At 43.9% G+C, this 128,202-nt stretch overlaps 3 protein-coding genes across 4 annotated transcripts; all 3 read right to left on the reverse strand.

Annotated features, from left to right (window-relative positions):
- Positions 1-5,371: 5,371 nt before the first annotated feature.
- On the reverse strand, positions 5,372-26,999 carry HEYL (hes related family bHLH transcription factor with YRPW motif like). Its single transcript, XM_023500207.2, has 5 exons — positions 26,327-26,999; positions 17,351-17,417; positions 14,499-14,582; positions 11,114-11,195; positions 5,372-7,499 (listed from the first exon to the last, which is right to left on the reverse strand). The coding sequence occupies exons 1-5, from the start codon at positions 26,401-26,403 to the stop codon at positions 6,838-6,840; spliced, it is 972 nt and encodes a 323-aa protein (XP_023355975.1). The 5' UTR covers positions 26,404-26,999; the 3' UTR covers positions 5,372-6,837.
- Positions 27,000-56,434: 29,435 nt separating this feature from the next.
- NT5C1A (5'-nucleotidase, cytosolic IA) lies at positions 56,435-75,727 on the reverse strand. The gene is made up of 7 exons (XM_012545903.2): positions 75,643-75,727; positions 75,328-75,463; positions 69,569-69,736; positions 66,440-66,569; positions 62,905-63,027; positions 59,808-59,992; positions 56,435-59,199 (listed from the first exon to the last, which is right to left on the reverse strand). The coding sequence occupies exons 2-7, from the start codon at positions 75,442-75,444 to the stop codon at positions 58,831-58,833; spliced, it is 1,092 nt and encodes a 363-aa protein (XP_012401357.1). The 5' UTR covers positions 75,445-75,463; positions 75,643-75,727; the 3' UTR covers positions 56,435-58,830.
- A 10,698-nt stretch (positions 75,728-86,425) lies between these two features.
- On the reverse strand, positions 86,426-104,763 carry HPCAL4 (hippocalcin like 4). Of its 2 annotated transcripts, XM_031962231.1 has the most exons (5): positions 104,537-104,763; positions 94,415-94,456; positions 89,360-89,529; positions 88,343-88,558; positions 86,426-87,790 (listed from the first exon to the last, which is right to left on the reverse strand). In XM_031962231.1, the coding sequence occupies exons 3-5, from the start codon at positions 89,519-89,521 to the stop codon at positions 87,593-87,595; spliced, it is 576 nt and encodes a 191-aa protein (XP_031818091.1). In that variant the 5' UTR covers positions 89,522-89,529; positions 94,415-94,456; positions 104,537-104,763; the 3' UTR covers positions 86,426-87,592. The 2 variants fall into 2 exon arrangements, with proteins under 2 accessions (XP_031818091.1, XP_012401371.1); XM_012545917.2 differs by lacking the exon at positions 94,415-94,456.
- Positions 104,764-128,202: the final 23,439 nt, after the last annotated feature.

The following is a 128,202-nucleotide window of genomic DNA, read 5'->3' on the forward strand; positions in this document are numbered from 1 at the left end:
AACCACCTTGAAAGGAACATGTTGTTCAAGGATGACAAAGAGAATTGAATCCTATTCGTTCCTGCGGGGAGCTTTGTTTTGTTAGTCTCATTTTTAGCTATTCATGTAGCATAATAGCATCTCCCTTTAAAGTTTGCAAAGCACTATCATAACAGCAAGCTCACATGATAACTAATAGAATTATTCCCCCTTTTATAGATGAGGAAATTAAAATTCAGGTTAAGTTTGTCATAAGATGTTTATAAATAAACAAATGTCATTAAGTAAATAAGTATCAAAGTCTGGACTTGATCTCAGAATTATTTTTTCTTTAATTTCTTTTTCTTCTTCTACTCTTCCTCTTTCTCATCCTGCTTCTCCAACTCTTTCTTCATTTTCCTTTAGTTTATACATATTTAAATTATTCCTTTCTTTTTCTTTTAATTATTTATTTCACCTCTCTTTTGATCCTTCCCTTTTCTTTCTCAATAGAGTGTGGTTCAAAATGTTCCTTTCTTCCCTCCAGTCTCCAATATCTCATGTAAGAGTCTTTGTGAATCCCTTTTCATAGAACAATTTATTGTGTCTTTTTCTTTATTATTTATATTTCTATCTAGGCTATTTGGAATTCTATTCTTCCTTTCATGAACTATTCTCCCAAGGTTTCTGACTACAAATCCAGTACTATTTACTCTCTGTGTGCAGTTATATTTGTTGTAGTCTTCTCTGAAGGAACTGATTAATTAACTAATTAATGCAACCCCCATTCTACTATACAATTTGAGCTCTCTGTGCTTCTCATTCTGTCATATTAAGAGATAGTTAAGGAGTGATGAAATGATTTTCACGATCATGTCCAAAAAAGTGACAAAATCACTAGCATATGAGAGGGCAGGTTTGGGGGAAAAGGGCAGAAATGGTTTGGAATGCCCAGACAGGTTAGCAGCTGAAGGTAACAGACTTGAGGTGAGAAGGCCTGCACTGCATATTCTCTAAGATATCTTAGATCAGGAATTCTTAAACTGAGGTCTGTAAACTTTTTAAAAATTGTATTTTGATTTAATTTGGGGTTCTAAGACCTCTGGAAGCTTAAAGCACAGCCTGTTACACCAGAACCTTCCCAGAGACACACTGGGATATCTGATACAGACAGGAAAAAACACCAGATAATGAAAAAACACCCCAAAATGGCACTATCTTTTTGTTCACCATCATAATAGCAATCACATCTGTGGGACAAGACCTAGTTTGAAATCCTAGCCCATCTCTGCTTCTATAAGCTAGCTACAGGTAATATCAAAGGAGTTCAGAGAATAATTATTGGCACTGGCTGCTGCCTTTCTTACTCTGCAGTTCAATTGCCTTGTCTTCCTAATTGTGATAAGACTATGTATCACCTCTTATTTTCCCTTTCCTACATTCAGCCTGTCCCATCCCCAGAGCTACTTGGATCACTTAACAAGGGGCTAAGACATGAATCCATTTATTCTAGGACAGAATCTGGAGACTTTATTGCATAGTTTGTAAATTTAGCAACTTTATTTTTTTTAAGTGAAGTTTAACTAATTTCTACAAATTCAAATATGAAGGAAAGTTTGGTTGAGAAAGAGTTTGGGGAATATATACAGCACAGGGTTGCAGAAAATCTCTGGGAGACATCATCCCAGGATGTGACTGGAGCATCCATATGAAAGCAAGTCCCCAACTTATAAACAGGCTCTTTTCAGAAAGTTTATTTGAAAGTTGGTAGTTTGGAACATGGAATAATTTGTCACTAAAAATGATGTTATACAATGAGATGATTCAGGCCAGTTTCAATGGTCTTGTGATGAAGAGAGCCATCTGCATCCTGAGAGAGAACTGTGGGAACTGAGTGTGGATCACAACATAGCATTTTCATTCTTTTTGTTGTTGTTTACTAGCATTTTGTTTTTTTCTCATTTTTTCCTTTTTGATCTGATTTTTCTTGTGCAGAAATATGTAGAAATATTAGAAATGTAAAAAATATATATAGAGAAGAATTGCACATTTAACACATATTGGATTACTTGCCATCCATGGGAGTGAGGAGAGGGAAGGGAGGGAAAATATTGGAATACAAGATTTGCAAGGGTAAATGTTGGAAATTATCTATGCACATGTTTTGAAAATAAAAAGCTTTAATTAAAAAATGATTTTATAAATGGTCATTAAGTTCCCAGGCTAGCCCACAGGAAGCTATTTAAATCAGACTATAATGGATGCTTTGCAAAGTACCTACCAGAGAAGACAATAAAATGCTTGTTGACCTGATTCTAGATATTAAGATAGCCAGATGGCCCAGTGGATAGAGGATGGGGCTTGGATGACTCCTCTTGGAGAGTTCAAATCCAACCTCAGGGACACTTAGCTGTGTGACCCTAACCAAGTCACTTGACCTTGTTTGCCTCAGTTTCCCCATCTGTAAAATGAGCTGGAGAAGGAAATGTCAAACCATTCCAGTATCTTTGCTAAGAAAACCCCAAATGGGGACACAAAGGCTCAGACATGACTGAAAAATGGCTCAGCAACAGCAGCACCTGTCCAGAGAAGACAATAAATACTTGTGGAACTGATTCTTAATCTGGCTCCTGGGAGCAGAGAAGTCCTCGGTGGAAAAAGAAGGAAAGTCACATGAGAAGGATGCTGGGGATGTTTAGCTCAGAGAAGACTTGGATGAGAGATGGCTGTTGAGCTGCTAGGGGTACAGAGGCCGGAGCCCTGAGCTTGTAGTCGGGAAGACCAGACTTCCAATCTTGCCTTGTGGACCACAGACAGGTTATTTAACCTCTCTCATCTATAAAACTAAGGGGTTGGATTTGGTGACCCTGTGAGGTGACTTCTGTCTCAAAATCTGGAATATCTTAAGATCTAACACAAGAGCTTTTAAACATATTCTTCTGGGCCTGGGGGAGAGCACCAGGAGCAGTGGATTCCCAAATTTGGGGTCGATGACAATCTCCCACACAAGAGCTATACCAGAACAAGATGGGCTGCCCCAGGTGGCCTCCTTACCAGAGGCCTTCAAACACAGGAGGGCCATTTTGGACATGTTATAAGGCAGAGCGTAGATCAAATCGGCTTCCTATAATTCTGAAATTCTAAAACTATTATCTTTACTCCCTTTCCTTAGCATGGGGAGAAAACGAAAAAAATGCTTTGATTTCATATCCTTCCTCTTTTTCTAACTTCACCCTCTCCCACTTCTAGATGCCCCGCTCTTTAGGTCTCTAGTGCCTGCATGTTGGCTTAAGTCCCTCACTAGGGCACTGGTTTAGGTTATCCCTAGCCTAAAAAGAGCTCCAGGTTTCTAAACTACTTAAACATACTCTGATCTCATCCCTATAGATGAGTGTAATTCATCTAAGTGTAGGGGTTGGGAGGAAAACTAATTCTCACTGACATGTGAATTGCTGATATCCCCATAAACCTCCCAGAAAGATCTACTTTTTTTTAACAGAGGAGGTTTATAAATCCATGAGAAGCTTCATTGGGTAGATTTCCAGTTTCTGAGATAAAATGAAGTGAAAATATTCAGAGTATGAGGTGGGATATTGAGGGGCAGAGAAGGACCAATAGGAAGGTCCCTGTCTGGGGTCAGTTTTCCTAAGCTGGCTCTGATTTTCACAGATCTTTCCTTTTCTCCAGGGCTAAACCCACAGATCTTTAAAGGCTCTAAATTTTTTCACAGTAACTCTCATGGTAATGAAACCTGGATCCCAGGCTGGATCAAGATGGGCAGGGCTGGGCCAGATAGAGAGTCTTGGGTTTTTATAGATTGGAGATTGTTCCTTTTGTGTCTGATTTTGACTGATTCATGGTTAAATGTTTGGAAAATTTTCTTCCTGCTGAAGACAAAAGTGGCTCACACCTTAGGAGCCACTTCAGTGGCCTAGGGAACTCCCAGGTGGGAAACTTCCTCTGCTGAGGCAGATCGATGCTTCCTCTGCTGTTTATAATTGGAGAGAGTTACCAGAGCAAGTCAAATACATCCTGAGTGTGTGACTCTGGATGAGTCACTTAACTCATAAGTTGCAAAGAAGGTGCCAATCTACCTTGGTAGAGAGAGTTTCCTCACCTGGGAATCCCATCATGGCCAGTCTATACCCCTAAGGGATGAGAAACACATTTTTTGACTTAAAGGATAAAGCATGAGGAGATGAAGGCTTGGACCATAGACAAATTTATTGTAGGACCTAGGAATATGCAGCAAAGAGAAGAGAAGGCTCTGAGCAGGATATAATAGTCCTCTTCAAGTAATGGAATGGTTGTCATGTGAAGGAGAGACTGGACTCTTTTTGTTTGGCCCCAGAGGGCAGAACCAGCAGCAATGAGAGCGTCTTCAAAGAGGCAGAGCCAAGGCACTTCCATTCACTTTCATTAAGCATCTACTAGGTGGCAGGCTCTGTCCCAAGCACTGGATATAGATTCAGTGTGAGGGAAAATTCACTAGCTGACAAGTGCTGTCCCCACATACAACGGAGCTCCTTGTCATGAAAGATTAGCTAGCAAAGGCTGGATGAGACATTCTGAAAGATGGTCATGGCTCAAGGAAAAGTTAGAATTTGGAACTGAGGGATCTGTCTTGTTACCTGTGTGACCTTACGTCAGTGTCCTCTCTAAGGTTCAGTGTCCTGTTCTATGAGAGATTGGACATGATGACCATCCCCAGTCCTCAGTCCCCAAATCTCTGAGTTTGTGATCCCAGGGACTCCCCTTCATGTACAAATCAGAGATAGATGGCCTCCAATGAAGCCAAGAACCTGCTGGAGAGTGCTGATTGTTAAATTTTCATTGTGAACATTTATACCTAGGAAATAAATGGTACAAATTTGGATTTGATCTATTCTTTTGTTGATTGCCTAGATTTAGAGAGATGAAGAAAATGTTAATAATGTAGATTAAGGGGGCAGCAAGTTGGTGCAGTGGATAGAGCACCAGCCCTGAGGTCAGGAGGACCTAAGTTCAAATCTGGTCTCAGACATGGGCAAGTCACTTGCCTCAGAAAAATTGCCTCAGGAAAAAAAAGTAGATTAAACATATATCACATATAATCCATTCTTCTATCGTCCCCCCATTTCCATTCCCAAAGCTAGTTGTTAAACATAAGTAAAGGGTACTTATGTGACCCTTCCAATTCTGAGATTCTCTGATTCTGTGACTTGTTCAGTGGTTGTACATAAGGGACAAAAATTCGATCTTGTGACCTTGTTTTTCTAATTCATCCAAAATAAAATGGGACAAAGGCAGAAGTGTGATCTTGCCCAATGGTTCTTATTATGGTGTTTCCTCATATTTATTCACACTTTTCACTGTGGGGAGGGTCAGACATTGTGCTCCAGCTGCTTGTCGTGAAACAGGATTCCCAAGAAACTAGTGCTTCAAAGTCGTTTATTCCTTCTGGGCTTGACCTCCCAGAAGGGCCAGCTGGCCTGGGAAGCAATGTTCTGTGTTCTCAAAACATCCTCCCTTCTCTTCTTCCTCCCCTATCCCTCCAACATGATTGATCCCAGATGAGGGTTTCTGCTGGGAAGGGCCATGCAAAGGGTTGACTTTGTCCTGGACCCACAAAAATGCATGACTAACTGGGGTAAGAATAATAACTAGTATTAATGCATATAGCGCTATAAAGTTCACAAAGCACTTTACATGTTAACTCATTTGATCCTTACAACCACCCTAGGAACAGGTATTATCATTTCCATTTAACAGATGGGGAAACTGAGACACAGAAAGGATAAGGGGCTTGCCTATGATCACAGCTAATAAGTAGGATTTGAACTGAGGATTTTCTGGCTCCAGGTCCAACACTTATGGACCTAGCTGACTAGCTGCCACAAAGCATTCAAAGGGGGGAGCCTTTCCCTGGGAATTATTACTCTGAAGGGGAAGCTGAGGTGACGAGTTGGGGTAAATCAGTGTTCAATAAGGGATATCCATAAGGGGGAAACAGGAACTGGAACCAAGGAATGAACACCCAGTGATATCTGATCAGGGTTCCAATGAGAACTTACCCAATGGTTCATGGTGCTCAGGCTATTCTGACAGATTAGTACCACCTATGAGAAGCCCACAATTCCCTACAGCTAGAGGAAACTAGCAAAGTTTGTGGTCTCTTTGTCAATTACATGGTGAAATACATCCACATATGGGGAGCCCCCACACCACCTATGGGAAGCCCGCAATTCCCTGCATCTACAGGAGACTGGCAAGGTTTGTGGTCTCTTTGTCAATTACATGGTGAAATACATCAGCATACGGGGAGCCCCCACACCACCTATGGGAAGCCCACAATTCCCTGCATCTACAGGAGACAGGCAAGGTTTGTGGTCTCTTTGTCAATTACACGGTGAGATACATCTGTATATAGAGAGCCCCCAAAGACATCAAGCCAGCATGAGAAGCTCTGAAGCTGAAAGGGATGGGGAGAGCATCTAGTCCCACTCCTCCATTCTGAAGACCCAGAGAGGAGGGACTTTCCCAGGGTCCCTTAGTCAGGAAGGAGAGCCAGGAGATGAAGCTGGTCTGGCTTCGGATTCAAGGCTCATTTTGATACTCCAGGCAACCAGTTTCACAACTATTAGTAAAACTGAAATGGAAAAAGGCAAATAGATGAAGCTCAGAAGCAGGAAAGATGACCTGAAGATGGGAAATGGAGACACTTCTGTAAGAAGCAAGGAGAGACTAGGTAAGGAGAGGAGCTGGGATGGTGATGGAAGAAGGAGCCCTTTACATCCTGATGTCATAAGGGAAAGAAAGGGGGAAAGTCAGGCTGGCAAGGGTCACGGACCCCAAGACTGGACACTGTGTGTGTTCTCTGGCACCTGGCAGGGAATCACCTCAGAAAGCTCCAACTTCGGTAGTCCAGGAGCGGCAGAGTCTGGCAGTACCGACCCTGCCCGCTGGTCCCTGGGCAGATGGGCTCAGTGCAGGGGGTGACGAGTAGACAGGAGGGAGCGGAACTCCGGTGGAGGGGGAGCAGGAGGAGGAGAGCAGGACTGCAGCAATGTGGCTGTTTCTGGAAGCTGCACCACCCACAGGGAGCATGGCTGGGCTGGTAGGCCTTCCTGCAGGGCGGGCTCTATGTGGGGACGCTGGCACCCGATTGCTCAGAAAGCTCTTCCGGGCTGGCAGGATGGCACCAGAAATTCGGTGGAGAGGGGCCGTTCGGAGCATAGGGATGGAGTAGGCCAGAGAGGAGGCAGTCACGAGTGCCAGACCCGGGCTGGGCACTTGCTGGGGGACCGGAAGCTGGCTCGAGGCTGCTGAGGAGCCATGGGGAAATGCCCAGGGCCAAGCCGGGCAAGGCAGGAAGGTGGCAGCCCCTGGTGAGGGCACCATCTCAGCAATGTAGTTGTGCAGATGAGAGAGGAGGCGGAGGCGGATGGGCTCCGTGCTGCTCTGGCCCTCCAGGACCCCAAGGTATCTTCCAACCTCCGTGAGGCACTCTCGAAAGCCAATGCTTCTGTAGTCCACTGCCAGGGCCCGGGCATCGAAAAGTCCTGAGGGCAAAGGGCACAGGAAACATCAGGCCTGCTGGTTCATCACCAACACTCCTACCTATTCTACTAACACTGTGAATAGCTGGGGGTGGGGGGGAGACTGGCTGGCTACAATGATTCAGTGCTCAGTTTGCAAAGGCCTGAAATATTTCAGAATAAAGCCCAGTTTCCCACTATTCAGGATAAAAATAACTGCCTGGGAAGGCGAAGTTTGCTTCCCATCAGTTTCCATTTGCTTATCAGCAGCAAGAACATAATTATGACTTACAGCTGCAACCAAAGCTTGAGAGTCTCACAGAACTACAGATTTGGAACTGGAAGGGATCATTTTGTCCCTTTGGACTGAAGAACAAAACAGTCCCTTCCAGTCCTGTCTGATGACTCTTCTTGACGCTGTTTGGCGTTTTCTTGGCAGAAATACTGGAGTGATTTGCCTTTGTTTCTCTAGCTCATTTTATAGATGGGGAAACTGAGGCAAACAGGGTTAAGTGGCTTGCCCAGGATCACGCAACTAATAAATATCAGAGGCCAGATCTGAATTCAGTTCTCCCTGACTCCAGGCCCAGAGGCTCTGTGCACTGAGCCAAGAACTGATAAAGCTGAGAGAATTCACATTGGATGGCCTTGGTGTTAAGTTCTTCCCCATTTTGAGGAAGGGTCCAGGGAAGTCATACTTTATTCCCCAGACTTTAAAGCCATGTTTCAGTGGCTTCTCCTTGGGTCCTGCAGCCCCCTTATTCCATTGGTGAGATCCTCTCATAATGATTTTTGAGGAAGACCCCAAGCCAGTCATCCTTTACACTCCAGATTTCACCATCTTTTTTCATGGGTTTCAGCCATGTCTATTTCTCTGATCCTAATCTTTCTTCTCTCATCTGCATATGTTTAAATAAGCTGCATAGTCCATAGAGGTACTGCATCCCTCATTCCCATGCTTTTCAGCTCCCTTTTAAGGGTTTTCTTGTCCTAAATGAAAGTAAGCACTGGGCTTGGAGTCAGGGAGACTCCTCTTCCTGAGTTCAAACCCAGTCTCAGACACTTCCTGGCAGTGTAATTCTGGACAGGTCACTTAGTCCCGTTTGCCTCAGTTTTCCCATCTGTAAAGGGAGCTGCAGAAGGAAATAGTGAACCACTGCAGTGTAAGTCAGACATGATTCAACAACAAGAAGAAGTACCTTTAGGTGAGGAAAATATCTTTATTTTTCTATAATTATACACAACTTGCTCTTAGTCTTCTGAAATAAAAAGTCTTACATGGAGTCACTTTTAGGCCTGGGCAGCTATGAAATGCTACATAGCAAAATAGACAACATACTGAACTTGGAATCAAAAGACCTGAGTTCAAATTCTCAGTCACTTGACCTTGGGGACCTCATCTATAAAATGGGCATGAAAATATCTGCCCCCACCTCCATCCTTCCCCCAGTAGGGTAATTGTGAGGATCCAATGAAAATCTATCTGGAAAGCATTCAGCAGCCAAAAAGAACTGTAACTGTTTATCATGCAACAGTGTTGAGTCTGATTCATTAACTAATTTCCCTCAAAGCCAGAGTGTCTTTTCTTCATCTAAAAGGAAAAGTCCCCTTGAGTTCTACTTTATGATGTGATTATCTCTGGGGCAGGGGGGCTCCTTCTCAGCACAGACGTCAGACTCATGGGATGGTGAGAAGCACTGGGACATGCTGGGACAAGATGGGCTCCCATCAGGCCGGGGCAATCAAGGGTCAGTGAGTCATTTTTCCAGTGCCCTTCCTTGCCTCCCACTGAGAGTTCTGCACAGTAAGCCCTCAGAAAGCACCGAGACACACCCCCACCCCCAATTCAGAGACAAGCCAGCCAGGAGGGATAACAGCTAACATTTACTTGGCACTACTGCATATATGCCTGGCCCTGTCCTAAGTGCTTTATAAACATCATCTCATTAGATCCTCACAACAACCCTGGGAAGTCAGTGCTGTCATTTCCCCCATTTTACAGATAAGAAAATTGAGGCAAACTGCAGTTGTCAGTTGCTTAAGATCACATACCTAGGAAATATCTGAGGCCATATTTGCACTCAGATCTTCCTGCCTCCAGGACACCCCCGGTGTCCTGGTACTTTCAGTGCCTAGGTACCAAGTGTCCCATTTGTAGCACGGGTTTCATAAAGCAAAGGGGCTCAGATTTCTCTAATCCTGATTCATTCACAGGGCTGCAAAAGGAGCCCTTGATCTGGAGGTGGAGGATTTGAACTCAAATGCCAGTTCAGATTCTTCCTATCTTTGTGACATTAGATAAAGCCCTTTCTTTCTCTGTGCCTCAGTTTCCCCAAATGTAAAATATTATTGGAGGAGGGATTGGATGAAATGATTCTTCCCTCCAACATTTACTAGTTCTGTGACTCTGGGGAAATCTCTTCAGTTTCCCCAAATGAGAGAGTTGGATCCTATGGGTTCTAAAGTCCCTTCTAATTCCTATGATCTTATTATCTCCATAAGCCTTCTAGCTTTTTTTTTTTCCTTTTCTTTCTTTCCTTTCTTTCTTTCTTTCTTTCTTTTTTTTTTTTGCTGAGGCAACTGGGCTAAGTGACTTGCCCAGGGTCACATAGCTAAGAAGTATTAAGTATTAAGTGTCTGAGGCCAGATTTGAACTCAGATTCTCCTGACTTCAGGCTGGGGCTCTATCCACTGAGCCACCTAGCTGCCCACTTAGCTTTTCTGAGTCAATAAATTCTAGAACCAGGAATATTGAAGAACCCCTAGTCCAGCCTATTTATCATCATCATCATTATCTAGTGTACAGGCAACATGTGGAGTCAGGGAAGACCCAAATTTAAATCTTGTCAGTGCCAGAGGCACCATGTGACCCTGGATACATCACTTGCTTTCTCTTAACTTCAGTTTCATTACCTGTAAAATGGCCATAATTACAGCACCTACCTCCCTGGGATGCTGTGAGATATTTTATGTCAAGCCCTTTGCAAATGTTAAAGCTTCTATAGAAATGATGAATATTATTCACGGGGCTCCCCAGGGTCAGACCTCATACATTCATTTGATTCTCTTGAGGCTCTGAGAGTTGGGGTTCCATTCTGTGATCTCTCAGGACACGTCACAGATCTGAGCTAAGGCCCCCATGGGAGAGGCTCCCTGGGGCCCTGGACCTCCAGTCCAGGAACAGAAAACGAGGTCCTGACAGAGCCGATGGGAGGGGTGTTGGTTTTTAAGGACAACGGATCTCCCTGAGGCACTTAGCCTCCCCTGATGGGCTGAACCAGAGAAGACATTTCTGAGCAGACAGAAGAAAGAGATGGTGACTTAAGACTTCCGTGCCTTGGATCGGGGTGTGGGAGCGATCATGGTTTATCTGGAAGGGACCTTAGAAAGATTTAGTCTGACTTCTTAATTTGCTAATTAAGAAAACTGATTTTCTTAGGTCCAAAAGGAAGCAGCACTAGGATTTGAACTCAGGTCTTACGACTTTCTAAACTCAGAGTGTCCTTTTCAGGAAACCATGTGGCCTTGGAGGTTTGGAAAGGAGAGGGCGTGATGGTGGGATGAAATAGGGAGGACTTCTATAATTTGGCCCTTGCTTATACCCGCCTCAGCCCCCTGGGAAGAAGGGCTTCTCTTACCAGACCCTCCGGTGGCACGGAGCATTTTCAGATGGTCCACGGTCATCTGTAGGATTTCTGCTTTCTCCAGCTTGGAGGAGCCCTGTGGGGACAAGGGAGACAAAGAAGTGGGGTTCAGCTCTTTGGGAGTGGGCCTGGGGGACAATATTCACAGTTACTGGCTGCTGCCAGAGACTGTCCTTGGTATCGGGGTAGAAAGGCAGAGATGAAACAGCCACTGTCCTCAGAGACCTTACGTGTATGTGAAGGGGTCTGAGAACTGACTGGCCTCCTGAGATTTTCTCCTCAGAAGGATAAGAAAGGTGATCCATAGTATCAGAGGCTGCAGAGAAACTAAGAAGGAGCATCTAGGATTGAGAAAAGGCCTTTGGAGTTGGCAGCTGAGAGACCAAGTAGCCATGGAGAGAACGGGGTCTGTCAAATGATAAGGGTGGACGCAAGATTGTTTTTTTTGTGTTGTTTTTTTTTAATTTTGTTTTGTTCTGAGGCAATTGGAGTTAGGTAACTTGTCAGGGTCACACAGCTAGGAAGTGTTAAGTGTCTGAGGCCCCATTTGAACTCAGCTCCTCCTGACTCCAAGACTGATGCTCTACCCACTGACCATCTGTCTGTGCCTGGAAGCCAGGTTGTAGAGGGTGAGGAAAAACTGAGAAGAGAGGACGTGTAGGTTAGTGGAAACATCTTTTTCTAGGAGTTTGCCTATAAAAGGGAAGAGAGTTATGGGATAATAGCTTGAGGTGAGATTAGAGTTCAAATGAGGACTTTTTAAGGTTAGAAGAGACTTGAACATGTTCAAGTGTTAGGTGTTAGGGAGAAATTCAAGGTTGGAAGAAAAGTCATCCTCCAGAGGGGATGGGGGAGATGGCAACAAAGCACCATGTTGGTTCTGGCAAAGAAAGAGGCCCTCTTTTCATTAGGAGGGGAGATTGGAGATGATGTGGATGGGCTTTGGAAAAGCAGAAAAGGGAAGAAGAGCAAGCTTATAGTAAGGGGGCCTTTATATAAGGCAATGACCTCAGCTGGGGGGGGGGGCAGGAGTTAAGATGGTGTAGGGGATTGGTATAGGAGAAGAGAAGATTTAAAGCAGCCTCCTTGGGGAGTGCAATAGAAAATTGAAGCATCGGCCCTGGAGTCAGGCCCACCTGAGTTCCAATCTGACCTGAGAAAATCGACACCAGCTATTTGATTCTGGGCAGGTCATTTAACTCCAGTTGTCAAGAAAGAAAGGAAAGAAAGAAGAAAAGAAGGAAGGAAGGAAGGAAGGAAGGAAAGAAGGAAGGAAGGAAGGAAGGAAGGAAAGAAGGAAGGAAGGAAGGAAGGAAGGAAGGAAGGAAGGAAGGAAGGAAGGAAGGAAGGAAGGAAGGAAGAAAAGAAGAAAGGAAGGAGGAAAAGAAGGAAGGAAGGAAGGAAAGAAGGAAGGAAGGAGGAAAGGAAGGAAGGAAGGAGGAAAGGAAGGAAGGAAGGAAGGAGGAAAGGAAAGAAGGAGGGAAGGAAGGAAGGAAAGGAAGAAAGAAAGAAAGAAAGAGAGAGAGAGGGAAAGAAAGGGGGAGGGAGGAAGAGAGGGGGGAAAGAGAGGGAGGAAGGAAGGAAGGAAGGAAGGAAGGAAGGAAGGAAGGAAGGAAAGGAGGGAGGGAGAGAGGGAGAGAAGAAGGAGGGAAGAGAGGGAAGGATTGGGAAGGAAGGGAGGGAAAGAGGAAGGAAGGAAGAAAGAAAGAAAAAGAAAGAAAGAAAGGGAAGGAGGGAGGGAGGGAGGGAAGAAGGAAGGGAGGAAAGGAGGGAGGGAGGAAGGAAGAAAGAAAGAAAGGGAAGGAGGGAGGGAGGGAAGAAGGGAGGAAGGAAGGGAAGGAGGGAGGAATGGAGGGAGGAAGGAAGGGAGGAAGAAAGAAAGAGAAGGGGGAGGGAAGGAGGGAAGAAGGAAGGAAGGAGGGAAGAAGGAAGGAAAGAAGGAAAGCCAAGTAGGGAGGGCTAGAAGGACTGCCTTGCTTTGGTGAGAGTCCAGTAGAGATGAGATCACATTAATCTATACTAAACCCGTGAGCATTACTCTAGTACTGCTGTTCTGCATGTGAGTAGGAACAAAGGGGGCAGATGCTGACCTCTGGATTTGGCAAGACATGAAAGGGGAAAGAGATTTAAAGTGTATGTGAGGATGAGGATGAAGAAATAAGTGTCTGTAATGCCTACTGAATGCCAGAAAGGTGGCTAGATGGCACAGTGGATAGAATGCTGGTCTTGGAGTCAGGAAGACTCATCTTTCTGAGTTGAAATCTGGCCTCAGACACTCCTGTGTGACCCTGGGCAAGTCACTTCACCCTGTTTGCCTCAGTTTCCCCATCTGTAAAATGAGCTGGAGAAGGAAATGTTAGACCCCTTTAGTATCTTTGCCAGGAAAACCCCAAATGTGGTCACAAAGACTGAACATGATTGAAATGACTAAACAACAAAATCAGGAAGACCCGAGTTTAAATACAACTACACTTACTGACTGTATCACCCTGGGCAAGTCACTTAATCCTGTTTGCCTCGGTTTCCCCATTTGTATAAAAAGCTGGAGAAGGAAATTTCAAATCACTCCAGAACTTTTGACAAGAAAACCCCAAATAGTGTCAAACAGAACTGAAAACCACTAAACAAATTATATTATTACACTGGTTTACCAAATCTACAGATTGGATCTACAGATGACATAAAGCTGGATGATTGAATCGGGACTCTTAAGGTTCTGACAAATTAGAATAAGAAGAAAATCTAACAAGACAAAATGCTAATAAAGATAAATGCAAGGTACTGGATTTAACACCAAATTCCAAAGTAGGAAGACATCCACAAAGAGTCTGAGGAGGCTCAGTGGACTTTGGGCTCCACCGTCAGTAAGGACATGGCACCCAATCTTAGCTGTGCTACTGGAGAAGAAGACATAGCTCTGCTCTGGGCAGTCCCTATTTGCAACGTTCTGTTCTAGGGCCATATTTAGGAAGGGCCACCAACAAGAGGAATACACTCAAACCTGGATGGTGAAGAGCCTGCCAGAGTGGTCTGAAACAAAGCCCAAGAAATCAGATGGAGGGAGGGGCAGCAAGGAGACCTGACAGCAGATCTTTAAGGGTCCCCAGAACTGGAGTGGAGAAGACAGACTGGCTTTATTCTGCTTGGTTCCAAAGGGCATCCTGGGAGACTGAGCAGGAATGAATGAAGATAGTGCCTTCCCAGCACCCTTTCCAGGGGCCTGGACTTCCCAGCATTTGAACTATGAAATGGGTCCAGTCCGAAAGGACATACAGGCAAGAGAGATCACTGAACTGGACTCCTGAGAACGACGCTCCTCCCTCAGTGGGAACCAGAAGCTGGCTCCTTCCTCCAGGAGACCCCAGCCCTCCACCCTTACCTGCTTTTCAAAGGCTGTGGGGACCAGGCGGCGAAGCTCGGACAAGCTGCTGTTGATGCGATCCCGCCGCCTTTTCTCAATGATCTGGAGGAGACACAATGGCATCAGACAACACAGCAATGCCTGCCCTCAGCTCCTGGGAGACCGAACTTCCCGTCTTGGATTCCCCAGAGAGCCTCAGTCACACCAAGTAATGTCCAGACTCCTCGGACAAGAATCCAAACGAGTGGGACCAACCCCCCCTTGCAATTCTGTTCTCTCCTGTTCTCCTTTATGCATTCTATGTTCCAGCCAAAATAAAACCCATTTCTGTCCCCAAACATGTGCTGTGCTCTCCCATCTCCACCTTTGCTTTTTTTTTTTTTAAGACATGGGAGCTTTTCTTTATTGTAACTTACAAAAAAAAATACAACTATAACTAATTTTTTTAACATAACTAATTTTTATGGTAACATTCTAAATTATAGACCATTAAAAAAAAGTAATTGCTATTCTGAAGTTAACTTTGTAAAAATTCAGCATCTAAAGTTTAATTTGCTGAAATAAAGCAATTTCTAGCGTTATGAAGGTTACCAGGCTCTTAAAAACTAGTCAAGAAGACTAAGGCACAATTCCTGGAGCCTGGAATGCTTTCCCTGCCCTCTTTCACCTGTTTATGTCTCGGTCAAACTGGACACCTTTTTGCCTCTCCAGCCCGACACGCTATTCGCCTTTCTCTGTATTATTTCTCAGGCTATCTCCTAAACCTAGAATGTTCACCCTCCCTTTCTTCATCTGTTACATTTGTGCCCTACTTTCAGAGTCCAAATCAAACGCCAATCATTCCTCCAGGAAACCTCCTTTGATCTCCACCCTCCATCCAGAATCTCTTCCTCCTCAGTTACATATCTCTAATGCATTTGTCATGGAGAGTTCTGTATTAATTTTATCTGTGTTTTTGTCTCATTTGCCCCAATAATAGGTGAATTCCCTTAAGGTTTGGGTCTCTCTCAGGATTCATTGCAGTGCTTTGTCCATAGTGGGTGCTTAATAAATATTTATCGAATGGCCAAAGAAATGCTGAGTGACATAGCAGTGACCAAGATCTGACACAAAAATGGCAGCATATTTCTAGATTGAGGATAAGGGTGGGGCCATAAAACCCAAGGATTTTTTTCATTTATTAGTACTTTATTTTTTTCCCAATTACATGTAAAGATAGTTCTCAACGTTCATTTCTGTAAGATTTTGAGTTCCAAACTTTCCCTCCTCCCTTCTTCCTTTCCCTCTCCTTCCCCAAGATAGCAAGCAACCTGACATAAAACTCAAGGATTCTAATACCTATCTAGACATTCTTCCAGAACCTATAGATTTTTTTACTGAATGTGAGAAGCCCTGGGAGGAATGGAAAGGAGGGGAGAGAAGGGAGAAGATGAAAGGGATAATAGAAATAATGATCCTTTTCAGTTTAAAAAAATGCCTTTTGTGCAAATTGCATCATACTATTTTCATTTTTTGTTTTTTCTTTCTCATGTTTTTTTTCCATTTTGTTCTGATTTTTCTTTCACAACATGACTAATATGCAAATGTATTTGAAATGATTGTACTTGTATAACTTCTATCAGATTGCTTGTTGCCTTGGGGAGGAGGGAGGAAAGGTTGGGAGGGAAAAAAAATTGGAACTCAGAATCTTACAAAAGTAAATGTTGAAAACTGTGTTTATATATATATGTAACTGGAAAAAATACTATTAAGTAGGAAAAAATTTTAAATGCCTTTCAGATTCGTGATTTATGAAAATCCTCACAACAGCCTCAGGAAGGGCCCTAGGCAGAGTGGATGGGACAGGCAATGCAAACTGTCCAGATAGCAACTAGTACAAGATGGCAGTTGGTGGTGGATGGAGTAACCATAGTGTTTGAGGCCCCTTACAGGCTGCCTGCAGATAATACATGATAGCAGGAAAATCAAAGTAGCTCCCTCTGGTACATATGAAACTGGTCCCCTAAGCCTGATGGAGCAGCAGAAGCCAGAGAGATGAGGGACAGGAAGGAATCAGTGGGGAGTCTGCAGCCAGGAAGCAAAATGATTGCAGAGTCCCCAAGGGCTCTTCCCTGTGTGTTCATAGTTACTGGCTTTCTTCCCCTCTTGGAAAGCGGAATCCGTAGGCCATGTCCCACTTGCTCCCTGGGAAATCTGGCCAGGTGGCCACGTATGGCACTGCTAAGGAACTGATCTGTGATCAATCTGGGTGGTGGGGATTTTCCTTCTCCCTGAGAATGGTCCGAGTCAGAGGTGGTGATCCCATCTTGTGGACCATTATTCTCTTCCCTCCTCTCCACCTTGATCAGAGATGATCATTTCAATTTACAGATGGGGAAACTGAGGCTCAGAGAGATTAAATGACTAAACACTAAGGTCACACCACTAGCCAGTAAGTGATAGAACCCAAGTCTCCAACAGCCAGTCCACAGATTTTCTACTATGCTGTGCAGCAACCTGAAGAGAAGGATGGATACACTGGCAATACAATGTCCTCAGAAATAATAATAAAAACAATAATAATGTCAGCTACAAGTTGTCCTGCACAGAGCACCAGGCCTGGAGTCAGGCAAACTCCTTTTCCTGAGTTCAAATCCAGCCTCAGATACTCAATAGCTGTGTGACCCTGGGCAAGTCCCTTCACCCTTTTTGCCTCAGTTTCCTCAGCTGTAAAATGAGCTGCAGAAGGGAATGGCCAACCTCTCCAGTGTCTCTGCCAAGAAAACCCTGGACAGGGTCACCAGACCTGACTGAACGAGTTCCTAAGGGCCTTCTGGGAAACCAAGCCCAAGGACCGGAGCCAATCCTGGAAGCTTCCGAGCAACACTCACCCCTCTCCTTTTCTTCCTGGCTTGCATCTGCGAAGTGGTAGAGGGGGACTGGGCCCTGGAACCTTGGCTGAAGGAAGAAGAGACAGGTTAATATGACCTGCTGATCATGGCTGGCTCCAGCACCAGGCCGGCTCACTAGAAGGGAGGACCCAGCTCTGAGTGCCTCACGTTATTTCTCCCTTCAAAGAGGAGACCCCACTATCTGAGACTCTCAGAGGAAGCCAGTGGGGCCCCTTCTTTTCTCCCCAGCTGGCTCACCAGATCTTAGCAATCTCAGATCAGACAAGTTCCTTCTTCAGCAAGTCCTCCCACTAACCGTCAGAGGCCTACTTCAAAAGCCCACAGCCCCCCAAACGGGCTGTTCATTGTCTCCTTCACAGAGACGGCCACGTGGTTTTGACAGCTGCCCTTAGACCCTGAGCCTTCAGCATTTGTCTGAGGGAGGGGGTAGTTAGAAGGGGGCAGGGAGAGCAGTATTATGCGCCTTTTTTAAAAAATCCAGAGCTACAGCAGAGAGGTTCCGGCTTCCTGGCCTCCGGGCCTTCTTCTCTCCGGGAAAAGAGAACACAATGAATGGCTCTGTGCTGGAAGAAACGATGGAAGGCGGCTTCAGAGAGACCCGGGTATTATTTATGAACTGATGGCAGATTGAAGTGAACCAGGAGGACAATTTGTGTAGCAACAACATTGTGGCAATCAACAAAGCTCTGAAAGACTAAGAACTCTAGCTCAACGGCCAATAATGATTCTAGACTTTTGATGAGGAAGCACGCTACCATCTCCTGGCAGAGGGTGATGGCCTGGAGGCGCATGATGGGACATATTTTTGGACAAAGGCAATGTGGGAATTCGTTTTGCTTGACTGAATATATTTGTTACAAACATGTTTCTTTCCTTTCCTTCCTTCCTTCCTTCCTCCCTCCTTCTCTCTCTCTCTTTCTTTTTTCTTTCTCTCTCCCTCCCTTCTTTTTCTTCCTTCCTTCCTTCCTTATCTTTCTTTCTTTTGGTAGAAGGGGCAGCTAGGTGGAACAAATGGATAGAATACAGGCCCTGGAGTCAGAAGGATGGGAGGGAGAGAAAATAGATATTTGCTCATTTAAAAAATTAAATTTAAAAAATTTTCTGTACATTAAGAAAAGAAGGAAGACAAAGGAAGGAAGAAAGAAGAAAGAAAGAAAGAAAGAAAGAAAGAAAGAAAGAAAGAAAGAAAGAAAGAAAGAAAGAAAGAAAGAAAGAAAGGAAGGAAGAAAGAAAGAGAAAGAAAAAAGGGGGAGAGAGAGAGAGAGAGAGAGAGAGAGAGAGAGAAACTTCCTGGTACAGCAGAAAGAAAACTGGTCCTAGTGTCCAAACCTGACTCCAATATTTCCTATGTGACAGTGAGCAAGTCACTCTCAAGGTATCAGTTTCCTCATCTGTAAGATGGAGATAATGATACTCATACCAGCAGGTTGTTGTAAGGAATGCTCCATAGCAGGCAGACAGCACAAAATAAAGGGGAGCTGTTAGCGTGATCCCTTTTCTGATTACTATGAGAGAGGCAGTTTAGAAGGGTGGGAAGGGCATTGGCCTTATAGAGCCAGGAGACCTGGGTTTGGCTTCCTATTCTGACACCCGTTAGCAGAGTGATCATGGACACTTTTCTCTGAGTCTTAGATTCCCCGCCTATAAAACAGGGATGTGTGTGTGTGTGTGTGTGTGTGTGTGTGTGTGTGTATAAACAGTATCTGGCTGCTGTAAGGAACATTACAGAAACGTCATAGAAATGGGGAATGATCGCCGCCCTTGAATGTTAGCTGACATTTCTAGAGCTCTCTAGGCGCTTCCAAGGTGCCCGCACAAGTATCTGTGGAGCCTCGCAGGAACCCTGTAGAGGTGAGGGCGACCACGTTCCCCATTTGACAGATGAGAAAACTGAGACAAATTGTCAGCTATCGATGGCTGTGAGGAGGTCAGCAACGTCACTGGCAAAGGACTTCAGGCTTCTGCAGCTTGAGCCAGGAGTGGGGGTTAGGGTGAGCTGGGGGGTGAGGCCCAGGAGATGGATGAGCACAGGCCTTCCCCCCTGCCTGGACACCTGTGCGGGCACGGAGCTCTGCCTCCTGGGCTGTTCGCCCCCCGCAGTGACCGCCTCGGCCAAGCAGGACACGATGGAGAGGAGGACACTGGAGTCGTGCACTTGATCTGAATGCCCCCCCGACGGGCGCCACACTTCTAGGACCACAGAGTTCCCGCCCGTGTGGACCAGACTGAGGCTCGGAGGAGGGCACCAGGGCGAGGGGGAGGTGTAAACACCTTGTGAGCATCTATCACGTGATGCCAGGCCGTGCTGTGCCGCCGGATGGAGCAGGAGGACTCACCGTCCTGAGGACAAATCTGGCCTCAGACACTTCCTAGCCAGGTGACCCTGCGCTAGTCATTTAACCAGTCTGCCTCAGTTTCCCTACCTGTAAAATGAGTCGGAGGGGGAAATGGCCAACCACTCCATTACCTTTGCCAGGAAAACCCTAAATGCGGTCATGAAGGGATGGACATGGCTGAAGGAATGACCCCAACAGCACAATGCATGGCAGGGGCTAGGCTGGGGACGGAAGGTACCAAGACAAAAGCGGTCTGTTAGGTTGCTCCAGAACAGGAGCTCTTAATCTTCTGTGTGTCCCTTTTTAGCAGCCCCAGGAAGCCCACCGGTCCCTTCTAAAGATAATTTTTTTAAATGCATAAAATAAAATAGATTATAACAAGGGAAACTAATTCTATTGAAATACAGTTATCAAAATATCTATTAAAAAACAAAGTTCAGAAACCTTTGCTCTAGAATTCTACAAATACTTAACTTTCTTATCATGGCTAAGAATCTGTAGGCAGTCCAGGCAATGTCCTCTCTACCCCTCACTTGACCAGACACATAAATTCCTTATCCTTGGCACAAAGGAAGAAGATTTTCCTCTGATTCAGGACTTTTCTCTTTCCCTTTCCCCACAGAGATCTTAGGTAAGGCTGATGAAAATTCTTAGACCTTTTGTTGACAAAGTTCTGGGGTGCAGGCTGGCCTGTCCTTGGGGAATACCTCTTTCTCTGATCCCTAGGATCTGGGCCCTGAGGCCTCCAGGAAGAGCAGAGCAGGTAGAAACCCTGCCCCTTCATCTGGTGGGCAAAGAAAGAGGGCTGGGTGGTCTGGGAGTGAGCAACCGCTCCCAGGGCTCAGACGGCACAGCCTGGCTATTAGCTTACTCTGCTGGCAGGAGCTAGCCTTTTAATCTCTCTAGAATTTGTTTCCTCTCCTCTTTTACTTTTCCTCCATCCCTCCTTTCCTTCCATCCTTCCTTCCTTCCTTCCTCCCTCCCTTCTTTTGCTTCTTTCCTTCCTTCCATCCTTCCTTCCTTCCTTCCCTCCTTCCTCCCTTCCTTTGCTTATTTCCTTTTTTCCTTCCTTTCTTTCTTTTTCTTTTGTTCCTTTCTCTCTTCCTTCTTTTCTTCCCTCTCTCCCTTTTTCTATCCTTCCTTCCCTCCTTCTTTCCTTCTTTTCTTCCTTCCCTTCCTTTCCTTCTTTTTTCTTCCTTCGTTCCTTCCTTCCTTCCACCCTCCCTTAACATCTTTGAACCTCCATATCCTGGTCTGTAAAAATAATTAAAAAACCTCTTAAGCTTTATTCTAGTTATAAATTTATAACTAGAATATATGAGGATTTACAAAGCTTATGTAAACTAATTGCCCCAAATCACAGTTTCATGTTCTGTAAAACAGCCCCTTACAAATTCCAGTCTCTCAATGACAATGATAATGATATTATGATCTTAATCATCCATTACAATTTCCAAAACACTTTTCTCATATCTAGCCTGTGAGAAAGGAAGGTATATATATAATTATTTCAATTTTACTTAGGAGGAAACTGAGATTTCAAGGGATACATTGATTGGTCCATGATCATATAGCTAGGAGATAGCAAAGCTGAGACTTGAACCCAGTTCTCTTGAATCCTAGACCCTGTTCTTTTCACTTGAGGGCTTTTTCTCTGAGCTCATTAGCTTTGTCATAGCTCTGAGACTAAAAATGTTCATAAGATATAAAAATGACATTTTCATGGGCTTTTCTACCTTCTTTGTGCCATGGATTCCTTGGGCAATCTTTGACACCTATAGGATCCTTCTCAGAGAAATGTTTTTTAATACAGAAATTGGAATAAGAAGGAAATCAATATCATTGAAACAGTCACACACACACACACACACACACAGTTTTTGGCAAGGCAATCAGGGTTAAGTGATTTGCCCAGGGTCACACAATCAGTAAGTGTCAAGTGTTTGAGGCTGAATTTGAACTCAGATACTCTATCCACTGCACCATTTAGCTGCCCCTATCTATCTATTTATCTATATTTTAAAAGTCATGGATCCCAGGATAAGAATATTTGATCTGGGGTTTAGAGATTCCCTAGTTTTGCCAATTAAATTTACTAATGACCAACCTCTTAATTATATTATTAGAACTGTCAAAAAAGGATTAATAGAACTAAATTAATGTCACTAGAACTGAAACTGGAAGTATTTTTATAGTACTTTATTTTTCCAAATATTTGCCAAGATAGTTTTCAACATTCGCCTTTGCTAAACCCTGTGTGCCACATTTTTCTCCTCTCCCGCCTTCCCTCCTCCCCAAGATAGCAAGCAATCCAATATAGGTTAAACATGCGCTATTCTTCTAAACATATTTCCATATTCATCATGTTGCACACACACACACAAAAAAAATCAGATCAAAAGGGGAAAAAATATGAGAAAGGAAAAAACAAGCAAACAATTATAACAAAAAAGGAGAAATGTCACTGGAAGTATTCAAAAAGACGTTAGATAGACATTTATTGGGAATATTGTAGAGAGGCATTAGTGATTGCAGGGTACTGGAATGGGAGAGTCTTGGTGTATCTTCCACCTTTGGGAAGTCTGTTATTGAATGGAACCGAGACCCAGAGAAGGAAGCTCCTTTTTTTATGGTTATAAAATTCATAAGCAGTAATGGTGGTAGTCGTAGTAATAGTAGCAGTAGAATAGCAATGACTGACATTTATCTAGCATATATATATGTATATATAATACAAAGCCATGAGGCTCAATGCAGATAGTCCTGGACCCACAGTAAATGAAGCCTCACACGTTTACTGTCTAAGTGACAATTTCTGCATGTCTGTTTCCTCCTCAAAAATGAAGCAGCATTACTTCACAGGATTATGGTGAGGACCAGTTAAGTTAATATTTTAAAATATATTTTTAAGGCACTCTGTTATTTTAGTCATTATCAAATGATACTTTAAGATGAGCATGATATTTGGGGGGCAGCTAGATGGCTCAATGGATAGAGAACTGGCCCTGAAATCAGGAGGACCTGAGTTCAAATTTGATCTCAGACACTTATCACTTCCTAGCTGTGTGACCCTGGGCAAAGTCACTTAAATCCAATTGCCTCAGCAAAAAATTTTTTAAAAAAATTTCTTTTTGAATCTAAGTATGATTTTTTGAAAAATTAACTTATTAAATAAAAATAGAAAGATGAATCTGTTCCCACCTTCCCCTTCTCCTCTGTATCACATTCTGCTTTCCAATGCCAAATGCTAACAGTTCAGAAGGGTCTGTCCTCTATATTCAGCACAGATAATGGAGAATTGATGATATAACATTATGGCCAGTGAGGGAGCTATCACCATCTGCAGTCCCACCTTAAAAGGACAGTATTGCTAGTCACAGAAAACAACTCCTGTTTCCACTAAAATGATGCTGACATTTTGCCTTGTGTGGTACTGAGACTGTACCACAAAATCTGGCCTCATATTCTGTCTGGAACATTTTCTCCCAGCTCTAATCAAGTCATCTCAACCTCGGCCTCCTCATCCAGAGTGCCTGCTCTACAGAACTGCTGGGTGGGCTGTGCAGACTCAGTGAATTGTGAAAAACACCCCAGAAATATTAGCTGTTGTTCAAATCTTAAGTTAGAAAGCTACAGAATAAATGTCAAGCACACAACTAGACAATTCTTGACTGTTCTATGGAGGATTATTAGGTATCTGGATGGGTCCTTCCCAGTTCTGACATTCTGTATTCTAAGGGCTTCTCCCACCTCTGATATTCTGTGTTCTAAGGACCTTTCCAGCTTTAACAATCTATGTAGGTCCCTCTAGTTCTAATATTCTCTTCTATTCTCAGATCCTTTTCATTCTGACAGTCTGTGTCTTCTGTTCTAAGGCTTTTTCTGATCTTCCATGTTCTTAAGTTCTTCAGCTCTGACATTCTATGTTTTAAGGTCCTCTTCTATTTTAAAGTCCTCTACTTTGACATTCCATGTTCTAAAGTCCCTCCCAACTCTGTGTTCCATCCAAAAATTTCTTCAAGTTCTATTATTCTAGGTCTTTAGGTTCTTCAATTCTGATAGTTTGTTTTATGGCCCCTCTTAGCTCTAACATTCTATCCTGTTCTAAAGTTCCTCCCAGTTCTAACATTATATATTCTGTTCCAAGGTTTCTTCAAGTTCTATTATCTAGATCCTTAAGTTCTTCAGTTCTGACAGTCTACATTCTAAAGTCCCTGTTCCCAACACCCACGGGCCCTGCTCAACATTCTGTGTCGAGTTTTCAGGCATTTTCTGGTTCTGATGTTCTGTTCTAGAGTGCAAGCACTGCTGGAGCACAGAATCCTAGCTCTGATATTCCACGTTCTCTGGCTCTCATGTTCCATGTCTGGGATCCCTTCCAGCTCTGATTTTCTAGGAGTCTATGAGATGCAGTGTGTTGGGCAGTTGGCGCTAGATGTCAAATTTCCCTTTCTGACCACACACATCTCAGGTCGAATGTCTGTATCCCCTGATGAGAACATGCCAGCTGACAGCAACGGCAGTGACCTGGAAGTTTTCTCAAGGGCAATGGGAAGCCAGTTTGGGCTTTGCCATGACTAATCTACAATGTGGCTAATCCTCTTGGGAAAAACTGAGAATGGACTGGATGTCAATTAAGTGACTCGAGCAAATTGCGTGAAGTTTTTTCCATCACTTTGTCAAATGGCAGAAAGTATCTCAACTGTGAAAAAAGAGTTTTGGACTTGGGAGTCAGGAACGTGAACTTTGGCAGGACTGTCACTAATGAACCGTATCAGACCAAATCCCTTCCCCTTATGTTTTCTTCAACTCTAAAATGAGAAATTAGACTACATAATGTCCAAGGTCCTTTACAGCTCCAACTCACCCAATAATCAGGTGAATTCTGAGGATTCATCCATCTTTAAAGTTTTCTAAACTCATTTTTATGTCCTAATATTTCAGATTCGAATGCCAAGTTGCGCTCTATGCTCTGCCATTCTGGGTTGGAAAGGTCCTTTCCAGGTTTCACATCCTGTATTCTAAAGTCTTTTCTAGCTCTGATGTTCTGTGTTCTAGAGCGCTTTCTAGCTCTGATATTTTAAGTACTTTGTTAAAGCACAGAATTCTATATTCTAAGGTTCCCTCCTGCTCAGTGATTCTATGAATCTATTTTCATGTTTTCTTAAGATCCACAGAGAAAAATACTTTTTACACATGGTCTAACTTTATCATTTCTAAGGAAGAGCATTCACTAAACCTTGGAAATAGGCAAGGGAAAAACTGGGACTCCTTTTATGGTGAAAACAAACAAACAAACAAACCAGAGAACATATTCCTACTTCATCAAAGAGATCGTTAGGATGCCCCAATTCTATATACATTTTATTTTCATTTCAGGGATAGATGAATAGGTAAATGAGAAACAGACAGAGACACAGAGTTGAAGTCAGAGACAGAGACATGGACAGAGAAAGTAGAGAGAGGAGGCTAAATAGCACCAGAAAGTCTTAGCAAGAGTGAGACAGAGACAGAAAAAAGGGAGATAGAGAGGTTTAATTTTATATTTGGGATCAATTTCTATATCTCCCAATCCCTTCCATTTCATTATTAGTGTGTTTTAAGAATTTAAGAGGAGATTATTCTTATTAGTGAGAGGAAAAATTATTTTACAAGAAAACTGGAGGGAGGAAGAATTTCAAGGACTTGTGCAAAATTACTTAATAAGGCTAAAAATGAGAACAGGTCATCATGGGGCCTGCATTCCTGGCCCAGTGGGCTCTCCCTCTGGGTAAGGCTGCCTCTCACTGGGGCCGAACTGGCTCAGAGCTGACAGGACCCAACTCCTGCAAAAACAGTGATGATGGACCATAGTTTTAGATGTAAAGTCCTCATTTGAGGGAATAATAGGATAGAAATTATATATTTCTATTCTATTAATTATTGAATTAAACTATTAAACTATTGAATTATTAACATAATTCAAAAACTATGGAGGGGCTGTTCTCCCACAGGACAGTCCAGACTCTGCCACTGACAAACTGGCCAAGTTCCCATCCCTTCGCTGAGGCTTCCCCTTCTAGATTATTTAAAAAAGATTTATCAGATGCCTTGCTGTCTTAACAGAGGGGAAGGAAGGGAAAGAGAAAAATTGGGAACACAAAGTCTTACCAAAATGAATGTTGAAAACTATCTTTACATATATTTGGAAAAATAAAATACTATTGAGGATCTCTCCATCTGGAAAGCAGGGGAAGGTATCAGACTACTTGCTAAAGGTCCTCCTCCCCTGATTACTATTTTGTGAGTCATCTCTTCTCTCTGGGCCTCAATTTCCACATCTGTAAAATGGGAAGGAGACAATAAGATGACTCCTGAGGTGCCTCCCAGCCCTAAAACTGAGTGAGGTGAGGGTTGAGAGACTGAGAGCCAACCCTCCTTATTCCCAGATTCAGTGTAAAGGAGGACAGTGAGATCTGGAGGGGGTGTGTGAGAGGGGGACAAGGTATCTATTTCTCTGATCTCTCAATAATGGGGCTTGAGATCAAAGTAGCAAGCTGCCCTTAAAGACCTGGCGGACTCTTCCTGTGGCTGCTCCCTGCACCCCATAATGTCCCAGGACCCCCGCAGGGCCCCTTACCTGTATTCCTCTTTGCCCACATCTATGGTGCCCTCAGACTCACTGTCTGATGGGCTGTCTTCAGCCAATCTCTTCATGGCCAGCAGCCGAAGATCTGACACCTGAGGAAGGGGTGTGTGTGTATGTGTGTGTGTGTGTGCTGTTCCTCCTCACCTGTCTCAGGTGAAATAGGCTCTCCAGCCCTAGCACTTTGTCTGTTTGTCTCTCTAACTCTGTCTCTGTTTGTCTGTCTCTGTCTCTCTTCCTTCTGTCTCTAACTCTGTCTGTCTCTGTCTCCCTTCTCTGTCTGTTTCTCTCTCCTTCTCTGTATCCTCTCTATCTCTCTGTCTCTGTGTGTCTCTGTCTCTCTTCCTTCTCTGTCTCTCCTCTCTCTGTCTCTCCTGTAAAAGGAAGGAGGAGGCTGGGACGAAATAGCTGGTTCCCCTTCCTTGGAGAGCAGAGAAACTTCTGCCTCTCCCGGCCCACCCTGCTGGTCTCCTGCGGCTTCTCTCAAGTCTCTCAGTGTCCTCCCCTCCCACACACACAGCTCGGTCCGTCTCCAGCAGCCCCCTCTCCTCCAGCCCTCTCCTCTTCCTCTGTCTGTCTCTCACGCTCAGACGCCCTTTCCAGTTTCCAGACTGGCCCCCCTCCTTCCCTCCCGTAACCTCCCCGTTTAATGGGTTAATAAGGCATCTCCCAGGAGTGATGGATTGGCCCTGCCTCTCTCCCCCTCCCTCCTGTCTCCCCGGCTTCCCCTCCCCCCTCTCCCTCCTGCTGCTGCGGGGGGGTGGCGTGGGGGGGGCGGGGGGATCCTGACTCTTCCTGTAAAGGGAACAGACGTCTGTGTGAACGTCTCCTCCTGTCCCCCCTCCCTCCCTCCCTTTAGCCCCTACAACCCTCCCCCAGGCTTCCTGATTGGTCCCTGCTGCAGTTTAAAGGGACCAGTGACCTCACTGGCAACAGAAAACCGTGGGAAAGAGATGGGGCTGATAAAGCCTGGGTTGTTTCAGAAAAAAATCAACAGCGGCTCTGTCCCCTCCCCCTCAGCCCCCCACGCACACGCCTGCCTCTCCCACATGTCTGTGCAGATCAAGGGACTTGGATCGTCAGTGCAAACCGGCTTATTCTAAGGCCTTTGGTGTCTGAGAAGGGCTTTTTGAGGAAGGCCATTGATGGGGCTTAATCAATTGTAGGTGGGGGAGCTGGGGGGAGGCAGCGGCTTTGAGCCGGATCAGGTCAGGCGGCCCGCTCGTTTCTGAGACAACTAGCGAAGGGCGAGGTCTGGAACCCGCTCCCCCGTCTGTGCCCCCCATCTCTCCCCCAGCCGTCCCAGAATGCCCGAGTGGAAGGGCGCCAGAGCCAGTCATTTGGGGTGGAACCTGCCCGGGGTCTAGTCTCGGAGCGGGTCCCCTCCCGGGCCCCTGCTGCCCAGTAAGGATGGATTAGGAGACCTACGAGGATCCCATGATCCCATAATAATCCACCGCTTCCTCCCCGGGCCCAGCATTCACATGGATTCCGTCTCCTCCCCTCCGCTGGGCAGCCCCTCCTCGGACCTCCCAGGACCCAACCACCAGTTCCCAGAACCCCCAGCTCGCCTCTGCCGGAGTGACCCCGTCTGACTCCCTGAGTTGGTCAGACAGCTCCGCCGTCTCCCAGGCCCTACAACCTTATCAGCCGGGAGGTGGCGGGGGCGGCCCTTGGGAACCAAGTCCTTGAAAACTGTCTCTGGTTAGGATTCACATGGTGCTGCCGGGTCTTAGGGGCCCTTATGGCTTTCCCTTCCCGCGCTTCCCGCTCTGGACCAACTGGACTCCTGTTTGACAGCTTCCAAGTGGGCTTTTCCAGCCTCCTTGCCTTTGCAGCTGCTAGTCCCCCCGCCCCCCCCCCCGACCCTCCCTCAGCCTACTTCTTCATCTGCCTCTGGAATTCCTGCCCATCCCTTAAAGTTCCATTCAAATACCCCTTACTCTAGGAAGGAACCCCGATCCTCCCTCTGCAGGCCCCAAGACCTCACTTTGCACCTCTCTAATGAACTTAGCGGTTCCTTTGTCTGGGTCTTTTATTTTTATTTTAAATTTTAACCAGATTTTTGATTTCATCAGGGAGGATCTCCTATCAAGGCATCTTGTATCTTGTCTGTGACTGACATTCTTAGTGACTGACTCTCATAGACCATAATGATCTCATCAGCTAGTAAACCGAGTTCAGTGAGGGCAGGGACCAAGAGCTTTGGGACTGGGTAGGACCTGGCTTCCCATCCCAGCTGTGTCAAGTCACTTCCCCTTCTCTTCTGCAAATGGACTAGCTGATCTCTCTAAAGTCCTTTCCATGTCTAAATCAATGATCCCATGAGCCTTTATCTAAGGGGACAGGACCAGCCCATTTTTGATGTCCTTTGTTAACCAGGGACCAGAGTTCAAATTTGGATTTAGACATTTACTAGTTGTATGGTCCCAGGCAAGTCACTTAATTTATGCCTGCCTTAGTTTCCTCAATTGTAACTGGGAATGATAATAGCATCTTTCTCCAAAGTTGTTGGGAAGATCAAATGAAATAATATTTGTAAAATGTTTCGCAAAGTATCTACAGGCAAGATACTTAATTTCTGCCTGCCTCAGTTTCCTCAACCTAAGTGGGAATGATAATAGTATCTTTCTCCAAGAGTTGTTGGGAAGATCAAATGAAATAATATTTGTAAAATGTTTCGCAAAGTATCCATAGGCAAAATACTTAATTTCTGCCTGCCTCAGTTCCCTCAACTGTAAGTAGGAACAATAATGGCATCTGCCTCCCAGGATTATCATGAAGATCAAATAAAATAATATTTGTAAAGTGTTTAGCAAAATATCCATCATGTGGTAGGAACTTAATAAGTACTTATTCCTTCTCTCTTTCCCGAACTCTATCAAAAAAAGGTATGACGTGATAAATGTTTGCAGAATTGAATCAACCAGGGGTTCTCGAGAGCCAGCTGGTACATGCACCTGAGACTGGCTGCAGTCAAATTTTCATCATGAACATTTTACACCTTGGAGATTATCAACATTATTTTTGCCAAGAAAATATCAAGCTGTGTCATAAAGAATTGGACTCAACTGAAATGACTGAACCTCAAGTTATTCCAATGAAATAAAAGCTCTTTAGAGGCAGGGACAGTTTCCTTTTTGTCTTTGGTTTATAAAGAAATGTAAATGTTTGATGAATGAATGAATGTAGTCCAGCCAACCTCTCTTAATTAGTTCCTGGGTACAAGGCCCTACAGACAGGTGCTGAGAATACTGAGACAAAATGAAACAGAGTCCCCTCCGCCCCAGCCCTCCTCCCCAGGGAGTTCACATTCCTTTGAAGCTGGGAGTGTCTGTTCCTGAGCTCCATTTCAACACCCCAGCAGCTGAGAGGAAGGTTCCTGCTGGCCTAAGAGCCTGGGCTTATATTAGTGTCTCTAGCCCAGCTAGCCCCGGGCCCAAGTCAAAGAGGCTAGGATCAGTCCCTGCCACCGCTTTCCTGAGTTTGCATTTCTTATTGCTTTTCATCGCTGGCTGGGGTTGGCTTGGTGCCCAGTCTCAGCTCCAGGGATCACGAGCCACTTCTAGACTGAGCGAGCAAGTCACTGACCAAGGTCTCAAGAAGAGATGGCTTCTACTTGGGCTTGTATAAGATTGTGAGATTTTTAAAGAGGCTCTTAGACAACTATGTCTCATCCCCTGGACACAGGGAGTAAGTGGTGGAGTCAGGACTTAGACTTGGGTGTCCTCTCAATAAGCAGAGGGCTCTTTCTACTACACTGGACTGTCTCTTTGCGTGTTATAGATGTTCCATGCTTCATTTATAGTCATTTATATATTATTTATTATATATGTATATATTCATTATAGTGTTCAAAACCACAACTTATTATTGTTAGTTACTACTTTAGTGAAGTCATTTAATCTCACTGGGACTCAGTTTCCTTATCAGGAAAATGATGGAGTCACACTAAATTATATGTAAGGTCTTCCAGCCCTCAATCCTGCTGTCTTATGGTTCTATCCATGTCTAGCAGACATTCTAGGATTAGTTCTCCAATGGTACCTGGTATAAGAGTAGACACTCAAGAGGTAAAAATTATCTTCTTGAAACACATCTCCCATCATGTCATTCTTTTGCTCAAGAACGTTCAAGGGCTCCCTATTGTCTGAAGAATAAAATCCAAAGTGCTCAACCATGATCAGGCTCCTTTCAGACTCCTTTTCAACTATGCTACAACCCGGGCATCAGGTATTTAATCTCCTTCTTGGTCCCTTTGCCCACCTGTTCCTGACACTTCCAAATGTAATCACCTCTCACCTCTCTGTCTCTTAAAATTCTTAAGTTTTCCATGGTATCTCTTTCTTGATCACCTAAATTAATTTTTTAAATGAAAAAATCAATCATTTGAATGAGATGACATTTGTAAAGTGTTTAGTGCAGTATCTGGCACACAGTAGCCATTTAATCAATGCTTGTCCTCTTTTCTTCATTCACTGCTTTATTAAGCATTTACTATACTGAGAATATAAAAACAAAAATAAGAAAATCCCTACAATTATGAAGCTTAATCAGAAAAGGAAACACGGGCACATAGGGAAACTTGGCCAGAGGATGATCACTCAAGTTATTAGTGCCCTTGCTTGCCTCAAACTGCAGCACGGTTCTGTGAGATAGAGAGCTGGTCTTCCAGGTAGGAACACTTGGTTTCCAAGCCCTGCCTCTGTCATATACTGCCTGGGTAACCTGAGGCAAATTACTTTTTCAGTGTCAGTTTCTTCATCTTTGAAATGGGCATGATAATAGCACTTACCTCACAAGGTTGCTATGGGACTCCAGAGATAAGTAAGGTGCTTCACAAGCCTTAAAGTGTTATAAAAACGTTATAATTATCATTATTAATTTCTCACTGCCCCCAGGCAGCTTGCTAGGACTCTCATCTGCAATGGTGGAAGGAATTTTTCCCACCCAGACTTCTCTGCTCCAGTGATTTAAATCACAGAGTCAGTCCAAATTATTTATCTATTAACAAGCTGAATTATCCAGTGTAATGAGAACTTCTTGAGGGCAGAGATGGTGCAATATTTTCACTGGGCATCCCTAGCACCAGCATATGTCTTTCATACAGTATGTTTAATATTGTTTGCAGGACTGCGGTAGCAAGGTGGTACAGTGTAAAGCGTGCCAGGAAGACCTGAGTTCAAATGCAGCCTCAGACACTAGCTGTGTGACCTTGGACAGGTCCCTTCACCTTGTTTGCCTCAGTTTCCCCATCTATAAAATGAGTTGGAGAAGGAAATGGCAACCACTCCAGTATCTCTGCCAAGGAAACCCCATATGGGGTCAGCTATACTGAAAATGACTGAACAAGAAGTGAATTAGGACCTTCAGTGATTATCTTCCATTAGATGATCCACTTTCAAATTCTGACCCTACCATCTCCTAGCTATGTGACTGTAGGCAAGTCACTTTAATTTCCTTACGTTTAAATCATATAGTAAAGCCATTTGACAAACATTATCTTATTTTGAGATCCTCATCCCCACCCATGATAGATGCTCTTATTCCCATTTTACAGACACCGAGGCAGCCAGTGGTTAAGTCCCTTGCCCAGGACCACACAGCTGTGTATCTAAGGTAGAGTTTGAAATGTTTGTGCTCTGTCCATATTGGACACAGCTGCTTCCCTGTTGATAATAAATAGCGTATTTATTTATGAGTAAAAGGATAAAACAACAAAGATTTGCCTCAGGGTCATCTCCATATAGAAGAAGACAACTGGAAATCCAGTCTCAGACACTTACTAGCTGTGTGATCTAAGTCACTTCACCCCTGACTCAGTTTCCTCAACTTTAAAATGGGGATAATACTAGCATCTACCTCCCAGGGTTGTTATGAAGCTCAAGTGAGATACTATCTGCCATACCTGGTGTTAATACATTAATAAATGTTTATTTCCTTCCCCTTCCCTGAAACCCATCAAAAAAAATAAACATGATGGATAACTGTAGAGTCTATCTGGATAGTGCTTTCAGGTTTACAAGGGCGTTCTTCAGCACAGCCCTATAAGTGCCCCTTATGTCCCCTTTTTCCTGTAGAGAAACTGAGGGGCAGGAAAACCCCACCCCTCCAGGCTCCCAGGACCAGGGCTTTTCCCACTCCTCTGCAGGGCCCCGGAGGGTCAAGGCCAGGAATGGAACTTGACCTCTGGTCCAGAGCTATTCCCCAGAGCCCCCTCATCCTCGGGCCTGTCTCCAGCCTTCTGAGCTGCCGCCCTCCCCTTCCCCCCAATCCCACCCTGAGGTCCTGGCTCTGCCCTGGGAAATGTCACCGCAGGGATGGAGCTGTGAAAAGCCACAGCAGCTGGAATGTGGGGGGGATCTGGGGCTATCACTTACCTCCTGGAGAACTGACCCCTTTGGCAGCCCTGAAGGGGCCCTGGAATCCTCAGCTGACAAATCCCCTGGCTGGATCCCCAGCCGAGCTGCCCCAGCCTGGGGGGCCAAAGCAGAGGCCCTGGGAAGAGGGGTCAGGACCGCTGCCCTGGCTCAGTGGGGCAGAGGGGGGTCTCTGATGGCTAAGGAGAAGCAGAGGAAGGGGGAAGATCAGGCGGGCCCCAGGCCTGACCCTGGGAAGAGTGCGGTCATGGGAAGCAGGCTCCCTGGCAGGAGGGGGAGGCTTTGGGGAGCGCCTGGGCCATATGTGAGGTGGGGTGGGGGAAATTGGGGGGGCTGTTGGAGTGGGAGACCGGGTGTGAAGCTTGGGGATGTGTGCAGGTCAGACTGGGTGTGAGTGTGGACTGTGGGGGGGTCAGGCCAGGCGTGAGGTGTTGTGAATCCCAGACACACTTTGCAGCAGGGAGGGTTGGTTGGGGCTGCTCTGGACAGGAAGGGTCTGAGGGTTGGGACAGGGCTCAGGCACCTTGTCCCCCAGCTCCCTAGCCCCTGGAATGGGGGGGGGGTTGGGTCCTTTTTGATGAGGAGAAACCATCCCACTGACCTTTCTCCCACTGGACTCCATTCCACACTTCCTACCGTGTGAAGCTGGCCTTTCTCTCACCTTTCTCTTGGGATGCTGGGGAGGCAGCGATATGGGGGATACAGTTTCAGAATGGAAGAATTTGTTCTGATAAGATAGAGCCTTCCTTGGCAGCCCGAGGGCCTTGGCCGTGTCCCTGGCCCTTTCCCTGCCCGGCCCTCCCCTGATCACTGTCCTGTCCTATTTAAGACTGATCTGAGGGAGCTTCCATGGCCTTGAAGCCCAGCCATCTCCTTCCCTCCTTCTTCCTTATCTGCAGAGAGGGCAGAGAACTGGGTCTGGCACGGGGAGGCAGAAGGGAGAGCCGATACTGAGAGTCCAGGCCCCCTTCACCAGCAGGATTTGGAATCCTTTGACAGCTGGTCCAGTTTCAGAAGGGGCATCATAGCAGTGTAGGGGAAAGCTCCATCTGAAACTCTGAAGGACTGGGTGCTGCTCAGGGCTCTCTGCCCTTAGGCTCTGGGTTTCCACATTTATACAAGGACTAGGATTTGGGTTAGATGATTTCCAAGGACCCTCAAAGCCCTGACATCCCGTGTTCTAAGGCCCTCCCAGCTCTGATATTCTATGTTTTAAGCTCCCTCCCAGCTCTGATATTCTATGTTCTCAGCTCCCTCCCAGCTCTGACATCCTGGGTTCTAAGGACCCTCCCAGTTCTGACATCCCAGATTCTAAGGGTCCTCCCAGTTCTGACATCCTAGGTTCTAAGGGTCCTCTCAGTTCTGACATCCTAGGTTCTAAGGGCCCTCCCAGCTCTGACATCCTGTGTTTCAAGGGCCCTCCCAGCTCTGACATCCTGTGTTTCAAGGGCCCTCCCAGCTCTGACATCCTGGGTTCTAAGGGCCCTCCAAATCTGACATTCTGTGTTCTAACATTCCCTGTTCTAAATATTTAAGGAGACTTGATGGGATGTGCTCCACCTTCTAAGGAGCTTGTGATGAAGTAGGAAAGACAGTTTGGGAAAGGTGGAGGAGTCCCAGGCTAGGAAATGACTTTAGAGAGATCATGTGGTTTCAACTCCTGAATTTTATACTTGGAAAAACTAGGCCCCAGAGAGCAAAAAGGATTTACATTGCATGAGTTCTCACAGAGAGCCAGTGACAAAGCTGGGATTTGAACTCCAGTCTCCTGGCAACCAGTCCCAGTCCCGTTTCACACACCCTCCTAAGGCAGTAGATGAATAAGACTGAAAAGAATGTGGCTTCAATCCTAAATTGGTCTAAGAGGGAGAGCGTTCAGAGAAATGGAGTACCCTTAGTAGTGAGGCAAAATCCTTTAGAAGCTTTCAATTTCAATTTCATAGAGAAAAGAGACTATATGAAGTCAGAAAAAGCCATTTACAGAAGAATTTTGGCTATTCAACCATTTTCATTAGTGTCTAATTCTTCGTGACCCTATTTGGAGTTTTCTTGGAAAAGATACTGGATTAGTTCGTCCTTTCCTTCTCCAGTTCATTTCATAGATGGGGAAACTGAGGCAAACAGCATAAGTGGCTTGTCCAGGATCACACAACTAATACACTTCTGAGGTTAGTCAGATCCTACTGACTGCCACTTAGATGCCCTGGACTTTGTATATATTTGTATTTTATTTACCTGGGTAGATATTGTTCCTTTCCAATGGAGTGTAAGCTCCTTGAGGGCAGGAACTTTTTCCTTTTTGTGTCTCCGGGACCTGGCAGAGGGCTTTAATAAATGCTTGTTGAATCACTTGATTTAAATTCATCCACTTGAAGACTTCTGGTGAATGAAACCTAGTGCCTTTTGAAGCAGCCACCTCCACTTTTGGATAACTAGCTGTTAGGAAGTTGTTTTTCTTATACAAGAATCTGAAAACTGCCTCTCTGAATCTCCCCCTTCTTGTGCCTCCCTCCCTCAACTTGCCCTTTGTTACTTATTTTGCCTCGGGACAAGACCATACAAAGCAAATCCTTCTTCATTATCTCTTTCAAATGTTTGTGGACATCTAGGTGACTCGGTGGAGAGAGCACTAAGGAAGACCCGAGTGCAAACGTGGACATTAGACACATAATCTTTGCCTCAATCCATTGGCAAATCATCCAAGTATCTCTGCCAGGAAAACTCCAAAGAGGATCAAAAATAATAAAGGCTATTCCATTCTATTTTTTCTCCCTCTCAGATTCTCTTCTTTAACTTATTCTCATATAAGAAAGGACGTCTGGACCAGAATCCTGGAGTGAGGTGAGGGAGAGGAAATGGGATCAAAGACACAAGTGGAAAACATTAGTCTTGGATTGGAGGGAAGATAGGGGGAGAGGATCAGAGGTAGGGTATGGACTCGTCTCTAGGGGTACCTGAAAGGACTAATGGCCTCTGTTTTTTAGGAAAGGCGGGGAGGGGGCCTTAGGAGAAGCTTCTGGGGAAATGAGGTTAAGCAGGCAGGCAGAGAGGCCCCCCCCTTGGGAGAGGAGGCTCCATAATGACCCACTAGCTCACCTGGATCCAAGGCACAGTGTCATTACCTTTCCAGGACAGCCCAGGATGCTGTGGTCCGCAACTATAAGGGATCAGAGATCAGTTAGTCCAATAGTTCTCAAATTTTTGTTCTCGGTACCTTTATATTATTAAAAATGATCATCTACCCAAAGAATATTTGTTTGTGGGGGTTATATTTATAGATATTTGCCATATTAGAAATAAAAACTGAATTTGTAGTCCTCTGGGATTCTTTGAGAACTGCCGATCTAGGCCATTCTCAGTTTATAGAGGAGGAAAAAAGCTTTGAGCAGGAAAGAGATATTTCTGAATGTCACAGAGAGCGTCAGGAACAGGGCCAGGGACGGCCCTGGGTCTGCTGTTCCGACTTCCCCAGGACCGGGCACAGCGTAGGTGCTTAATGACTGCTTATGGACCGAGGGTTTGTTCCCACTCTGGAAACACATTCTCGCTGAGCTCTAGGAAGGGGCTGCTTCCTATCACTTAGGGTCTGCATCTTATTCTGCTGGGCTCGGAGGACAGAAAACAAATGGAAACGCAGCCCTTCCCTGTCCCTCTGTCTGCCCCCCACTCCCACCCCTGTGACCCACATTCATCCTCCCAGCAGCCCCCTTGCTTCCCACCACGCCCTTCCCCACCCCCAACTCCATCTCCTGGGAACTTCCCAAGCCTTCCCTGACCCCCTCCCCCAGGTCCAACAGCTGCAGCTGCCACAGCTGGTCTGAAAGCCGGAGACAGATGCAGCTGTCGGAGCCACATCTGGGAAAGGGCCTGGAGACGGCCACCTTTGTCCTGGGCCCCGGGGGGCGAGGGGAGGGAGCAGGGTCTGTGTGAGTGAGTGTGAGAGAGTGTGAGTGAGCGTGTACACAGCCTCCCTCCCCCACTGACACACAAAGAAGCGCCCGAAGAGGCGTGAATGAGCAGGGTCTCTTGAAGAATCAGACAAATGTTTGCACGTGCAGAGATGCACATAGACTCTGATACTTACACAGATGGAAACACAAGGGTTCTCTCTCTGCCTCTGTCTCTGTCTCTCTGTCTTTATCTCTATCTGTGTCTCTGTGTCTCTGTCTTTCTCTGTTTCTCTCTCTGTCTCTCTCTGTCTCTGTCTCTCTGTGTCCCCGTCTCTGTCTCTCTTGTGTCTTTCTGTCTCTGTATCTCTGTCTCTCTGTTTCTCTACCTGTCTCTCTATCGCTCTGTCTCTGACTTTCTGTTTCTGTCTCTCTTTGTCTCTCTCTGTGTGTCTCTCTGTCTCTGTGTCTCATTCTCTCTCACACAGACACAATTTCTCACACACAGACTAGTTGACTCACACAGACATACATGGATGGTCTCACCCAGATCCAGACACAGCGCCCTGGTTGCCAAGGAGGAAATTATTAATTTACTGGGCCGAATAAAAGAAGCATCTTTTTTTTTAACCTCCCTGAGAAAAGTGTCACTCCTCAGGTCCTCCCTCACCCACCTTCCTACACTACCCCGCGGGCTCCCCCAGGCCCGGCTGGGCCAGGCCTGGGGGACAGGAAGGACAGGGACCTTCTGGCCGAGACCTCCCAGGGCAGCATGACCCTGGCGGCCCCACTTCCAGGCCATGCCCTTGGGGGGCTGGGACTCCGGCGGACGGCCCTCTCCTGGGCTAGGGTGGGACTCTGCTGGCGGGGTCCCAGGCTGGCTGCGGAGGGACATGGTGGTTTGGCTCTTAGGGAGGGTCTCATCGCACTTTCCCAAGCCGGGCTGGGAAAGAGGCCATTTCCCCGAGCCTCCCCGGGGCTGGGGGGTCTGGCTGAAGGCCGTGAGATACCAGGGCGCATTCCTGCGGTCTCTCCCCCCGCACGGTCTGGCTCGGCTGCAGGATTCAGACGGAAACCGCGCTTGGCTGCCGGGGACGGCCGGGGGCGGGCCCGCAGCCTGGTTCCCACACTCAGCCACGCTCTGCCCCGCACTCAGACGGTGTCCGAAGGCGGCCGGCCGGCCGGCCCCTGACCCGGCTGGGCCACATCTAGGGCGCCGGCCCCTCGCCGGTCCCACACAGTGGTGCTGTCCGGAGGCGGCGGCCGGGCACCGAGAGTGTGCGGCGCTGCAGGAGACCGGGATGGTGAGCTTTGTGGAGAGAATGATCGTAATCGCCGCTGGCATTTATTTCGCATTCTAAAATTTACAGTTCACTTTATATATTAGTATGATGGTGATTTTTATTTTTCCCAGTTACATGTAAAATGGTATTTTGTTTGGTTATACTTGTGCATCTTTTTTACATATTTCTTTATGAATCATGTTGGGAGAGAAAAATCAGAACAAAAGAGAAAAACCACAAGAGAAAAATAAAACAGAAGAAAAAGGGATGTGTTGATTTACATTCAGTCTCCATAGTTCTCTCTCTGGGTGCAGATGGTGTTTTCTATCCAAAGTCTATTGAGATTGCTTTGGATCACTGAACCAGTGAGAAGAACCAAGTCTTTCATAGGTGATCATCGCACAATCTTGCTGTTACCGTGTACAATGTATTCCTGGTCCTGCTTGTTTCACTCAGCATTAGTTTGTGTAAATCCTTTCCAGGCCTTTCTGAAATCAGCTTGTTCATCATTTTTATAGAACAATAATGTTCCATTACTTCCATATGCCATAACTTATTCAGCCATTCCCCAAGGGCATCTACTCACTTTCCAGTTCTTTGCCACCACAAAAAGATCTGCTGCAAACATTCTTGCACATACAGGTCCCTTTCCCTCCATTAAGATCTCTTTAGTATACAAGCCCAGTAGTAACACTGCTGGGTCAAAGGGGATGCCCAGTCTGATAGCCCTTTGGGCATAGTTCCAAACTGCTCTCCAGAATGGCTGGATCATTTCACAATTCCCTCAAGAATGTATCAGTGTCCCAGTTTTCCCACATTCCCTCCAATATTTATCATTATATTTTCCTGTCAATTTAGCCAATATGAGAGATGTGAAGGAATACCTCAGAGTTGCTTTCATTTGCATTTCTATAATCAATAGTGATTTAGAGCATTTTTTCATATGCCCAGAAATGTTTCAATTTCTTTATCTGAAAATTTTCTATTCATATCCTTTGACCATTTATCAATTGGGGAATTATTTGTATCTGACACAATTCTTTATAATATGAGAATGAGGCCTTCATCAGGAACACTGGCTGTAAAAAATTTTTTTCCCAGCTTTGTGCTTTTCCCTTCTAATCTTGACTGTTTTGGTTTTGTTTATGCAAAAAAGCTTTTTAATTTAGTATAATCAAAGTTGTTCATTTTGCATTTCATGATGTTCCCCAGCTTTTCTTTGGACATAAATTCCTCCCTTTTCCAAAGACTTGATAAACTATCCTTTGTTCTCTTAATTTGCTTATAATATCACATGCATCATTATTTTTTAGAAGACTTCAGAGGTGATATAATACTTTTTCATGTAGTGTTTTGATCTTTAGAGGTGCAGTTAGGAGTGCAGTAGATAGAGCCCCGGGCCTGGAGTCAGCAAGACTCATCTTCCTGAGTTCCAATCTCACTTCAGACAATTATTAGCTGTGTGATCCTGGGCAAGTCACTTATGCTGTTTGCCTCAGTTTCCTCATTTGTAAAATGAGCTGCAGAAGAAAACGGAAAACCATTCCAGTATCTTTGCTGAGAAAACCCCATCCAAAACAAATGAATGACACAACAACTAACTGACCTTTAGAACTAGAAGGAACACAACTTGGATGCTGTACAGCCCAGCTTCTTAAACTGTGGGGCCACAACCCCCATATGGCGTCTCATAATTGAATGTAGGGATTGCAAAATTATGTTCCTTTATCAATAAATGTTTGATTTGTATACCTATCTTATGTACTTATAGACTTAGGTAATGTACTTTCTCAGGCGAAAAATAAAAAAGTTTAAGAAGCTCTTTTATAGAATTTGTAACTATGCCCAAAGAGTTATCAAACTGTGCATATTCTTTGATCCAGCAGTGTCTCTACTGGTTCTGTATCCCACAGAGATCATGGAGGAGGAAAGGAGTCCCATGTGTGCAAAAATGTTTGTAGCAGCCTTTTTTTATAAAGGTAGGGAGTTGGAGGGTACCCATCACCTGAGGAATGGTTGAAAAAGTTATAGTATATGAAGATAATGAAATATTCTTTTTCTATAAGAAATGATGAGCACACTGATTTTAGAAAAGCTTGCAAAGACTTATTTGAATTGATGCTGAGTGAAGCTAGAAGAACCAAAAGAACATAGTACACAGTAACAAAATTATGCGATGGCCAGCTGTGATGGACTTAGCTCTTCTCAGTAGGATTTAAATATGATTCAAGACCATTCCAATAGCCTTAGGGTGGAAAATGCCAATTACATTCAGAGAGAGAACTACGGAGACCAAATATGGATCAAAACATAGTATTTTTACCCTTTTTTTGTTTTTGTTTTTTTTCTCTCTCATAGTTTTTTCCCTATGGTCTGATTTTTCTTATACAACATGAAAAATATAGAAACATGTTTGAAAGAATTGTGCAATCCATATTAAATTGCTTGCTGTTTTAGAGAGGGGGAGGTAAGGAAGGGAGAAAGAAAAATTTGGAAACTGAATGTTGAAAACGATATATATATATTTGGAAAAATAAAATACTGTTGAAAATTAAAAGAAGAAAGAAGAAAAAGAAAAAGTAGGGAAAAAGGAAGAAGAAGGAGGAGGAGGAGGAGGAGGAGAAGGAGAAGAAGAAGAGCAGTTTTCCTATATATAGTAGACAATAGAGAAGACCACTGAATATACTGTTTTCCAAGTCCGGAAGCCTCTGCCCTTCTTATATCTTCACCTATTAGACTCCCTAGATAATAATAATTGGGATTTATATAATACCTACTATGTGCTAGGCATTGAGCTAAGTGCTTTATAGATATTTCTCATTTGATCCTCATCTCACTTCTAGGAGGTAGCTGCTTTTATTATTCCCATTTAGAATTGAAGACACTGAAACAGAGCTTAAATGATTTTTTCAAGATCATACAGTTAGTAAGTGTCTGAGGTGGAATTTGAATCTTCCTGATTTCAAGCCAAGCACTTTGTGTGTTGAGTTTAAAGCTCAACTTAGGGACCTCCTACTAGCTAAGACTTTATTTCATATTTACTTATGTGGGTACATGTCATATAGACCAAAACTTCTTAAAGTATGATTCACAATCCTATATGGGTTCACATAATTGAATGTGGATTCATGAAATTATAACTTATTATCTTTAAATAATTTTAAATTTTATTTTGATTTTGTATTCATTATCAGTAAATGTTTGTATACGTATTTTATATACCCATATACCCCAAGGTCATGTAAAAATTTCTTAGGTGAAAAAGGTTGCAAGTGGAAAAAGTTTAAGAAGCCCTGATCCCAACCCTATGTGAGTCTGTGAGTAACTAATGTTTTGTTTTCTTTATTTGCATCTCCAGTGCCTCGTGGTGGTATGATGGGGCCTGACACTCAGGAGGCATTGAACGAATGCTTTCGATTGAATTGAGGCTATTCATCAAGGTCATGTAGGAACTAGGATTTAAAAAAATATATTTTTCATCTTTTAAAATGACTTCTATTGTTGTTTTGTTTTTACATCTGTAGAATTTCTCCTAGTGTCTGTCCCCTTCCCCTTCCCAGAGAGCCATCTCATATAAGAAATAATTTTTTTTAAAAGAAAAACTAATCAACACATCCAGGGAATCTGGCATCAGCACTAAGTTCCATGCCTGTGGACCTTTTGTTTCTCACAGCTTTTCTTTGTCCTATAGAACAGGAGAAAGAAGGCTGGATTTAGAGGAACAGAGCCAGGATTTGAATCTGGGTTCATTGACCCCTTTCCAGCCCTTTTTCTCCTGTACTATACTGAAGTCCAACAGTAGAGTAGAATGTAGAACACAGGACTTAGAGTCAAGAAAATCTAATTTAAATCTGAAGTCAAACACTTATTAATTATATGATCTTTAATCTCTCCAAGCCTCAAGTTTCTTCATCTAAAATGGGGTCAGTGGTAGCATCTCCCTCATAGACCTGTTGTCAAAATCAAATAAGAAAAGATGGAAAATACTCGGCAGACCTTTAAAGGCTACATAAATATGAGCTGTACTATATCATACATATCTCTAGTATTTATATGTACTAGAGATTTATCATATCACTAGTGTTTAAAGGGCTGGCCTGTGGAAAGGAGGTTGAAGTGATTTTTTCTTAGTCCTAGAAGGCAGAATTGGTAATATGGGTGGAAACTACAAAGAAATAAGTTTTAACTCTAGATAAGTAGATGTTTTCTAATATTTAGAACTATACAAGAATGGGATAGGGATCTCAGGAGGTGGTGAATTCCCTGGAGATGTTCAAATGCTGGCTGTATGACCACTTCTCAGGGATGTTTCTTCAGGTGTGGGTAGGACAAGATGGCCTCTAAGATCTCTTTTTGCTCTGAGACTCTGTGATTCTGAGGAACATGACTTGGCAGCTGAAGGCCAGAGGAAAGAAGCCCTTTATGCAGGGTTCCTGCTTTCCCACATGGAATCAGACTGTGGGAACTCGAGTAGCCATCTCTAGCCATGGAGCTGTCTGCCCTGCAAGGACACCCAAGGGAAAGGAGGAAGGGAGGAGGATAAAACTGCTTTTTTGGGAGGGGTTGAGCCAGGACCTCTCTGGGTTAATCCCAAGCACTGCCTCCTCTGGGGCCAAAATCTGGTGGGAAGGGGACACTGGAACTTCCCCCTCCCCTGAAGTAAGGTGCTAGCCCTTCATGCCAGGGGGTATTGTGGATAGAGATTCTGGGATGGGGGCCCTTGATACCTCCCAGTGGAAAGTTTCCCCTGGGCTTAAGATTCTCCCTTTGTAAAATGAGAGGGTCTCAAGATCTTTTATGGGTCTAAATCTCATCCTAAATTGCTTAGGCATTCCTTTCTCAGGGCCCCCTTGCTGAAGGAAAATTACTGGACATTTCTGTAGAGAGCAAGACTCATTCCTTCATTCATTCTACCAGCATCTATTAAGCATCTACTGTCCTACATTCAAATGAAATGTCTGTAAAGTGCTTATATGGCATTTTAAAGCTCACAAAACCCTTTACATGTGTTTTTTTTTTTAATTTGAGAAGGTGTCAGAGCTTAATAATTTTCCTTTTCCCTTCCCTTTCACTAGAAGTGTTAGGGATAAAGACAAAAATCACTCTGTACCTTCAAAGAGTTTATTTTCTTTGAAAAATGTTTTTATTGGTATGCCGAGGTTTTTTTTTTTTTATTTTAAAGCTTTTTATTTTCAAAGGATATGCATAGATAGTTTTCAACATTCATCCTTGGAAAAACTTGCATTTCAATTTTTTTTTCTTCCTTCCCCTCCCTCCCCTACACAGTAAGTAATCCAATAAGTTAAACATGTGCAATTCTTCTATACATATTTCCACATTTCCACATTCCACATGCTGCACAAGAAAAATCAGATCAAAAAGGAAAAAATGAGAAAGAAAATAAATACAAACAAACAGCAGCAAAAAAGTGAAAATATTATGTTATGATCCACACTCAGTTCCCATAGTCCTCTCTCCATCACAAGACCACTGGAACTGACCTGAATCATTTTGCTGGGTTTGGATTGGCTCTCTCCATCACAAGACCACTGGAACTGACCTGAATCATTTCGCTATTGAAAAGAGTCCATCAGAATTGATCATCATATAATCTTGTTGTACAGTGATCTCCTGGTTCTGCTCATTTCACTTAGCACCAGTTCCTTTAAGTCTCTCCAGGTATCTCTGAAATCATCCTGCCAATTTTTTTTAATAGAACAACAATATTCCATAACATTTATATCCCATAACTTATTTAGCCATTCTCCAACTGATGGGCAACTACTCAGTTTCCAAATCCTTGCCACTATATAAAGGGCTTCCACAAACATTTTTTTGCAAATATGGGTCCTTTTCCCTTTTCTATAACTTTTTTGGGATACAGGATGTGCTTAGTTTTTATGTTACCTTCATTTCCTAAATGATTTCCTTTCCCCTCAGAAAACTGTTATTTATAATAAAGAAGAAAAAAAGAGAGTATTTTAAAAAGGCAGGTAAGGAAAGCTATCCAATAAATTGGATAAGCCACATGGTATATGCTCTGTTCCATGCCAATACTTATCCCCTTCTGGAAAGGGGGTGCATTTTCAAGGATTTTGTATTTGTTTCTAATTATATTTTGCTTTTGAATAACCCTTATTTCCAAATATATACATTCCTCTCCTTTCCAGAGGGAAGAATAAACAAAGAATAAAAAAAGATAAAGAGTGATGGTCAGCAAAATTAAAGAAAGCATTAAAATCTGCTGCCCCGGGACTGGCAACAGTCTACACCCATAATCTTCCTCTTCCACAAAAAAGAGAGGGAGGTGTTTTTCCAAGGAGCTGTTATTCATTGGAAACACTTTTTTTTTTTTTTTTTCACAAAAACCCCATGAGGAAGAGAATACAAGCATTATTTTCCTCAGAGAAGGGAAATATCTTGCCTAAGGTTACATACCGCAATTTTTCTGGAAAATGCAAACCCAGTTTCTTTTGATTCCAAGTCCAACTGCCTTGATAGTGTAGGCTATAGTTAATCTAGAACCCTGGTTCTGAAGTCAGGAGACTTAGGTTGGGTCTAGTTAATGTGATTTGTTGCTATTGCTGTTGACTCTTTGTGAGCCCATCTGGGATTTTCTGGATAAAGATATTCTTCAGCTCATTTTACGAATGAGAAAACTGAGACAAACACGATTCAGTCACACAGCAACTAGTGTCTGAAGTTGGATTTGAACTCAGGAAGATGAATCTTACCAGTTCTAGACCTTGCATTCTATGCATGATGGCACCACCTAGTGGCATTCATGTGACATTAAAGAAGACGCCTGTTTCCTTTTCTGTAAAATCTTGCTTTTTCTCCACCAGAGTCCTGTGAGCAAAATATGATATAAAATCTATAGTATCATAAAAAGGAAGTTATTCTGTATTAAAATATCAATTTGCACCAGCCCCTCATTCACAACTATTGCCAATGTATTTGCCCATTCAGTTTTTAGGAGCCTTTGGGACTGGTTAGTGCTCTATTTCTGGCTGTAATTAATGCCTTCTAATGCCAGTTCTCTTTGGTTTCTTTTTTTTTTTCAAAAGCTCTATAGCTTTATATTTTTTAAAATTTTAACAGCTTTTCATTTTACCAAATACATGCAAAGATAGTTAGTTTTCAACAGTCACCTTTGCAAAACCTTGTGTTCTAATTTTTTCTCCCTTACTCCCCCTATCCCCTTCCACAGACAGCAAGTAACAGAATATAGGTTAAACATATGCAATTCTTCTAAACATATTTTCATATTCATTATGCTGCACAAGAAAAATCAGATCAAAAGGTGGAATAAGAAAAAACACGATAAAAAAAAGCAGGCAAACAAAAACAACAACAAAATAAGGTGAAATTAGTATGCTTTGATCCTTATTCAGTCTCCATAATTCTCTTTCTGGATGCAGATGACTCTAACTCAAATTTATTGGAATTGCTTTGAACTAATTGTTGAAAAGAAGTAAGTCTATCACAACTGATCATCACACAATCTTGTCCTGTGGATCACAGCATAGCATTTTTATCTTTGTTGTTGTTGTTTGCTTGCTTATTTTTCTCTCTTTTTTCCCTTTTTGATCGATTTTTCTTATGCAGTATGATACATGTGGAAATATGTTTAGAAGAACTACGCATGTTTAACCTATATTGGATTATTGCTGATAGATTTTTCTTATGCAGCATGATAAATGTGGAAATATGTTTAGAAGAACTATACATGTTTAAGCTATATTGGATTGTTTGCTATCTAGAAGAGGAGAGAGGTGAGAAGGGGGGTGAAAAATAGAAAACACATATTTTGGTGTATTTAACATCTACTGGTCATCCTGCCATTTAGGGGAGGGGGTGGGGGGGGTAAGAGGTGAAAAATTGGAACAAGAGGTTTGGCAATTGTTAATGCTGTAAAGTTACCCATGTATATATCCTGTAAATGAAAGGCTATTAAATTAAAAAAAAAAAGAAAAAGAAAAATAGAAAACACAAAAGTGTTTTCTAACTTCCTTTGCACGTATTTTGAAAAATAAAAAGCTATTATTAAAAATAATAAGAACTATGTCCAGGACCAAGATTGTAAGCATTCAACAATGTTTGGAGAAGCTTTCCTAAGAAAGGGTATTTAGGTTTGAGACTCTGGAACTGACATTCTCAGCGCATCCACTCAGTCCTCTGGTTCTGGGATTCCCTATGGGGTCAGAGAGTGACCCCTTTTCTCTTTGATTCTGCTTTAGAAAGAAATCTCAGAATCCTCAAATCTCAGAGCTGGAAAGGTCTTCAGTGGACCTCTTGTTTAATCTGTACCTGGCTAAGTTTTCCCCCTACAACTTGCCCAACAAGTGGCCATCTAACCCAAATCTTCTCAAACTTCCACTCACAACCCCTTTTTGGTCCAAGAAATTTTTATGCAATCCCGAATATCTAACACATAGAAAATAGGTATACAAATCAAACATTTACTGATAATAAATCATAATTTCATGATGTCCAATTCAGTTATGTGACACCATAAAAAGTTTTGACCAGCCTTCTCTTGAAGATTCCAGTCTGGGGGAGTCCACTCCTCCCAAGGTAGCCTCTTCCACTTTGGACATATTTGATAGTTTAGAATTTTTTTCTTGATTTTTAAGAGGTCAGGAATTAATTCCAAAGCTTTTTCTCTTTTAATTATTTCTTATTTATCAACAGCAATAATCACTGAATGGGCAATTGCCTCAGTCAAATAGACCTGTTAAAGGTTTTAGCTTAAAAAGGCCAGTGTTTCCCCCTAAATCCAGTCCTCCCGATTACATGTGGCCACTGGACCCCAGATGGCGCTGGGGAGGAAGGTGAGATTAGTGTCTTTGCACAGCCCTCCCTCACTTCAGTTCAACTCACTTGCACATCATGGTGTTACCTCCCTGATGTCACGGTCCTCTTGGAGAACAAAAGGCAAACAACAATCACATTTAGCCTGTATATATTTGTTTCCATATTGTCCCTCCCCCATTAGACTATAAGCTCCTTGAAGGCAGGAACTTTTCTTTTGTATCTTTTTTTGTTCCCCTGGTACTTAAGAAATGTTTACTGAATTGAATTGAGAAGACATCTTCCTCTGTAATTTCTACTTGTTCCTCCTACCTCTATCCTGTTCTGAGAAGTTGGTCAGTCCCCGCCCTTCACAGGCACAAAGTCTTGAGCTAGGAACCGTGTGAAAGACAAGGCTAGACAAGGCAAAGTGAGAAGCATTTATTGATCAACTGCGATGTAGCAGTAGCAGTAGAAGCAAAAAGAAATATAGTCCTGGAACTATAGTGAAAGCATCTATTAAAAATCACAAAAGGGCCGAGACAGGATCTAGCACCAACTTCTTTCTATTACAGAGAAGGGAAACTGAGGCGCAAGGAAAGAAAGGGGCTTTGCTGGGAAGAGTTTGGGGCTTGGCATCCAGAGACCTATACTAAGTTTCAGCTCTTATTCTCCCTAGCAAATCATAACCTCTCCGAGCCAAGGATGCTGTAGCTACCTCGGAAATGGGCACAGACTATAAATACACTACAAAAATGATTGTTTTTACTAATTACCCAGATTTAAGAAAGTCGTGGGGGAAATGTCAATAATGCTGAGAAATAAATTTAAAAGTGTGTTGTGGGTACATTTTTGAGGAGGAGAAATATGCTTATTAAATATTTATCAGCATGTCGCTGGCTTTAAGACTCAGCTTCCTCAATTTTTAGAATTTTTTATTGGTACATAGACTCGGTGACTTCAAGCTAAGGACCTTTCCACCACCCTGAGGGAGGTTATGGGTACTGGGATGGGAAAGAGGAATAGAGCCACTGGAAATAATGTCATTGGGCAGCCCTCTGGTGGTGACTGGAAGACTTGGCATCCACCCTCTCAATTATAGGATTCCTACTTTTCAGGACCCTCCCTTTTGCTTGATCTTCCCACACACAGACCAGTTCTGGAAATCAGGTGGATTGTTTAGCAGGTGAGGAATTGAGTTGGAGAGTCATAGGGGTCACACTTTAATAATCTTTGCTGGGACTTTGTTGGATTATTCACATCATGATTTTCTTCGGGTCTTGGAAAGAAGAAAGGACTTTGATCCAACCATTCTGGAGAGCAATTTGGAACTATGCCCAAAGGGCTACAAAACTGTGCATTTTGATTCAGCAGTCTCACTCCTGGGTCAGCATTCCTACAAAATCATAAAAGAGGGACAAGGACCCACATGTGCAAAAATGTTTGTGGTGGCCCTTTTTGTAGTGGCAAGGAACTGGAAACTGAGTGGATGCCCATCAATTGGGGAATGGCTGAATAAGTTATGGTATGTGAATGTTATGGAATATTATTGTTCTGTAAGAAATGACCAGCAGGATGATTTCAGAAAGGCCTGGAGAGACTTACATGGACTGATGCTGAGTGAAATGAGTAGAACCAGGAAAACATTGTACACAGTAATAACAAGACTATACGGTGATTAGTTCTGATGGACGTGGCCCTCTTCAACAATGAGATGGTTCAAGGCATTTCCAATAGACTTGTGATGGAAACAGCCATCTGCATCCAGAGAGAGGACAGTGGATCAAAGCAACAGTATTTTCACCTTATTTCACTGTTGTTGCTGTCTGCTTGTTTTTGTTTATCTTTTTTCCTTTCACCTTTTGGTCTGATTTTTCTTATGCAGCATGAAAAATATGGAAATATCTTTAGAAGATTGCACATGCATACCCTTTGATCCAGCAGTGTTACTACTGGGATTATATCCCAAAGAGATTATAAAGAAGGGAAAGGGACCTGTCATGTGCACGAATGTTTGTGGCAGCCCTTTTTGTAGTGGCTAGAAACTGGAAACTGAATGGATGTCCATCAGTTGGAGAATGGCTGAATAAATTGTGGTATATGAAAATTATGGAATATTACTGTTCTGTAAGAAATGACCAACAGGATGATTTCAGAAAGGCCTGGAGAGACTTACACGAACTGATGCTGAGTGAAAATGAGCAGGACCAGGAGATCATTATATACTTCAACAACAATACTAGATGATGACCAGTTCTGATGGATCAGGCCATCCTCAGCAACGAGATCAACCAAATCATTTCTAATGGAGCAGTAATGAACTGAACTAGCTATACCCAGAAAAAGAACTCTGGGAGATGACTAAAAACCATTACATTGAATTCCCAATCCCTATATTTATGCACACCTGCATTTTTGATTTCCTTCACAAGCTAATTGTACAATAATTCAGAGTCTGATTCTTTTTGTACAGCAAAATAATGTTTTGGTCATGTATACTTATTATGTATCTAAGTTATATTTTAATATATTTAACATCTACTGGTCATCCTGCCATTTAGGGGAGGGGGTGGGGGGGGTAAGAGGTGAAAAATTGGAACAAGAGGTTTGGCAATTGTTAATGCTGTAAAGTTACCCATGTATATATCCTGTAAATAAAAGGCTATTAAATTAAAAAAAAAAAAAAAAGAAGATTGCACATGTTTAACCAATATTGGATTGCTTGCTATCTATGGGAGGGGGTTGGAAGAGAAAGAAAAAGTTAGAACATTAGGTTTTGCTGAAAACTTTAAAAAATTCTCTTTAAATATATTTGGAAAAATAAAAAAAATAAAATTTGGAAAAATTTAAAATGTTGGAGAGGAAAAAAAGAAAGAAAGGAGAAAGAACCTTGGACCTGGTGTCAGGAGATTTGTGTTTCAGGGCCAGCTATGACATTTCTTGGCCATGTACCCACCTGGTACTATCCTGGACTATCTTTTGTCTTTCTTTGACTCCCCATCATTTAACATAGTGCCTGGCATACAGTGGGTATTTCATAATTAGTCAGCCAACAAGCATTTATTAAGTGCCAAGTACTACGCACTGGGGGATACAAAGAAAGACGAAAGATAATTTTTGATTTCAAGTATTGCACAATCAAGTTGAAGAGCCAGACCTGTAAACTATGTACAAACAGGATATTTATAGGATAAATTGGATATAATCTTGGGATGGGGGGAGGCACTAGCATTAGCTTGGGAAATTCTGGCAGATGGTAGGATTTTAACTGAAATTTGAAAGATGATGAGATGGGGGAAAGGGAACAAGAATTCATTAAATGCTTGTGCTAAGCTCTTTATAAATATTATTTCATTTGATCCTCATAGAAACCTTGGGAGGTAGGGATTATCATTATCTCCCTTTTATGCTTGAGGAAACTGAGGTTAAGTGACACAGTTAGTAAATGTTTGAAGTGGTGTTTGAACTTATGCCTTCCTGATTTCAGGCCCACCCAGTGTTTTATTCACTATGCTGCCCAGGTGCCACTAGACAGTTGCATTATTTTTTTTTGACAAAAAAAAAAGTTTATTGGGTAAAATTCTGGGTGTTACAATGGACAATTTCCAGATCAAAGATTCTTAATGAGCCTAAAGAGGTTCATTGATATATGTCAAGGGTTCTACAAACATAGTTTTATATAAAAAAACTACATTTAACAGCATAATTGTTTTCCTTTGTAATCATATTTAATGCATTAAAAACATGTTTCTAAGAAACATGCAAAAAGGGCAGTTGCATTTTTGCTGTAGCAAGGGTCCTCCTGAGAAGCCTGATTAATTTGGTGGGTTCCCCAATCAAATTACAGAGACCTTACTCCCAGACTTTTCTTTAGACCACAAATATCCTTTCTGGCCTATTTCTAGACTGTTTCAGTCTAGGTAGGTTCAAAGTTCATTTGGACTTTGGTTGATCATTTCTGCCCATGAAAGGGCAAATACCTGGTAGATGACCTTGAACTGTGAGCTCCCTTGTGACTCCTGGCCTTTTCTTACCCTCTTATTTATATGGGAGAATGAAAGAGCTCTGGGGCTAGAAAACCCTGGGCTGATGGGAAATTGTTGCATTGAGATTCCTTCAATTAATGAGCGGGACTATTCTAAACTTTAGAGGTTAAAGTTTAAAGACAGAGGGATGCTTAGCAGAAACTATGGCCCCTGAACCAGGAAGCTGAGTCCAGAGAAAGATGAAACTTGTAGACATTAGCATGCTGAGAAGACCCTGTGCAGTGGTCAGCTTGTCTCCCAGGGGAAAGAAGCTTAGGATAGAAATGAAATACCTTCTGGCCTGGACTGTAAAAAGAAGAGACCAGGAGCAAAGTGGTCCAATCTGAGAATACACTGCATGATACTGAAAGTGACCAAGAGAGGGAAAGGAGCTCCTTCAGAAGGAAAAGAATGAAAAAATACTTTCACAGTAAACGTGCATTTTACGCAATCATTCTACATCATTATATTTCAGTGTCTTTCATTTTCTTTTCAAATAGAAATCATTTTAAGAGCACAGTCTATACTGGGGGCAGGAGCCCTCCATATATGTGTGTGTGTGTGTGTATATATATATATATATATATATATATATATATATACACATATACATACATATGTACTCACGTGAGTGTGTATATGAGTGTATATGTATATATGCATATACATAAATACACACATGAGTATGTATATGGGTTTCTATGAGCGTGCATGCATTCACTCATGCACACATCCCAATACAGTTTCATGTTTAATCAGAAGAACAACCAAAAATAGGTTGGACCAGCGAGGAGCTACAGAAAGGGGCAGAAGCAGCTGCTGGGAAGGGGGAGGGGGAAAGACAGAAACAAATATATATATATATATACAGAGAGAGAGAGAGAGAGAGAGAGAGAGAGAGAGAGAGAGAGAAAGACGAGAGATAGTGACAGAGAGAAGAGACACACAGAGAAAGGAGAGAGAAGATAGGGAGAAAGAGGCTGAAAAGCAAATTCTGGAGAACCTTTATCTTCTTCCTCAAGTTCTAGCCCTAGTTTAGAAAGCACATTGGTCAGAGTGTGGTCTGACAGACCTTGGGGGACAACAGTAGCTCCCTATGCTTACAAGGATAGAGATTGGACCTATGATTTCACGGATCCGGGACATGCCCAGATAAGGAAGGTTCGTCTACCAATTGAGGTCAACATTTTCACTGTAACTTAGAGTCTTAGAAAATTGTCTGGGGCAATAAGAATTAAGTGGCTTGCCCAGGATCTCATTTGTCACAGGAAAAACTTGAATCCAGGTCTTCCTGAGTTCAAAAGCAGTTCTCCATTCACTGACATATTGCCACTCATATGTCTCATATTATGTAACTTCAATTCCTGTAATTAGCCCCCGCAATGTCCCATATTAAGTATGCAAAGAGTATGCTACATGCATGAATCCTTTCAATTGGTGAAATTACCAAACCCCAAAATCAACATAACAGAACCATTTATCCCTGCCTTTACTCCTCCACTTTGGCTCTGCCTTCTCTATACCAGAGCCATCTGTAAGCCTGTAGCTGATGAGACCAGGGAGCCTCCTGACAAGTTGTTCAACTATTCAATAGTTTGTCTTGGTTGGAGAAGGGCTCAATAGTGGCCCATTCCCTGTCCCAGAAAAGATCACCACTGTTTGACTTGTGGTCGGTGAAGTCCCCAGATTGTGCAGCAACAATATAGCCTGTTAATCTCAGATTTAAAAGCATTGGGCATTCTAGTAACAGCCGTTTGGCAAGGTTACAGATGTGGCTGCTCGGCAGAGACACATGTGCGGCAGTACACTTGGGTAAATGACTGCCTGCTCTCACGTGGAAACTCTCCCTTTCGACTAGAGCGAGAGGAAATAGCCTAGGAAATATTAGCTCAAGCGTGCAGCAACACTGAAGCACTTTTTTGTGGCTCCATACTCTAGAAACTCTGGATGATTCATCAATATAGAAGAAGAAACAGCAAATCTACCCCAAAGGGACACAACAGACACGCTTTCTTAGCTATGCCTCCTGAACAAGAGTAAAGAAAATGATGATACCCCTGATTATGTATTTCTGAGCCTTGAAGCATCCTTAGAGATATTCTAGTCTAGTGGTTCCCATTTAATTGTTCATGAACCTGATGGTCCACGGGGTGTGTGCTAAATGCTCCTTAATGGCATCTTAAGTAGTAGGTAATTGCCCAATTATGTTATAAATATATTTTCCCTCTGTATCAAAATGCATGTGCGTATTGGAAGTTTTGTAGGTCTGTTTCTGAAGCAAGCCTCAACATGATGTCGGTGTTGGTGCGGTGATGATAATCACACGCTGACAGTTTTTGACTAAGTGCAATGTGTGCTTGCAGTTTCTCAACCTGTCATCAAATTGTTTCCAAAATGCCACAAGAGTTCAACATTTGAGTGCAAAATGATTACCAACAGATGATGAGATTCTTGTCCACACCCATATTTACCTACTGTTACACTTCTCAGGAGCAGCTCCGCTTATTCCTGCTACATTGTAATCATTCTTCATCAAGCAGAGACTGAGTAAGAAGCTCTATAGCTGGAATCAGGAAGACCTGACTTCAAATCTTCCTTCAGACACTAGCTGTGGACCATAGGCAAGTCTCTTAATCTCTGTCTGCCTCATTTTCCTCATCTATAAATTGAGGAAAATATTAGTATCTGTTTCTCAGAGCTGAGAAGATCAGGTGAGGTAACATGTACATTTATTAATGTCGGATCATTTTTCCATCAAGTCTGACTTCATGACCCCATTTGGTGTTTTCTAGGCAAAGACACTGGAGAGATTTGCCATTTCCTTCTCTAGCTAATTTTACAGATGAAGAAATAGAGATAAACAGCATTAGATGACTCATCCACGGTCACACAGCTAGGAAGTGTCTGAGTGCACAGTCCTTTGCAAAACTTAAAGTGCCTTAAAATGCTAGTAATTATTGTCAGATATAATCATGTGGTCAAGATGCTAGGAATGTTTGTGTTCTTACTGTTTGAACAATATGATTACTGGGCATATGTGTTGCAAGCCATCTTAAAACCATTCCAGACCATTATAAATGTTTTGTAGAAACAAACCTTATATTACCTCTTTTTGCAGTATTAAAACTGTTTTCTGATTTAAACTTGTTATCTGTTTTTGTTACAACTCTTCCATCTGGAGGATTTTTTTAATTGACTTGGTTTATAAACAGTATTATTCCCCCAAACACCTCATAGCAAAATACAGTGAAATCATTGATGCATATAAAATATTTAGAAGAGTTAGCAGTAGCAATATATGTTTTATATTATTTTTTTAAATGTGAGGATAACTTTAAACAGAAACACATATAATACCATTGCTCAGTCAAGGTTGGCCATTTTACAAAGGCCAGTTTTGTTTAATGGTCTAAAAAGCAAGAACCAAAGAAGGCAGAGAATTCCCCAGATGTGAGGTCCTGGAATACTTACACATGAAATGATTAAACAGTCATTGAATAGAATCTGAATGTATTTAGCTGATGTTGAGCCCAATATTGCAAATCTTGTTCAAATAAAAAGAATCCAACACTGAAATGTGGCTCATATATAATTAACATGTTATGTTCAATATCTTCCAAGTCACAATTTACTTTATTAAAATGTTATTTATATTCAATAAGATCTGTAAAATAAAGAAATTTATTTGACATTGTCTTGTTGATAAGAGTAAACATAAGGTCTGGTTGAATCACTTTTTAAATTTTTTATATAACATTTTCATAATTTTTATGATTGTAATTTTATAATGTTACTTTTAGAGTTTTAATAATTATAAGTAGAATAAAATTTCATAATTATAAATACATAGTGTAAATTTTAATTTAGAGCTTTGGGAGAGCAAAAATTATTATTATAACTTTATTATACAGTCCTTTATGAATAAATCTAAAATAATATGATGAATATCATGAATTATGAATAATATGAACAGTATTTTAAAATACAATGAGAGTTGACAACATTTTTGTTGTTGTTGTTAGAAGGGCTTGAGAAACAAAAAATGCTGGGAACCACTGATCTCAATTTTCATGAGGAAACAAAGGTACATTATTCAAGGTGAGTGAGGGGCTAGTCTGGGTTAGCAATGGAATTTAATCCCCAATCCTACAATTTCTTTATTTCCCCCCCCCCCCCACTACACCACTCATAATTATATAGCCCTTGAAGGTTTATAAAAGCTCTTTCCTTCCCAATAACCTTGTGTTGTAGATGATATAAATATCAATATACCCATTTCATAGATGAGGAAATTGACTTACAGTCACATAGTTGGGAAGTACCCAGGTCTTCTGACAGATAAGATACTTTTTTTTTTAACTCACTGTTTTTACCAAGTATATAGACATGTACAAACAACAGGTCCCTTTAGACACAGACCATCCAAACCAGGCTAGTTTACTGGACCAAAGACCCTACCTTCTCCTCTTCCTCTGTACCACTGTATTGCCATTAGGAGAGTTCAACACTCTGTCAGTTGTCTCAATTCTGCAGTCATAGTCTGAGAGCCAGTTTAGGCAAGGAGAGGTCTGGAGACTCTGCTTTTACCTGCTACCTAGCCTCAGCCTGGTAGAAAGATTGCCGGTTTTATCAGGGCTATTGGCAGCAATTACTGACTTTCAGCCCATGATTCATTTGTTCAGCCTCCTAATCACTCCCAGCTCTCAGAAGTGCCTGTGTAAACTCCCACAGCTACAGCTATATCTGGCATCGTTATGATATGTGTATAATTGTTTTCTAATTGTTTTTTGATTGATTCTTTGGCAGGGATTTCAAGGCTTTCATCCTTCTTTAAGAAGCTCATTTTCAGGAGAGTTCTCACCTCCCAGGTGCCTTCAGAACAAAGCGATTCAGGATCTCAGCAATTTCTGCAACATGCCCCTGGTACAGACTCCCATTTGCAATAGCTTGCTGGGGGCTCAGCCTGCCTCAAGTCTATCCCCACTTCAATTCATTCTCCTTTCAACCATCAAAGTGACTTTCTTAAAGCAAAGGTGAGGTAAGTAATAAGCATTTATACGGCACCTATTGTGTATCGGGCACTGGGCTAAGAACTTCCCAACGACCCCGAGAAGTAGGCGTTATTATTATCCCCATTTTACAATTAAGGAAACTGAGATTAAGTGACTTGTTCGGGATTATACATCTAGTTAAGTGTCAGCGTTCAAATTTGAACTCAGGTCCAGGTCCAACACTCTATTCACTGTGCAACTGAACTGCTCTGTCATTCTCCTATTCAGTAAACTACAGTTGGCACCCAATTGCCTTCAGGATCAAATATAAGATCCTATCTTTGACTTTCAAAGCTCTTTATAACCTGGTACCTGCCTACTTTTCCAGTCACTTTGCACCACATTATCTTCCCGTGTATTCTTACAATCCAAAGACTCTGGTGTCCTTGCTATTCAGCACAGGACACACTTCATCTCCTGCCTCCAGGCATTTTCACTGGCTGTCCCCTTCCCTGGAATCTCTTTCTTCTCATCTCTATCTTTTAGCTTCCCAGGCTTTTTTCAAGTCTCAGTTGAAAATGTTTACTTCCTGATTTCCTCAAAGTGAATGTAAATAGCAATTTTTAAAAACTGTTTTGGCCAAAAACCCTGAGGGTCTCCTCTCCCAGATTGATTCTTTTTTTTAAAAAAATAGATTAAAAAAGGCCATTTTTTGTCTCATTTCTTACCTGGCCTCCATCATTAAATGGGTGTTGCCTCAATCAAACTGAGACCTGTTGAAAACCTTAGCTAAAAAGGTCAAGGTCTCCCATTGCATCCATCTCCAGTGATTCTGATCTGGCCACTGCACCCAGATGGCTCTGGAGGGGAAAGTGAGGCAGGTGACCTTACCCAGCCCTCTCTCAGTTAAATCCAATTCACCTGCATGCCATGGTAGTCCTTCCCTGATGTCAGGGTCGTCTCCAAAAACAAAGGACAAAGAACAACAATCCCATCACAACAACTATACCAACCACATTCCATGTCTACAAGAAGCCTCTCCTGCTCTCCTCAATGTTAATGCTTTCCTTATGAGATTATCATCAATATTTCTTATTTGTTCTTAGGCAATTAGATGTTCTCCCATAAGGGCATAAGATCCTCTAGAGGAAAGACTTTATTTTTGCCTTTCTTTCTATATCCAGACTCCAACAAAAATGCATCTGGCACTTAGTAGGTATTTAATAAATGCTTGTTGATTTGCTTTTGGCAATCATAGTTCCCAATTTCTGCCTTCCCTATCTAAATGCCAGAGCCACCTATAATATTGCCTGTTATCTCACCATCCAGATTCTATTTATATATTATTCTGATAATCTCTGTGTCTGTCTCTCTGTCTCAGTCTCAGTCTCTGTCTCTGTCTCTGTCTCTCTCTCTCTCTCTCTTTCTATCCCATTCTGTTTGTCCCATTCTTTTTGCTCAAAGCAAATAATTAAATCATAGCCATTAATCAGAATGCATGGCCATCTGTTGCTGTGGTTTCTTTTAGAACAAGCCTGGATCTGCTTTGTCTTATGTGACCAGGTCTTTGCTTATTCTCGCTCCTCTCCTCCAAGCCATATTTGCCCCAATAGCCTGGCTGAGTCCATAGATACAATATTTTAAGTTATATTGAGAACCACACGAATAGAGCAAGGAAAGATTTGAGTAAACAAAATGTGAGAACCAAGAATGTCAGGACTGGAAGGGCTCAAAAGACATAGACTGGGAAAGCTGGGAGGGACCTTATGATGTAGTAAAAGCCTGTCTACACTCAATGTACCTTGTCACATGGTCTGCTTCTTATCACTTATAAGGAGATAGTTCTTATTAACTCCACCAATTTCACTAACTCTACTTAACTGCTCACTATAACCCCCTACTCCCCTCACACCTACCCTCACCAGGGTCCCCAAGGAAAGTGTTTTACTCCTTCACCAAAACCACCATATATACCGAGCTGCAAAGGACCTCAGAGCCCGTCTGAGAATTCACCTCCATGCACAAGATGCCCCATTCTTCCTACTACCTTACTACTGGGAATTGGGAAGAAGGAAGTTAGAAATGGGGAGAGTAGGATGATGAGAAGAGAAAAGGAAATTGTGTTGTTGGTTTTTTTAACTTCTTAGATTTTGAAAACATCTTTTGATAAAAGTCTTGCTTAACTGGGAAAAATGGATGTGGACTAAAACTGGTCTGAGCACTGTTTTATGGGAGAAATAGCTGATTTTTAAGTATAGTGGAAAAAGCTCTCAACTTGGATTTAAATTCTGGCTCCATCACTTTCCAGGTGAGTAACTATGGACAAATCTCTCTGGGACAGTGTTAAATGAGAAGGTAGGAATGGATGATCTCTCAGATTCCTTGCATCTGGAAGCATGTAGGATTCTGGGAAATCTTCCACCTTTCCCTGAGCCCTCTCATCCTTCTCATTTTATGAATGAAGAAATAAAAAGCAGGGGAGGGGAAATTTGTCTGTCAAAGTTGAGTAAGTAATAAGTGGCAGGACCCAAATTTCAATCCTGCTTCTCAGATCCTAGATCCCAAGCTCAATTTTAGGGAGAGACCCTTCCCTGGCTCCCTCTTACCCCTTTTCTCCCTGATTCCATCTATTCTTCAGGAGGATCCACCTGAGAGAGTCCCTCTCCTTGGATCAGGATTTGGGATGGAATTGGCCCTGCCTTCCACCCATCTGGGAACAGCCCAGGACTTTATTCTGGCTTCATGTCCAGGACAGACACGTGGGTTAGAGGTATGTTGCAAAGGGAGTTGACTAAGGGATGCCTAGGGATGAGACAAGTGCTGTGAGACAGGGAGCATGGGTGGCCTGGGACCCCTGTGTACAAGGTGGAAACGTGGGGGCTGGGTGAGTGGAGCTACGATAGCTATGAATGTCAACAACAGTGATTGCAACTCCCATTTTGATTCTATACAATGCACTTTCCTCACGATGACTGTGAGACAGGGTCAATCATTAATTCCATTTTGCAGATGGGAAATCCGAGGCTTGGGGAAGGGGATACTGCCTCCAGTCAGACCCAGCTCTTTGGGGGCCAGCATCCTTTTCAGTTTTCCATTCTGCCTTTCTCAGAAGACCCTGCTGCTAGAATGACCAGGGGGACTACTGGACTGCTGGGGGGGCCTGCCTCTCAGGCGCTGTCCTGCGGGGTGCCTGGGCCACTCCATAGGGGACGTGGGCAGCCACAGTGCCCATTTCCTGGGCCCCAGCCACGTGGAACATCTGGTCATCGAAGAAGATGTGCGGCCGAATCTTTTCAAGTAGGGGGCCTTTGGGGGCCCCGGCCAGGAACAGGGCTTCATCTGTCTCCAGGCCCCAGCTGCGAAGGGTCTTCAAGGCACGAGCCCCTGAGCTGGCAGCGCTGCGGGCTGTCACCAAGTAGGTACGGATGGGGCACTCCAGCCTCAGGCCTTTGGAATAAAACTTCTTCTGCAGTCTCCCCAGGGCCTCCAAGAAACCTTTCAGGGGACCCTGTGGGGAAAATGTGGAGGCAGCTGTCTTCTCTCTGTCCAGGGCAGTTGGAGCCTCAATGATCCTCCCATTGCCCTGTGAGGGGATAGGGGCTCACCATGGGGAGGGGACTCAATACTGGGGTGGGTCTCACTGTGAGGATGGAGGGGGCTCAATGATGGGGATGAGAGATGGGGATGAGAGATCACTGATGAGGATAGGGGCTCAATGATGGGGATGGGGACTTAGTGATGGGAATAGGGGCTCAGTGTAAGGACAGGAGCTCAGTGATGGAGATGGGGGCTCAGTGTAAGGACAGGGGCTCAGTGATGGGGAGAGGGGTTCAATGATAGAGAAGGAACTCAGTGATGGGGATGAGAGATCAGTGATGAGGGTGAGGGCTCAATGATGGCGATGGAGGCTCATTGATGGGGATGGGGTTCAGTGTAGAGGATGGAGACTCAGTGTGAGGGAAGGGGTTTATGATACAGCTCAGAGTGATGGGTCTGGGGTTCAGTGATAGAGATGGGGGTTCAATAATGGAGATGGGGCTCAGCATAAGGACAGGGGTTCAGTGATGGGGATGGAGCTCAGTGATGGGGATGGGGATGTTCAGTGAGTTCATATACCTGAGCCAGGGGCTTGTTCTCATATGTCTTCTCATGCTCAAAGAACATGTCAAGCCCATGGGCCTTCACAATCTGCTCAGATTCATCAGAGAAGAGAACAGCATCTCCATCAAATGCCACACGAAGCTGGCTCTGGGGCACTGCCACATCCTTGCTGGGGCTGAAGATGGTGGCAGCTGCAATCCCTTTGGGAAGAAACAAAGAGGAGGGGTGGGACCAGTCTCCATCCAGGCTTGTGCCCTGGGGCCTGGTCATCTCTGCCAAACAACAGAAAAGGCAGAACATCCCCTGACATGTGAGTCAAGAAGCCCTGGTCCATCACTGGCACAGCAGAAAGAAACCTGAGACTGAGGATGTAGATTCAAATCTCACCTCTAGAGTTTACTATTTGTATATTCTTGGACAACTCACTTAACTTCCCCGAGCCTCAGTTTCCAACTCTGTAAAATGAGAGAGTGACCTCTTAATTCCCTATGATGTTATATATTTAAATGACTTGCCCTCTCTATATAAAGGAAGAGGTTGGACTAAACCAGGGGCTCTTCACCACTAATCTGTGAACTTCTTGTTGTTAATATTTTGATGATTGTTTTAACATATTTGCTTTCCTTAATAATCATATGCATTTTATTTTGTGCATTTAAATACACGATTTGAGAAGGGATCCCTCTGTCACCTGCTTGCCCCAGGGAACCAGGGCAGACAGAAAGGCTGACACCCCCTGGTCTTGGTGGCCTCTGAGATCTGTTCCAGCTCTGACACACCACAAGGCTAAGGTCAGGATCTAGTTTGCAGTCCCAGGAGGAGATATGCTATCTGTGCCTTGGAGGGTGGCCATGGACCAGGACGGGTGTGTCTGAGCTGAGGAGCACCCTCTGTTGGAGCCTTTATGACAGGTCAGCCTGCATTCATCCACCTCTAAAAGCTTCCTTTTTGCTCTTCTGTTAAATGTATCCTCTGCCTTTCAGAATGCCAGATCTGCCCTGAAAACCCAAGAACCGAGGGGAACTTTCCCATCTCTTACCTGTTTCAGCCCAGATGGTGTGATTTAAAAAACAAAACAAAACAAAACAAAAAACCTCCGCCTTCTTCCCCCACTGTCCCAGTTGGGGACTGTCCCAAATAAACCGAGGAGAGCCATGAGTGCCCAGGTGATCCCAGGGAGGAAGGGTTCCCCTAAGCAGGGTGCTGATGGGTTCCCAGCTCCCCAGCTGGCTCCAGCCAGAGCTTCTCCCAGTCCAGCCCCACTGCTCTCAGGGCCCTAGGGAAGTAAAGCAGGGGTCTGTCTGACAAGTGTCTCTCAGTTTGCTCAGTTCATATTTGGGCCATGCTGAGAGGGTGGGGGAGGGGAGCCAGAGCACTAGAAGAGTGTACAGGGATCACTGAGCTATCTTTCCTGGACAGATGGAGCCTCTGGAAGGACTCCTTGTCCTGTGGCCAGACACTAAGGGCTCCTGGCCCAGTGCAGGCTCAGTGCTACTCACAGAGAGGTGGAGGGGGACAATCAGACACACAGGCAGAACAACACAGAGTCCCAGGATGTTAGAGCTGGAAAGGACCCCAGAAGGGGGGCCTCAGAACAGAGATTTTAGAGATGGAGGGCCCCTAGAATAAAGAATGCCAAAGGTGGAAGGAATCAGTGGTAGGAGAGACCCTAAGGAATTAAGGGAACTCAGAACAGAGAATATTAGAGCTAACAAGGAGAACATAGAATTAAAAGAACTTGGAGAAGATCAGAACTATAAATTCTTTTTTACAGACAAAGAAACTGAGGCTCATCCTGGGAAGGAACTGGGTCTGGGTCACTTTAGCAAGTTTATTTCCAGTATATTCCCACCTTGTTTGCTCTTTTCTGGACGTGTTACAGTTCCTGGTGTCCTTGCTACAATGTGATGCAAGCACTGGCTTTATCCCTTCTAGGTGTTTCTGGTGTCTAGTTCTTCAGACCTAGTTGAGAGATTCTGTGCTATCCCCAGGGACTCCATGCGCCTGCTGAGATCAGGGGATGGGGATGCAAGAGTTTTACAGACAGTGGATTGCACTATGCTTAGTTTCCATGAAAAACCAGAAGCTCCACCTCCTGGTCCCAGGGATTTTATCCATCTGGGGAGAGGGATCTCTTCCCTAAACAGAGCAAAACAATTCCGCAGAGAACTCAGAATATCATGGATTCAAGTTGTGACTTTGACACTCATTAGCTATGTGACTCCAGCACAAAGCTTGGGGGAAATGATTTCCCTTCAGTGAGCATTAATTCTCTTATCTTTAAAATGGGGGCAATGTTCCAAGGCAATCCCAATAGACTTTGCATAGAAAATGCCATCTGCATCCAGAAAAAGAACTATAGAGAGTGAATGGAAATCAACACAAGCTATGTTCACTTCTTTTTTCTGTTTTTTTCTCTTGTGGTTTTCCCCTTTTGTTCTGATTTTTCTCTCCCAATATAATTCATAAAGCAATGTTCATTAAAATAAATAGAATAAAATAAAATGGGGTTAATAACACTTGTAAGACCTGCTTCTTGGAAATTTTGTGAAAAGAGTATTTGTAGGTAGTGAAAAGATATCCATAAAGACAGCTAAGTGATACAGTGGATAAAATGCCAGGAAGATCTGAATTTGAATCCAGTTTCAGACACTTACTAGCTTTAACCCTTATTTGCCTCAGTCTCCTCATCTGTAAAATGAGTTAAATAAAGGAAATGACCAAATCACTTCAGTATCTTTACCAAGAAAACCCCAAATGGGGTCATGAAGAATTGGACACAATTGAAAATGACTAAACAACAACAACAAAAAGATAGTTTCTATATCCCAAGACTTTTGGATCACTTTGCCTAATCAGGAATAATTATTGGTATTATTTGTTCCCAGAGCTCAGGAACACAGATGAAGGATTCCATTTCAGCTCCACACCCCAGAGGGTACTCTCCCTACCCCGGCCATCATAGTAACTAAGAATACAATACCATCCTTTATTTTGTGCTGGAACCTCACCCAGCAGGGCTCTCCAGGGTTTTCTCTAAGATCCTGAGACTTTCTGGCATGCCTGGCCCATCTGCTTCCCTGCCCCTAGGAGGGTCTAGCCCCAGACTCACCCTCTCCAATGGCTTCACTCACTTTCTCTGCATCAGAAGACAGATAGAGGTTGGTGTGGTAGGCCTTGAGGTAGCAGATGGGACTGTTTCCCCCAGTCATACAGAACCTCTCAATGAACAGGTCTAGGAAAAAGGGTTATAGGGGAGACTGAGATCAAGCCAGGTAGCAGCAAGTAAGTTCAATCAGCTCTACCTGATGATAGAGTAAAGTTGTGAACAAAATTTAGGACCTCATGGCCAAATCTCATGGGTGAGTGCTACCATCTTGGTTCCATGAATAGTTAGTGCTGGGCCCATAGAGTATCCCACTGGGTAGTAGAAGGAGAGAAAGGCTAGCACAATGGATCCACATGCAGAAGTTGCTCAATAAGATGGGTCAATACCACCTTTCTCTTTTAGTCCTTTCCTTCCAAGAGACAGCAAAACATTTATGTTCAAATCTGGACCTTGAGACTAGATAACCTAGAACAATCTAGACAAGCTTACTAGTATGACTTTTAGCTTCATTTTCCTCTCCAACAAATTGGGATTATAGCAACTGTTATGTCAATCTCCTGTGGGCTATTTAAATGATCAAATGGGAAACAGATTGAAAGAGCTTTGTAAACATAAATAAAAGCTTATAAAATATGAACTGTTGTTATTATTATTGTATGAGGTTATGGGGAAAAGGGATGGATCCAAAATGACAAATGTATAAAGATCATTCTAACCCTTTGTTCTCTTAGGGTAGGGCTTTGAAATGATATTCTTAGTGTACCTTGCAGGGATGTCATGTAGTTACTAAGTATTATGGTATAATCATGCTTTAGTACCCTGATGAAAGGGCTGTGGGAAGTGAGTAGAGCTTTGCTAATATGAAGGGCTCTCAGACCTTATTTATCTTGCATTGTCAAGATCATTGTTACAGGAAGTCATAGACAGCTACGGGCAAGTCATTTAACTTCAATTTCTGGAGTTTTAATAACAATAACTCACATTTATCTCAATATTTTAAAGTTTGCAAAGCACTTTATAGACTATCTCCCTGTAAGATGGATATTATTATCTTCATTGTACAGATGAGGAAATGTATATGTGTATAGATATAAACTTATGCATATGAGAATGTTAAATCCTATATATGCATACATCTTTATACAATTATCTTGCTGCACAAGAAAAATCAAATCAAACAAAAATGAGAAAAAACAAAAAGCAAGCAAACAACAGCAAAAAGAGTGAAAATGCTATGTTGTGATCCACACTCAGTTCCCACAGTCTTCTCTCTGGGTATAAATGCTCTCATTATCACAAGATCATTGGAACTGGCCTCAATGATCTCACTGTTAAAGAGACCCATGTCCATCAGAATTGATCATTTTATAGTCTTCTTGTTGCTGTGTATAATGATCTACTGGTTTTGCTTACTTCATTTAGCATCAGTTCATGTGCCTCTCCAGGCCTCTCTGAAATCATTCTGCTGGTCTTTTCTTACAGAACAATAATATTCCATGACATTCATATACTATAATTTATTCAGCCATTTTCCAATTGCTGGGCATCCACTCAGTTTCCAATTTCTTGCCATTACAAAAGGGCTGCCACAAACATTTTTGCACATGTGGGTCCCCTTCCCCTCCTTTAAGATCTCTTTGGGATATAAGCCCAGTAGAAACACTGCTGGATCAAAGGGTGTGCACAGTTTGATAACTTTTTGAGCATAGTTCCAAATTGCTCTCCAGAATAGTTGGATCAGTTCACAACTCTACCAACAATGTATTAGTGCCCCAGTTTTCCCACGTCCCCTCCAACAATAGTTATTGTCTTTTCCTGTCATCTTAGCCAATCTGATAGGTTTGTAGTGGTATCTCACAATTGTCTTAATTTGCATTTCTCTGATCAATAGTGATTTACAGCACCTTTTCATATGACTAGAAAAGGTTTTAATTTATTCACCTGAAAAATGCCTTTTTCTTATTTCCAAAGCTAACATTTCTAATACAATATTGAATAGTAATAGTGATAGTGATAGTGGGCAACCTTGTTTCATCCCTGATCTTACTGGGAATGGTTCTAGTATGTCCCCATTACATATGATGCTCAGCATGCTGTCTCCTTATGACTTTTTTTTGAGGTAATGGGGTTAAGTGATTTGCCTAAAGTCCCATATTTAGTATCTTTGATCAGATTTGATCTTAGGTCCTCCTGACTTGAGATCTAATGCCCTCTATCCCCTGCACTATCTAGCTCCCCCTCTCTAAGATTTTTAGAGATTTTTTTTTCTTTTGTACTATGTGGGAGATTGTCCTTATTTTAAGAAGAGAAAAGTAAGACCCTATCATCATCATCATTTAGTATTATATGTTACAAGGACCCTCCTAGCTCTGATATTTTATATTCTAACCTTCTAGTTTTAATCTTCTAAGATCCTTTCCAGACTGGCACTTGTGTCTATTACCCTGTGCTGCTAAGGTCCCTTCCAGTTCCAGGATTCAAAGTTCTATAATCTCAGATCACTTTTAATGGGGAGTGACATTCCATATTCTCAGGTCACAGAACTAGAAAATCACAGATTTGGAAGGGTCTTTAGGGACTTGAGTGAAATGCTTCTTTATAATATCTTCAAGAAAGAGTCATCCAGCATCTGACAGTAAAAACCTTTACATTCTAGAACCAGCTTTGGACAGTCCCTATCAACCTCTCACCCTCAATGTTCTGAAGTCCTTTCCAGATAAGACATACTGTGTGCCCTTACATCTCTCATGTTTTATGTTCTATAGTTTATTCAAAGGTTGCTTTCATTTCCCATTGTTCTATATATGCAGAGCAAATCCCGAACAATGGAAATTCCCCATCATTTTCTTTTCTTGAACAGAATATAACTCAAACTTGAATTCCCTCAAATCCTACCTTAATTCTACTCTTTTCCCTCTTCAACAATCTCTCTGATGTGATCTCATGAGATCCCATGAATTCAGTGATCATTTTTAAGCAAATGACTTCCCAATTTACAGATACAATCTTTTTTGTGAGCATCACCAAAAAGATTGTCACCTGTTTTATTCCTGAAAGTCCACTGGTCCTTTCTACTTAAATGTTTCTAGATGTCATCTCAACCTCAAAATTTCCAAAACAAATATCATTATCTTCCATACATGTGTAGGTACACACACACAAACACAGAAAGGATGGGGAGAGAGGGACACAGAGTGCCAAGAGACAGAGAAAGATAGAGGCAGACAGACACACAGAGAGACAGAAACAGAGAGAAGGGAGAGAGAGAGAAGGAGAAGAAGAAGAAGAAGAAGGAGGAGGAGGAGGAGGAGGAGGAGAAGAAGGAGAAGAAGAAGAAAGAGAGAGAGAGAAAGAGAGAGAGAGAGAAAGTGTTGTGTTCCCTTTTCCTCATATCCCGGAGATAGGAATTGCTTTTTACTTTGATTTTCTGTCTCTGTGCCTGGCTTAGTTCCTGGAGCGCAGCAGATGCTCCATCCGTGTTTACTGGGCCAGACAGTTTGTGGGGGAGTCCTGACTACATTTCCTCCCTCACACTTACTGTAGTGGTTGATGCTGTTGATAAGTCGGACCCCAACTTGGGCGTGGTTGTTGGTCATGAGGACGATATCGAAGAGGTCTTCACTGTCAGGGTACAGCTCCCGAAGCCGGCTGTTCACAGCCTCTAGGGCCTGTAGAGGAAGAGAGAGGCTGTAACCTAGTCTGTAATAGGGTCTCCTTGACCTCAAGGAGCCCCTCAACTTATCTGGGTCTTCCACAGAACAGGGAATAAACCTGCCCACTAAGGTGATAACAGAAACAAGTTCATTTCAGCTCCTCTCTGCATCCAGGTCCCAATCTAGTCACACTGGGAACAATCTCTCAAATCCTATTAATTAGGTATGTGAACATTCCCGCAGCCAAGTGGTACCCAGTGGTGACTCTCCCCAAAGAAACCCACCAAAACAAAACCCAACCTGTTTATTCTGTTCTGAAAGTGCCTCCCTCCATTATCTAGTCCAAATAGATTTTTGTTGTGATTTTTCCCCAAGTTCTAAACTCTGAAATTGGAGTGCCTTGTTTATTCTATCATCTGTTTTAGACTTTATTCCTCCTCTAAGGTCCTCGTTAGACGGCAGTTTTCCTTAGCTGGTTTCCCAGGGCCACCCTTACGAGACACTAGGAGAGCCGCTCCTTTCTGTTGTACAAAAAGAAAACCAGAGATCTAGAAAGAATAAGCCAAATGTCACATCCGAGGGCACACAGGGAGTCTGGGTTGAGGAGTACAGAAGGTCCCTCCACATCCCCCATCCCCCCCATGGGCCACAGGACCATCACAAAGTGGATACTCAGTGAAGTCTTTCCTAATCCCTAATCTCCTGCTTTTGACAACAACTTTGTCCTTTCAATCTCACGCTTTTTGAGTGCTTCTCAAAAATGCTAATTTTATGCATTGTGGTTGCCTAAATTTGTGTCTTATGCTACACCATGAACTTTATTGTCCCTTACCTAAACTAGTATCTCTCCTCAAATCCACTCATAGGGCTCTTCACACCATAAGCATTTAATAAACATTTATTGAACAGAAACTGACATATTATCTAGTCCAATGGTTTCATTTTCTTTCTTTTTCTTTCTTTTTTTTTGTGCTGAGGCAATTGGGGTTAAGTGACTTGCCCAGAGTCACACAGCTAGGAAGTGTTAAATGTCAGATTTGAATTCAGGTCTTCCTGGCTGCAGGGTTGGTGCTCTATGCACTGCACCACTTAGCTTCCCCTGGTTTCATTTTCTAGAACAGGGAACTGAGACCTGGAGAAGGGGAATTATTTTCTCAGTTACATAGATGGTAAGTGGCCAAGTAAAGATTTAAAATCTTATCCTCTGATGTCAAATGTAGGGTGCTTCAGTCTTTGCTGATGGCTTGGATGAAGGCATGGAGAGTATATTTATTATTATCATTATTATTCCCTCTAGAAGAGACGAGCTTAGAATGCTGGGCTCAAGATTGAGTGCCACAGAAAGAAGTTAAATTGGATCTACAAGAGCACAACCAGGAAGATGAGAAGCTTGGAGACTGGTATAAGAGAAGGTAAGGAAGAAACCAAGGTTGATGTAGAAGTGATGTGATTATTGCCTTTGGAAATTTGGGGGGGGGGTTCGGTGGAAGGATTCTTCTGGCCTGCCACAGAGAGCAGAACTAGAAGAAATGAGGGGAATCCCAGAGAGGAAGAGTTAGATCTGATGAAAGGAAAAGGATTGCTATTAGTTACTAGGTGACACAGTGGATAGATTCAATCACTAGGTGACACAATAAATATCAGACCTGGAGTCAGGAAGTCATTCAGTTGTGTCCGACTCTTTGTGACCACATTTGGGATTTTTTGGCAGAGATACTGGAGAGGTTTTTCATTTCCTTCTCCAGCTCATTTTACAGATAAGGAAACTGAGGCAAATAGGGTTAAGCACTTTACCCAAAGTCTCAAAGCTAATAAATGTCTGAGGCAAGAGTTGAATTCAGGAAGATGAATCTTCCTGATTCCATGCTGAATGCTCTATCCCCTGTGCAACCTAGCTGCCCCTGGTCAGGAAAACTTGAATTCAAATATCAGAGTCAGACACTTACTAGCTTTGTGAACCTCAGCAAGTCATCTAATCTCTGTTTTCTTCAATTTCCTCCTCTGTAAAATGGGATCAAAAAAATACTTGCATCCCTGGATTACTGTGAGGATCAAATGTGATAATATTTGTAAAGCACTTTGACGAACTTAAAGCTCCATAAAAGTAAGAGCTGTTATCATTAATGATACTAGTGGTGAACAAGAAGTCTTCACGTAGAGGCTGAATGATCACTTGTTGATGATGTCATATTTTAACACTCAGATTTGTGATCTCATCAATATGGGTGGTCTCTAACAATGCAGAGAGCATCCTCATCTACCCATGATGTCACAGAAGGGACTAAGTGGATTTTGGTGGGGGTGGGAGTTGAGCCAGTGTTGGGGGCAGCTGATCCTGTCTTCTGAGAGCCAATTATGAAATTTTCAGTGTGAGTGTTTATACCTAGGAAATTGGCAAAGCTACTTAGTAGGACTCAATGTGTTGTTTCATCTGGCTTCTCAATGTACAAGTTCCTGTAGGTCCTACCAAGCTGGAAAGGCTTGGGTACTGGTCCAATAAGAGACTATAATATGTGCCACCTAAGGACCCGTGTAGCTCAGGGTAGGGATGGCACACCTGCACCTGTGGGCTGCCTTCAGGGGTCTTCATTTTTTGGCCATACATGAAAGCTATCCAGGAGAGAGCATAAAGGGGTCAGGATATTTGTCCATGGAGCATCTATAGAGATAAACTAACTGCTCATGAATCATTCAAATGACGTGTTCCATAATCCATCATCTCACATTAGAGTTGAAGTTCTATGAGGGCAGGTATGTTGTCATATTTAAGTTTTGTATCTCCAGTGCCCCAAAAAAGGTTTTCCATACAGCAAGTGATTAATAAATGTTTGCGGCACAAATGAGCCTCAGTTTTCTTCTTTGTAAAATAAATTCATTAAACTAGATAAACTCTGAGGGCTCTTCTGGCTCTAAATTTTAGGATGAACCATTCCCACTAATCCACATTGTGAGATTATATTGTCAGGCTCCAAGATGGGAGAAGGGAGAAATGAACTGAGCTCATTCACACTTACCCTCACGAAGGGAAAAGCAGGACCTGGACTGAGTGGTTCATTTTCATGCTCCAGTTGGTACCGAACGTACTCCTCCACCCCCTTCTCCTTGTAGATGCGCTGTTCCTCTTCCATTCGGAAGAGGGCCCTGGATGACACAGCAATGGTGATGGCATTTTGGGGTTTGGGCTGCAAAGAGAGAGAAAGTGACTCACTGGGCAAAGAGCCCTACTATGTGCTGGGAAGGCAGAAAGAGAAGCAGGATTATTCCCACAGGGACCTATCAGCCTCAGGGAGAAACAAGACTGCCCTCAGAGAACGCCAGAACAATGGCAGACATAACCCTGCCCTTCTGGAACAAGGTCCTCCAGGATCTCTACCTCATCCAGGAATAGATATCATCTCTTCCATCTTCAAGGGAGAAAAAGGCCAGAGTGTCTTTCTTTAGGCAGTTAGATAGATCACTATCTGGAGTCAGGAGGAGTTGAATTCAAATCTGTACTTGGACACTTGCTAGCTATATGATCCTGGACAAGTCATCTAACTCCCATTGCCTCAGATTCCTCAACTGCCAAGTATTATTTTTTTGAATAATACTACCTACCTCCTGTGCTTGTTGTGAAGATCAAATAACATAATATTTATAAAAGGTGTTGAGCACACAGTAGGTGTTACATAAATGCTTATTTCCCTTCCTACTTATCTCAGGAAAGACATACTTCTGGCCTCCTCAAGTTTGAAGCTGTATCTTTCCTCTTTTCAAGCTAAGATAATATCCAGAATTTACATAATGCTTTAAAGTTTACAAAATATGTTATCTCATTTTATCTGCACAGCAACCCTGGGAGATAGGTGCTATTAATATTCCAATTTCACAGATGGGGAAACTGAGGAAGATTAAATAACTTGGTTACAAAACTAATAACTATCTAAAACAGGATTTGAACTCAGTTCTTCTTGATTCCAAGTGAGACACTCTATCCACTGTACCATTTAACTGCTGGGAAAGGAGATGACATATATTCAGACTCAGGGCTTCCTGAGGGTAGGATCCTGTCTCTTTCTTCCTAATTGGAGTCTCCCAGGCTCCCCTTTGGTACATCCTGATTTGGAAGAAAGAACATAGACATATATCATATTTACACACATGGAAGCACACGTTTGCTCATATGGATACAAAAGGTACTAAGAAGCCTAATTATATTTTTGTAAAACTTTGAGCCTTATAAAGCACTTTTCTTATAGCTGTCCTATGGAATAGGTAGTCAAGTATTATCCTCATTTTATAGAGGAGGAAACAGACTTAGGGAGGTGAAAGAATTTGACCAGAGTCACATAACTTGTAAGTTTGCTTTGAATTACTGTCTCCTCATGTAGAATGGTATCATATTGTAAGTCTTTTCAATGAGTTAGGGAAGGGGAGAAGAATTTAGAACTCAAAATTAAGATGCATGTTAAAAATGAAAAAGAAAGAAGAAAGAATTACTATGTCCTCTGGCTGGCTGGTAAAAGTAATACACTAGTGGGGGCTCATGAACTATAGTTTTTGAGAAGGTACTAACCCAAAAAGTACCAGAAAAAATCCAAAATGAATTTTCTGGGGACTCATATACGAAGGGATGAGCAGGTACATATATATATATATATATATATATATATATATATATATATGTATACATATGTACACATATATTCATATATTTATAAAAATACATATATACATACATATATCACTTTGTTGATTTTTTTCTTTCTCTGTATCTCTCTTGTATCTCTGTATCTCTGTCCGTCTTTCTCTCCACTCAGACATAATAAATGGCTCATTTGAGGAACAGGTGAAAAGCTCCTGAAAAGCTGCTTTTCTCATGACAATAGAGTGAGAAGAGGAAAAAGGAAGGAGGCAGCTGGATCAAGTGTCCAAAGAGATGTCAAGGAGAAGCTTGAGTTACCCCATCCTGTTCAGGTCAGTTGGTCTCACCTGGTTTCTTAGTTCCTCTCTGGGAGGTGGGAAGTGGGCTATCCCCCAACTGTCTCTTGCTCTGGCTAGATTTGGGGTCATGCTGTCTTCTCTTACCATTTGTCCCCCACAAAACTTATTCCAAGTATAAGAATTCTTTGTGACAGTCCTGGGAAGGAGGTTCGAGATTCATTCTTCATTTACCTTTCTTCTAAAATCCTTCTCAAAGGTGATTAACAATAAAGTTGGGGCTTTAGGCCAAAACAGTCTTAGGCTGGGCCATGAATTTGTGGAGAGAAAGGAGGATATTGCATATAGGATGGGACTTGAGGAGCTCTTTAGGAGAACTCAGCCTCCTGTTCTCTTGTAACGTAGAAGAGAAGGGGGTGATAGCAACAAGAGCTCCAGAACTCTTCCTTTCAGTCCCCCTCAGGGCTTGGAGTGGGAGAAGTGGAAGAGGGAGGAGGCATCAGGAACTAGAGGATAATACTATTGGAGGGAATGGGAGACATTCCCAAGTCAGGGAGTCCTGGGGGACAGCACTGGCTAGGAGCCCAGAGGGTCGAGGTCTTGGGAAATCTACCGAAATCCTAGCCATGGGTCTTCCTTGAGCCCCAGCTGAGCAGGGCTGGTCCAGGAGGAGTTCCAGGGCCAGGTTAGGTCAACTGGGGGTGGGGTCTGTGTGCCTACCCTGAGAGCAAAAAGGAAAGAAAAGTAACGGGGGCAGGGGTACATGCTCTGGGCTCTGCCAAGTCCCTGAATGATGGATAGTCCTCTGGATATCCTTAATCCCTTATCTGTTCCTACTCAGCATCTGCTGTCTGTCCAAGGAGCTTTCTTCAATTTGGACCATATTCAGAGGACTAATCAGTCAATTGGTCAGTCAATAAACATTTATTAAGTGCCTATTATATGCCAGGCACTGTGCTAAGCATGGGGATGCAAAAAGAAGCAAAAGATAGTCCCTATCTAAGGAACTCACAATCCATCAGGGGATAAATAAGAAATAATTAAAGAGAAAGGCACTAGAATTAAGAAAGGTCAAAAGGCTTCCTTTCCTTTAGAAAAGGCTTCCCTCATCTGTAGAAGATAAGATTTTAATTAGGACTTGAAGAAAGCCGGGATGAGCACAGAATGGGTGATAGCCAGGAAACATGCTTGGAGTCTTGTAGAAGTTTCAATAAGAAAATCAGTGTTACTGGATCAAAGTCAATGAGTCAGTCAAAGAGTAAGGTATGCGAAAATTAGAAGGTGGGGAGGAGGGGGAAGTATTGAAGGGCTTTGAATACCAATGGGGATTTTATATTTGGTCCCAGAGGCAAGGGGAGATACTGGAGTTTATTGGGGTGAAAGATGGCATGGTCAGAACTGCAGCTTAGAAAAATCACTCTGGCAGTTGAATGGAGACTTCACTGAAATGGAGAAAGACTTGATCCAGCAGACCCAGCAGCAGGTGACTGTAACAGTCTATTTCTAAAGTACTGAGAGTTAGCACCAGGATGGTGAAGTGTCAGAAGAGAAAAGGGGCTGTATTGGAGAGATGTTGAAAAAACTGATAAACCTTGGCAACAGCTTGAATATGGAGAGTAGGGTGAAGGATAGTGAGGAATCCAGGATGACCCCAAGTTTATGAACCTGAGGGACTGAAAGGATGCTGCTGCTTTCTATAGTAATAGATCCTAAAGAAATCTTTAAAAAGGGAAAAGGACCCACATGTGCAAAAATGTTTGTGGCAGCCCTTTTTGTAATGGCAGAGATCCGGAGATTACGTGGATACTCATCTGCTGGGGATGAATAAATGTATTTAATGCATATTATATGTATGTAAATGTAATGGAATATTGTTCTTCTATAAGAAATGATGCGCAGACTAATTTCAGAAAAGCCTGGGAAGAGTTACATGATGCTAAGTGAACAGAATCAGGAGAAAACTATACACAGCAAGAAGAAGATTATATGATAATCAGTTATGATAGACTTGGCTCTTCTGAGCAAGACAGTGATCCAAGGCAATTCCAATGAACTTGGGATGATAAATGCCGTCCCTACCTACAAAGAGAACTATGGAGACTGAATGTGGATCAAAGCATAGTATTTTTACCTTTTTTGTTTGTTTGTTTACTTTTTCTTTCTCATGGTTTATTTCCTTTTTGGTCTGATTTTTCTTGTACAAGATGACAAACATGGAAATGTTAAAAAGTTACTACATGGATAACCTATATCAGAGTTCTTGCTGTCTTGGGAAGGAGAGGAAGTAAAAGAGGAAGGGAGAAGAAATTTGGAATACAAAATTTTACAAAAATGAAGTTTTAAAACTATTTCTACATGTATTTGAAAAAAGAAGATACTATTGAGAAAAAAAGAAAATTAGTAAGTTCAATTTTGAACATGTTGAATTTGAGATGTCTGAAGGCAGATTGGAGAAACTGGAGGTGAGATTGGAGGCCAACAGAGAGTTTAGGGCAGGATGGATAGATTTGAGAATCATTAGTGTAGATTAACTTAAATCCTTATTAAATCCGTGGGAGCTGAAGAGATCTCCAAGTGAAGTAATACAGAGGGAGAAGAAAAGAAGGTCTAAAACAACCATAATTAATGGGAATAACTTGGATGAAAATTCAGTAAAGGAGAGATCACATAGCTAAGGAAAGAACGTTGAGGAGAGAGTGATTAACAGTGCTTTGAAGAAATCAAAGAGAAAGGATTGAGAAAAGCCCATTAGATTTAGCAGTTAAGAGAACACTGGTGACCGTGGAGAAAGCAGCTTTGGAGGAATGATGAGGTCAGAAACTAATGTAAGGGATTAAGAAGAGCATGAGAGAAGAGAAAGTGAAGGACCTATTATAGAGGCTTTTTCAAGAAGTATGACCACAAGGTCAGAGCAGATAGTGGGATGATAATGGGGCTAGAAAGCTGGCTAGGTTTCTTGAGGATGGGAGAGACAGGGGCATGTTTGTAGGCAGCAGGAGGGAGCCAGCAGACAGGGCCACTCAGCCTCTCCTCCAGATCGAGAAGCAGGCTTGGCTTTGATAGCCTGGATTCCAATATTGGATCTGCCATTTATTCTCTGAGTCTATCAGTTCACCTCCGTTTCTTAATTTGTAGAAGAAGGAAAAAAAAAGAAAAAAGAAGAAAAAAAAATTTGTAGAAGAAGATGATTGGATCAAATATGGCTAAGGTCCTTCTACTTTGAATCAGAAAATAAATCTGTCTATAGCATGGGGGTCCACAGTCTGAGCCACTCCCTTCCTAGCCCAGCTGCCTAAACATCAGTGCCCTCCATGTTACACCAGGGCTCTATCCAGATCTAGAGACTATTGGGATAGGCAATCTGGAACGGGAATCTCGATGGTTAGACCCCCAGTGATCCTGGATGGGGGAACTTCAGCCTGTATGCTCCAGAGAGCCCGGGGCCACGAGTCTGGACTGGGAAGCCACTCTCCCTTCCATTTATTTAGATTTAATTCAATTGGTCAAACATGTGCTTTGAGACTCAACTGTAAGAAGCCGGTTGTGACCAGGGGCAGGGGGCTGATAGCAGGAGGGAGGGGGGAGGGCACTCTAATGGGGAAGAGGAGAAGCACAAAGCCCAGGCCAGAACTGAAATAAACACCCAGCCCCTGCCAGAGACTGGGAGGGAATAAGAGGGAGGGAGAGGAGGGAGAGGAGGAGAAGGAAAGGGGAGGGAGGGAAGTGGAGATTCCACTCTAGCAGTTTTTCTGACTGGGGAAACAAGGATTCTTCCACCTCCCAGTCCCTCTCTCTCTCCCTCATCAGGGTCTGGGGTGCTCCTGTCTAGGGTTCACACGGGGCTATATCTTACCGATTTGGGCTTCTTTTTCGGTGCCAGGCTGTCATAGAAAGTCTTGGCTTCCTGCCAGTTGGGTGGTTTCCCCCCAGATTCTGGGGTCCCCGAGGGTCCCCGTGGCCCAGAATCCATAATGAGGGACCAGAAGACTCTAGAGGAGGAGAAGGAGAGAGTGAGAAGAGCTGAAGAAGAGAAGGGGAGGGGAAAGGGGGAAGAGAAGGAGATGGAATGAAGGAAGAGAGAAGAGGACGAGAAGAGAAAGCAGGAAGGAGGGAAGAAGAGGAGGAGAAGGGGAGAAGCGAGAAGGGAGAGCTGAAGAGGAATACGCACAAACCCAGGTCCGGACCAAAGCCAGCTGCTCTGTCCCAGGGATGGCCAGGAAGGTTGTTCCGTAGCGAGGCAGCCTGTGGTGACAGGAGGGAGGGCGAGGGGGAGGAGCTGCTTTATTTGTGGGGGGCGGGACCTGGGCGCTTGCGCACCCAGCCGGGGGTGGGTTTCTCCTGGCCGGTGAGCCCCAGCCTCCTGTCATCCTGCACTGGGAGATTTGTAAGGACGTATAGAACACATCAGCATATTGGGTATTGCAGATATATACACATAAACGTGTCAAACATACATATAGACACACGATATATGTATTTGTCATGCAAATACATGCAGTTCAACCATACGTGCCCACCATGCAACATATACATATATATTCGATGCAGGTACAAGCATATGGGTATCGACATACATTTGTGGGCACACAAGCTGGCTGACAGGCCAGCCTTCCTCCTGACCCTCTCTCCCAGCCTGGAGCTGTCCTAATCTGGGCAACTGAAGGACCCCACCCTCCACACTGTCAGCCTCTCCCTCCAAGGACACATGTCCTTCCCAGCCGGAGGGGAGGGGGAAGCAGAGTGGGAGGGGTTGAAGAAGGGGAAGAAGAAGAGGGAATCAGAGGCTCGGGTTCCTCTCCAGAGTCTTCAAGGAGGAGGGGGAAATCCTCAGGGGAAGGGAAGAAAAATGATTTTGCAGAGAAGATGGAAGGAAGGGAGCTGAGTGGAGATCATATTATAGATGTCCCCGTCCCCTCTCCCTTGCCAGGCAACATCAGGGCCTCTGGCCTGTGTCCCAGGGAACTGGCAGAAACAGCTGAGGGAGGGGGGTGGGCCCGATGGAAGGCAGGGGTATCTGGATAGAGCTGAACCCTGGGATCTGAGCCCGGGAGAGCAATACTGAAGGACTGCAGCTTTTTAAGGCCTCCTGTGAAGAGCCCAGCTACAAACCTAGGTTCTAGGCTTGCTTCTCCTACTGGGGACCCCAAATTTTTCCATTCGGGCCTCAGCTTTCTTATTTCTAGTATGGGGGTATTCAAATTTCCAGGGCACTCAACATCTCCTGCCCCTGAAAGTCACTCTGCTTTTAGTTTTTTTTTTTTTTTTTCTCTCCATAGCACATCGGTATCTTCTGTTCCTGTATTGGTCCATTTTCTGCCAGATCCCGGTTTCTTGGGTGAATCATCTCACTTCCCACCCCCCAACATCCCTTGGATTTCCAGGGGAGGGACCTGAGTCCCACCCCACCTCAGCCCACTCAGAGTCTGTGCAGTGACAGGACACCAAAAACCATTAATAAGCAGCCTGGTCCAACAGAATGAGCCCCAGAAAAGTGCCATGGTTAGAGGGAATCTCTGTTTTACTAGAAATCAGGAAAATCTGAGGTCTGCCTCTGACATTTTGGAGATGTTAGACCTTGGCCAAGCCAGGTAACTGTCTAAGATTAAGTTCTAGACTACAAATTTATTTTGTTGAAAGGAATTTATATACCAGGAGATTCCTACAAAGATAGATTCAGCAAAATAAAAGAAAAAAAACAAAAGTTCTGATTTTGAGTGCTGGCTCCTAACTAGACGCCAAACTTCATTAGGTTAAAGAACACCTCTCTCCTTTTTTTTTTTTAGTAGTATTTTACTTTCCAAGCACATGCAAAGATAGTTTTCATCTTTGCAAAACCTTGTGTTCCAAATTTTTCTCCCTCTCTCTCTCTTCCTCTCCCCTCTCCAAGATAGCAAGCAAGCAATCCAATATAGGTTAAATATGTGCAAAATATTTTTGTATAGATCATGCTGCACAGGAAAAATCAGATCAAAAGAGGAAAAACACAAAAGAGAAAAAAAACACAAGCCAACAAACAACAACAACAAAAAAAGGTGAAAATACCATATTCAGTGTCCACAGTTCTCTCTCTAGATGTAGATGGTATTTTTCATCACAAGTCTATTGTGATGAAATCACCTCATTTTTGAAGAGTCAAATCCATCACAGTTGATCATCACATAATCTTAAGAATATCTCTTTACAGAACTGTTCGGTTCTGCACACATACATTGTATCTAGGATATACTGTAATGTATACTGTATACTGTATACATATTTAACATGTATAAGACTGCTTGCCATCTAGGGGAGGGGATAGAGGGAGGGAAGGGAAAAGTCGGAACAGAAGTGATTGTAAGGGATAATGTTGTAAAAAATTACCCTGGCATAGGTTCTGTCAATAAAAAGTTATAATAAAAAAAAGAATATCTCTTAACTGAATCTTGTATTTCACCAAAAGCCCAGCACAGAACCCACACACAGTAGGCATTTAATGAACATGTGTTCATTTGACACTTACACATTATGTGAGCTCGAGAACCTAATTTTCCTTTCTCAGTTTTTTCCTTGGTAAAATGAATGAATGAAAAAGAATTTACTGAGCTCTTCCTGCGTGTCAGTTATGGGGTTAAGCATTTGGAATTACAAATACTGAAAGCTAACCAGTCCCTGTTCCAAGAAGTTTACTTTCTAATGGGGGAAGACAACACTTCCAGGAGACTGGTGACCAAGAAGACATGTTTGTCTCTGGCAAATAGCAGGGATGGTAAGGGATTAGACAGTTCCTTCCAGGAATGGTGGTGAACCACACGGTTCCCAGAGCCAGAGGCAGGAAGGGGTGCAGGGCTGGCCGGGGGGAATAAGCCTTCACTAATCACCTTATCATGTTATTATCAGAAAACTTTCAGGCCCTCTGTTTATCTGGTCCATATTTCATTCAACAAACATTTAGAATGTGCCTACTATGTGCTAGGCACTAGATAGGTGCACTAGATACTAGGAAAGCAAAGATAAAAATGAAAGTCCCTGTTGTCCAATAGCTCACATTTCCGGCAGAGTGGCTGTGGCCAGACTGTGCAGTGGACTGGTTACTTTCAGTTCTCTATTATTGGGGCAGCCAGGTGGTGCTTTGAATAAAGTGCCAGTCCTGGAATCAGGAGGACCTGAGTTCAAATCCAGTCTCAAATACTTGACACTTACATGCTGTGTGAACCTAGGCAAGTCACTTAACTCCAATTGCCTTGCAAAAAGAGAAAGAAAATTCTCCATTACCACCACTTCTCTTTCCTCTCACCCCATTAGAGCAAGGATTGCTGTGGGTTAGATGAATTCCCTCTCTCCTAGCCCTCTCTCTCCTCCAAGAAGCTTGGCCACAGTACTCCAAGCAGTGATTTATTAGTGCTACTGTTACTTGTTATGGGTGATGTTAGGCATGTATCTTCCCATCTCAATTCTTGCTCTATGAGTATGAATAATTCTTATTTCCAAAGTGCTTTCAGATTTACCAATCACTTTCCTCATATCAATCTTTCTCTTTTTTAAAAAGAAGTAAATTTTAAAAAATTGTTTACTTTTTAAATAATAGCTTTTTATTTTCAAAATACATGCAAAAATAGTTTTCAATAGTCACACTTGCAAAACCTTGTGTTCCAAATTTTTTTCCCTCCCTTCTCTCCACCACTTCCCTAGATAGCAAATAATCCTATATGTGTTAAACATGCAATTCTTCTATAATTGTTTTCATATTTATCGTGCTGCACAAGAAAAATCAGACCAAAAGGGAAAAAATGAGAGAAAAAAGCTCTTAAATTAGAACAAAAAGATGAAAAAACTATGTTGTGGTCCACACTCAGTTTCCACAGTCCTCTCTCTGGATGCAGATGGCTCTCTTCATCACAAATCTATTGGAACTGGTCTGAATCACCTCATTGTTGTAAAGAGCCACATTCATCAGAGTTGATCATCACATAATCTTGTTTCTGTGTACAATGTTCTCTTGATTCTATTCAATCCACTCAGCATCAGTTCATGTAAGTCTCTCCAGGCCTCTCTGTATTCATCCTGATGATCATTTCTTACATAACAATAGCATTCCATAACATTCATATACCCTAACTTATTCAGCCACTCCCCACTGATGGGCATCCCCTCCGTTTCCAGTTCCTTACCACTACACAAAGAGCTGCCACAAACATTTTTGCACACTCTCATCAATCTTTCAATAAAAATTGCAGATTATACAAATGCTTCCATTTTGCTGATGAGGAAATACAAGTTGAGAAGTTAAGCAATGTGTCCAAAGTCACACAGATGGCATGTGCCAGAACTGGCACTCAAAACCAGGAGTAATTTTGGTTACTTCGCTTCTTCAGAATGAAGGGCTGACCTTTACTTTGGATCCCGTGATTTCTCTCATTCTGAATCCTGATGCTCCGAGTCTCTCTGAGCATTTGAGATTCTCCACAATTTGTTCCCAGCAGTCTCTTCTACTACCTCCTATTCCCCCCAAATCAGCTCACTCCATGCTGCCTTTTTACTTACTCCATTCACTTTCCTGGGAATTCTACCTTGACCCCTGCTCTGCCACACTTAGAACCCATCCTTCAAGGTCCAGCTCCAGGGTCTGGGAGAAGGGCATCCAGGTCTTATAATCCCTCAGCTGGGTCCCCCGCCCTCCCTCCCTAAAATCAGCGGGGATGGCAGAGACAGGGCAGTCTCCCCTTCAGGAAACCATCCCTCAGCGTAGGAGAGCAGTTAGTAATGGCCTTGCTTATTTGGAGTCGTCCATCCAGAACCAGTCGTGAGGACTCTTAGCCAGACGTCTGCCAACTGACCTATTCTCAGCTCTGGGTTGTCCCCCTCCCCATCTTAATTACTTCCTGCCCCTGGGAGACTCTTGCCCTCCAAGAGTCCTTGGTGAAGCTGTTGGAAAACAAACAAGCTCCATCCCACCTCCATCTCCAGCCTCAGGGAGCATAGGTTTGAGTCAGGCTACTGAGCTGGGGAGAGGAGGAGGAGGGGAGGGCAGAAAAGGTGCTGTTTTCCACCCCTACTCCTGGTAGGTAAGGGCTTTAGATAGATAGAGCTTTAGAGCTGGAAGAGGTTTCAGTGGCTCATTTTATAGATGAGGAAATTCTATGAGGGTCAGAATTCCTTCTGTCATACTCCTGAGAGAATAATTTTACTGATGGGGAAAATGAGGCTGAGAAGGAAGAAACTCTCCAATGGTTGGCTCTTGTGACTTGGTACACTCTACACTGATGTCTCCTATTTCTCCCTTTCATTGCACAAATATTGAGTGCCGAGAATGAGCCTCCTCATATTTACAGAGAGGATAACTGAGGTACAAAAAGGAATTATGATTTGGCTTAGCACAAGTCTAGATGGCTTTCAGAAAATCATGTGGGATTAATGGGACTGAATACTTCATTGCAGGAGGAGTTGATTAGATTTCAGCAAGGACTGACTCTTGAGCAATGGAAAGTCTGGAAGGGAGGTTGGGTGGGGGGAGGGTATGCGAATAGGAACTGGACCGATCTGCCTTCCCCTTCCTTCTGCCAGTGTCCCCTCCCTCGATTCCACTTGTTTCCCAGTCACCCTGACACTGCTCACCTCCTGCCACCATACACCTAAGCTCATGGGTCTCCTCCCCTTCCCTTCCCACCAATCCTATCTGGGAGGCCATAGTAGGACTGGGTTTTGAGTACAACGCAGAGAAGCCCCAGCATTGTTACACAGGCACTGTTACACTTTTTATTAGTTGTCTGTTAGAAAAATATCACACTGCACATGGTCTACCAGTTAGGACAGTCACTCCCACATAGACACAGCTGGAAACTTCACATCTGGCTGAGAGGGGACCTGGGCACGTGGGTCTGGTGCTTTGGAGTAGAGCGGGGAAGGACAAGCTGGCACCCTTCGGTCTCCAAGCACTCCAATCCCCCACAGCTCCCTGAAAGAGATGAGGGAGGAGAGGCTTCTGGGGATTTCTGGTTCACGTCCCTGCCCCAGCTGGGACAAGAGGGGATGAGGGAACCATGGCTCGGTCCGGTCTTGTCTGGCCAAGCCTCTTGGAATGGGCCTCCAACCCAGCAGGTGAGGCAGGGATCCCCGGCTCTGAAGTCCCTTTACTCCTAGGTCTGCCTTTGGTGCCCTGGGTCCCTGTTCCAGGCACAGTCTCTGAGTGATATCAAGACTATTCTAGAGAGACATATTGGAAGGTCCCCAAAGAAAATTTAATGTGTTTCAGGAGGGAGAATTGTTGAGGACTCCAGATTTCACCTTCTGGAAAAACCAAAAAAAATATTGTACTATGATTATTTTTTACAAGTGTAATATTTAAGATGAGGTGTTCATGTCTTGCCATCTAGCCATTACATTCCTAGAATGAAAGTCTAAACAATGATGCACTAGGAAGATTTTCATGTAAAAAGATCCCTGTTCTGAGATCATTAGTCTCTTTCCCTGGAGGACAGAGAAGTTGAAGACCAAAGGCAGGGACCTTCCTGATCTGAAATAAAAGGATTCAGTACCTTCCTTACCAGCGGACTTCCCTGTGATTAACCTGGTCTAGAGGTAACTGGGTATACGTCTTGCCCTCCTGACTGGGCCTTGGAGAAATGGAAATACTTTGGACAGTGGCAGTGATATCCCCTTGTTTCTATTCAGGTAAGAATCAAGGCAGAGAGGAGGGGCAAGTCTAGTGAATTTGGGCCTGGAAGGCAGCCTTATAAAGCACCCCTTAACTCTGGGACTTTTAACTCCCCCAAAAAGTGAGGAAAGAAAGCTGGTCTAAAATGCATCTAAATTCTGCAAATTAAAATATCTTCTAGCAGCATCCCCTGGTGATGCTTTCTTTCCTGTTACCCCAAGATAAGGATTTGGAGTTCTTGAGGGAGATGCTAGGAGAGAAACTGCGGCAAATCCTACCAAGGAGGAAACATTTCAAGTTGAAGGTCCATGATGGATCCTGTAGGTCATTTGATAATCAGTCTAGCTAGGTACAAGGAAATTTTTCACCAAGAGATAAATTATTTGGACACAACCACTCATGAAGACAATAAAATAAGGCAGGGAGATATGGGATCTTCACAGGAAGATGGAAGTCTGTGTTGTACCTGGGTACAAGAGGAAGTAAAGTAAGGGAATCTGTGAAGAAACTGGAAGAACTTTGCTTATTCATGCGATGGCAGATTTCTGATTTTGAGATTCTCCACAGGTGAATGGATCTGTTGGATGACAAGAGGATTATCTAAATTCAGTTTGGCCCCAAAGGGCAGAAGTAGGAACACCAGTTAGAAACTTGGGGAGGAAGATTTTGGCTTTATAGGAGAAAAAACTTCCTAACAATTGGAACTGGCTTAAAGAGTAACAATTTGCTTTCAGAGGTGACAAACTCTCCATCATTGGATATCTTCAAGTAGAGAATAGATGGACGACCTGTTGGGGCTATTGTGGAGGGAGAAATCCCATTAATTGTAGGTTGTTCTTCCAATTAGATGTGCGGTTTCTTTTATTTCTGAAATTCTGAGCTTCAGCAGTATCAGGGATGAGGGACTTTCCTTTTCATTTGACTGAGTTTTAAAATATACATCAAGCTTTGCTTTTGGGAAGGTCCTTTTCCAAACAGAGAGCATTGCAGGTATCTGGACTGGGAATGCAGGCTGGGATTCTACCAGGCACATCCACCTTAGAACAGGGGCCACGGTCTTTGCCCAACGTAAGTTGCACTGTTTAGGAGGTTTTGCTGCATTTTTTTGCAACACATCAAAAGAACTCTTCCTTCTTTCCCTCCTGTCTCTTTCTCTCTCTTCTTTTCCTTCTCTCTCTTCTCTTTTTTCTCCTTTTCTCTCTTATTTTTCTTTCTCCTTTCTTTCTCTCTATCCTCTGTCCTGTCTCCTTTCTTCTCTCTTCTCTCCTTTCCTTTTCTCTCCTCTTTCTCTTCTTTTTTCTCTCCTCCCCCCTCTCATACACACACCTCTCTCTTTTCCTTCTCTCCCCCTCTTTCTCTTTCTCCCTCTAACTCCATCTCTCTATTTCTCTTCCTTTTCCTCTTCTTCTTCCTCCTCTTCCTCTTCTTTCTTCAACTTCTCCTCCTCCTTTTTATCCTCCTCCTTCCCTTTCTCCTCCCCCTTCTTTCCATCTCTTCCTCTTCCCCTCTTCTTTTTCCTCCCTTCTTTTTCTTTTTCCTCTCTCCCTCTCTCTTTTCTTTTTATTTCCTTTCCTCTTTCTTCTTTCTCCTCTCCTGTTTCTTTCTATCCTTTCTCTGGTTTCCCTTTCTTCTCTCCTTTCTTTTTCTTTCTCTCTTTCCCTTTTTCCTCCCTCCCTCTCCTTCCTCTCCTTCTCTCTCTCCTTTCCTTTCTTTGTCTTTCTCTGTCTCTGTCCCTGTCTTTCTCTCTCACACACACACATCTCTCTTCTCCTTCTTTCCTCTTCTTTCTCTCTTTCGATCTCCATTTCTCTCTCTCTCCCCCCCTCCTCCTCTTTTTCCTCCTCTTCCTCTTCTTCTCCTCTTCCTCCGCCTCTTTTTCCCTCCTCCTCCTCCTCTGTCTCTCTTTTTGTCTCTTTATCTTTCTCCCCTCTTCCTCCTTTTCTTTCTTCTCTCCTCTTTTTCCTCTCTTCTCTCCTATCCTCTCTTACTTTCTTCTTTCTCCTCTCCTCTGTCTTTTCTTTTTCTCTCCTTTCTCTCTTCTTCCTTCTCTCTCTTTCCTCCCCCCTCTCTCCCACACACACTTCTCTCTCTTCTCCTTTCTCCCTTGTTCTCTCCCCCTCCCTCAATCTTCATTTCTAGCTCTCTCTCTCCCTCCTCTTCTTCCTCTTCTTGTTCTTCCTCCCCTCCTCCTCTTTCTCCTCCACCTTCCTCTTCTCTCCCTTCCCCTCCTCCCCCTTCTCAGTACTTACTTTCCCCCCTCCTTCTCCTCTTTCTCTCCTTCCTTCTCCTCTCATCCTTCTCCTCCCCTCCTCCTCCAACTCTCCTCTTCCTCCTCTTCTTCCCCCCTCCTCTTCTTTTCTCTCCCCTCCTCCTCCTCCTCTCCTCTTCCTCCTCCTTCCTCTCCTCTTCTTCCTCCTCCTCCTCCTCCTCTCTATCTCTCTTTTTGTCTCTTAATCTTTTCCCCTTCCTCCTCCTTTCCTTTCTTCTCTTTCTTTTTCCTCTCTTCTCTGCTTTCCTCTCATACTTTCTTCCTTCTCCTCTTTCTTCTGTCTTTACTTTTTCTCTCCTCTTTATCCCCTTTCTCTCTCCTTCCTTCTTTTTCTTTCCTCCCTCCCTCTCTCCCATACATACTTCTCTCTTCTCCTTTCTCCCATTTTCTCTTCCCCTTCCTTAATCTCTATTTCCCTTTCACTCCTCTTCTTCCTCTTCTTGTTCTTCCTCCCCTCCTCCCCCTCTTCCTCTTTCCCCTCCACCTTCCCCTTCTCTCCCTTCCCCTCCTCCCCCTCCTTCCTTTCCCCTCCCCATACTTCTTCTTCCCTCCTCCTTCTCCCCTTCTTTCTCCTCTCCTCCTTCTCCTCTCCCTTTTCCTCTTCTTCTCTTTCTCTCCTCCTTTCCCTCCTCTTCCTCTTTCTTCTCTTTCTCTTTCCCCTCTCCCCCTCTTCCTTCCCCTCCCCCTCCTTTTCTACCTCCTCCTTCTTGTTCTCATTCTTTTTCTTCCTTCTTCTCTTTGATTTTCGGTCTCCCTTTATCTCTCTTCCTCTTCTCCTTCTCTTTTCTCTCTCGGCCCTTCTCTCCCTTCCTCTATCTCTGTCTCTGTCTCTGTCTCCTTCCTCCTGTTCCTCTTCCTTCTCTCTGGCTCCCTTCCTTTCTCTCTCTGACCCTCTCTTCTCTTTTTCCTTCTCTCCTCCTTTTCTCTCCTCTCTTTTCCTTCCCCCTCTCCCTCTTCATCTTTCCCTCTCCTTCTCTCTCTTTCCCAGTCTCTCTACCTCCCCCTTCTCCCTCTCCCTCTTCTTCTTCTTCTCTCTTCCTCTCTCTGTCTCTATCTGTCTGTCTGTCTCTTTCTCTTTCCCTCCTTTCCTCTCTCTTTCTCTCCTTCCCTCAATATAAATCTATTGCCTGTCTCTCTCCTTCATGAATTGCCATTATTTCTGGTATCAAACACCTGCTGAGTCCTCAATGGAATGAAAGCTCCTTGAGGGCAGGGACTACAGTCTTTTTTGTCTTTCCTAGGACCTTTGTTGAATTGCTGGAGTGGTGTTCCTATGGGCCTCCAAGAAGCCCGGATGTCTGGCTCTCATTGAGCAGCAGCAGCCCAAGCTCTGTAATAAAAATGCCCATTGACTAGCAAATTCACTGTGGTGGTGGGGGGGGGGGGAGGTTGGCCCCTATGCAGCCTCAGCTTTTTAACTTAATCTGGCAACCAGAATTACTTTCACTTAAAAGAACAAAGTGGCTCTGAAACAGAGAAAGAAGTGGGTCTATTTAAGTTTCCTCCAATTTTCACTTTTTCCCTCAAAGTGGAGGAAGAATCTCACTGATTTCCTACTTCAACTTGATTTCTACATCTCCAGCTATCCATGCGTGTGACTTTCTTGGCCATCAAATAAGCATGAATAGTCATCTCCCTTATATGTGATCCAGCTGGGACTGTGTTTGTACCTACCATAACCCTGCAAGGCCCTGTACCTCCCCTCACTTCTTCCTTTGAATAAATAATCCACCCCATTGGGTTAGAGTCAAAGAGAACCCCCCTAAGGAAGGTCTAAGCCAAAGCCTCTGCCTTTGAGAAGTATTAGAACCTAGAAATGGAAGACCAGGGATGTCACCTCCATCTGGGAAATTGAGCTTTGGGTTTTCAGGGTCATTTGCTATTGGATAAAACTGCCAATATTTAAGATAAAATGTGGGGAGAAGTGGGAACCTGTACCTACTACTCCTCCCAGCATTGCCAACATTCAGGCCCTTTAGAGGGTCCAGGCCCAGTCTAATGAAGGCCTAGAACAAAGATCAGAGACCTGCCTTGGGGGGAAGGGAAGTGTCATCGAGATGGGAACAGATGTTCACTTTAAGCCCAGTTGGTCCCTTTATCTTCTCCCCACCTCCAATGCATTCAGTCAGGAGTGAGCCGGTCCTTTTGGTTTAGGATTTGGGGGGTTTCCCATGGGAAGATGGGGAAGGAAGCTCTAGAAAAGATTCATAGGCTGGTAAGATTGAAAGCTAAAGTCCCTTAGGGATCATCTAGTCCAACCCCCTCATTTTGCTGATGGGGAAACTGAGGCTCAGAGTGACAAAGTGATTTGCCCAGGGTCACGTAACCAGGAAGGAGTAGAGTCAGGTCTTAAATCCTGGCCCCTGTCTCTGAATCAAGGACTCTATATTATACCAAAGTGTTTCCTGGGGGGATTCCCTTACCAGGAACAGGGAGATCTCCCTGGGAAAAAATCTGGCCAGGGACCCAGTAATAGAGTATTGGATCAGGACGTGATGGATCTGGGGCTAGGAATATCCCCCTCCTCAAGGCCTGCCCCTAAGCTCTGCCAGCAAGTTCAAAAGGAAAGGAGGGGGAATCAGGGGCAAAACTGTAGGGTTGAGGGAAGAGGTGACAGTAGGAAGGAGCCCAGGGCTAAGAGGGCTGGGCCCCTGGAAGATCCTGGGATGAAGGAGACCCATGGAAGGGGTACTGTACGCCACAGCCAAGGCCTAGGAATCCCTGGGGAGAGGGAGAGCAGAGGTGGGCAGAGGCTCCAGGGAGGGAGGTGGCGAGGCCCTGAGGTGGGAACAACCTGGGGCAAAAAAGTGTGGAACATTGGAAGACTGTGGGGAGAAGAATGTCCAGGGCCAGGACAGTTAGAAACAGGGTGGCTCTGAGGAGGGGAATGCCCTGGGCATAGGGTTAGGACCCAGAAGTGCCCTGTAAAGGATGGAGGGGAGGACCTAGGTAGAGGAAGTTAGGATACAGGGATGCCTTGGACAGAGGGTTTAGGACCCCAGGGACAGGGAAGCCCAGGGTGGGACAGAGGGATACCCTGGCCAGAGGGATTAGGACCCCAGAAACAAAAAGGCCCAGGGTGGGATACAGGGATGCCCTGGACAGAGGGGTTAGGACCCCAGGGAGAGGGAAGCCCAGGTTGGACAGAGATGCCCTGGACAGAGGGGTTAGAACCCCAGAGTCCCTGGGAAGGGGGAGGGCCAGAACAGGCCCTCCCCCCTACTTCTGCATGTCGCATTGCAGCAGAAGCACAATGGACGGATCACTCTTGGCAGCTTCCTTGAACTCTTCCAGGGTGATCTGGTCGTCCTTATCCTGATCCATCTTGGTGAAGATCTTGTCCACACGCTGCTGAGGGGTCAGCCCATCCTGGTTCATGCGCATCATGATGACCGTACCTACCATCTTGTAGATAGCCTGCAGAAACAGGAGAGCAGTGAGCCCTGGCCTTTCAGGGAGGGGGCGAGACGTCACTCAAGGCATCTGGATTAGTTCCTCATGGCCATGCTGCCCAGCTTCCTAGACAAGTCCCTTGGATTTCCTGAGATTACCCTTCTCACTATCTGACCTCTAACCTCTTTGGTCATCCCAACTCCCAAACTTCATTACTCCCCTCTGATATCTGACCCCATGATCTGGGTTGCAGGGTCATGTCACCTAAAGACTGACCAAAGGAACCAGGGATGTTTAGCTTTCATGGAGGAAAGGGACTAGCCTTCTTCTTGATTTAAGAGGGCAGAACCCGTAACAATATGTAAAAGTTGAAAAGACACAAATTCAGACTTGATTAAGGTAAAAGTCCAAATTGGACTTTCTCCTTCGACCACCCAAGCCCAGGGCGGGCTCATTCTTTGACCCCCAAACACGACTTCTTTTTGGCCCCTCAGTTTCTCTCTTGCCTCCCTGCTCCAACCCACGGCCTCTCCGAATGCCTGCTGAGACGTCTGATGTCCCCCTCCCTGCCAGCACCTCGATGATCTCCAGCATCTCCAGGCGGGTGATACGTCCATCTCCATCCAGGTCATACATCTCAAAAGCCCAGTTGAGCTTCTGCTCAAAGCTACCCCGAGAAGTGACGGACAGAGCACAGATGAACTCCCGGAAGTCTATGGTCCCATCCCCGTTCTTGTCAAAGGTGCGGAAGGCATGCTGGGCAAACTTAGAAGCATCCCCATATGGGAAAAACTGGATGGAGAAAAAAGAGAAAGAGATGGGAGAGTGGGGGAGGAAGGAAGAAGGGAGACAGGGACACGCACACCATAAAGGAGAAGCAGAAAGAACAAGGACGACAGGAGACCAGAGGACTGAGACAAGAAGTGCACCTGGGAGTGGGGATGGGGAAAGTCCAGGGCAGACTTATGTGGACTGACACATAGAGAAATGGGCAGAACCACCAGGATGATTTATATTATAGCAATAACATTGTAAAGATGGACAACTTTGATGAAAGGATGTAGGGAGCAGAATAAGTTAATGAGATTTTTGTGAGTCACCAGTAAAGGAATTTGTTTTGCTTGAATATGCATATTTGTTACAAGGGATTTGTTTTTATTTTTTTCTTTAGGACTTGGGAGAGACAATAGATTCTGTTAATTGAAAAAATATAAAATAAATTTTTAAAAAAATTGAAATCCAGGGTCCTGGTGGGAACAATCTGAAACTAAAGGTCCAGGTGGCAGCAGAAGTTCCCCTACCTCCTTGCCCTCTACCCCAACCTCCTAGGGCACAGTGGAGGTAACAAGACTACCTCCACTTCCAAGGCAGGGAAAGGAACGCTGCATTGGGGATCAGGATAGATCTTGGCTCTTGGCTCAGAGGAGAAGGGGAAGAAGAGGAAAAGAAGTAGAGAGGGCCCTCCCTTCAGATTCCTTAGGTATAAGGCACTGGGGATCTAGACTTTGCCCCAGCTGATCTTGGTACTGACCTCTATCCGTGGCCCAGGAGCCAGGCAGGAAGAGGTAGAAAGGAAGGAGGGAGGAGGCTTACCTTGACATAGAGCTGCTGAAACTCCTCCAGGTTGAGGATGCCACTGGGACAGTCCTTCAGGAAGCCCTTGTACCATTGTTTCAGCTCCTGTTCGCTGAACTCCGTACTCTGCACAAGGTCCTCCAGCACCTCCGGGGCCAGCTTGCTGTTTCCTTTCCCCATGGCCCAACCTTTGGGCACACAGGCAGAGAGAGAGCTCAGGCTCTGCCTTGGCAAAGCAGAACTCCTTCCTTGGGGATGTCGTCGAGTCCCCTCAGCCCTCATGCTCCCTGAATCATCTCCTTTGCCAGGCTGGGACTCTCCCCCCAACTTTCTTCCAAGTTCTTCCTTACTACAAAAGATGCTACTGACAATAATTGTGTCTCTATGGGGTCTTTTCTTTTTTTACTCCCTTTACTTTACTCCTATGCTCAGGAGCAACATTTCTGATCAAAGTATAACACAATTTTATTACTTTTTGGATACAGATCCGAGTCCTTTTCCTGAATGGTTGTACTAATTCACAACTTCATTAACAATGTATCAGTGAACCTATCTTTCCACAGTCCCTCCAACATTTGCCATTTTCATCTTTTGTCATCTTTGCCCACTTGAAAGGCACAATGTAATACCTTAGAGTTGTTTTAAAATTTCCTCTCTTCCCCACTCTTTAATGTCTCAGAATCTTAGTTTCCTCACCTGAAAAGTAGGAAAAATCATGATTGTACTATCTACCTCTCAAAGCAGTAGTAAACTTTAATTTAGAAGTGTTACAGAAATATTGTCTACCTAGAGGTGGTGCAGAGGAGAGAGCTCTGAGTTCAGAATCTGAAACATTCAGCCTCAGATATTTGCTGACTGTGTCTCAACTGGGCAAATCATTCAATCTGTTTGCCTCAGTTTTTTAAACTGTAAAATGGGGTTAATAATGGCATCTACTTCCCAGGGCTATTGTGACTCTCCAATAAGAAACTACTTGTAAAATGCTTAGCACATATCAATACTTATACCTTGCCAATCCTCTCCTCAATTAGTGTGAACTTGAAACAATCATTTCATCTCTATGGGATTCTTTCTCTTTATATAAAAAATTAGCATGGTGATGTCTGAACTGTATTGCATTTGAATCTCAGCTCTACCTTTGCTGTGTGACTTAGGGGGCTAACCTACCTGTTCCACTGCTTTCTCATCTGGACAAGGTGATCTCTAAGCACTTTCTCCCTAGAAATCTCTGATTCAAGATGGCAGAGTGAAGGCTGGGACTCACTTGAGTTTTCCCCCCAATTCCTCTAATTTAATTTGAAAATCTCTGAATCTCTGATAAAATACCTTCTGTCCCTCTTAAAAAAAAACAAACCTTTTTGACTATTAGCTTGAAAACACCTTACTGACCTGGAAGAGCTTCAAGCCTGAGATCAGTGATGGAATCCATATCTATTGTCCAAAGACCAGCCTAGCTTAGTTCACAGCAGTTCACCATCAGGGTAAACAGCAGGAGGAATTTTCTTTGGGCAGAGGGTCCCGAGTTATCCTGACAAGATTGTTGTTGTTCAGTTGTGGCAGACTCTTTGTGACCCGATTTGGGGTTTTCCTTGGCAGTGATCCTAGACTGGTTTGCCAGGAATGAGTCGAACAGGGTTAAATGACTTTCCCAGTATCCTCCAACTAGTGACTGTCTGAGGTTAGATTTGAATTCAGGCGATTATAACTCTAGGCTCTGTGCTGTGCCACCTAGCTGCCTGAATAACAGTTATTCTTGAAGACTTTTACACAGAAAAGATTACAATTTCTTTAAGAAGCACTGGAATCAGAGATTAAGGAGCAGAGACTTTAGCTGGAAGAGTCATCAATCAAATGATGACCAGACAAGGAGTGAAAAGGTGAAGTGGTTTGCCCAAAGCCACACAGGTAGTAATTGGCAGAGCCAGATATTATTATTGCTGCTGCTGTTATGATTTCCAGCCAATCCCTTCTTCTCCAGGCAGCCTTCCATGCTCACTCTCCCCAGAGGGCAATCAAAGTCAGAATTCAGAGGTTTCACCCCTGGAAAGGGTTGTAGGGGTCATCAAGGCTGCCTTCCCTCATTTTATCATAGATTTAGGCAGAATTCAAACTCAGGTCTCCCTGACTCCATCCACCACAACATACCTTCTCTGCTAGGAGGAAAGATAAGGAAGCTGAGAGGGGAGGGATTGGCCCAAGATCTTATAGGCAAAGAGATTTGATCTCTTGACTATCAAAATGGTGTCCTTTCCACCACAGCTCTAGCCAGTTGTTCTGTCCCTGTCTGAGTCCATCTAGATGGAGATCTTCCTGAGGGCAGAGCCTAGGTCTCACCCATCCCCGTCTCCTCAGCCCAAGCAGTACAACCAAGTCCCTTACACAGGGCAGAGAAGAGTAAATAGACCTCAGGGAGTGAATGAATTCTTCAGCAGTCTATGAGTCCTCCTCCAATTGAACACTGGTGGCAAAGGAGGCTGACATCCCCACGAATTCAGTAGCACTTACCCGATGGCCCTCCCCCCACACCTTCCAATGTAGGTGGAGCCCGACAATACAGGGGACTGGGGAGTCTGACGGGGGAGTACAGAATCTGAGGTGCATAACCCAACATAGCCACCAGAGGGAGACAGAGATACCCCCAAGAAACAGGCATTTAGCTAGGGGGTGAGGAAGGGATGGAACTTAGAAGTGATGGGGTGAGAGGTAGGAGAGGGGGATCATTGGGAATTGTCAAAGGGTTAGTGGGAAGTACTAGGGGTGGATACAGTGCTGAAGAATCAGTGAGGTGGATGGAAAGGGCAGCGGGGAATGGTGGGGATCAGTGAATCGTGTTAAGGGCAGTGAGGATGTTGGGGGTCAGTGGGAAAAGGCTGGAGAGTATTGGGGTCAATAATGAGGAAGATCGGGGCAGAGGGGCTGATGGGGATCAATGAAGGATATTAGGGACTATGGGAAGAATATTGAGAGGCAGGGGTGGTATTAGTGGTCATTAAAGTAGGTTGAGGCAATGGGGAGCACTGGGGCTCAGTGAGAAGTGGGAGGAGGTTGGGGAGCGGAGGAAATGTTTAAGGGAAGCCCAGTTGACCACTGAGCGATCATCATCAGGAGCGATCCTTTTACCCTTCACAATATCTGAGGAATAGGGAGGGCACAGAGAGGGGAGCTTATGTACACTCATAGGAATATAGAATTATAGGATTTAGATCTTCCATTTTACAGATATATAAACTAAGGGCAAAGAAGGGGAGAAATTTATTCAATATCCAGCAATGAATTAATAGCTCCTCTGGGAGAGTCCTTGCTCAGCCAATGGAGTTGAGGGGGAGGGCGGGGCAGGATGTGGGGACCTTGGAGAGAGGATTGTGTTTGGACTAGGCTAGTCCCTGGTCTCATTTTAGCTGCGGAAAGCCTGAAGGCAGATTTTGAATGCTGGGAGACACAGTTCTGTATCTAGCTTACTTGTGTAACTTAGCTTCTGGGCCTCAGCTTCCCCAGAAGTATTTTGAATCAAGATTCCCTACCTCCCACTCTCTCTCCTTCCCTTCCCTTTCTTTCCTTCCTTCCTTCTCTCCCTTCTTGCCTTCCCTCCCTCCCTTCCCTCCTTCCTTCTTTTCCTAGGCTTCTGGGAAGATGGAGGAGCTGTGGGGGTGGTGTGGGGAGCCTCCTGGCACTTATTATCACAAGAGTGTGATGAATTCTCTCTGGGGAATGATTTGGGGGGTAGTTTCCTGGGAGACTGGTTTTCAGGAGAAGGTGCTAGTAGGGGGTGGGGGGAGACTGAGAATAATTGGCTCCCATTTCTTTTTCCTTCATGGCAAGTCAAGGTCTGGGTATCCAAAAAGGGGGATGTTGTTATTCAGGGAATTTGATCTGAAGGCCACTTTTGAGAGCTGTGCCCAGGATGCATCTGTGTGGGAATTTAGGTGTTTCCCAGAAACCAAGGAGTCTGCACAAAACCACTTCTACTCCCTCAAGGGCCAAAGAGGCTGAGAAAGCTGAACTTGCCTTTGGATAGTAGGAATGAGATTGAACACAGTGGAAATACTGTGGATGTGTATTCAGAAAGGCCTGGGTTCAAATTCCAGTATTACAGTTTAGTAACTGGGTGACTTTGGGCAACTGGGCCCTAAAAGCCTCTGAATGTCACAATGTGGGCCTCAGTGACTCTCATTTTTCTTTTCTGGAAAACAGGTCTAACCAATCCTTGTCCCAGGGTGAGAATTCATCAGTATTCTCAGAAGTGCCAGAAAAGCATGCGCTCTCTCCCTCTCTCCCTCTCTCCCTCTCTCCCTCTCTCCCTCTCTCCCTCCCCCCTCCCTCCTTCTCTCTCTCTCTCTCTCTCTTTTTTCTCTCTCTCACTCTTTTTCTTTCTCTCTCTCTTTCTCTCTCTCTTTGTCCCTATGTGTGTCTCTCTTTTTCTCTCTGTCTCTTTCTCTATTTTTCTGTGTGTGTGTGTCTCTGTCTCTGTCTCTCTAATTTTCTCTCTCTCTGTCTCTGTCTTTCTTTGTCTCTTTCTGTCTTTTTCTCTCTCTGCCTCTGTCTCCCCTCCAAAATCTCCTCTCCTAAGTTTCCTATTGAGGATACCACTATCCTCCTAGACTCCTCTGAGTGTCATTCTTGATCTCCCCTCTCTCCCTCTCTCTCTTTTCTTCCCTCTCTCCTTCTCCTGTCTGTCTCTCCATCGCTGTCTGTCTGTGTCTCTGCTTCTCTCTCTCTGTCTCTGTTTCTCTCTTTGTCTCTCTCTCTCCGTTTGTCTGTCTCTCTTTCTCTCTGTCTCTGTCTCTGTCTCGCCCCCCCCGCCCAAACCTCCTCTCAGGAAGAGAGTTTCCTGTAGAGGAGACCACTATCCTTCTAGGCTCATCTAGGTGTCATTCTTGATCCCCCCTCTCCCTCTCTCTCTTTCCCTTCCTCTCTCTGTCTCTCCATGGTAAAACACGATAGAAAAAGCATCTTTTTCTTCCTTCTTAAAAAGTCTACAAAGAATTATAGCTACTGGAAGGGGTGGATGGGCAGTACAAAAGGCAGGTCTGGGCAGGAAGGAAACGGGACTTTCAAGTTTTTGCTAGTACTTACCTAGTCTGTGTCCAGGGTATCCGGGGCGGGAGTTCACACAAGCTGGGGGCAGGGAGAAAGGGGAGCTCATGAGTGCCAGGGACTCCTTCCCCATCTGGGTTGTGGAATCTTTCCCATCTGCTTCCTCCCACTGCAAGACTCTGGCTTGGCTCTCTATGTGTGTGCATACTGAGCCCGAGGGCCACAGATCCCATGGACGTGGATGTATATTACTTGTGGGGGAGCATCCATGGATATCTATGTATCCATGTGTGAACACATGCTCATGTGCATTGTAAAGCTATGTCTCAGTGGGTCTGTGTGTGAATGTGCATAGATCTGAGCCTATACATAGCTATATCTTTAGCCTCAGAGCCAGGAAAACCTGGGGTCAAGTCCCTGCTGTGGCCCGTACTGGCTGTCTGACCCAGTGCTCAGCATTTAGCACAGTCCCCAAGCGCATAGTAGGTATTTCACAAATGCCCGTTGTCTGACCACCAACAGTTAATTACTCATCATGCTAAGACTCCAAATTGCTGAGATGGTTCCAACCTGTATTGATACAGAATATTTCCTCAACTGGAAGTTCCCTCTATCAGCTATCACAGGTCCACACTTTATCCCTATCCCTATGCCTTTGTATATGTGCATAAAACACAATTTCATATACACACAAATGCACACACATGTATATATATATCTATATCTATATATATATATATATCTTCCAACTGCTATATTTCAGCCTCCCTTTATCTCTTGATCAGCTTGCCTTTATTAAATGCTTGCTATGGGCCACATGCAAAGTTAAAAGAAAAAGGCAGTTCCTGCCTTCAGGGAGTTTTCGTTCTAATGGGGCATAAAAGGCCAAGGTCTCCCATTGCATCCAGGGCCATCTTCAGGATCTCTATCTGGCCACTGGACCCAGATGGCTCTGGAGGGGAAAGTGAGGCCCATGACCTTGCACAGCCCCACTGAAATCCAATTCACCTGCATGTCATGGTATCACTTCCCCAACGTCATGATCCTCTTCGAGAATCAAGGACAAACAACAGCACTATCTCCTAGAATTTCTTATGTTCTTCTGAACTCTGCTTCATGATCTCTTCCCCAAACCCTCTCTGGCTGCTGGAGCCTTCTCCATCCACATTCTCCTTGCACCTAGCAGGTGTACTGACCAGCAGCGTGTGAGCTCCTTGAGAGCAGACTTGGGTTCCTTTTGGTTTTCCTTTTGTACCTCTAGTACTAGGCACAGTTCTGGGCACCCTGCTAAAATGCCTGTGGATGAATGTGCTCAAATATAACACGTATGATCACACATGTTCAAATGCAAAAAGGTGTGCATGTGTGTGAGTGTGTGTCTCTGCATCATGTACCCATGATGTACATTTGTGTGCTTGAGTGTGTGTGAATGAAAGGAGATGTGCCGGTGCATAAGAGTGGAGCGGATAGATGAATTTGGAGGTGCATAAATAGATAAGGGGCTCACATGTGTTGTCTCTATGAATAGCTATGAGAACATTTGTGTGCCCTGTGTGGGGTGCTTAGGCATCTGTTTACATTGTGTGTCTATAAATATATATATATGTGTGCATATTCAGGCATAAACGTGCAGTGTCTATGAATGTAGGACTCCCTCTATCTCTGTCTCTCTATCTCTGTCTCTGTCTATCTCTGTTTTTGTGTCTCTGTCTCTCTTGGTCTCTCAGTTTCTCTAGGTCTCTCTCTTTCTCTGTCTCTCTGTGTCTTTCTCTCTCTTTCTCTCCCTTCTCCTTCTCTTTCTCTCCCTCTCTCTTTCTTTCTCTCTCTTTTCCCTGTCTTTCTGTCTCTGCCAATCCCATCTCATAAATATAACTCCCATCTATCCCTTCCTCTTTATTTTCATAGCTTCTGACATGGTACAAGTTCTCATTAGCATCTTCCCAGATGACCCTAAAAGACCCTTTTGCTTCTCCACTTCCTCCCCTCCAATTCACCCTTCATTCTTATCCATAAATAGACCCATCAGTCAAACATTTATTAAGCATCTACTATATTTCAGACACTGAACTAAATGTTAGTCCATGTAATTTCTCTGCTCTAAATTCTTCAATGGCTCCCTATTGCTAACCAATTAAAGTCAAAACTCTTCTGCTGCATGGCATTTACAGCCTTCTATCACCATTCTATCCTTCCAATATTATCTCATATTATTCATCTCTATTCGTGTTATACTCCAGCTGGAATTGTCTATTTTTTGTTTCCTGACTGTGCCCTGAGTTACCCGCTCTGTGTTTTTATTGACACAATTTCCTTTACCGGTCATACCCTCCATCCAGCTCTTCACATGTTGAATTCTTATTCATCTTATAAAGTTTGTTAATTTTGTTACTTCCTTCAGGAAGCTTTCCCTGATCTTCAGATTGGTAAATTCCTTCTCACTGAGATCTTCATAGTCCTTTATTTGTACTTCTGGAATGCACTCTAATACACTCACCATGTAACATGGCTGCTCTACATGCACGTGTGTATGCGCATGAATGATTCACCAGAACCTCTCATCTTTCATACTTGGAGTTCCTGCTCTGAGCCTGGACCAACCTCTTCAGATTGTCCCCACTGTCACCACCCATGACCATGACCATTTCCACATTCCCAGAGCCTCTAGTCCTGTATCACAAGTTTCTTCTTCCTCCCATCATCTTTGATGGCCTGAGCATGTCCCTTCCTCTCAGCCCTAGGCCAAAGAAACTGGGCAAGACTCGGGGGACATGGGTTTAGATCTCAGCCACCACCTTGCTGTGTGTCATTGAGAATGTCATGTAGCTTCTCTAGCCTCTATGAGGACCACATGATCACTCAGGTCCCTTCCAGCTCTAACATTCCATGTTCTTGAGTCTCTTATGAGCTCCAGATCTCCTGTCCTGCTCTTGAAATAATGAGTAGCATAATTGTGAGATAGACAGTACCCCAGAGATAATATCATCTAACTCCACCTTCATCCCAAATAATCATTCATACAGACTCTGCTTGAAGACTTTCAGTGATGGGGAAGGAAGCAGTGAGCTTTTCAATAACTGGAGTGATCAGAAAAGTTTCCTTTAGATACAGCCAAAGTTCTGGCTCGGGGTCCTCAGACATTTATTGGATGTTTGGACTGTATATTCCACCATTGCTTCAAGTTTCAACTTAACTATGACCCAAGGTCACCATCTTCTGATTTCCCTACCCAAGTTCCCAGGTTTCAAACATTAAAGTCATCTTCCATGCCTCTCCCTCCTTCACCACTTAAATACAACCCTCCATTTTTGAAATCCCTCTCTTTTTTTTTTGAGGCAATGGGGGTTAAGTGACTTGTCCGGGGTCACACAGATAGTATCAAGTGTCTGAATCCACATTTGAACTCAGGACCTCTTGACTTCAGGATCAGCACTTTATACATGGGCCATCTAGGTGCCCCTGAAATGCATCTTGAATCATCCTTTTCTCCCATTCTCATGGCCACTATTTGAATTCAAGTCTTCTCTTCTTCTCCCCTACTTGTGCCTTCCCAGATTCAGCCTCTCCCTCTCTCACCTCTTCCACACATGATGCTACATGAACTTCCCCAATGCCCCGCTCTCTCCCAGCTTTTACCATGTCACTCTCCTACTCGGGACCCTTTGATGACCTCTTAGTATTTAACAGTATCCAGAGTCTGACTTCCCCACTCTACTTCCCATGTTTCCTCCTGGCACATGAACCCTCCAGCTTACCTCTTTTCTCCTTTTTAGCCCAGACACATGCCATTGTTATTTCCACTTCCCCCATCTTCCTCCAGTCCTTGCCAAATTGTCCCCCTTGTCTAAGGCTCACTGCTCTAGGAGGCAGCTTCAGCCACTTTAGTACTCAGAATCACAAAATTAAAGGCTATTTAAAAAGGCAAGCATGGTATGATGAATGATGTAGGCCTTGGGATTAAGAAAAATCTGGTGCAAGTCCTGCTTCTGATATTCTCCCTAAGTTGGTTTCCTCCACCTTTAAAATGATGATTCTAAGATCTCTCCCAGTTCTAAATCTATGATGCTATGCTCCTGTGATGCTGGTTCTAAGAGCAGGAAGAAACACAGAATATTAAAGCATAGAACATCATAATTAGGAGGGACCTGAGAATGTTTGACCTGGAAAGAATCTTGGAAGGAACCTAAAAACAATATTAAAACAAGGAGGGAGAATAAAACATGGATTTATGAACTGGAAGAGAGCTTCAAAACAAAGACCATCAAATCTGGAGGGAACAGAGAATGTCAGAGCTGGGAAGGATCTTAGAACACAGGATGCTGAATCTAGAGGCACCTTAGAACACAGATAGTCATAAGTGGAAGGGAGCTTGGAACATAGAATGGCAGAGCAGGGAAAGACCTTAGAAATAGAATGTCATAGCTACGATGGATCTTAGAACACAGAATGGTAGAATTTGGAGGGACGTAAGAACACAGAATTTCAGAATTGGGAGGGAGCTTAGAATGTGGAATATAAGCGCTGGGAAAGATGTCAGAATTGTAAAGGATTTTAGAATACTGAATGTTGAAGCTAAGAGGGACCTTAGAACCAGAATGTCAGAACTGGAAGAGTCCCTGGAACACAGAATGTCAGAACTAGAAGGAGCCTCCATGAAGCCCCCCATCCTGAAGCCTTCCCTCTCCTGACTGAATCATTCACTGTCTGTTTTAGAGTTATCCTTTTTGGCCCTCCAGGTAGATTGGGGTCTCCTCCGAGATCGAGGGCAGATTGTACTTCACATCTCTATCCCCACGGGCAGGGGAGCAAGAGGCACATTTAATAGCCTTCCTCCCAAAACCACGTTGGATTTAGGTCATGCAATGGAGAGAACACTTTGGATTTAGAACTAATGAGGCCCGAGTTGGAATCTTGTCCCAGTCACTTTGTAACCATGTGAACCTGTGCAATTCACTTAGCCTTTGCCTCAGCTGTCAAATGTGGCTGATGAGAGCATCCACCTCCCAGGGTGCTATGAGGACCAAATATGACACCGCATGGAAGCTGCAAAGTGCCCCATTAATGCACACTGCTACTATTATCAATGACACCTTCTCTCCATGGACATCTGCACACTGTGTTGTTAGAATGCAAGTCTGACAAAGGCAGGGGCTGCCCCCTTTTGTCTGTATCACCAGCTCCTGGCCCAAAGCAGACTCTTAATAAAAGCTTGCTGATGGATGGATTGAAGGCTGCCCTACCTGGGCTGCCCACGCTATCCCAATCACTCACTCATCCACCCCTCCAGGGAAGGAGAAGGCAGGTACTCAAGCGGAGTCACAGAGTGAGTCAGGGCTGGGCTGGGGCCAGCACATTCACCTTCTCTCAGTATGCTAGGATCCCAGATCTCTCTGAGGCTTCCCAGCCATCATCATATTGGGCCACCATGCTTTCTCCCCAGCCCCTCCCCTTTCCCACAGCTGCCTCACACACCCTGTTCAGATTTCCTTTTATATAGAGTCATACTTAGTAGAAAACTGTGCTGGAAGGCAGGAACTGTCCTGTTTGCCTATATTGTAACTGTCTATCTCTATCTCTATCTCTATATCTCCATCTATCTATCTCTGTCTCTATCTCTCTATCTTTATCTCTATATTTCCATTTATCTCTATCTATCTCTATTTGTTTCTATTTGCCTGTATTGTAGCTATCTGTCTCTATCTCTATCACTATATCTCCATCTATCTCTGTCTCTATCTTTATCTCTATCTCTGTATTTCCATTTATCTCTTTCTATCTCTATTTGTTTCTATTTGCCTGTATTATAGCTATTTGTCTCTATTTATTTATATCTCCATCTCGCTCTATCTATCTATATTTCCATTTATCTCTATCTCTATTTGTTTCTTTTAATCTTTGTTTATCTTTTTTTTCTATTTCCATTTAATCTCTATTTCTACCTCTCTATCTCTTCTCTCTCTCCCCCCTCTTCCTCCTCCTTTCTCTCTGTCTGTCTTCTCTCTCTCTGTCTGTCTCTCCATCTCCGTCTCTGTCTGTCTCTCTCTATCTCTGTCTGTCTGTCTGTATCTCTCTCTCTCTCTCTCTTACCACTCAGTCATTTTAACCTTCCAAGGCTCACAAATCAGCCTCCTGGTCTAACCCTCTGCTATGCTGGATGGACTACCCCCTCTTCCTCCCAGGCCTGGGTGGGCTGTGATCCAGAACAGAGCAGGCAGCCCAGAGCAAGAGAAGGAGGGGGCGATTCCTCACCCTCGCCTAGCTTCAGAGAGAAGCTGGTGCTGAGGAGGTTGCCATGGCAATGGCAGTTTCCTGGTCCAGAGACTGTCTCTCTTCTCTCTGCTATGGGCAGTGGGATTCCTGGGGTTGGGAAAGGTTCTTGTTCCTTACACACACACACACACACACACACACACACACACACACTCACTCACACACTCACACACTCACACACACACAACTGCCTCAAGGACTCCTCTCCTCATTAACAATGGAAGAAAATTACATTAAGGGTTGTCCAGTTACTCCTCCCCCACATCAAGAATGTATGAATCAGGGAAAGAAAGACAAGTTGGGGACAGAGGGCAGTGAGGAGTCAAAAAGAATGCAGGAGAGGGAATGAGAGAGGCCAATGAGGCCATGGACTCCTCCTCTACACTAGCCCTGAGAGAAATCTCAGGAATGGAAACCCTGATGCCTAATGCTAGGGGAGAATCCAGACATAATTGGGCTAAGTAGAATGGCAGCTGGATTTAGAATTAAAGGACTTATGTCTGAAACCCAGCTGTACCATGTACTAGCCATGTGATCTTGGGTAAGTAACTTAATTATTTTTGGCCTCAATTTCCTTAGCTTTCAAATAAAGGAATTGAACTAGATAGTCTTGAAGGTCTTTTCCAATTCCAAATTGATGATCAATGGCCTCTTCCCTTTCAACTGTCTATAAAGGATTCCTGGTTTTATTTTGGCTTCAAACTCTCTGGGGGTATCTAGTGAGATCTCCTTCCTTAGGTAATGGATGGGATGTTCGAAGATATCTCTAGGTTTCTAGAACCTAGAGTGATATAGCAAGAAGGGAACTTAGAACATAGAATTTGGAGCTAGAAAGGACCTTAGAGATTACCTACTTCATATAATACAAAACCTAGAGTGTCAGGACTGTAGGAGATATTAGCAAATTAAATATTGAATCCTAGAACCAAAGGGGACCTTATAACATAAAACAAAAGGTAAAAACTAGAAGGTAATTTATATATTTATATATTATTTATTGTATTATATATTATATATCTCATTATATATTTTTAAATATATATATTTATACCTTATATAGAGAGAGTAGTTTAGATGGAATATCAGAATTGGAAGGGGCTTACAACAGAGAATTTCAGGGCTAGATGAACCCTTTGAACATAGAATATTTACACCAGAAGATACTTCCAACATAGAATTTCAGAGTTGGAAAGGGTCTTTGAATTTAGAATGTAAAATTCAGAGCAGGGAGGAATCTTAGAACAAGGAATATTGGCGCTAGAACGAGCCTTACAGCACAGAATGTCAGAGCTAAAAGAAACATTAGAACGCAGAATGTTGAAGCTTCAAGGGATCATAAAAACAGAACATCAGGGTTAGAACATATAATGACAGATTTGGAAAGGACCTTAGAGTTCATCTAGTCCAAACACTTCATTCTGCAATGGACAAGCCTGAGATCCAGAAAGGAAAAGGGACTCAAGTCAAAAAGCAAGTCATTAGCAGAGATGAGACTCAAACTCAAATCTCTTGATTTTTCATTTCTGGGCTCTCTCCCTTTCATGTTTTTCTTGAGAAAGAAAGTCCCCAGCTAGGAGAGGATAATAGTAAAAGAAGGAAGGATGGATCTGAGAAGAGAGAGACCAGAGACCAGAAGGCCAGTTAAAAGGAAAGCATAGTGTGGCTTTCTAACCAAGAAAGAGGTGATAAAGCTGAAAGTAGGGGTCAGGTTGTGAGGGCAAATAGGAGGAGATGGATGGAAATCATCTTGCAAGGGAAGACTCTATAGGTCTTATTAGATGGGGGACTATGAGGGATCATGCAAGAGGTAGAGGGCAAAATCCAAGGAAATATCCTAATTCCCTAGTTGTGGCTCTCGGAGAAAAGGATAGAAGCAGGATGATTAGGGTCTGTAGCTTATGCTTACTGCCTACTCTTCATCAAAGACTAGGACTTCAGGGGATTTAGGCTTGGAAGGTTCCTTAGAGATCACTGAGCTTCCCCCATTTTACAGATGAGGAAAGTGAGGCTTTTACTTATGTGGGAATCATAGTATTGGATGAAAAATCTCTAGACCACCATTTTACAGATGAAGCGAAAGGAAGGTAAGTGATTTGTCCAAGATTATATAAGAAATAAATTAGAGAGGTAGAATTTGAACTCTGATCGTCTGACTGACTCCACATCTGTTCGGAGTCCACATCTGCAATCCAGAATTGCAGCATGCAACTACCTGGCAGCTCTCTAGGAGTCAGGGTTTTAAGTATGTAGGGCTGGGTCATGCTTTAAGGGAGAGTGCTGAACTCAATAAAAGCCCTTAAAGATCCCTTTTGGAAGGCTCTGGTTTCAGAAAGTGTATAGGGAATTCTTGTTCAGGTATGGTGTTCTGAGTCTCTTCTGGCTCTGAGATAATGTGATGTGTGTGGCTGTGTGAGCATGAGTGTGCAAGTAAACAAGAAGGAGGGTACCTTTCTGGTATATGCAGATTATGTGGAGGTGGGGATGCGAGGTAGCTATATGGTGTCTATATTTGGTATGTTTCAGATATGGGAAGGGACAGTGTTTGTAGGGTCATGTAGAGACTATGGAGATCTGTGCTTAGTATATCTATGGGGGTGGGATGTGAAGAAGGGTGTGCCTTTGTGGGTAGTGTGAGGGATAATGTGGGGCCACAGATGTGTTGGGAAGTCACGTGTGCTGTGTGTATAGGTGAGTTGGAGTTTGTGTTTGGTCTGTATGCAACGTGTGTGGGGGATGCATGAAAGGTGTGTGTTTGGGGGTAAAGTGTGTGGGAGTAGCTGGAGGGGGTAATGTGGGTTGTGCATATTGGAGGTGTGGGTTAGGTGTTTAGTATGGGTGGAGTGGAAGTGGGATGTGTGTGGTGGGGAGGAGACATTTGAGAAGGATACGTATGTGGGGAGCTGTGTGTGTGTGTAGTGGTTATGAGCGCTTTGGGTTTGCGAGGCACCTGGTGGGGGTAAAGCAGAGAGAGAGCTCACGTGGGTGAAAGAGAACCCCTTTCTTTCCCTCCCCTCCAACACTTCACTCTGGGGGCCAAGCCTGCTGTTTGTTTCCTGATCAGGGGGACCTTCCTGTTGGCCATAAATAAGCCACTGGAGTTCCCCTTCCGGAACGATGGGATGGGTCCCGGTGGGAGGATGGGGTGAGAGGGGAAACTATCCTGAGGCCCTGACCTGTCCTGAAGCTGAAGGGACCACCTTGGGTTCAGTGTAGATGGGACAAGACACACTGAGCTTGTTCCTAATTTCCATTTCCTGAGCTAATGAGCTGGGACATAATGGGCCTGGGAGAGAATGGGGAATTAGGGCAGAGCTCCCTCTGAAAGGAGGGGGAGGGGGTAAGAGGGGATGAAAAAATAAAGGATAGGGATAGGAGATCAGGGAGAGGGAATAGAGGGGGGGGGAAGGATTAGGGATGAGGTGATGGGAAATGGGCTGCAGAGAAAGGGGGATAAGGGATGAGGGATATGAGGAGCGAAGGATAGAGCATGAGGAAATGAAAGCATGGGGGGCGGGGATGGCAGTGGGCAGAGAGGTAATGGGTGAGGAGGGGGTAAGGAGATGAGGAAAGAGAATATAAGGCTGGTGAGGGGATGGGAGGGGAGAATGTGGGATTAGGAGGAGAGAAGATGATGGGATGGGGGAGAGAGGATAAGGAGATAGGGAAGAGAAGATGGGAAATAAGGGATGAAGGATGAGAAAATGTGGACGAGGGGATGAGGGCTGGGGGATGAAGGGAAGCGAATGGGGGTTTGGGATTAGGGTTGAGGATTGTCGGAGCTCGGGAGCTGGAGGCAGGTTTCTGTACCAGCCGCCAAGAGAAGAGCCAGAGCCGACGGGAGGTGGGAGGGTACCCTCCCCCCGACTCCGGTCCCCTCCATCCCTGCTGCAGTACCTGGGGGGAGGGCGCTCCTCTTCCTCGCCGCTCTCTGTCGATGGGTCTGTAGATCCTCCTGGTGATAGGCCGCAGGGGGCTCGGGGTCCGGGGGCAGTGAGGGGGCGGGACGGACGGACAGGCGGGCTGGAGGACGGACTGCAAGCTCCTGGTTCCCCGCCGGGACTGCCTCCGAATCCAGTATATCACTACGGGCCCCTCGGAGGAGACACCGATTTGCATGGACACCGCCCCAAGCATAGCGTCGAGGATTCTGATTGGCCAAGATGGAGAAGAGTGACAGGAGTGGCCCTCAGGTGGGGTTGGGGAGGCGGGCAGTCAGGGATGGAGAAGCTTGACTAGGTTGGGGCCTTGAAGGCCGCTTCCTTCTGTATTCGGAGTCGGACCCCATCGGAACCGGGGGTGGACTGGGTTCTGCTGCCCACCAGATCCTAGACTCAGCTAGGAAGCGGGGAGATCCCCCGGGGAGCTGAGGGGCCAGTGCAAAGTTTGAGGAGCCTTCCCCGCAGTTCTGCCGGCTTACAAGCAGGAGAGGCCGTGGGACTTGTCTGGAAGAACTGAGTTCCAATTCTACGCTCTTAACGTCGGCTAAGCCACGTAACCTCAGAGAGCCCCAGCCCCTAAATCTGTGGGGCTGCAGATCCCTTGCATATCGGCTGGCAAAATCCCCAAGTCCCAGCAGGAGGAGGAAGGGAGGCTGGGAGGCTTGGGGACTTCCGTTGGAGGTAGCAGCGATGGGAAGCTAAGAAACACAGGAGATGAAGGTGCTAATCCTGGCCCAGCCACTAACTCAACAGTAACTCCAAGCAAATCCCTTCCTCCGTGTACCTCGGAAGGACAGAAGTGGAGGCCATAATCTCTAAGTCCCCCTCCAGCTTCTGCCTTCTATGTTCTGGCAGCGCTTCCCGTTCAGAGGCTCTAAATGGAAGGGCTGCTGTCCCCTGACAGGATGTGAGTTCTCCAAGGCACCGAGAGGCATTTAATAAATGCTTGTTGAAGGATTCGTTGTATCACCACGAATCATCTCTGTATCACATATGCTGACTTTGTAGAAATAAAAAGGACATGGGGTGGGGTGGGGGGCTCCCAGTCCCTGGAACTGTTCAAACAGACTTCAGATGACTCTGAGCCCCAGGGAAATGTCTGCAGAGCAGGGAGTTTGGGCTAGGTGACCTTGGAGGTGCCTTCCAGGCCTAAGATCTGGGCATCTGTGCTTCTGCTGGTGTGGCAAGTTCTCATTTTCAGTGTGTTCCTAGCACACCTGTGATAACTTGGATGGAAAAAGCTCTGGGTTCCCAGCCGGGAAGGGTGTGGGAGACTGACTTATAGTCCCACCTACACCATAGACTTCATTGAAGTATGACTTTGAGTAATCCTTTCCCTTCCTCTGGGCCTGGTTCATTCTCTATAAAAATAAAGGAGGCAGATTACGTCTAGTTCTAACAGTATTCTCTGCTCTAAGGGCCTTCCCAGCTCTGACATCCGGGGTTCTAGGAGCCCTCCTAGTTCTGAGATTCTTTTAAGGCTCCTTCCAGTACTGATATTCTATGTTCTAAGACCCTCCAACTCTGACATCCTGTATTCTAAGGGTCCTTCTACTTCTGACATTCTGAGTTCTAAGACTCTTCCCAGTTCTGCCATTCTATGTTCTAAGAGCCCTCCAAGTTCTCTTTTTTACATTCAAATGTTCCTTCCAGCTCTGTATTCTATGTTCTAATGTCCCTCCTTTCTCTAACATTCTGTTTTAATGTTCTTTTTAGCTCTGTATTCTATATTCTAATGTCCCTTCCAGCTCTGACATTCTATGTTTTAATGTCCTCCCTAGCACTGACATTTTGTGTTCTAAAGCTATTCCCAATATTGGCATTGTATGTTCTAAGAGCCCTCCAAATTCTCTCTTTTACATTTAAATATTCCTTCCAGCTCTGTATTCTATGTTCTAACATCCCTCCTACCTCTAACATTCTATGTTCTAATGTTCCTTCTAGCTCTGACATTATATGTTCTAATGTTCTTCCTGGTTCTGATATTTTGTGTTCTAAGAACCCTTCCAACTCTAACATTCTGTGTTTTAAAGGCCCTCCCAGCTCTGACATTCTAGGTTTTTTATTCCAAAATTCTTTGTTCTAAGATCCCTCCCAGTCCTAACATCTTGTGTTTTAAGGTTCCTCTCAGCTGTGACATCCTGGGTTCTAAAATCCTCCTCAGATCTGACATTCTATGTTTTAAAGTCTGTTCCAGATCTGACAGTCTGTGTTCCAAAGGGTCTTCTAATACTGACATTCTATTCTAAGGTCCCTTCCAATATCAGGTCTTTAGGTACAACTTTAGATACTAGGAACTTCCCACTTTCTAGTTAAGTGTAAGATCTGGGGCTTAGAGGGGATTTCCCCTTTGTCAGTGGGGATCTGGAGAGCCCAGACTAACTATACCCCCTCCTCTCCTATCTGACCTAAAGGCAGCAGCCTCCACCCAGCTGGTGTGACAACCTTATCTTCCCTCTTTTCCTCACAGGTACAGCAGTCACACTTTCTCTCTCCCTCCCCTCCTCTTTTCCCCAATCAACACACACTCACCTTATTGCTCCAAAGGAAGAGCTGATCTACAGCTTTAAGAAGGGATAGAGATTCAAGGCAATTCCTTCTCAGAAACAACTGAGTTGTTGCTATGGAAACTGCTAGAGCCCAGAGAAATATCCCAGTGACCTGAAGTCTTAAAGAGGCTGTGTGTTTCTTCTGCCTAGAAAGCCCATGTGTCTGGAGGTGGGAGTGTAGGTGGGGGGAGAAGGGGGTGCAAAAGGATGTATGGGAAGAAGAAATCACTTCACAATTGCCCTGTATGATTGGCAGTGCCAGTGTTTTTATCCCCATTATCTCAAAAGAGGAAATGGGCTCTGAAGGGGAAGGGTCACACAGGTATGTCAGAGTCAGAAATCTATCCCAGTCTCTGAATTTCCTGGTCCAGAGTTTTTTGCACTGACTCCCATGTTACCTCTGGAGAAAGAAGGGATTCAATCAATGTATCTCCTGGGTCCCTTCTTAAAGCAATTGGTGCAGAGGAAAGGACTCAGGGCAGCAGGGCACAGGGAAGGGAGCCTACTACATGCAGGATCAGAGAAAAAGAATTTAGAGAGTTGGAGGAGGCTAGAGGGAGGATGGTGCTATTTCAGAATAGGGTCTGGTAGTATTAGAAGAATATAAGTTCTAGGTTTACAGAATGTCAGAGCTGGAAAGCACCTTAGAAAACATCTGGTCTCACCTGGGACTCAGTTTCCTAACTTAGAAAAGGAGAGGGTTAGCTTCCAAGGACCATTTTGGCTCCATATGTAGCAGAGAGCAAGCATTTTTTAATTAGTGTCCTTCATCTGTTGCTCTTCAATATCTTGCTTAGAAATCTCCAGTCTTGTCCAGCTTGGGAAGCAGTGGGATCTGGGGAGTAGGGATGGCTTCAGCTCATTGCCTAAAGAGCTAGAAAGATGAACAGATGGATGGATGGCATGAAAGGTGGAGAGGAAGGAGCCTCTGGGATTTGTGGAAGGTGCCCGAATGTTTGTGGGTAGAATAGTGATAGTCACATCTGATCAGTAAGTTGCTAAATATTTATTAAGCACCTACTGTGTGTCGGGCACTGTGCTAAGCCCTAGGGAAACTAAAAAAAGGCAAAATACAGTCCTCGCTTTCAAGGAATTCACAGTTTAATGGAGGAGACAGTATGCAAACAACTACGTACAAATAAATTATGGGCAGGATAAATTGGAGATAATTAAGAGGGAAGCACTAGAATTAAAGGAGAATGGGCAAGGCTTCTAGTAGATGGTAGGATTTTAGCTGGGATTTGAAAGAAAGCCAGGAAGTAGGACATGAGAGAGAGCGTGCATTTTCGGTATGGGGGATGGCCAGGGAAAATGCCCAATTGTTAAGTATGGAAGAACTCAACAGGGAGATGAGATGTTCCAGGATGATAAGCCCATCCCAGCTAAGAAAAGCTTTTCCCTTGAGACAGAAGGCAGCCTTTCGGAGATGCCCAAATGCAGCAGGAAAGGTCCCCTTCTTCCTCTCCTTCCCCAGGGGACGGGGGCTTCCAAAGACAGCAAACTGCCCAGACCAGGCTAAGCCCTTCCTTCCTCCTCAGGCCCTAAGGTCATCCATCCTCTCCCCTCCCTCTTCTTCTTTCCCCTCCCAGCACCCAGACGTCTGCATCCTGTCTGTCTCCTCTGGGGGAAGTGCTCGGAATGTTGATACAAGCAGGCCCTGGCGTTTACACTGAACCCATCTGGAAGGTCTCAGACAGGGCAAGAGCCCCAGCCCAGACACCTGCCCAGAGATTGCAGCCTTGCCTGCATCCCCGTGGGGATCTGAGCCTGGAGCCCTGGACTGAAATCCCTGGGAGCACCCTCAGTGGGGCCGGGGTCCCGGGGAGTACGCATTCGATAGGCTCGGATGCTGACAACATTGATCGAAATAACACAGGTTTTAGGCACTGAGCAGGGAGGCGGGAGACACGGTCCCTGCTCTATCTTGAAAGACTCACAGACCGGTCAGGAAGAGATAAGATGCACACACAAAGTGCCATAACACAAAGGAAGATGATGGATGGGTGCATAAGAGCGGTAGAAACCACGCTCTTTGTGAATTCAAGGTCACATAGCGAGTAGTTCCTGAGGGAGGGAGGGCTCACCTCCCGCTGTGGGGATCAAGGAAGGCTTCTGGGATGGGGTACATTTGAAGAAGAATTTATTATAGTAATTAGAGATTGAAGGGGTGGGCTGGGACATTCCAGACAGGGACGGGAGAGAGCCTAACTGGGTTTAAGCCACAGCTTCTCCATTAATTTGTTGTGGAATCTTGCCCAAGTCTTTCCCCTGTTGCCTCAGTTGCCTCATCTGTTAAATGACAGGAGTGAACACGATGATCTCCAAGGACAACTTATGGCTCTGAGCCCATACTCTCAGAGTAAGGCTGTAACAAATGCTTATCGATTGAGGGATTAATTCTAGGAACTTCCCCTCTTCCTTGCCTCCCTCTTTGGGTCTCAAGGGGCTGGACATACAGTCACCTTCATGAGTGGATTCTGAGCTTCAGTTCTAGCGGTCCTTGGAGGAATAGAAGCAGTAAGGATCTGAAGAATAGAGAATGATGGATCTAAAGTAGGAAAGGCCACAGTTCAAATCTTGCCTCAGCCATTGACTAGCTGTGTGACTCTGGGTAAATCACTTCATCCTGTTTGCCTCAGTTTCCTTATCTGTCAAATGCTCTGCAGAAGGAAAAATAAACATTCCAATATCTTTGCCAAGAAAATCCCAAATGGGGTCATGAAGAATTGAACATGACTGAAAAGATTAAACAACAACAACAAATACTTGCATTTCCTCTATTCTACAAGATTGTGATGAAAACACTGTGATTTAAAAATAATAGATTAAGAATGTCAAAGCCAGATTTGGACCCAATTTGATTCAATAAGCATTTATTAATTGCTTACTGGGGTAGCTAAGTGGCACAGTGGATAGAGCACCAGCCCTGAAATCAGGAAGACCTGAGTTCAAATCTAGCTTCAGACACTTAACACTTCTAGTTGTGTGGCCCTGGGCAAGTCACTTAACCCCAATTGCCTCAGCAAAAAAAGAAAAAGAAAGTTATTAATTGCCTACTGCTGCCAGCTACTATGTTAGATGCTGGGAATGCAAAAGTTAAAATGATACATTCTCTGCCTTTTCAATATTTACATTTTGTAGAGATACAATATCTATTTATAATATAATTATGTATGTGTAAATATATATTATAGAGATAACCACTAGACCAAACTGCTCATTTTACAAATTGGGAAACTGAAGTCCAAAGAGCACATGCCTAATAAATAGCAAAGCCAAAATTTAAACCTGGATCCTCCCACTCTGCATCCTTCCATTATACTATGCTGTCTCTTAATCTCTTTGTGTTTCAATTTCCTCTTCTGAAAAAAAGGATGTTTCCTAAATCTTAGGATCCTTTTCCACTTTTTACAAACTGATCCTCATCCCCCCCAACACACCTCTCTTCCCCATAATACCTTCCTTACAAGGGATAAGGAGACAGACTGGTATCATAACATCATCGATTGGGTTTAAGAAGGTATTTTGAGATCCTTTCATGTTACAGATAGGAAAACCCATTAAATGATTTAGCGAAGCTCATGGGGCTGGCAATCAGAATTGTAGATTTATTTATTTCACAGCTAGTAAGTCTAAAGTTGAATTTGAACATGGGTCCTCCTGACTCCAGGGTCAGTGTTCTATCCACTGGACCATCTAGCTGCCCGTAGAATCATAGATTTAGGGCTCAAAATGAACTTAGCAGCAGGTAGTGACACAGTGAATTCAATGCTTTACTCAAAATATCACAGGGAAGTGTGCAAAGCAGAATTTGAACCCAAAGCTTCAAGATGACGAGTTCCATTTTCTATGCTCTGTGTTTGACTCCTGGCTTCAAATCCAGGGTTCTTTCTAGTATATCACTCATTTTCAGAATCCCCATTCTTGGAATCATGTCTGCAGTGTGGATTTTTTTTTAGCAGATTATAGAATGTTCCGAGCAAATGAACCCTCTGCAGTATTAACCCATGGCACAACCTATCCTGAAAAGGAATCCCGACTCCTCCACTATTCATCAAGTGATCACCACCCTTTGTGTGCTGGCAGAAGAGGAAGGAATTGCTTTGGGAGGTGACACACTTCCTCTCAGGACAACACTTCCCCAGCACCTCCAAAGGCATCTCAGCTTATACTGGGACAATTCAAATTGTTAACTGTCCCCGACATCAAAAGTAAGGCTATCTTTGCTCCTTGAACTCATTGCTTCTACTTCTGACCTTGGGGTCCAAACAGAATAATGGCTATCTTTTTTTTTAATTCAAACTTTTTATTTTCAAAATATATACATGGATAATTTTCAGCAATCACCCTTACAAATCCTTGTGTTCTAATTTTTCACCTTCCTCCCCCCCTACCCTCTCCCCAACAGGGCAAGTAATCCAATATATGTTAAACATGTGCAATTCTTCTTTGTAAGTTTCCACAATTATCATGCTGCACAAGAAAAATCAGATCAAAAAGGAAAAAAAATGAGAAAGAAAACAAAATGCAAGCGAACAACAACAAAAAGAGTGAAAATGCTCTGTTGTGATCCACATTCAGTTCCCCCAGTCCTCTCTCTGGGTGCAGATGGCTCTCTTCATCACAAGATCATTGGAAATGGCCTGAATAATCTCATTGTTGACGAGAGCCATGTCCATCAGAATTGATCATCGTATAATCTTGTTGTTGTTGTATATAATAATCTCCTGGTACAATGACTGTCTCTAACATGACAGTCCTCAAATACTTAATGACAACTCTCATGCCCTTACTGAGTCTTTTCTCCAGGCTTAATAACCCCATTTACTTCTATCAATCTGGGTGAATTCTATACCTTCATTATCTTGTCTTCATTCCTCCAGATGCTTCCCAGGTCATCAATATCTTTCTTCTTCTTCTTGTTCTTCTTGTTCTTCTTGTTCTTTTTCTTGTTCTTCTTGTTCTTCTTCTTCCTTCTTCTTCTTCTTCTTCCTTCTTCTTCTTCTTCTTCCTTCTTCTTCTTCTTCTTCTTCTTCTTCTTCTTCTTCTTTCTTCTTCTTCTTTCTTCTTCTTCTTCTATTGGGGTTAAGTGACTTTCCCAGGGTCACACAGCCCGGAAGTGTTAAGTGCCTGAGGCCAGATTTAAACTCAGGTCCTCCTGACTTCAGGGCTGTGCTCTATCCACTGCACCATCAATAACCTTAAACTTAGTCATTCTGAACTATTGCATTTCAGCCTCAGAGGGAGTATTGAGTACAAAATTTTCTGTGAACAAAAAAAAAAATCACACACCAATTTTCCTTACACTTTTGTCTTGGCTTGTAGTCTTTTCAAGTTAAATAATTTATCATCACTACAGTAGCTCCCTTGATGCCATTTTTGTATCACAGAAGGCATCTGACGACATCGGGGAAAAAAATCATACCAAAAAAGCATGGGAGAAATCACACAGCCCTGTTTCATTCTGTCTGTGACTGGGAAAGCTTCAGAGCAACGTCTTTCATGTAGAACCCAGGTAAGCATGCTGTTATGGAACGGGCATACAACACTGATGAATTTCCCCGAGCAACCAAATTTTGCCATGATCTTCCACAAGCCCTTACAGCTGACAATACTGGTCAGGTTGATGAGCATTATGTATAGTATATATATATATATATATATATATATATATATATATATATATATATATGTCAATTCTCTGCTGCTGTGCTAATTTTGATTTGGCAGTAAATACAAAAACAAAACAAAAAAAACCCCAAAACAAAACCCAGCCATTCTCCACCAGCCAGTGCCGCCCCATCATACACGGAATCACTGGTTACAGTGAATGATGATATTTTGAATGCCGTGTATAAGTTCACTTTCTTGGCAGGAAACTTTCCAGAGATGTTCACATAGATGATGTGGTTGACGCACAAAATGCCAGGGCCAGCTGAGTGTTTGGGAAGCTCTGAAGGAAGGTGCAGCAGAAAAAAGGTATTAGGCTACTGAACAAACTGAGGTTTGCTGAGCCATTGTGTTGACCTCATTGTCGTATGCCTTGAAATATAGACGCTCTGCCAGTGCCGTGCCAGGAAATGGAATCGTTTCCATCTGAATTGTCTTAGGAGACTCTGAAGATCACCAGGCAGGATGAAACACCGGACACTGAGGTCCTCTCTTGAGTTGAACTACCAAGCATTCAAATTCTACTGCAGAGACTCAACTCAGATGGGTTGGCCACAAAACCTGAATGTCAAATGCAGATTTACCAAAAAGACTGTTTTATGGAAAACTCAGACAAAGGAAATGCTCACTGTGAGGTCAGAAGAAGCTTATGAGGACATTCTCAGGTCTCCCTGAAAAACTTTAGTATTACTTGTGAGACACGGGAGACACTGGCACAAGACCACTCAGAATGGGTGGGCTGAGCTCTGTGAGTAAAGCAGAATTGCAGTAGCTCAAAAGAAACATGAGATATACGGATCTAGAGGGATCTCCATCCCGAATGGACTATTTGTGCCTGACCTGAGTTCATATTGGACTGGTCAGCCACAGTCAAACACACAATAGCGTTTCCCCAACATCATGATGCCATTGGTCCTGTTTTAATACAAAGGATCCACAATAACATTCAGAACTAAATACACTACTGCAGATGAAGTCTGACCGGAGAAGAATTCAGGGGAATGACTATTTCCTTATTCCTGGAAGAAGTACCTCTTTTAACAAGACTCAAGAGCACATTAGCTTTCTGGCTGCTCCTTCTCATCTGTTGCCAAGGCCGTTGAGTTGACCTTAGGGCCTTGTCTCACATATTTTTCTCCTCCAACACTCTCACTAGTTGCTCTAGAAAGGCCCTCTTCATTTCACACCTGGATTATTGCAAGTTGCTGGTGGCTTTGTCTGCCTCAAGTCTCTCCCCACTACAATCCATTTTCCATTCAGCCACCAAAGGGATTTTCCAAAAGCACAAATCTGATCTTGTCATCTACAATCCTACTCAATAAACCCCAGTGCTTTCCTATCGTGTCCAAGATAAAATGCAAAGTGCTCTGTTTGGCACTCACAGCCCCCACAACCCAGCCTTTACTCCAGTGGTTCTCAAAGTCTGCTCCAGAGCATCCTGGGAATCTCTGAAACCCTTTCAGAGAGTCTACAAATTCATACTTAGTTTTTATTTTTAATGTGATCAATATCTATAACTATAAACCACATAAACAAAAACTCTTTAGACAGATCCTCAATCATTTTTAATAGGATAAAGATATTGAGAACAAAAGTTTGAGGACCACTGCCTTACACCTTACTCCCTGATGAATACTCTGATCCAGGGACATTGGTCTCCTCCATGAAGGGAACCCTTCAACTCTCTACTTTTTCATTATCTGTCTTCCACACCTGGAACATTCTCCCTCTTCCACTTGACTGCTGTCCTCCCCTTAAATCTCAACTAAAATCCCACCTTTTAAACAAAGACCTTCTTGATCCCTCTTAATTCCTGTGCCTTTCCTCTGTTAATTTCCTATTTACATGGTACGTAACTTTATACTGTAAATAGTTTGTACATATTTGTTTGCTTGTTGCAGCTAAGTCATGTAGGGGGAAGGATGCTGAGACGAGTCAAGAAGACCCGAGTTCAAATCCAGTCTCAGATGCTGTTGTGTGACCTTGGACAAGTAACTTACCCTGTTTCCCTCAACTGTAGAATGGGGACAATAATAGCACCTGCTTTTCGGAGTTGTTGTGGGGATGAAATGAGGTAATAATTGTAAAGTGATAGTAGGAGCTATAGAAATGCTATTTATTATCATTATTAAGAATATCACCATTGTTCTTGTTGTCTCCTCCACTAGATGGTGAGCTCTTCGAGGAGAGGGACTATCTTTACATCTTTCTGTATCCCTGGCACTTAGCATAGTGCTTGGCACTTAGTGGGTGCTTAATAAATGCTTATTGAATGACATACAGATTCTTGCTCATCTGAAATTTACAGTTCACTAAAAACTCCCGCATTTTTCCCGAAAAACTGCTACCTAACCATGCTTCCCCTATCCTGTACCTGTGAAGCTGATTTTATCAAGCCAGGTTTGGCAGAAGGGAGGAAGGGAGGGGGGCACGGAGAGGGGGCCCCGCTGCCGGGAGTGGCAGGGAGAGCTCCCGGGCTGGGGCTGACCTGCGAGGATTGTGAAGCCATGGGCAGCAGAGGGCACTGTTGGTCACACTTTGGACAAAGGGGTCCGGGAAGTTGACGAGAGGAAGCTTTTCTCCCCAGCAGCCTACTTTGGGGTGGTGAGCATGGGAACGGAGGCGGTGGGAGAAGCTGAGGGAGACAAAAGGAGCTCCCGGTCTGAGCTTCTAGACAAAGTCCTAGCTGCCGCAAGGAAGCTTATGGGGGACACCTAGTCCTGTTTCCTCATTTTACAGCTGGAGAAGCTGAGACCAGAAAAATGAAAGCATTTGTCCAAGGTCACACAGCCAGGAGGCTGCAGAATCAGCGGCAGGTCTCACGCCTGGGCTACAGACCTTCCAGGAAACCTCTGGGATCCCTAGATTAGTGCAGGACTGAGCCAGGTACTGAGGTTTCCAATGCAGTGCCCCTACACGGAGAACTGCCTGGGATTTAAAAAAGACCAGGTTCCCCCAAATTGCCTTGGACCTCACACAGCACATCCTGTTTTGTGAGAAAAAGAGTCCTGTGATCTTCTGCTGGCTCACTGTGTGACCCTAGGCAAGTACTTTTCCCTGTCAAGGACCTCACTTTTTCTAGTCTATGGTCTCTTTTCTCCAGCTCTGACATCCTAGGTTCTAAGACCCCCTCCCAGCTCTGACATCTTGAGTTCTAAGGACCCCCTCCTCAGCTCTGACATCTTGTGTTCTTAAGTCTAAAGTCAGAGACCTAGTCAGGACCTTGGAGCTCCTCAAGTCCACCTGCTTCATCTCAACTTCATCTAATCAGTGCAAAAATGAATTATGGATCATAGAGCCAGTCATAATGCCAGGTCTTCCTGACTCCAAATCCAGCTATCTAGCTGCTTTGCCACATTGCTGCTGAGCTCTAAAGTTCTGTGTTCCAAGACCTTTTCCAGCTCTGTCTATGTCCCTTCCAATTCAGCCATTCTATTTCATTCCATCTGCTTCTTGGGATGTAGAGGGGGTGGGCTCATCATATGTGAGGCGTAGAGACTGACAAAACTGGAAATGCTCAAAGCCAAGTGACCCTTCCTCATTTCTAGGCTTCTCTTGCTCCCTCTCCCCTCTCTGCTCCTCCTCCCCTCCTCTTCCTCCTCTCTGCCTTCTCTCTACCTAACATGACCTGTAGGTCACAGCATTGGGAGGTATTTCTGTGTTTACTGAGCCCACAAGCGGGATTCACAGAGGTGCTGGGCCCATGCAGCTGACCTGTGTTTTCAGAGCAGCCGTCTCCAAAGATCTCCTACCTCTAAGCTCTGGAGTTCTGGGCTCTGTCCTGAAGGGGTCTAGATACTCCTCCTTTTGACCTTGCTCTTAGTTTGGCTCTTCCTGAAGCCCAGCCTTGCACCCCAGATCTGCTGCTGCGTGCTCCCTTTCTCCTTTTCCCTTGTCTCAGCATATATTTTTTTCTGCAAGTTCAGCATGGCTCAGCCCTCTCCTCCCCCTGCTATCACCACCTCCTCTTCCAGCCAGATTCTTAGAATGTTCCCTTACAATATCTCCATTCAGGGCCTGAGGCCCATCTGCATTTTAAAAGTCACACCCATAGCCCTCCTTTCTATACTTAAAAGTACTTTTATATATTGAGCAGAGAAAACTCCCATCTCTCCTCATTCTGTGCTGAATTTCTCATGTTCCCCTGGGGGACGGTTCATAGAGATCGTTCTTACCCTGGCTTGGTTCTCCACCAGGTTGGGTGAAGCAGCCAAAGAGGGGGCTCTTCTTTAAAAGGAGACTGGGACCCTGGGAAAGGCATTGATTCAGATGCTGCCTCAGAAATTTTATCTGGGTGACCCTGGGCAAGCTGTAAAACCTATTTGGGCCACAGGTCCACCATCTGGAAAACAGCGTGCTTAGACAACATGGTGCTTGAGGAGCAGCTGGGTGGTACAGTGATAGGCCTGGAGTCAGGAAGACTTGAATTCAAATCAAATCCTCCCTCCCTCCCTCCTTCCTTCCTTCCTTTCTTCTTTCCTTTCTTCCTTCCTTTTTTCCTTCCTTCTTTCTTTTCTTCTTCCCTTCCTTCCTTCCTCCCTTCTTTCTCCCCTTCCTTTCCTTCCTTTTCTCCTTCCTTCTTTTCTTAGTTGCTTCCTTCCTTCTTCCTTTCCTTCCTTTTCTCCTTCCTTCTTTTCTTGTTTGCTTCCTTTCTTCCTTCCTTCTTCCTTTCCTTCCCTTCCTTCCTTCCTTGCTTTCTCCTTTTCTTCTTTTCTCCTTTCCTTCTTTCCTTCCTTCCTTTCTCTTTTCCTTCTTTCCTTCCTTTCTTTCTTTCTCCTTTCCTTCCTTCCTTTTCTTTCTTCCTCAAGTCCCTCCCTCCCTTTTTTCCTTCTCCCCTTCCGCCCATTCCTCCTCCGTAATTGCTTTCAGCTCTAGTCTATGATCCCTGAGACCCCTGTGATCCAACCTCTTCCCTGTGATCCAGCTTCCTTCCATTACCTCTAGGAGGTTTCCAAGCTTCATTTGCTTCCTTTTTCCTCTGGAGTCTTCCTACCCCTTTTGGATCATGGAATCAAACTTTAGGGCCATAGCCTGTACCATGTTCTGGCTCAGTATCCCCAGAGCAACTCTCAAATAGGTTTCCCCATCTGCCACCATCAGGGGATTAAAGGGCCAGCTAAAACTAGGTTTCTGGCACTGGGACAAATTCAGTTTCTGGGTGAAATGGAGGGGTATGCAAGGGGTGGGGGATCGAAGGTCTGACCTCTCCTGCGCATGGCTAAGGTGGATGGAAACGGAAATCAAAGGAGTTAAAGCAGCTGAGGACTGGGAGCCCAGCATGTTCCAAGGTGGGCAGGGTTTGGGGTGGAAAATAAGATTGTGGGCCAAATTCTGAAATTATTAGAGAGAAGGAAGACTGGCCTGGAGGGCCATCGCAATGACTGCAGCATGGAGCTGGACAGGATGGAGTGAAGCTCAGAGGATGAAAGGTGGCCGCCCAGGGATAGCCAGCTCAGGAAAGGGATGAAGGGGGCTGGGGAGCGGGGCCCATACCAACTGTTCCTCCAGCCCTGGCAGAGGGAGGGAAGGGGGGAGGTAGAGAAGGAGCAGTCAGCCCTGGGGAAAGAGCCAGAGCTCCCTAAGGCAGGAAGGCTGGCTTCCAGAAAATGCAGAAAAAGGAAGGCATTTATAAGGGAGAGGTCTAGGATGTTGGAGAGTTTGTTAATAGAGGAAGGAGGACAGCAGAGGGCATGGTAGGACCGGAAGGTGGAGGAAGCTAGGACTGAGCTTTAAGAGCTAATTTCATACCTGATCCCATGATGATCCTGAATGACCCCAAGTTCCAGGCCAGAGAAGGAAGGAAACAATTAGGCTCCCACTATGTGCCAGACACTATAGTAAGGACTTTGAAAATATTATCCCATTGGATCCTCACAACAACTCTACAATGGAGGTGTTAATATTATCCCCATTTTATAGCTGAGGAAACTTGTCCTCAGTCACACAGTAGTAAGTGTCTGAGATATGATTTGAACCCAGATCATTCCAAGGCTCATCCATTGCACAACCTAGCTGCTGGGGGTGGGGAGGTGGGGGGGTAGAAGCCGTGACCACCCCCAACCCCTTTCTTATCAATACTCTGTCAGTTGTTCTCAAATTTTTGTTCTCTATTTTTATATTACTGAAAATTAAAAAAAAAAAAGTCCAAAGAGTTTTATATGGGTTATATTTAGAGATATTTACCATGGAATTAAGAACTAATTTTGAATTTGTAGACCCTCTGAAAGAGTTTCACAGTCTCCCAGGATTCTCTGGACTACACTTTGAGAACCACTGCTCTGTATGGCCCTCTTTTAGGAATTAGTTGCATTATAATGCAGTAGCATTCCAGGCTCAGGTGCAGGGCAGGAAGTTTCTTCCTTACGGAGGGAATTCTAGGGTTCCAGAATTAGTCTCTGGACTTCCCCTTCCTCACTGTGTCCTGGCTCTGCTAACCAGCATACACAGCTTGTTTGGCTTTCCAGCCTTGGTGGGAGAGAGCTCTTTAAACACAGTGTCACCCTCCCAACACCTGCCAGCCTGTGGAGAGCACAGCTGGTCTGGAACCAGCAACAGCCCTGGTATTGCTAGTCTTTCAGTCCAGAGCTTGATATCTCATAAAAGACAAAAATCAAGATGATTGGCAATGGCTTGAATGCAGTGGATAACCTTGGGTGTCTGAGATCTAAGCTCTAAGCGCTCCACAGTGCTTGCTTCAGACCACCTTGCTTTCAGCTGCCCATTCTGCGGGGAAAAGTTTTCCATGTTTGGGGTAGACATCACCCTGGCTCACCAATGGGTTTGAGGCTTGTGGCTTACCTCAGTCTGGTTTAGTCCATCTGAGAAGATGGTTTTGCTGGGATGTGGCTGCTGTTCATGATACAGCTTCCTTTTTTATTTTAAAAACATATGGATGGATAATTTTTCAACACTGACCTTTACATAGCCTTGTGTCCCAAATTTTCCCCTTCTTTCTCCACCCCCTCCCCTACATAGCAAGCAATCCAATATATGTGATACATGTTAAAATATGATACAGCTTCTTGGAGCCACACTTGAGAGCTGGGAGTTGGGTGACACCAAAAGTGGATGAGAAAGGGACTCAGCAAGCCCTAATACAGGAGGGGCTAGTTCTGTCCACCAACTTACCTATCTATCCACTATCTACTTATCTACCTATCTCTATCATCTATCTCACATCTACTCATAACTATCCATCCAACCATCACCTGTATCTTATGTAGCCATTCATCAATCTATCTGTCTACTCACACACCCATCTACCCATCCATCCATCCATCTATCTATCCATTCATCCATCATCTATTTTATCTATATATCCATCATTTGCCCATCTACCCATTCATCCATCTACCTACTTATCTACATCTGTCTATCATCTATCCATATTTATTTATCTATTTATACATCCATCTGTCTGTCTGTCCATCCATCATCTATTCTATCTACCCTTTCATCTATTTACCCATCTATCTGTCATCTACCTATATCTATCCATCCATCCATCCATCTATCTACCTACCTATCTATCCACCCACCCATCCATCCATCTATCCATCTATCCACCCACTCATCTATCTATCTATCTAGTTTTTTATCTATCTATCCACACAGATAGAGAATTTTTTGGAGAGTGGGTCTCCCTATCTCATCCCGCCTGGAAATACAGCAGCTACTCACAAGCCTGAATTCACTTCCAATTAGCAAAGGGACCTGCTCTGCTTTTCAAACCCAGGTAAGTTTGTCTCTCCATAGGCAGCCTGGTGGGCCTCCCTTCAAGGGAGCTCGCCATATTGGTTTCAGGCTCAGGGAAGACATCTGACTGGTTTTTGCCCTGGGGCAGCTCAGGATTCTTGAACTGCAGGGATCCAGCAGCTCAACCTCCTCTAATAACAGGGATTACAGGCTTGCACCTCCATGCCTTCTCATAATTATTTGAATATATGCTGGGGCCTTCTGATGATTATCTCATAAACTATTCAGAATAGGGTCTGTTCCATTTTTGTCTCCCCAGAACCAAGTACAGAGTTCTACGTGTAGTAGATGCTTATTAAGAGTTTGTGGAATTGAAAATATAACTCAATTGCCCAGGTCATTCTTTGGTGTCCTTTAGGCCTAAGTTTGTGGAACATAAGACTTCCTCACCTGCATACAATATAGGGCAACTTAATTTTATTTAGGGAAAGGCAACCAGGATGACCCCCCCTCCCCAACCAAAGTCCAAAGCTAGTATCCCCTGCCTTGCTCTCCCTTCTCCTTCTGTGACAGTAAGAGGATGGACTAGAACATTTCTGCCCCAAAGAATCCCTTTCTTCATGAGACATCTTCTCTATGAGGATTCCCTTATCTCCCAACTGCTAAAACTATCCCTCCTTGTCTCCATTTTTAATTGATTCTCTTTATGCTTATTCTGTATATAATTATGTTCGCCCTGATGGCTGTCTCGGCCATTAGAATGTAAGCTCCATGAGAGCTGGATTTGCTTCATTCTTTATTAACCCAGAATCTAGCAAAGTGCCTGGCATTTAGTGGGAGTTTAATAAATGCTTGTTGATTGATTTATTGAATGGTTTACAGTTCTAGGATTCCAGAGTCCTGGGACTAGAGACAAGATAGGCCTTTAGTCTTAGAGAAAATGGAATATCTGGTGGTGTATGTGTATGAGACAGACAGAGACAGAGAGACAGAGACAGAGACAGGGAAAGAGAGAGAAACAGAGAGAGAAAGACAAAGATAGAGACAGACAGAGAGACAGAGAAAGACAGAGAGACAGAGACAGAGTGACAGAGAAAGAGAAAGAGACAGAGACAGACAGAGACAGAAACAGAGAGAAAAAGAGTTAAGAGACCAATTTACCAGAATCAGACAAGCCAGTGGCTTGGTCACAGGGGAATAGGAGAATTGCCTTATTATCAGAATTGGGGTACATGGACAGAGTGGGATTTGACAAGGCTCACAACTACTGGCCAGAAGTCCTTAAATGTTTTCTACCTAGTCAGGAGTGTCTCCTGACAATTTTCCTTTCCACATAGGGATAAAACCATAGGTGAAAAGTTCCCCTAGAGCATGTAATAATAACCATGCAATAGTCAGCTAGTCTATAAGCATTTATTAATTTTCTACTATGTGTGAGACACTGTGCTAATCACAGATAAAAATTAAGCAAAGTATGCAATAGGCAGCCTATAAACACTTATTAAGCTCCTGTTGTATGCCACTGTACTGAGCATAGATACAAAGTAAGCATGCAATAGTCAATCTATAAGCATTTATTCAAGTCCTGCTATATGCCAGACACTGTGCTAAGCACAGACACAAAGTAAGCACACAATAGTCTATAAGCATTTATTAAACTCCTGCTGTATGCTGGACACTGTCCTAAGCACAGGAGAATACAAAGAAAGGCAAAAATAGCTCCCAATCTTATGGGGGAGCTAGGCACAAACAAGCTATATACAGGATAAACAGAGGAACAGCAGAGGGAAAGCATTAGAATGAAGAAGGATTGCGAAGGATTTCTTGTTAAAGACGAAATTTTAGTGGGGATTTGAAAAAAGTCAGGAAAAGAAGCCAGAGGCAGAGATGAGAAGGAAGATCATTTCAGGCTCCGGGGATGGCCGGACATGAGAGATGGAGGAATTTGTTCCAGGAGCAGCCAGGAAGCCAGTGTCAGTGGATCATAGATTACACAGGAGAAGGTATAAGAATACTAAAAAAGTGGGAACAGGAATGGTCTGGGTTATGAAAGGCTTCAAATGCCAAATAAATCTTTGATTTTAATTCATAAAATCACAGAATCACAGACTCCTAGAGTTGAATTCATAAAATCCTAGGAGAGTTGGAAAGAGCCTCAGAGGGAACTATTACATAAGATACCCATATAGGAATCTCATTCCTGACAAGTGACTGTCCAACCTCCTTCCCCCTAATGGAACCATCTCCACATCATGTTACCTATTGCTCTAGCAGAGTCATCCTCCATCTCCCAGGTGTTGGGTTCTAAGCATTCGCCTTGATCCATCCTGGTCTATACTGCTTCTACCTGGTGGTGTAGTGGATTACGTGCTGTCTCTAAAGCCAGAAGACCCAAGTTCAAATTCAGTTCTAGATACTTAACATCCATGTGATCCTGGGCAAATAATTTAAGTCTCCCCTGGCTTTAAGTTTCCCCAGCTGTAAAATGAAGATAATAATAGCAGCTACCTCACAGGATTTTTGTGAGGATCAAATGAGATAATATATGTAAAGAGCTATATAAATGCTAGCTGTTATTCCTAACTATTATACCACCCGGGGTGCGCCCTCCTACTTCCTCCTCCCCCTAGCTTTCTAACTCTAGCTCTGAAAACAGCAATCACACCAACACTACCATTCCTGGAAAGAACCGGGAACCAGCCAGTCACGGGGGACTCAAATTCCCGGTCCCAAACATCCTGTCTCGGCTGATCCTGCAGCCTCTCCACTCGGGGCTCTTCTGGGCTGCGTTGAGAGGGGTCGAGGATCCTAGAGAGCCACATCTACAGGGTGGTACCCTGCTCTGGGCATCATATTTTAGGGAAGACCCAGGCCAGCTGGGACTTGATTGGGACAACCAGGCCATCGGGGAACCAGAGAAGCAGGGTGGACAAATGTCCCTTGAAGTTATCAGGGATGCTTGGAGAAAAGACTGGGAGTGAGGGATGGCTATCACCATTTTGGAAGGCTGTTCTGAGGAAGAACTATTAGATTTGTTTGGCTTGGACCCAGAGGATAGGACTAGGAACGATAGGATGTAAAGAATCACTGTTAGACTCGAGAAGCAGCTAGATGATACCATAGAACACTAGTTCTGGGGGCAGGAGGAGCTGAGTTCAAATTCACTTCTGGGTGATTCTAGGAAGTCATTTAACCTGTCTGTCTCCATTTTCTCATCTGTAAAATGGGGACCATGAAAGCACCTATCTCCCTGGCTAAAATGAAAGCCACTTTACAAACTTTAAATTCACATATTATTATTAAAAAATCCTAAAGTCCTATCCATACCCAGAGAAGGAACTGATTGAATATAGAATGAAATATTCTCTCTTTCTCTCTCTCTCTTTTAAAATTTAATTTTTCTTGAGGGTTTTTATTTTCATTAGGGTGGGAGATTTCACAGCTTGACTTTTATGGAAATGTTTTGTATAATTTCACATGTGGTTTCTTAACTGTGGGTAGAGATAAGGGAGAGAACCTAGAACTCAAATTTTTTTTAAAATTTGTTTTGAGTATAACTGGGGGAAATATTAAAATAAGTAAAAAAAAAATAAAAAGTAAAAAAAAAAGTAAAACAATTGAAACTCTTAAAAAAAATCCTAAAAGTAAAAAGTAGAATAGAAAGCAAAGGGTTCCCCCAATTGTAGATTGGAGAACACTACACTGGGGATGTTGTAGAATCTGTGAATCTTCTTTTTCAAATTTTTTGCTTTGTTTAAAATTTAAATTTTTAAAGTTTTATTTTAATAAATAAATAAATTAGATTAAAATGTTTGCTTTCTAAAAATATTTAGATAATTTATTTTAATAGTTTCTTTTGCAATCCTATGTAGTTTCTTTCTTTCTTTTTCTTCTGCAAGGCACTGGGAGTTGAATGTCTTGCCCAGGTCACACAGCTTGTAAATGTTAAGTGTCTGAGACTGAGGTTTGAACTCAGGTCCTTCTGACTTCAGGGCTGGTGCTTTAATCCACTGAGCTTTCTAGATGCTCCCATTTTGTATTTTATTGTAGAATTTTAAAAGCATGATTCTGGAAAGGCTTCTTTCTATTGGCTTTCCCAGATTGGTCAAGGGGCACAGGACCCACCAAAGGGGCAGAATCCCTTTTGGAGGAAGAACTCTTGGTCAAATGTGGATTGATCTAATTGCTCCCAAATATCTTTTCTAATTTTTCAGATTCTCTGATTCCATGAATTCTAACACTTCCTAGCTGGAAGATTTGGGACATGTCATTTGCGGGCTCTGTAAATGAGGGCTTGGAGGAGATGCTCAGTAAACCCTTTTACCACTGGCATGCTATATTCTAAAGTCTCTTCCCAGCTCTGATATTCGAGAATTCTAATTCTGCAAGGAAAAAAACAAGTCCTGCCAGCATCTGACCTGGTTTTTCTGCAGTTTCCTGATAGGCCCCGGCGGCTCTGTCCTTCCCTCTGCTGTCCTGTGCCCCTACCCTACAAGGCCTTGGAGGAAAAACCGAGCCGGCTGGAAGAGTTCCTAATAAAAGCTCCTGTCGGTGGGCACAGCTTCCCGGCTCCCACCCTCACTTTTCAGCTGTAGCCAGGGGCTCTCTCTTGCCTGCCTCTCATTACTAAAAGCCTCTCTCTTGTCAAGCACTCGTTCCTTGGGCATGGAAGAAGGGGAGGGAAGGGGGGCAGAATGGCTATAACCCTCATGCCTCCCTCCTGAGGAGAGCCCAGGCAGGGCGGAGGCAGATGGTCCCAAGAACCCTGGCAGGGGACTCCTAGGTCAGAGATCAGAGCTGGAGATGACCTCAAAGGCCCTTCACTTTATACAAATTGGGGAAACTGAGAAGGGAAGTGATCTGATTTTGTAAATAGTACCACTGGGGTTTGAACCCCCAAATCCAGTGTTCTTCCTACTATCCCACAGTCATTGGACTGTGAGCAACCTGAGGGCAGGGGCCGTTTTTTAATGTTTTTTGCTATCCCCAAAAGATGCTTAATAAATGTTTTTTTCCTAACTCACTAACACTCTCTCCAGTAAACTTAGGAGCATAAATTTAGAGTTGAAAAGGACTCTAATGAAATGAGTCATTTTATTATTTTTTGTTATTTTGTTATTTTATTTTTTATTTGTAATAATAACAATAATATTTATAGAGCCCTTTTGCAGCATAATATATGAGATTAGTAGAGGGAGTCTTAGAACTAGGAAAGCATAGATTCAAATCCTGCCTCTAACATATACTGATCCATGACCCTGTGCCGGTCACTTTATCTCTAGCATTTTGGACAGTTCTCTAAGAGGATAAGTTTTAGAGAAGGTGTCGGTCTCCATACTTAAAGAAAGTTTCCTCATCCAGGAAATGATCCTGTATGATCACAGGTCCAATCTTTTAAGGACTGTTAAAGCACTTTGAATCTATTAGAGGCAACTAGATAGTACAGTGGGTAGAGAGCTGGGGCTGGAATCAGGAAAACCTGAGTTCAAATCCAATCTCAAGACACTTACTAACTGTGTGGGCCTGGGCAAATCATTTAATCCATTTGCCACAATGTCCTCATTTGTAAAAATGGGTATAATAGTACCATTTACCTTGCAAAGTTGTGAAAATCTGTAAAAAGTAGTTGGCACATAGTAGGGGCTATATTCTCTTCCCTTTACTCTATATTTCATTAGATCCTTACAATCACTTTATGAGGTAAATAGTATTCTCATTTGCATTTAATAGATGAGCAAATTGAGGCTAGTCATGTGACTTGTTACATATCTTTTCCATGTTTCTTGACTTCAAATTCATTGACCTATCCATCAAACCACATGACAGCCAATATCGGTGATCAGTGGCAGTAATTGTGTATCTAATTGTGTTCTCCTGGTCCTGCTCATTTCACTCAGCATCAGTTCATGTAAGTCTCTCCAAGCCTCTCTGTATTCATCCTGCTGGTCATTTCTTACATAAAAATAATATTCCATAACATTCATATACTATAATTTATTCAGCCATTCTCCCAACTGCTGAGCATCCACTCAGTGTCCAGTTTCTGGCCACTACTAAAAGGGCTGCCACAAACATTTTTGCACATGTGAATCCCTTTCCCTTCTTTAAGATCTCTTTGGGATATAAGCCCAGTAGTAACACTGCTGGATCAAAGGGTATGCACAGTTTTATATCCCTTTGAGCATAGTTCCAAATTGCTCTCCAGAATGGTTGGATCAGTTCACAACTCCACCAACAATGTATTAGAGACACAAGGCTTACTAGTTGTATGACTCTGGGCAGAATAATTATAATAACTAATATTTTGGGGAAGATTCAGAGCTCTCTTCTTCTTGTAAACTCTTGATTCTAAGTTCAGTTTCTAGAAAGACATTATTGACAATGAGACTGAATTAACTCTCCTGATCTCAGACTCACCCATTATTTCAAGGAATTTAACCTAAGGTGGGACACCCCCTGTGTTCCACTCAAGCTTGGGCAGAGACAGATCCTTTCGACTAAATAGCCCGAGACTGGGAGTGGTCTGGTAGAGAGATAGTTGCTCTGTCCCAGGATGACTTGTCACTCTCAGTCTTCATTTTAATATAGCTCATCTTCCATTGCTGTCCAGTTAAGCCCTCATTGAGCGCTCTTCTAAGGGTATGTAAACTGAGTCCACCACCATGACGTTCTTTGCTATGAGAGAGATGGCTAAGTGAACATCCTTTTATTCATAACCTGCTGGCCTTATTAATAAAATTATCACATTATGCAAAAACTGTGTCTCTCGAACCTTTTTTGACCATCACATCTCAATTTTCATGGCAGTCATTATTCTGGCTCTTCTTCTACTCATCTGACTATTCTTTCTCCATCTGCCTTGCTGGATCTTTGCTCAGGTTATGTCTGCTGATGGTGGATGTCTTCCTAGTCTCTACTCTTGGAGCCTCTTCTTCCTCCATATTATTTTGCCTGATAATCTCAGGATTTATATTATCATCTCTAATTCTCGGATCTATTCATCCAGTCCTGACCTCTTTTCTGATCTCCAGTCTTTAATCTCCAACTGCCCACTAGCATCTCAACCTTAAACTCTAAAACTGAGCTCATTATCTTCCCATCAGGAAAAGTTTTTTCGTGGAAGGTGGGATTTTAGCCTGGATTCTAAAGAAGACAAGAAGCAGAAAGGAGGAGGGAAAGGATCTCATCATGGGGAGGAGGGAGTCAGTGGAAGCCCCCTAAGTCAGTGGGGAGATAGAGTGTCTTGTTACAGGAACAGCCAGGAGGCCAGAGTTACAGGATGGAAGAGAGTGTGTTGTGGGGTGAGATGAGGTGGGGAGTGTGGTATAAGAAGGCTGGACGAGGAGGCCAGCCTCAGGGAAGGCTTAGAATGCTTTAGAAAGATTCATGACTGAGAAGATGGACAGGGTGGGGAGAGATTTGAGGCAAGTAGATCAATCAGCAAACTATTGAATAGCTCAGGGATAAGGTGGTGATGAAAGACTTCACCAGGACTATGGCAGTGTCACAGGAGAGAAAGGGATGGAAGTGAGAAATTGGGGAGGTAAAACTGATAGACTTTGGCAACTAGTTGGATGGGGAGTGGGGTAAGGGGAGTGAGAAATACAGGCAGAAATAGAAAAAAGAAGAAGAAGAAGCGAAAAAGAAAAGAAAAGAAGAAGAGGAGGAGAAGGAAGAAGGACTAAGAGAAGAAGGAGGAAGAGCAGAA

This window comes from Sarcophilus harrisii, chromosome 3 (assembly GCF_902635505.1).
Source record: "Sarcophilus harrisii chromosome 3, mSarHar1.11, whole genome shotgun sequence".
Taxonomy (NCBI): domain Eukaryota; kingdom Metazoa; phylum Chordata; class Mammalia; order Dasyuromorphia; family Dasyuridae; genus Sarcophilus; species Sarcophilus harrisii.

What these genes read in the sequence shown, in the direction of transcription:
- HEYL (XM_023500207.2), bottom strand. Translation starts at nt 26,403, where the DNA reads ATGAAGAGATTGGCTGAAGACAGCCCATCAGACAGTGAGTCTGAGGGC. An exon ending in GTGGGCAAAGAGGAATACAG is followed by an intron (nt 17,418 to 26,326) that starts GTAAGGGGCCCT and finishes TTCTTCCTTCAG; the next exon opens with CCAAGGTTCCAGGGCCCAGT. An exon ending in CCACAGCCTTTGAAAAGCAG is followed by an intron (nt 11,196 to 14,498) that starts GTAAGGGTGGAG and finishes TTGTCCCCACAG; the next exon opens with GGCTCCTCCAAGCTGGAGAA.
- NT5C1A (XM_012545903.2), bottom strand. Translation starts at nt 75,444, where the DNA reads ATGGATTCTGGGCCACGGGGACCCTCGGGGACCCCAGAATCTGGGGGG. An exon ending in CTGCTTTTCCCTTCGTGAGG is followed by an intron (nt 66,570 to 69,568) that starts GTAAGTGTGAAT and finishes CTTCCTCTACAG; the next exon opens with GCCCTAGAGGCTGTGAACAG. An exon ending in AGAACAAGCCCCTGGCTCAG is followed by an intron (nt 59,200 to 59,807) that starts GTATATGAACTC and finishes TTTTCCCCACAG; the next exon opens with GGTCCCCTGAAAGGTTTCTT.
- HPCAL4 (XM_012545917.2), bottom strand. Translation starts at nt 89,521, where the DNA reads ATGGGGAAAGGAAACAGCAAGCTGGCCCCGGAGGTGCTGGAGGACCTT. An exon ending in TTCAGCAGCTCTATGTCAAG is followed by an intron (nt 88,559 to 89,359) that starts GTAAGCCTCCTC and finishes TTCTCCATCCAG; the next exon opens with TTTTTCCCATATGGGGATGC. An exon ending in AGATGCTGGAGATCATCGAG is followed by an intron (nt 87,791 to 88,342) that starts GTGCTGGCAGGG and finishes CTGTTTCTGCAG; the next exon opens with GCTATCTACAAGATGGTAGG.